The sequence below is a fragment of the Pseudophryne corroboree genome, chromosome 3, assembly GCF_028390025.1.
Source record: "Pseudophryne corroboree isolate aPseCor3 chromosome 3, aPseCor3.hap2, whole genome shotgun sequence".
Classification (NCBI taxonomy): domain Eukaryota; kingdom Metazoa; phylum Chordata; class Amphibia; order Anura; family Myobatrachidae; genus Pseudophryne; species Pseudophryne corroboree.
Genome location: NC_086446.1, coordinates 218,335,001 through 218,479,179, shown reverse-complemented (window position 1 = coordinate 218,479,179; position 144,179 = coordinate 218,335,001). Strand labels below are relative to the sequence as shown.

General features: G+C 43.2%; 1 pseudogene; it reads right to left on the bottom strand.

Moving 5' to 3' along the window:
• Positions 1-137,242: 137,242 nt before the first annotated feature.
• On the bottom strand, positions 137,243-137,361 carry LOC134897917 (5S ribosomal RNA; annotated as a pseudogene).
• Between the last annotated feature and the right edge of the window lie 6,818 nt (positions 137,362-144,179).

The window sequence follows — 144,179 nt, the reverse complement described above, 5'->3', positions numbered from 1 at the left end:
TTTGTCAATTTAAAAGAAAATGCAAAACCAAAACCAGTCATGTCATTTTTACTAAACTAAAACTGGACGACGAATTAGAGGTAAACCAAAACCAGCAAAAATATCAGGTGCAGATTTCTAGTTTCTGATGCCAATAGAAATCCCTAGTAGTAGTATTACTGCAGATGTACATACACCTATCCTCTATAATCAACCTATTAGATAATCATGGGATTATTGCATGCATGGAGAAGCAAATTTATGGTAGTGTGTAGACCAGCAGGGAATGGTGAGTTGTGAGTGATAATAATAAACTTACAAAGTGATGAGAAGGTGACAGTTTTGAAAGTTGGGCATGAGTAAACTTGGATTATGTGAATGGGCAGGCATGCGGAAAGCAGTTTACACCTAATCAGTCATTGGTTTCATATAAAGGGCCCATCTGATGGTGATGTGCATGAGTCAGCATTGTTTTTTTTGGAGGCTGGTTGCAATGGAGTGTTAATGAAAAGAGGGTAATGCTATTAGGACTAATAATACAATTGACCTTTTGTTGCATTAGGGATTTGGATCTTCATTTCCTATACAACTGTTGTCTGTTGAGATTGTATGTTTACCTCATTGTTTTTCTCAGGATGTTCCTAAAACAAAATATACTAGTAGTTATATTAGGACTGGAGTAGACTAAATTAGCCCTAGTCAGGGGACAGCTGACTTCCACAGCTGCCTCTCTCCCCAGCCCAGCACCCAATCTCTCCCCCCCCTCGCGCTCCCTTCGCTGCACCACTGGCCCTGGTGAGTGTGTCCTTTTATGGAGAGGAAATAAGGAACAGGGTTTTATAGTCCCCCGTGTTTTGGTACTAATTCACTATCATGATTTTGTTTTGTCAAAATAACCATCAACTGTTCTGGTTTGGATTCAGATTTTGGTTCAGTTTAAAAGCAATAAAAGTTCACTAATCTTTAATACAAATCACTAAAACAGCTAAAATCATGTAATTTTTACTATTCGAAAACTGGAATTTGGGTTTAAAATCTCAAATCCCAAACGGCGGTAAGATTCAAACCGGAAATCAGTTCAGATAAAATTTCCTTGTGGGATCCGGACCGGCTTTTGGTTCGATTCGGATCCACAAAATTCTGGTGAATTCTAATTTCTGGGGAACCAACCCCTAAATCTCTAGTTTTATATGAATGAATTACAATACTCTGATTGTATAATACTGTGGAATATGTTTGCACTGTATAAACAAAGAATTAGACTAATAATAATTCTGTCTTTCTGGTGTTGCCATATAGGTAATTGTCCGCACTCAGTATAATATTAGGGCAATGGATATTGTCAGAATTAATATATAATTCATTATAAATAGGTGATGTTACCATAGTGAATAGTATAGTGGATATATATATATATAGTAAGTAATAGATATGAAATAAGTTTTATTGTATGAGGTAATGTTTAGCTGAATTAGGATTGTATATGTATAAGTTAAATGTTTAAGTAATTTACAAAACTACATTGTGTGTATACTGTATATATATATTTGTGTTTTATAGTAAGATCAAGAGTCATTGTAGAGAAAAGGTATTAGGCCATAAATGATAATAGGTATGTGACAGAGCTCTGTTGGTGACTGGAATTCACAGGTGTGCTTACAGGAGATCAGAATCAAGATTTGCAATACCTTTGGCAATTATAAAACTGGTTTGTCTATTGTCCAGTAGAGGCAAAGCTAGGGACCATAAATTAACTACTACTAAAAGAGATCACATCCATTGATAAAACATGGTGTAACCCACCCCAGGAAAACTTGTCAATACAACAGAACTTTGGATGAAAAGACATTCCAGATTTTACAATACAATACTTGCTTGAGGCAGGGTGGACACCACACTTTTATGACACCATGCCTCTGTGAACAGGACACGACAGCCCAGTTCAATGTTTGTTTTATTACACTTTGGAATCTGGCAAACATATAATTTTCTTTTGCACTGAGAACTATGAGAATATGATAGGTTGAATTGGTAAAATATAGGATAAAAAGAGGTAGGTCTGTTAGAAGGAAGTCAGTCAGGAGGAGAAGAAGTCATGGAGAGAACATGCAGGAGGAAAGGATCTGTAACTTGCAAGTATACACTTTATGTTAGTAATTGAACTGTTTGTGAAATTTATGTCATGTTGTTTTATGTTATATAACTAAGGAAGCATAGGTAAATAATTAGTATATATATATCACTACTGTGTATATCTTATTCTGTACGATATGATCTGCCTGTAAATAAATAATTATATAAAAGGAGCAGTAATATTCAAGCTTGAACTCTCTTTAAGGAATCTTAACGTAATAATTTCATAAGTCATATGTATAAGGACTGCATATATTTATCAGCCAATTAATTTGTAAGCCTGACATAATATATTTGCAGATATATATGATAAACGCATATTAATTAAAATATATCCATATACTAATAACCATATATGATATATTAAATGTTAATATTCATAAATATGATTCCATAAATCAATACTGGTTATTCCATTAAAAGTGCCCTTGATCAAACCAGTATGATACACCTTAATTGATAGGGATATCTTATTCATTTATAGTGTATGCAGCTAATATTCTGTGATTTACTATTTTCATCAAATGTTTATTTCTATTGTTTATCCAGTTATAGGCAGAGCAATAACAGACATTGCAGGATATCATTCTTCTGGTGGACAGAAGACGTGAGCATGTTATAAACAGAGGTCAATGTGAATTCATGGCAGTCTTCTACTGCCTCTCTCACGCTGATTTACAGTGTACAGAACAATCAGTTTTTTGTCTTTTCCCTGAGCGGTCCAGGAATTTCTGAAGTGTATGGTCCATGGGAGCTCTTTATACAGCAAAAATGCAGCTAAGGAACAAAGCTCTTTAATATTTCAGTGCTTTTCTTGTGTACAGAGCAGGAAGTCTACTTTGCTCATTCATGTCCATGTAAGAGAATCTTTAAAGAATTATTATAATTCTAAAATCTGTAATAGCTTGAGCTACATATATATTGATAAATATAAAAGATGCAGAAATTGTTTACATTTTAGATTTTAATTTTATTTTCTGCTTAGAGTATATACATGATCTTTATGTGGATTTTATTTTTATATTCATGGGGGAAATGTGAGAATCAGAAAGTGAGAGATTTTGGGAGAGTTCTCCTGTTTTTTTAAAGTGGCAGTCATTTACAAGGAAAAAACAATCTTGTTTACCAGAGAATAAACACCCTCTACATTATTCTTTTATGATACACCTCAGGACATAATTGCTGGGCAGGGGCAAGTCCAGAACAAAATAACAGGAAGGGGCTCCTGGAAAGTTGGTGTGGCCTCGCAACAAGGGGCGTGGCTTCAAAGGGAATGCCATATCCACAAGCTATGCCCTTATTTTCATCATGCTGGGTGCATGAGTAAATGCAATATCTAATGCTAAGGCAAATCATGTCCTACCTGCCTGCTGGTGTGCTAAGTTATGTTGCTGTCCCCACTGCCCACCTCGCAGCACATCTCCCATTCCCCTCATATCAGGTGCCTCCTCTCCCCTCATGTTAGCCTCCTCACCCACTTACCTTATGCCAAACTTAGTCTACTCACCCACTGCCCTCCTTCCAGCAAGCCCCCACCTTTCCCCTCATGTGATCCTGTGAGCCTCCTCACACACTCCCTCTATGGCAGCCGTTGCCTCCTCACCCACTCCTCTTGTCTCTCTGAGAACTCACCTCTTCAGGCAGCTTATATTATAGAAGCACCAACAAAGCCTCCATAAGCTATTCTACTCAATTACCTTCTACAGAGTCCACAAATACCTTTACATATGTTCTTTTTCTTCACTCACACATCCCGCTGTCCTCAGGCAACATTGCTGTGTAACTGGATCATACAGCCCACCAAAAATCTCTGCAATCTGGCTATACTTGTATTATATGCAGGCCAGATCTAAGATGTAGCAACAAGTGGAGTGTCCTCTGATACACCCAGCTAAAAGGGCCACCAAATACACAACCCTTCATCAATTCATCCCTCAGTGGGCTATTTAAACTGTAAAGTTGCCAGAGCGATTGTCTAGGTAACTAAGGTGCCTAGCTATCCTTTTGGATAACTATTCCTTGTTACAGGATCTTCTATTGAAATTTTGTTCCTGCTTCCTTCGCTTTGAATCAGCCATGTTAATCTCACACAGCTCTTCCCTTACACAACTAATACCTCATGCAGCAGATTTAGGAATCCCAGTGCCCATAGGCACAACAGTAATGGCTGCCCCCATCTTTGAAAAAGCTGCAGGCTATATGCAGCGAAATGCGTCATGTGGTGTCTATGAGGTCAGGACGTTTCATCTACTTGGAGCAGAACCAGCACATGTTCATTACTTCTCCATCTGAAGAGACTCAGAGAGGCTATCGACTTATTTTAAACACTGTATTGCATGAGGAACCCATTTACAATGGGACGTTTTCAAGCTGCTTTCTCCTCTATCGGTGAATTACCAATTGTATCACCAACTGTACTCTCTCCATACTAAAGAGACTCTTGCTGCATTGGACTTTCACACAGACAAGGGTGAATTCTTGGAACGGACTCCTCCAATGAAACCTTGCTATATTTCCTGTCCAATGAAGAAGAGAAAGAGAAAAGGGCTGTATTGTCGATGCACGTACGGGAGTGTGACTTGATTGTCACATCCACCTATATATTCATAAAATTTATCTTTTATTGTTATATACTTAAAATGGTATTGAAATAACTAACACACAAACTACGAGTATAGGCGAAACATAGAGGTTAAAATTCTGACACATACAAAACATACAAAAAGTGCAATAGGAATAATAAATGTGAATAAAGATTAAAATGTGTCCGTGTGTTTATTCTAATGCCCAATTGGATGTAATATTGTTCTTAATTTAAGCCAGTCTATTAGTTTGTCAAATTGTCAGCGATTCATCTCTTATATATATATTCTAGTCACTATTGATGTATCTGTTAGGGTCTCCTGCCCTGTGCTGCCACGTCGTCAAGGCAACCGGGAGACAAGTGCTAGCAGAGTAACCTGAGCGCAGCTGATACTCCGGTTCGGGTCTTTTGCTGTGCAGTGGTTACAGGCTCTGTGTACGGCAGGGGATCCGGTGCTGGTTTTTGTGCTCACAGTCTGTGAGGTCTGAGTGGGGCGTGGACAGCACCTGCTATATAAGGCCTCTTCTCAGGTTAAGCAGATGCTGCTGAATCTTTGTTGGTTAGTCAGTTCCTGAAAGTTAGCCAGTACTGTGTAGCTTTGTATTTGTTGTTGCTTACTGCAAATAGGCCTGGGGATTTGGTACTACACTCTGCCAATCCAGACCTAGCAGTAAGACTGGAGTCAGTCGTTTAACTTGCTGGGGTTCTTTTGCTACTCTGTGAACTTAGCAAGTTTGCGGCTGTATTCTCAGATTTGCCTGCCTAAATCCTGTCTCACTGTGCAAGGGGTTCAGGTGTCAGTTTAGTGGCAGTAAGCTGAACCTGTGCACTGCAAGTGAGGATTAGGATTGTGGAGACTCTCCTTGTGTCTATTATTCCATCTCTGACCAAGGAGTTTACTGCCACACCCGTTGGTAACCCTTTAGGGTTTTGCTGTTGCCCTTAGCAACAGCATTTCGGGTTCTCTACGTATTAAAACACAACATCTTGCTTTTTCCATCTGAGCATTACTAATACTAGGGGGACACCCAGTTTCTTAGCCTCTGGGCTTCTCTGTTCACTTTGTGTTTATTTTGTTACCCTGTCACCTTCTGTGTACGTAATGTCATATTCCCCAGTCTGTCTGTGAGTTCATTTGTTTTGCATCCCTATCCGTTCAGACACCAGTACATTCCTGCAGGCACTGGTGTGCATAACAGTTCAAACACCAGTACATTCCTGCAGGCACTGGTGTGCATAACAGTTCAGACACCAGTAATTCCTGCAGGCACTGGTGTGCATAACAGTATCAAGTGCCGTAATTACATCATCCCCATGATGATGATGTTGCTTAGCAATATGATCAGCATTTGTCTACCCACCATTAATATATTGAGTGCTGTACTTCCAACCCTCTCATGATGGTACTGATGTCACTAATAATATAATCTGCAAATATCCACACTGTGTATATTATATATTTTCAACAGTATCAGTCTTTCTCCTTTCCCAATGTCCGCTTGTTACGGTTTGGTGCATGCTTTTGACTGGATGGGTGATACTGCTCAGGAAAATTGTATCCTTTCAATGTATGTGTATTTCAAATTCAATATTTTATACATACTTCCTCATCACCCTGAGAGATATTCTCATAAATCAATTCTTCCCTTATATAACACAGTTGTGAGTAGTGCAGATATGTAGTGCAGAATTAATATATTTACTACAACAGTATGTGGTGCCTATCAGTTATGTTGTTATATCTCAAAGATATCAATTATGATGGATGTGGCCTTTGTGAGACTCCCTACAGGATATGCGGCGCATCCATACCAGGCATCATGCAATATCAAATAATATCAATCGCCACCTTAATTTGGCTGATAATAAACATAACACTATGATACACTTTAGGGGATGAGAATCTCCCACATTTATCAGTATTAGTGTGTTTTGAATATATGACAGGCTATTATAATAATCAGATGTTCACAGCGTTTGTATATGAATATATAATATATGGTGGGTAGACAAATGCTGATCATATTGCTAGGCAACATCATCATCATCGGGATGATGTAATTACGGCACTAGATACATCAATAGTGACTAGAATATATATATAAGAGACGAATCGCTGACAATTTGACAAACTATTATACTGGCTTAAATTAAGAACAATATTGCATCCAATTGGGCATTAGAATAAACACGCGGACACATATTTTAATCTTTATTCACATTTATTATTCCTATTGCACTTTTTGTATGTTTTGTATGTGTCAGAATTTTAACCTCTATGTTTCGCCTATACTCGTAGTTTGTGTGTTAGTTATTTCCACACCATTTTAAGTATACAGGTTGAGTCTCCCTTATCCAAAATGCTTGGGACCAGAGGTACTTTGGATATGGGATTTTTCCGTATTTTGGAATAATTGCATACCATAGTGAGATATCATGGTGATGGGACCTAAATCTAAGCACAGAATGCATTTATGTTACATATACACCTTATACACACAGCCTGAAGGTCATTTTAGCCAATATTTTTTATAACTTTGTGCATTAAACAAAGTGTGTGTACATTCACACAATTCATTTATGTTTCATATACACCTTATACACACAGCCTGAAGGTTATTTAATACAATATTTTTAATAACTTTGTGTATTAAACAAAGTTTGTGTACATTGAGACATCAAAAAAAAAAGGTTTCACTATCTCACTCTCACTCAAAAAAGTCCGTATTTCGGAATATTCTGTATTTCGGAATATATGGATATGGGATACTCAACCTGTATAACAATAAAAGTTACATTTTATGAATATATAGGTGGATGTGACAATCAAGTCACACTCCCGTACGTGCATCGACAATACAGCCCTTTTCTCTTTCTCTTCTTCGTTGTATTTACCATAGCTGTAGTTGATAGCACCCCCACAACGAATGGTAAATACCAGTAATTTAATAGGGGTCTTCATGGAACTCAAGTTCCAAATTTTCATTTGAAAAACTGTGTGTGTGCAGATACAATATCTTCTCCTATATTTCCTGTCCCAATACCCAGGGTAATACATACCATTTAAATAATATACATGAATTCATGTTATATACTGTTTGTACATAATTTCTGTGCTTTTTTTATTAAAATGTAATTTTTAACTGTATGCTATCGCTATTAGCAACCATTGTCTTACAATATTAGAGCGCAGCCTTCTTTTTGCTTTATAATGGCCACCCCCGTCTGCCCAATTTTATTATTTTCATTGTTTGGTTATAAGCCCTCACAATGTAGTATAATAATAATAATAATAATAATAATATGAACTATAACATTTCATTTTATTTTAATTATGTATACATACTTACTAAGTAGGACAGTTTACAGGGGCAGTCTGTGCATGTCCTACCCATTAACGTTCCACTCAGGGTGGTGTATGCTACAGTAGAGTGAAATATTTTGTAGTTACTGCTGGTAAATTTTGGAGTGACGATACTGAAACAAGCATTCAAGTGCCGACCCCCCAAACAAGTGTCGCCCCTAGGCACATGCCTCACATGCCTAATGGGACATTCCCCACTGGTCCTCATACATCTTATCCCTGACACATCTTATGCCTCAAACAGAGTTTATCCCTCTCTCAGCTCTTCCCACTGACACAGCTCATCCAATGCTGGATTAAACCTGTGGCAGTCAAAATCTCAGGTCCTCCCTTCACAAGGTGCTGGGCCCAAAGGCTGGTGCCTACTCTGCCTATTTGGTAATCTGGTGAGTTTATCCCTCACAAATCCTTCACACAATTTATCCCTCAGGCAGCTGTCCCCCTGATATACCTTATCCTTCACACAGTTCTTGCCCCTCACATAGCTTATCCCTGACACATCATATCCCTCATATATTCCCCATGCAGCTCTTCCCCGACACAGCTTATCCCTCACACAGCTCTTCCCCTCACATAGTTTATCCCTGACACATCTTATCCCTCACACATCCCCCATGCAGCTCTTCCCTGACACAGCGTATACATCACACAGCAACTTCCCTTCACATCCCTCACACAGTTTATCCCTCATGCAGCGCTCCCCCTGACATAGCTTATCCCTCACATATCCCCCACGCATCTCTTCCCCTGAAACAGCTTATACATCACACAGCAAACTCCCCCTCACATCTCTCACACAGCTCTCCCCCTGACACACCTTATCCCTGACACCGCTCCCCCTTCACAAAGCTTATCCTTCATGCAGCTCTTCCCCCTGACACTGCTATTCCCTCACACAGCTCACATCTTCCCTAATATGCATCCCCCTCATACAGAGTATCTTCCTTCATGTGGTCCCCCCATGCAGCATATCTCCCCTCACATGCCTTCCCATACAATGTACAGTATCTTCCTTTACGTGGTTTCCCTCCACATGCAGCGTATCTTCCCTTATGTGGCTTCCCCAACTCATGCAGCTCTTTCCTACCACTTTCATGTGCTCCTTCTGAAAGTACTCTTACACAACTTGCCCCCTGTCAGTAATGTCTCCAATCAGTGTTTACGTGTTCCCTGTCTCCTCTATGGGCAACCATGGGTTCTCTTCAAGCAGCAGGAGAGATGGATGAGCAATGACAGCATTGCATCATCTCATTCCCGCTGCCAAGCACCATCAGAAGAGGCTTCAGGGAGGTGGGATAAGGGAGTCACTATCTAGCACCTCCTCATCTATTAATGTGGTAGGCACAGCGCACAGTGGGGACAGGAAGCACAGCCTGTATAGTGTCCTATGGCCAGGTAAGGTAGGCACACAGATGGAATGCAATTTTTCATGCCTTGGTGCCCCCTCTCCTTAATCTACCTATGCTGCTGGGTCATAGAACCGAGGGCATATGCCCAGATTCTTATGCAGGGTGGCTCATATAATTTTTGTTTGTACTTTCATTTACATACCTCCCAATATGACCCTCCCTAGGAGGGACAAAATGCTCTGTTTCTGGACTTCCCTCTTAATATATAATTGGCACCTGTGTTGAACAGGTTAATGGATAAGAAAGGTGTTTCAGCACAGGTGATGGCAATCATACATTAAGAGGGTAGTTCAGGAGCATTCTGTCCCTCCTGGAGAGGATCATGTTGGAAGGTATGCATTTATAGCAACTTATTTGACATACCTAAACATGTGTGCCTCTCCATCATGCAGCTGTGTCAGTACACTGTAGCTTCAGTCACGCCAAATTAAACCCCTGTTGGTGCACCTGATTCTGCCCGACTCAGCTGCGCCAAGTTTCTTTCTCACTCAAAATGTAATTGTAATTCACAAAAATAAACAGCTGGGAGTGAAAAACTACTTTTCTAGATTGCACTGAATCATTTGATGTGTGCCATTTGTACATCTGTGTGAATGAGTATGTGAGTGGAATGCATCATCACTTGGAGAGGAATAAAGTGAAGAAAGATAAATTACCAACCAATCAGCACTTACCTGTCATTTCTCAAACACAGCTTTAACCATTCAGTCAGGAGCTGATTGACTGGTACTTTATTTTTCTCATCTTTTTCACTCTCCAAGGTTTAGATATAAGGTTTCAAAAGCTTACCAGAAATTTATATTCTGAAATAAAGTTGCAATTTTTGTTCTATGTACAGTAGAATTCCCTGAAATCTCATAACCAAGAACAGTAGAGGAGATCCGGGTCTAGACAGTTGCAAAGTAAGAGAGAGCTGTCATTGAACAGTGAGAGAAAAGACCTGTGTGAACAGGAGGGAAGAGGGCCCTGCTCCAAGGAGCTTATTATCTACTTACTGTAGCTGTCTAGAAAATGTTATCACAAGGTGATTTATCTTGTCTCCTATGTATTTATCTGTGACTGTTATAAATTCATACTTGCCTACTCCCTCACAATGTCTGGGAGACTTCTCAATTTTGACGAGTTCTCCTGGAAGTGTACACAATTTCTCTATTGAAGTAGGCATGGTGGGGTCATAATGATATGATTTAGTGTGGAATATGTGTGGCACCCCATCAGGGCTTTCAAGGCCATTTAAGTGACTTCTGTGCCCTTTTCCCCCCTCTACAAAATGCAGCCTGGCTGAACACTTTGTGACTTGCTGCAGGGAAAGAGTTAGGCTACGGCCACACATAGCAGCCAAGCGGAACGGGACCCGCTTGGCCAGAAGGAGAGTGCTCATGGGCGCCTATGCAGGCGCCCACACATGTGTGGCAGTCCTGCCGCCGCTGGGTCCGACTGCAGCATGCTGCAGTTGGGCCGGACAGCAGGACAACGGGATTTCAATGTGGACACATACATTTCAATGTATGTATTCACACAGTGCGGCTGTGAACACAGAACCCCCCTCCCGGCCAAGCGGGTCCCGCGCTTGGCCGCTATGTGCAAAGAATTATGCTGTGCTGTAGCTGGCATGTGCTGGGACAGTTATCAGCTGAGGTCCGGGACTGTTGGCAGTTGGGCAGTGGCCATTTTAGGAGGACAGAGAGCAAAAGGTGAAGCAGAGCTATTAGCTGCTGTGTGTAGAGGTGTCCACAGTGACCAGCAGGAAAGGAGATTGATGGCTGCAGCTAGGGGACTCAAGTGCAGATGTACTAAGCCTGGAGATGTGATACAGTGGAAGGTGATAACACACCAGTCAATCAGCTCCTAAATTTCAAGTTACAGGATGGGTTTGAAAAATGACAGTTAGGAGCTGACTGGCTGGTGCGTTATCACCTTTCACTTAATCACGTCTCCAGGCTTACTACATCTGCCCCTCAGTGATCAGCCGTTTGGTTCCCTGAGAGAAGCAGTGGATGGTGGCAGAAGCAGAGACGGTCGAGGCAGTTTTTAGAGCCATCTTTTGGCATCCAAGGACAGTGAGGCAGCTACTTCCATGAGGGTCAGGAAGCATCTCCTCCTTTAGAGCAGCAGCCGGGAGCAAAAACAACAGATCACACTCGTCTAGGGCAGTACCTGTGAAAGGGAGATAGCAGGGAACACTGACTAAAGGCTGCTGAAATTCAGGCAGAAGTAAATAGGCTGCCTACTGAGAGAGAATTCTGTATACCTCACAACTGTCCTGAGTTTTGAGGGACAGTAATGGTTTTTTGGGATTGTCCCGCTGTCCCACCCCCGGAGCTAGAGTGTCCTTAGAGACTCCCTATCACTAGCAGCTCTGTGGTGAATAGATGTAGTGTCCATGTGCACAGCGCCTATTCACGGGTGACAGAGGCATTGGGGGCATGCCAGCTGCTCATAGAGCACTGGACATGCCTACACAGTGACGGATAATGGGGCCGTGGCTCGTGATCACAGCATTGCCACAAAGCCAATCCCCCATTTTCATAAGCCACGACCCCTTTCAGGAGCCCGCGCCTTTGGCGCCAGAGATTTCTGTCTTCCAAGTTTGACAATGTTGGGACGTATGACTTCTGCACTACTTCCAATAGCTGTTTCTTTTATGTTGACAAACAGCAGGAGCCTCTTACACCCTTTCCTACCCAGCAGGAATGAGCTATAGTCAACTATGGCAGCACAGGAAGAGTTAATAAAGCATCAGCATTGCAGGGAACATACTGTATTGATACAGTATTCAGCTGTTATTGCCTGCGGAAGAGACCCAGGAACCCCTGGAAAAGAGCCAGCCTATCGCTGCAATCCTTACATATTTAATGCACAGTAGGACTCGGAACTTGCTGAACTGGGAAACATAATAAGTAAGTTGTAACTTCAGTAGTTCTGACTGAGTACTCCAAGAACTGTTTGCCTAATCTAGTATATGAGGCCCCAGGGTTGAAATTGATTATATTTGAATGCATTGTTTTGTGTAAAACATTATTTAGGTTGTATTTGTGTTTTGTATTTAAATTGGCTAAGAACAATAAGTGTTTCATTTGTTTTTGGATAACTTAATTCTAACTAATGGGCTCTACACACTTGGCAATTGGCCGCCGAGGTGCCCGACGTTTGATACGACTGGCAGGCAACCCGGCGGCAGGGATGGGGGGGAATGACTGGGGGAGTGAAGTTTCTTCACTCCTCCTGCCACCCGGCCCCATAGCCCTGCATGCTAATATGGACGAGATTGTCCATATTGGCATGCATGTATAAGCGACCCGGCACCAGTGATGAACGAGCGCGGGGGCGCACATCGTTCATCGTTGGTGCATACATACTGAAAGATATGAACGATATCTCATTGATTAAAATAAGATCCTTCATATCTTTCAGCATTATCGTGTAGTGTGTACTAGGGCCTATTAGTGTTTGACTACCTTATTGCTAAGCACCCATTGCAGGTTGTATTTGTTTGTACTGTCTGAGATTATGCAGCATTATACAGTAGGTAGTCCTTTAATAAAAGAGTGGTATAAAGAATAAGTAGAGATACCTAAGGATTATACAAGAGTACCACACTGCATGGAACGAAACCTAAGGATGCAGATGAAATCTTTGAATGGGGCATACTGTATATCACATTATGGTAAGTTGTATTACAATCAACAGCTCAGCACTATAACATCCATATTCATTTCAATATGGTAGTTTCTCTTGAAATATTACAAATTTATTTACAATATTAAGTGATCCTTAAAAGAATACAGAAGTCTGATAAGTCACACACCATTTATCTACTTGTTTGGCTCTGCCAGACCATTATCTTTCAAGTTGGGAAGTGAAAGACATTACACTTTAACCAGCTGTATTATTTTTCCCATACTCTTATGTGTGAAGCAGCTGCAGCTGCCTGGTCTTTGTTACTAGGATACTTTGATTCTTCATCTAGCTTTTGCTTGTGGAAGTACAGTATGTTTAGCAATTCAGTAGTTTGATCAGCATGTTTTTATCAGGATGTAAAACTACTTACCAGAAGGTGATCTCTTAAGTGACAGTGTAATCGTTACAGATGTACATGAATTGCTTAACTAAAAGTACTTAGGAAAATATCAAAGCTGTCACGGCGTATGAAGCGTTTTGCTGTAATAATGACGTTCTTTAATATGCAGCTTCAAACCCCACAATTAAAAATTTGGCACTGTGTTTCCAGTTCCTGCTATTAGCCAACAGTATGCAGGAAAAGTGAATGCAAGTTTGAAAAGTAATGATCTCTTTCCCGAAGCCAAAGGCACTTGGATTGAATGTCTGTGTTGTTTGAATTATTAAGTGACGAAGATATTTTTGTTTTTGCCAGTGTGGTTATGTAAAGGAGTCGGTTTCCCTAAAATAGTCAGAATTGCTCATGCCATATGCCCCTCTAACACAATGATAATTATAATTTGCCCCCTGTACATTACCAGTTCAGTATTATTACATAGCACTTGCTTCTTTTCAAAATATGTATTTTATTTGTTTCCAGCTATTAATCTTTTTCTGTGCATGTGTTTGTGTGCCCCGCTGGCTGTCAGTTGTCTTATACCATACCTCCCAACTGTCCTGATTCTGCGGGACAGCCACGGTTTCTTGGGACTGTCCCGCTGTCCCACCTGGGCAGCAGTGTTCTGCGGTGGGGGATGGGGGGGGGGGGGGGGGGTTGGGCAGTTGGGAGGTTTCTGCACTTGCTGCCCTGCTTTGTAGAGCAGCGGTGAATAGATGCAGAGGAGGATTTACCACAAGGCAACCAAGGTAGCTGCTTAGGGCCCTGTTGGTATCAGGGGGCCATGCTGGTCCCAGGTGGCCCGCCGACAAGGCTGTATAAAGGGCATTTCTGGCAGACCACAAGCTTCACCAAAATTGTCCGAGAGCTGGGCTCTCTGAATACTCCCAGCAGGCTGTCAGTGATTAGACAGCTGTTGGGTGCTGGCTCCAGCGCATGCCTGTGTCTCCAGTTCTGCAGTACTGTGCGTGTGACCAGTCATGACAGACGTGTGTATGATGTCAGATGCATACACTTTATATAACATCCACCACCTACTTCAAATTTTAATCAGGCATGAGTGGGGGATGATGGGGGGGGGGTAGACAGTGAGGATTGTTTGAGGAAGGGGGCCCCAAATCGGTGTCTTGCTTAGGGCCCCATGAGGTCTAAATCTGCATAAGGCATGAGGGACTGGGGGCATGCCAGCAGCAAACAGAGCGCTGGCCATGGCCCCCCAGATATGAAAATTGGAGGCATGGCTCGTGATTATGGCATGCTCACAAAGTCATGCCCACTTTCTTTAAGCCATGTCCCTTTTCAGGCAGCCACAGCTTCGCCGCGCAAGACAAGTCCCTCTTTATGAAGTCCAGATGTTGGGAGGTATGCTTATGCTACCCAGGGAGCTAGAGAATACAGTATGTGCCCCAGAATACCCAAGATGAGGAAGTAAAGTGACTTCAGAGCCCACCAGCCGGCAACAGTTGGATGAGAGAGAATAGTGTCATCGTTACCACCATCATAACATGTCCACTGCAATATAGAAAGCACTGTTGAAGTGAATTGGCATAGCAACCATGCCAACTCATCAGACTTACATTATGGGCAGTAATGCTAGTCACACACCATATGTTAAAGCCCTGCAGCTGGGACTACTACCCTTGTCTATATCAGTTAGTAAATAAATATTTCAGTATGATGATAGCAGAAAAAAATAATTGAAAAAAATGCTTCATTATTTTAAAAGGGCATTTTTTCTTTTTTCTTTTTTTTACTTGTTCTGTGTATTTTAAATTTTCAACAAATGGAATAGTAAGCCCAAGGCTAGATGGGTCACATGGGAAGTGGTCCATGCCCCCATAGCAAACCTCCCAACTGTCCCAATTTGCACAGGACAGTCCAGTTTTATTGGGACTGGCTGCAGTGTCCCACGGTGGGAGGGGGGGCAGTTGTGAGACTCCTGTCACTCACTGCTCTGCTTACCAGAGCAGTGGTGAATAGATGCTGTGCGCATGCACTCTCATGAAGCTACACCCCCTTCACATAGACCACACACCCTTTTTGGACGCATGCGTCACAGCGCAGTTGTCCCATGCACCAATTCAGAAATGTTGGGAGGTATGCACATAGATGGAGAATATAACCTGTGGTGAGCGCAGCGGGCCACCGTGCCCGCAAGGGGCTTTTTAGTGCTCCGCTGCCGGCATACTGGTGCCCGGTGTCATACTTAATCCATCCCACACATGCGCATTTTCCTGTAAGCTGGCATGTAGAATCAGTAAATTAACTCTTACCACTTTCAGACAGCATCACAGAGGCAGCAATATTTTATAGATAATTATAGCAGGGATATACTGTATAAGGCGGTATTCAAATTAAATATCACACCCAATCTCCTTTCTAAAGTGATCCCCGTTATCGCGCATATCTCACCCATAGTAATCAGATTTAGCTGCGTAAAGGGTTAGGGCGCCTGAAATGATGATACCACACCAGTCAGCAGAAACAGAATGGGTGTGAAAGGGGGTGGAAAGAATTGAATACTGCCCATAAAGTTATACAGAGACAGTAGTTTCTGTATAATTTTATGAAAAACTGTTCGATAAAAATGTCCTAAATCTTTCATGCAGACTCACCTCCAGTAACATGAAAAAGCATGAAGGCAATGTGGATATCAAGCCTGTTCTATTTCTTAACTTTACATTTTCTACACAATGGACCTGATTCAGAGGTGGGAGTAAGGGCATAATGTTACGTGGACTACAGTGTGCTATGGGCTACCTGGTGGTTCTTGGTGATGCTCACACAATTACCTTTGCCCAGCAATCTTTTAGCCTCCTGCAATTCTAGGCTTCTCCTATAGCAGCCACCTTTCCAGGTTGAATTAGGTCCACCCCATACCCAGATGCCCCAAGGTTTTATGTATGGACAAGGCGACTATTAGAGGCTGGGCAAGATTAAATTGCAGTACGGTGAGATGTTCACTGAACACTACCTAGATACCGCTGCACTACACATAGAGAGAAACAACCCTATGTATGTGAGTGCAACAATGCACAGGTTGGAATACAAATTTAACACAAGCAGTATGTACATGCAACAATGCACAGGGTGTTATTAGCAACAAGACTGTATATACATGCAACAATGCACAGGATGATATTAATAATGAAATAAATGTGCTAAGCAAGAGTCTATGTGGAGGTTCCACACAAAACCTGAAATCTTTGGCAAGCTGGATCCAACCAGAACAATGTTCAGACAAGGTGTTGAATTCTCTGGAGTTCACAGGGCTCACAAATTTTCACAGTAAACAGGAACTATCACCGGCAATTTGGGAGGGAACTGGGAAAGAATATAAATGGCCTATGCCCAATCACAAACCTGATTAACAACTAAGTGCAGCTGCCCTGCTGCACAAACTACAGAAACTAAGCAATGGGGAATACCTTCTGCTTCTAGCATCCCTGTTGCCTAGGAGTGCAGTGGCTCACAGCGCCCGGCATCAGCCTGTTACTAGGCGCTGGGTGGGGACCAATAGTCCTTACGCCCGGTGTCCGCTTGTTGCTAGGCGCTGGGTGGGAGTCAGCAGGGGGCACGGCATCCTGGCTCCTATGCAATGGTCGGGATGCGCACCTCCCAGCGCTAACATCTAATTCAGCATGAGTTGTAGTTGTGCGAAAAGTCACACAACTACAACTCATTTCTCTAGCATGCAGGGGACCACAGTACAGCAAGTAAAAGTGGGTCTCAAAACTGCCCACCCACCACTGGACACTGCAGCCCATTGGTAGGACAGCAGGACAGTGCCCAAAAATCGGGACTGTCCTGCTAAAATATGGACAGTTGGGAGGTTTGGTTACTTACTCATTCTTATTTTATGTCCAACTCAGAATCAGGCCAATGTGCATACTGACCATTCCGCAGAACGATGAATCAAAAGTGTAAGTTGAAGATTGTTTTGCTGCAATTTCACTTATCTACAGTAATGCTATGTGCTGTCAGGTAATGCCCTTTTCCCTTTCTATTCCAAACTTACTTGATCTTGCTTTTAAGGACAAAGAGATTGCAAATGTAGACACTGAGAACCTAATTCAGACCTGATCACTGTTGTGCGAATTCACAAGGCGGATGATTATCGGTCAACTGTGCATGCATACGGATCGTAGTGCGCACACATGAGGCCAAACTGCAAAAGAATCCAGCATCTTTTTCAATCGTTAGCAGGGCCGGTGCAAGGTCTCTCTGCACCCTAGGCAAAGCTTCAACCTGGCGCCCCCTAACCTGAAAAACACCCATCACCACCACCACCTGTCGGAGGGGAGATGCAGGTGGCCACTAGGTGGGCTAGGGTGAATTGCATCATTATACACATACAGAGAAAAGGGACAACACTCAAGGACTTTTAAGGTGAAAAAGTATATTGTAAACAAAGTCACTATATTTTTTTTGACTTTGTTCGCAGTAAACTTTCACTTTCAAATCCTTCAGTGGAGACCAATCTTTCTGCCTATGTATACACACTAGCCGGCATGTTTGGGATTGTATAGTACACTGAGTGCCGAGATATGCATCTGCAATTCTGCATATGGAGTCTGGTGGGGATATTTAATTATATGTGTATATGCATACATATATACACACACATACATATAGTTGTTTGCTCTTTATTGTGTTCCATTCCCCCATCTGTAAATTCATTACTGCCCCCCCTACCTCCACATGTACTGTATTGTGCCCCTGTGTCTGTGTTATCCCTATTACGCTGTTTACAAGTGCAAACCACCCATCAGGCTGTAAGGTCTGTGGCGCCGCAGAACCCCCATGGGTTACTTACCTAAAATTTGTTTCCTTGTTTTCCCTGGTAATTGGTTCCTCTTACAGGCGGCAGCAGCATTACAACGACACTGCTGGGAACCGACATGTAGTCAGGTGCTGCTTGCTGCTGGAGAGCCGGGATACAGGGGCCTGGAGGAGGTTCATCATGGCTATGAGAAGCGGACGTACTGTAGGGGCACCCCCCTCCCGTATCCACAGTTACATCCGCCCCTATGTGCCTTCACATGACTTGATGTTACATGCGTCAGAAGAGAGGAAACGCTGAGACACTATGTGGTACAGCCTGATAGCAGCAGCTGCACCTGATTAGACCTGCAGCAGCAGCCAGGGCAGTGTTAAAGGAGGAGGCCACATTCATATCCTTCAGTTTTTTGTTAGATGAATTCAGTGGCACCCTCCAGAGGACGGCGCCCCTAGGCAGCCGCCTAAAGCTGCCTAATGGTAGAGCTGGCCCTGATCGTTAGGCATAAGTAAGGTGATTGATAGGAAGCGTATGTTTGGGGAGTGGTAACTGGACGTCTTCTGGGATTGTCATGAAAAACACAGGCGTTCCCAAGCGTTTTCAGGAAGGATGTGTGACGTCAGCTCCGGCCCCAAACAGACTGTTTCTAAAGCACTGTAGGAGTAGGTCCTGGGCTATGCACAGACTGGAAAAATTTTTTTGATGGTAAGTGAGTTACGAACAGATTTGAAGCTGACCGACATTTGCAAAGTTTTTCACATGACGTACACAGACTTGCATGGGGCGGGTATTCACTCTGTCTGTACAGCGACTATCTGATCGCAAACCTCTGCAAATTCACAGAGGAGCAATCAGGTCTGAATTAGGATCTGAAATAGGAGGAGCAATGCTTATTCTTAAAAGGTAATTAAATTCCAATAAAGTATTAAATTTTTATTAAATCCTCTGTAGCGCTATATAAAACGTTAGATCATGCTGTCTTATACAGGATAACCAGCAATTTGACAATCTAAATAGGAAGTATATGAATGTCGCCACCATGCAAGTTAGCAAAAGCAGATGCCACAGCGATTAGCACATCGCATCTGTTAAAGCATCTGTGCATGTACATGAAAACAAGTATGCTTTGAAAAACAACTTAAAAAGCTCTTGAGATAACTGAGCCACAAATGTAATACGGCATTGAATATTGTTTAGTTTGATGAATGACGCAGACATCAGATGGGGTATTATTTAATAAGAGGGGGAGTAGCCCTAAAAGAATTAATTCTCCCTTCCAGAAATGAAACAATGAGTAGTGAAGTATATTGTGTTCACAGAACAATAGGATCAGATAGTGAGAGACAAAAAGATTTATTAATGAAGCATAGCACACAAAAACTAAATGACAGATATTCAGGAACATTAGGATTGTGTTTAAAAAGGAATCCATTTTCCAACATATGAGGCTGCTATCAAATGAGCATTTTTTTGCTGCTTCTCTTGGGAGAGATAGTTTCTCATGAAACTACAGTAGCTAAACAGCAGATAAATAAGATAAAGGACCATATTTACCAGATTTGGTTTGCCTTTTGTTTGTTTTACTTTCAGTAAAGAGCAAGGAATACAATATTTTTAGCATATATAAGACTGAATCTAGAGGAGTTTGTAAAACAAACTTTGGACCTGCTGCATGCCTCAATTTGTCAAAGCATGCCTACTATAGATTTCCACTAATACCTATTTCACACTGAGCATCTGACCCAGGATATGACCGGTAAAACCCAAGTCCTGGCTTGGTGTGAAGGGGTCAACCCAAGTTGGGTGTCATGGAATTTTGACCATGGTCATGATCAGGGTTGAAGATGGGATGAGGGCAATAGAGTGCCATACCGCGCTCCAGTACTGACATGGGGACATGGCCTAAAATGATGCGTGTCCATACTTTGTAGAAAGAAACAACATAAAAAAAATCTTAATTGCGCCCCACGTGCTCCATGGGAGGTGTGATTGGCCTACTGTCTGTCATTATTAAGCAACAAGTGCCACCAAATATGTTATATATATATATATATATATATATATACATACATATATATATATATATATATACATATATTTAGAGATGTGCACCGGAAATTTTTCAAGTTTTGTGTTTTGGTTTTGGATTCGGTTCCGGGTCCGTGTTTTGGATTCGGACGCGTTTTGGCAAAACCTCCCTTAAAAAATTTTGTCGGATTCGGGTGTGTTTTGGATTTGTGTGTTTTTTTACAAATCCCCTCAAAAAAAGCTTAAATCATAGAATTTGGGAGTAATTTTGATCCTATAGCATTATTAACCTCAATAACCATAATTTCCACTCATTTCCAGTCTATTCTGAACACCTCACACCTCACAATATTATTTTTAGTCCTAAAATTTGCACCGAGGTCACTAGATGACTAAGCTAAGCGACCCAAGTGGGCGGCACAAACACCTGGCCCATCTAGGAGTGGCACTGCAGTGTCAGACAGGATGGCACTTAAAAAAATTGGCCCCAAACATACCATGATGCAAAGATAAATTAAAAAAAAGAGGCGCAAGATGGAATTGTCCTTGGGCCCTCCCACCCAACCTTATGTTGTATAAACAGGACATACACACTTCAACAAACCCATCATTTCAGCGACAGGGTCTGCCACACGACTGTGGCTGAAATGACTGGTTGGTTTGGGCCCCCACCAAAAAAGAAGCAATCAATCTCTCCTTGCACAAACTGGCTCTACAGAGGCAAGATGTCCACCTCCTCCTCATCGTCCGATTCATCACCCCTTTCACTGTGTACATCCCCCTCCACACAGAGTATTAATTCGTCCCCACTGGAATCCACCATCACAGGTCCCTGTGTACTTTCTGGAGGCAATTGCTGGTGAATGCCTCCACGGAGGAATTGATTATAATTAATTTTGATGAACATCATCTTCTCCATATTTTGTAACCTCATACGCCGATCGCTGACAAGGTAAGCGGTTGCACTAAACACTCTTTTGGAGTACACACTGGAGGGGGGGCAACTTAGGTAAAATAAAGCCAGTTTGTGCAAGGGCCTCCAAATTGCCTCTTTTTCCTGCCAGTATACGTACGGACTGTCTGACGTGCCTACTTGGATGCTGTCACTCATATAATCCTCCACCATTCTTTCAATGGTGACAGAATCATAGGCAGTGACAGTAGACAACATGTCAGTAATCGTTGGCAGGTTCTTCAGTCCGGACCAGATGTCAGCACTCGTTCCTGACTGCCCTGCATCACTGCCAGCGGGTGGGCTCGGAATTCTTATCCTTTTCCTCGCAGCCCCAGTTGCAGGAGAATGTGAAGGAGGAGCTGTTGATGGGTCACGTTCCGCTTGACTTGACAATTGTCTCACCAGCAGGTCTTTGACCCTCTGCAGACTTGTGTCTGCTGGAAAGAGAGATACATTGCAGGCTTTAAACCTAGGATCGAGCACGGTGGCCAAAATGTAGTGCTCTGATTTAAACAGATTGACCACCCATGAATCCCAGTTAAGCGAATTAAGGGCTCCATCCACAAGTCCCACATGCCTAGCGGAATCGCTCCGTTTTTGCTCCTCCTTCAATCTCCCCAGCTATTTCTGCAAAAGCCTGATGAGGGGAATGACCTGACTCAGGCTGGCAGTGTCTGAACTGACTTCATGTGTGGCAAGTTCAAAGGGTTGCAGAACCTTGCACAACGTTGAAATCATTCTCCACTGCACTTGAGTCAGGTGCATTCCCCCTCCTTTGCCTATATTGTAGGCAGATTTATAGGCTTGAATGGCCTTTTGTTGCTCCTCCATCCTCTGAAGCATATAGAGGGTTGAATTCCACCTCGTTACCACCTCTTGCTTCAGCTGATGGAGGGGCAGGTTCAGGAGTGTTTGCTGGTGCTCCAGTCTTCGGCACGCGGTGGCTGAATTCCGATAGTGGCCCGCAATTCTTCGGGCCACCGACAGCATGCACGCCCCTGTCATTTAAAAAAAAATTCTGCACCACCAAATTAATTGTATGTGCAAAACATGGGACGTGCTGGAATTTGCCCACATGTAACGCACACACAATATTGGTGGCGTTGTCCGATGTCACAAATCCCCAGGAGAGTGCAATTGGGGTAAGCCAATCTGCGATGATGTTCCTCAGTTTCCGTAAGACGTTGTCAGCTGTGTGCCTCTTATTGAAAGCGGTGATACAAAGCGTAGCCTGCCTTGGAACGAGTTGGCGTTTGCGAGATGCTGCTACTGGTGCCGCTGCTGCTGTTGTTGCTGCGGGAAGCAATACATCTACCCAGTGGGCTGTCACAGTCATATAGTCCTGAGTCTGCCCTGCTCCACTTGTTCACATGTCCGTGGTTAAGTGGACATTGGGTGCAACTGCATTTTTTAGGACACTGGTGACTCTTTTTCTGACGTCTGTGTACATTCTCGGTATCGCCTGCCTAGAGAAGTGGAACCTAGATGGGATTTGGTACCGGGGACACACTACCTCAAGAAATTCTTTAAGTGCCTGTGAATTAACGGTGGATACCGTACACACGTCTAACACCAACACAGCTGCCAAGGCCCGAGTTATCCGCTTTGCAACAGGATGACTGCTGTGATATTTCATCTTCCTCGCAAAGGACTGTTGGACAGTCAATTGCTTACTTTAAGTAGTACAAGTGGTCTTCCGACTTCCACTCTGGGATGACGATCGACTCCCAGCAACAACAACAGCAGCGCTAGCAGCAATATGCATTACACAGTCAAGGATCCATCGGAGGAATCGCAGTTAGTAGAGGACTCGTCAGACTTGTCAGTGACACGGCCTGCAGGACTATTGGTGTTCCTGTCTAAGGAGGAAACTGACAGTGAGGGAGTTGGTGGTGTGGTTTGCAGGAGCTTGGGTACAAGAGGAAGGGATTTAGTTGTCAGTGGACTGCTTCTGCTGTCACCCAAAGTTTTTGAACTTGTCAATGACTTCTGATGAATGCGCTCCAGGTGACGTTTAAGGGAGGATGTTCCTAGGTGGTTAACGTCCTTACCCCTACTTATTATAGCTTGACAAAGCCAACACATGGCTTGACACCTGTTGTCCGCATTTCTGTTAAAATAATTCCACACGGAAGAGGTGATTTTTTTTGTAATTTGACCAGGCATGTCAATGGCCATATTCATCCCCATGGACAACAGGTGTCTCCCCGGGTGCCTGACTTGAACAATCCACCTCACCATCAGAATCCCCCTTGTCAATTTCCTCCTCAGCGCCAACAACACCCATATCCTCATCCTGGTGTACTTCAACTGTGACATCTTCAATTTGACTATCAGGAACTGGACTGTGGGTGCTTCTTTCAGCACTTGCAGGGGTCGTGCAAATGGTGAAAGGAGCTACCTCTTCCCGTCCAGTGTTGGGAAGGTCAGGCATCGCAACCGCTTACACAATTAGACTCTCCTTGGGGATTTGTGATTTAGAAGAATGCACAGTTCTTTGCTGTGCTTTTGCCATCTTAACTCTTTTCAGTTTTCTAGCGGGAGGATGAGTGCTTCCATCCTCATGTGAAGCTTAACCACTAGCCATGAACACAGGCCAGGGCCTCAGCTGTTCCTTGCCACTCCATGTTGTAAATGGCATATTGGCAAGTTTACGCTTCTCCTCAGATGCTTTTAATTTTGATTTTTGGGTCATTTTACTGAATTTTATTTTTTGGGATTTTACATGGATTTTTACATGGTATTTTTTTGGAATACGAATCTCGCGAGAATCCGACAGCGGGATGATGACGTTCGGCCTCGTTCAGGTTAACCAAGCAAGGTGGGAAGATCCGAGGCTGCCTCGGACCCGTGTAAAATAGGTGAAGTTCGGGGGGGTTTGGATCTCAACAAACCGAACCCGCTCATCTCTAATATATATCTATATATATATGTAGTCTGTATATGTATATATATATAAATATGTACATAGACACACAGATAGATGTATTTCTCTATATATGTTATATGAAATGTACAAATTTATTGTTTTTAGCAGCAGGCACCGCACTGTCAACGACTTATGCACAGTGAAGACAGTGAGTAGCTCTTCTCACTTACACAACTCCCTTCTGACAAGGCTATATGACTAGCCCTGCTGCCCATGATTCTTCGGACTGAGTACAGTTGTGACTTGATCCAAACCCAGCCATTTCACCTGGGAGGCACATATCATTCACTTATAGTTACATTATTCCATGTGTATCTGCGTAGCACCATAGGAGAGCAAACACATTTTCCTTACCATTTTGAATTAGGGGTTCATTAGGGGAACCCCATTGCCTCCCCAGACTTGCATACACTCAGAAAAGCGCACCCACCTACCCTCACCCGATCCTACCAAAGAATGAAAATCAGCCATAGATAAAGATCTTACATTACATGACAATGACACGTGGACCATTGAAGACAGGCCAAGCTACTGTAAAACAAGTGGGTCTCTTGCAAGAAGCTAAACACCAATAGAAGTCTTGATTACTACAAAGCATGACTTGTTTCCAAAGGCTACACCAAGAAATTAGGCACCTACTTTGGGGAGAGCCTATTCTGTTGCAAAGTACAGTATGTTATGTGTGGTAATTGCTATACCTGCTATGTATGAATTTCTTCTGTACCAACTGGACTTTGATTCAGCCTTTTTAAAGTTTCTGTTCATTGTTATATCCTAGGTGACCCAGTCTCCTATGCAATAATTCCAGAGAATGCTTTGGAATCTGAAGCCACTATTGGGGAGCTGAGAAGATTTTCATGAAGCCACTGAAACATTACAATGAAAATGCATTTCCAGAGAGAAAGGTGTACTTACTAAAGAAATCATTGTGTGTACTAAAACAGAGTAGTCCCTGCTGGTACAGTACATCAGAATTGACAGTGCATTGCTAGAAATTGACTATTGTACATTCTGAAACCGATCACTGCTTATACTACAAATGAAAAGACAAAGCATTATTTATCATGGATGTGTACCTAGATGATTTGTAAGAAAAGAGGTTTCTCCCCCAGCGCTGATCTAGAACAGTTATAGATCTAGATCAGTGCTGGCGGAGAAACCTCTTTCCTATGTTATTATGAACACCTGTGGGGGATTACAGGTAGCATCTATCCCATCGGGCAGCTATTTAGACAGAAGGAGTAGCGCAGGTTTTTCTATACCTAAAACATTATAGATGATTTGTTGCTTCCTGGAAAAGAAAGCCACATAGCCAAAGTCAAGTTGTTGCTAAGTAACAAGTTCAAACTGAAAGATCTTGGACTGGCATACCAACAATTAGATCTGGGATTCAAGCAACATTTGAATGCTAGTACTGTTTCTATTGACCAACAAAGGTACTTTGAGGCAATGCTCAACAAATTTGGTAGGGCAGATGCTAAACCTGTCAGTGCACCAACTGACAAAAGTACAAAAATATCTAAAGCTACATGTCCTACTTCAGAGGCAGAGATGGAGAAAATTGGGGACATTTCTTATCAAAATGCTATCGGAACTCTAATGTATGCAAGTGTTGGCATACATCCAGATATTACGCATGCAGTCAGTAATGTCAACCAATTTGTTATCAATCTTGGAAGAGAGCAGTGAATTGCTGTTAAGTGTATTCTGAGATATCTGAAAGGTACAAGTGCCTTGAAACTAAAGTTTGAATCTACATGCTTTCTATGATAACTATTGGGTTCTAGATGAGGATGATAGCCAGTCCTACACTGCACTACAGTGAATATGTTGTGCCCAAGGATGAGCAGGGCAGTAGAGATCCAGGCTGGGCCCAGCTACTTTTCATGGTGTGTGGCGTGGGATAGAGACCTGGGCCCCCAGTGGGCCCCTCCATCAGATCTGGGCTCGGGTAATTAGTACCCTCCCCCCCTTTCGGCACCACTGAGGATGAGTCCTGCAGGGGATGTGTGTCGATTTGCCTGAACCTGGCAGTTGGGAGAGACATTTTATCATGCAGAAGCCTATTGTAAAACATTTCATTTTAATAAGTTTGTGGGCTAAAGAGCAACCTTCCGTACAGGCTCTTTCTTTGACTATTTCAGATTTTCTTTAATGTAACATCTGCACAAAACTTAAATGATTGGTTGAAAGCTCAGCCTACTATCACATTGCAAATTTCCCTCATTAGCTAGCTATTATTCAGATTGAAAAGTAAAGAAACATCAAAGTTGCCTGTATTTATACATATATGATTTATATGTGCTGATCTATGTGACTGTTTCGGGGTTCATTGAGGGTAGGCAAGTATGAGCTTCTTGTGTTATTTTTAATATGGCCACTTGAACCACTGCCGATTGCCAGTAAATTAACAAGTTCTTTAAATAAACTTTCCAGTGTTTTTATGGTGAATATTATGAGAAGGAATGGTATTACTGTACCCTTTTCACTAGTATAGTAGCTACTGTATAAGTAGCATTCCCCTGATTTACAATTCCCATTCTCCTCAGGCATTGTTCTTTGCCCAATCCAATGCTTATTTAAGCATGGATAATGCCAAATGTTTGAGCCTATTAACAGTTATTTAATAGACATTAAAAGAAGCTAATACCCAACACTGCTTATTGAATCCTCCACTGACATTCATTTATTGGCAGGCAACTCTTTGAACTTTGACACATGGGCGCCATGCTGTCAAATTACTCTGCTTAATGCTCTTTTGCTGTGCAGAGTCTTCTTTCACCAGGGTCTTGTTATTTGTAATTTACATATATTGTTGAACAAGTCTTTTGCCAGTAAAACATTACAGCAATCTCTGGCAGAAGAAGAGATAAAATCTATTTGTATTTATTTAGCTGTCTCTGTTTCCCTCGCCTCTAACACAGAGTAACCTGCCTTCCAAAGAAATACTTTTAAGTGGTTCTTTTGTCTCATTTCTCATTTTATGATTTTTTTTTTTACTGGAAAGTCAGATAAATATTTACTGAATTTGAATAGAGGTCAAGCATTGGTAGCCTCTATGTTTTATAAACAGCACAATAAATGTACAGAAGTCCTCTAGGTGGGTTGCATCACTGGGGCAGATGTCTACCTACTGGTCTATTAGAGATCCACTGAAGCAGGTAGTCTCACAAACAATTCCCACAAGTGTTTTCTCAAGAAGCAATGTAATATTTTTTTTTTTTAAATACTTCTAATTAATGGTTTAAAAAAACTTTTGTGAACTTTCTCCCAAATGGGGTTTGTTCAAATTGAAATCTAAATTGCAGTGTAAAAATAAAGCAGCCAGTATTTACCCTGTACAGAAACAATATAGCCCACCCAAATCTAACTCTCTATGCACATGTTATATCTGCCCCACCTGCAGTGCACATGGTTTTGGCCAACTGCTGCTGCAATCAACTCTGAATTACGCCCTATATCTGAAATATCCTTCAAAGTTACCCGCCTGGACATTTGATACACCCACTTTCTAGCATAAACTCCAAGTTTTCCTGATTCCAACTTCACATAATCTGCCTGACCACAGTGGAGAAATAATGTTCTCTTTCCAGACAATTTTTAAGCAGTTGCATTATGCAATTCATCAAAGATTAGTCAGTGTAAATTACATAATTTGTCTCTTTTTCAATTTCTAACAAATATTACTATAAAATGCTCAAAATTGTTGAGAAGTAAATGCTTTTTATGTGATTTTTTTTAGGAGTGGAGGGAATATTTATATTTACAGATGTAGCCACCTTTATCTTGAGTGGCCGCGGCGTTTGTCCCGTTCGACCATACGCAGCGTACTGTGGCGTAGCGAGGCGCGCCTAGCCACAGAGAGGCTATCTAATCGCACGGAGACAGACATTTGACGTTTGGCGTTACCTTTACGTGTAATACCTGCGATCAGCCACCAGATGTCGCTTTTTACAATCACCACTGCGCATGCGTGTGGTCTCCCGTAAAATACAATACTGACATACATAATAAGGACTACTTTACTAAGGCGTCTCATTACGCTGCATACAGTAAATACTGTACTCATTACGCTGCATTATTTAATACAGTACTGTATATACAGTACGACACCGACGCAAATACAGTAGTACAGCATACAGTATATGATCCATCTACAATACTTTATGAATACTGTATGTGAGCGTCCAAGTCCCGCAGACAAAACACAGTACTGTAAAACCAGTAGTGTACACTGTCGCAAATGGATGTGTGTTACAAGTTCACTATTGCCTCTCAAGATTAGGAATTTTCTACAGTATGTTATCGTCCTAATCCCGTAGCCATTACAGCATAATCAAAACCAACGGATTTATACATTTGTCTGCGGCGAAGTGGTGAAGTGTTTCGCTTCCTATACTCAGAGTCCAGGGTTCGATTCCTTAAGTACGAATGCATGTTACTGTAGTTTTTTTCAGACACTTTATTATTTTTTTTATTCACATACTGTAAACCAGGGCATACAGTAGCTGCATGAGCGGTTCTATGCGATCGAGTCCGGTGTACCATAATGTGCAGGTTCTATGCAGGTTAAGGTTCTATGCTCCGTACACAGTACACATACAATTCTGTAGCTGGGCAGACTGAATAGAAATGGCTACCACCTATGACTCCTTGCCCCACAGAGGCCCTAGGCTAGCAAGTAATAGTCCAGATTGTACAGACTATGGGGCAATGCTGAAGGAGCGTCACAATCCCCTAGCTAAAATACACAGTATGCATATTATGGTACACCGGACTCGATGACATACTGTAGCACACTGGCAAAATGGCCGCCGCCCCTGAACCCTTGTGCAGGTTATGGGGCTATGCTGAAGGAGCGTCACAATCCCCTAGCCAAAATACACAGGGGAGGGATAAGCTACTGTAGGATTGCATACAGTATTACGGTACACCGGACTCAATCGCATAGCACACTGTCAAAACGACCACTACCCATGAACCCCCACCTCCTGAACCCCCACCTCGTGGCAGGCAGCAGTTGGGTATGGAATGAGAAATGGCATAAGCTGTGCAGGCTACGGGGCGATGCTGAAGGAGCGTCACAATCCCCTAGCCAAAATACACAGAGATACTGTAAGCGAGGTCTATGCACATTACAGTACTGTACGTTACACCGGGCTCGGTCGCATAGCAAACTGACAAAACACAAGTTTTACAGTACATACAGTAAAGCAGGCCAAAGCTGCAGGAGAGTTTCTACTGTAAAGGTTCTATGCACCGTACGGTAATGTACACATACCTGTACAATTCTATAGCAGGGCAGACTCAATTGAAATGGCTACCGCCTGTGACTCCTACAGTAGCTCCTAGGAGGCACTCAGCTATGGAGCAAATAACAGCACAGATTTTGCAGGGTACGGGGCAATGCTGAAGGAGCGTCACAATCCCCTAGCTACAATACACAGGGGTGATAGAGATAATCGAGTGGCTGGAGGGGGGTCCCCTTGATTTAAGGGGCCCCCACTCCTCCAGGGTACTCCGGCCAGGTGTGACTAGTTGGGTATTTAATTCCATGGCCGCAGGGACCGGTATAAAAGTCTCCCCCGGCTGTGCATTATCTGTCCAGCTAGTGGAGCCCAGTGCTGATTCAAAAAATATGGGGAACCCCTACGCTTTTTTTGTCCCCCTTATTTTTTGCACCAGGACCAGGCGCAGAGCCCGGTGCTGGTTCTAAAAAGATGGGGGATCCCGTGTCCATTTTTTCCGTATTCCTGCCGGAATTCGACTGCAATTGCATATACAGTACTGTACCCCTTAATGTCACTGCTTACAGTATACAGTATTTAGACATGAGCTTGTGTACAGTATCTGTCATGAGGTGCTTTTTTCACTGACACTATAACTTTTTTCTATTGTGATATACTGTACAGAGGCGGCAAACTAGCCAAACGGGAATAATCAGCTTCTGCAGAATAAAATGAGATGCTACAGTACATGCCTATATTCTGTGAGTGACTGCGGCTCTATGAAATTAAATCAGAAAATTTAAATATGAAATGCATTACTAATGTGTGGCATTACTGTACTGTATGTGTATAAGGTGTACTACAATATTTTCTGGTGTAACATAAGGAAAGGGCACTACTGCATGGTCTAATGCAGTGGTTCTCAAACTTGGTCCTCAGGACCCCACACAGTGCATGTTTTGCAGGTAAACCAGCAAGTGCACAGATGTATTCATTACTAACTGACACATTTTAGAAGGTCCATACAGTACAGTAGGTGGAGCTAATTTTTCACTTGTGATTCTGTGAGACCTGCAAAACCTGCACTGTGTGGGGTCCTGAGGACTGAGTTTGAGAACCTGTGGTCTAATGTACATAAAGATGAATGTGGTGGGGTGTAATGTGAATAAGGGGCATTACTGTTAGGAGTAATGTGGTACTATGATATGATGTCATGAGAATAAGAGACACCACTGCATGATATAATGTGAATAAAGTTGCAGTACTGTGTTGTGTCATTTCATCTTCGGGTATTATTGTGTTACCATGCCCCTTCCCAGCAAGAACATACTGTACACTGTTTTGGGCTGGCACTAAATGTGCACATTGTTCTTATTTAGATTATAGGGGGTAGGAGCGCCAAAATGGGTGATGGTGCTGGGAAAGGGGTGCAGGGTTAGAGGCGGAACTACGTAGCATCTGTGCAAGAGGGCATCAGCCAAAATCTAGCCTAGGGCATCATGTTGGTCAGGTTTGGCTCTGATAATACTGTATACTGTACTCTTACTGTACTTTGCATTCAATACAGATACTGTTTGCACACAGGTTTTACATGAATCATTGGCAATGCTGCAGGAGTGTCTCATTAGGCAATCTAAAATATACCACGACTATGGGTGGGGATACAGTAGGGAAGTTCTGTCACCATAAGCTGTCTGCTGTGTATAGCATATTTCCATCTGAGATGCATTTGTGTGTTTGTAATAAGAAAAAAACATTTTACTGTACATTTAGTGGATACAGTATTTCTCCCCCATAATGACGTATCATACTGTACAGGTACCCTCATGTACTGTACCGTACCATACTGTAAAATTGAATATTTATTGGAAAAACATCAATATTAATGTAAAAATAAAGTATTACAACATCCGATTCCATGTACTGCACTGATCAAAATGTACAGTACTCTTATTCAGGACTTATAAAACTGAAAATAACTGTTCATACAGTACACATCAATAACATTACTACTGTATAATATTCTACATTAGTTTATGCAATAATCAGACAAAGGCAATTTTATCATTTTTTTTAATAATGCACCAATTTAAAATTTTAAACAGAAAATACAGAACTACATATTTGTGGCTTGACCATTTCTTTCAACTACAACAGGTAATACTTTATACAGGTGATTTATATAATTATTACAATGTTCAGGTGTGAGTACTTCTAGCCAAAATTTCTTTATCCCATCCACCAGTTGCTGTTTTGTTGTTGGCTTTGCAACACTCCTAACGTACCTCTTCAATTGAGCCCACACTAATTCGATTGGGTTCATGTCTGGTGATCTATATAAAAATAAAAAAAAAGCGTATAGAAAAAATGAATTACATTACAGTAAATAGAGAAAATTAAACATACAATATTGTACTGTTTATTAAACAAATTTTTTTTTTACAGTACTAGAGTGCTATCCAAAATTTTACTTGTACACTGTTGAAAGAATACTCACTCTGGTGGTGTGCATTCCCAATTCATACCTTTCTCTTCCATAAATTTGGCTGAGGCGGAGTGTTTAGGATCATTGTCTTGGAATATCCTATGGTGAGTTGGGTAATATTTATTCACAAATGGCACCATACATTTCTCTACTATTGTTTCTTGGAAAAATTTCTTATCCATGATTCCTACAGAAATCAAAAAATGTTGTTCATTAATAAGCAACTCCTTTTATTGTGCAGTTACACGTACTCTACAGTACAACATGTATTTTTACAGAACACAGGCACAGAATAAAGTATAGTAGTGTACCTTCGAAAAATAATAGGGGACCAGCTCCTAATCGTGATATGCCTCCCCATACATGGACTTTCAATGGATGCTTTGGGCGTGGTTTTAAAGAGATATGGTTACGTTTCCTGAATGACATTCTGGAGAACCGCTCAAGGGCAACAGACGATTCATCTGTGAAAATGACATCATCAAATGTTTCACCACTCTCAATCCATCGCCGTGCCTGTTCCACTCTCTTTTCTTTATTCACATCTCTTATCATTGGAGATATCCTGTGAAGAGCCAAAAATAATGAAATCAGATACAGTTATGAAATTACAGATTTACAGATTACTGTATATACAGTAGACTGTATGTGCAGTATACTGTATTATATACCTACTGTATACATTAAACTGTACATACAGTACATTAAGTTACATACAGAGTAATATATATATACATACTGTACATACACACAAACACACACACACAGTATACAGTATGTAATCATCACAATAAGCCGGCAATGCTTCATTGCTGTCTCTGAGTGCCTATACAGTAGGTATCTCTTTTGGGATAGAATATATACAGTATATACACACACACATACTGTATATAGTATAAAGTACACACTCTGTATAATGATTTATGGCATTATTATATCACGTATCAAGGGATTATTAACAGTGCATTTACTGTATGGTTTATACTGCTTTCAGTATTTTACCTTGTTGCGCCAAAGGTCCATCCCATTTTCCGTCGCATCCTTCTGATGCTGGTGGCCGATATGTCCAGGTCATACTTGGAATGGAGAATTCGTTTTATTTGCAGAGCAGTACGCTCATCATCCTCACGAGTTAGTTCCTCCACAATTTGTTGCACTCTCCTACAGTACAATACAGTATGAAAAATATGAATTCATGAACAGCACAATCACAGTTACAATTGATGAAGTTTTTATTTTATTTCAAAAAAATTGTTTATGGTATAAAGCAAGTCATTTAAACATTACAGTAGTGTACAGTACGTACCATGTGCATTTTGTAGGAAATACAAATCTGGGCGTTGTTCTCTCGAATGCATGATAGCGCACCGTTTCTAAAGTGACTATAATGCCACTTTCCTTGAGCCATGCATGGATCTCTTTGATGGTTTTATTTTCTTTTTTCATGTTGGCGATTATCTTGCTCATCGTTTTGTTGATAGTTACTGGCATGTTGTCCAACTATAATTCCTGTATGGAGAGAAAACATTTGTGAATACTGTAGTCTAAAATTTACACATCTGAAAATGCATAAGAGTTTTATGATAGAAGTTAATACTGTACAGTACATGTTTACTATCCAGTACCTGATGTTCAAATTTAAGTATTGTATACTGTACAGTACTGAAAATACAACTTCAGTGTTATGGACTGCAATTAGTTTCCTGTATGAAACAGATACAGTACAGTAAATAACCCTCCTTGGAAGTGCATGGGCCCTGTGAGACTTACAGTAGTGTACAGCATAAGGGTCGACTGACATGATGTACAAGCATTACATACAGTACATGTCAGTACTGTATGTAAATTCTTCAATTATTGCCTAACAACAATGCTGCTTACTGTATATTAAATACTGTAGGCCTAGAAATGTGCATCTCAATATAGTAGTTAAAAACACAGGGGCCTATGTGGATAAGCGAGTTCTATGCACACTAAAAATGGCCACCGACCGTGAACCCCCAGCACGTGGCAGCGCTCGGATATGTAGTGAGATACAGTATGGCATACATTTCACACTCCAGGGGGCAATGCTGAAGGAGCGTCACAATCCCCTAGCTCAATTACATTGGGATAAGCGCGGTCTATGCACATTACGGTATACCGAGCTGGATCGCTTAGCAACCTGACAACATGGCCGCCGACCGTGAACTCCCAGCACGTGGCAGCGCTCGGATATGTAGTGAGATACAGTATGGCATACATTTCACAGTTCAGGGGGCAATGCTGAAGGAGCGTCACAATCCCCTAGCTCAATTACACTGGGATAAGCGAGGTCTACTGTATGCACATTACGGTATACCGAGCTGGATCGCTTAGCAACCCTCCAGGTAAAATACAGTTGGTGCACGCCGAGGGTGCGCCCCCCAAAACAGGGGCGTGGCTTCTTCATAGGGAAGGGGCGTGCCCACAGTTATCCCCCTGTACTTGTGCCCCGCTGTAGATGTGCCCCCAGTATTTGTGCCCCAGTAGCTGTACCCTCAGCAGCTGTGCCCCCAGTTAATTTCCCCCCCAGTAGCTGTTCCCCATGTAACAGTGCCCCCTTTAGTAGTGCCCCTTGTAGCTGTGTCCCCAGTAGCAGTGACCCCCATAGTAGTGCCCCCAGTAGCTGTGCCCCTTGTACCTGTGCCCCCAGTTGATTTGCACCCTATAGCAGTGCCCCCAGTATGTATCCCCTGTAGTTGTGCCCCCAGTAGTTGTACCCCCCTGTAGATTTGCCCACAGTAGCTGTGCCCCCAGTAGTTGTGCCCCCTGTAGCTGTGCTCCTTGTAGCAGTGCCCCCTGTAGCAGTGCCCCTTGTAGTAGTGCCCCCAGTTGATTTGCCCCCAGTAGCTGTTCCACCTGTAGCAGTGCCCCCAGTATGTGCCCCCTTTAGTTGTGCCCCCTGTAGATCTGCCCCCAGTAGCTGTGCCCCTTGTAGTAGTGCCCCCAGTATGTGCCCCCTGTAGTAGCGCCGCTTTGAAACCCTAAAAAAAAACCACAATACTTACCAGCCTCGCTCCTGCTTCCGGACCGCTGCTGCCGCTGTCTCCGGGCACCGGCTCCTCTCTATGGGAGAGACGTCATAAAGTCTCTCCCATAGCAGCTCCGCACTGACACTAGGGGTCAATTTTGACCTCTAGCGTCAGTCAGCGATGCCCGCTGCAGCGGGCGCACATGGTGCTCACTGCAGCCGGGGGCCGGGGAGTGGGGAAGGAGGGAGGGAGGGTGGATCAGTAGCTGCTCTTACCACGGCGGCGGCGGCGCACTCAGGGTAGTTGCGCCCCGGGCAAAAAGCCTGCTTGCCCGTGGCAAGAGCCGCTACTGTCTACACTGATAGTGAATACAACTACTTTCACAAGTAGAAAGTAAGGAATAAATCCAGCCTTCTCTGAATACAGTCTGAAATTCTCATTTACCTTCAAGCTTGCAATGCAACCAAGTTGTGTGCAACTCTGAATTTAACCCAGAGTCACTATGTAAAATGTACAATTTTTTTTTCTTTATAAACTTGACAGATCTTTTTTAAATGAATAACTGCTAATGATGCTGGAAAGAAACCTTTGTAGAAAAAAACAAAACATTATACACATTCCCTTCAATGCACTTCCCCTTCCTAAATATACTAACCTTTTATTTTGACCATTGAACTTGTACCACTTAGAGGGATACAACACAGAATATAAATTAGGAGTTGATTGAGCAAAATATTGCGTTTATTATTTACAAGGTGAATCGATCAATGAGGCAAGCACGGAGATAGGGTAAAGACAGCGAGGAAAATCTCTGGTAATAAGTAGAGATGAGCGGGTTCGGTTCATTGAGATCCGACCCCCCCCCCCGAACTTCACCCATTTTACACGGTTCCGAGGCAGTCTCGGATCTTCCCGCCTTGTTCGGTTAACCAGAACGCGCCCGAACATCATCATCCCGCTGTCGGATTCTCGCGAGATTCGTATTCTATATAAGGAGCCGCGCGCCGCCGCCATTTTCACTTGTGCATTGGAGATTGAACGGAGAGGACGTGGCAGCGTTCTCTCCCCTGAAAAGCTCCGTAATCTGTGCTCAGTGTGCTGAAAATATCTGTGCTCAGTGTGCTGCAAATAATCTGTGCTCACTGTGCTGAAAATATCTACGTTCTCTGCCTGAAAACTCTTCTTATCTGTGCTCAGTGTGCTGCAAATATCTGATCAATGTGCTGCATTGTGGATCCTGAGGAAGCCTGCTGAGACAGGCGAAACTAGTCAATTGCAGAGACGCCGATTTACTGTCTGCCGGCAGACACCCGACGTTTGTTTCTCCATGAGTTTGAAGTAAGTGGCTTTCCATATGGTTTACCTGAAGACAGCAATATATACTGATCTCAGGAGATTTTGGCCTGAATGGAGTGGACTCTTTACTAAGACTGCCTCTCTGATTCAAGTAGTTCTACCTTGTGGAAAATTAACACATTCCAGGAACTTAAGAGTTATATTTCAGTGATTATAACATCTAAGACTTTTAGTGAGTAAATCGCTAAGGACAGCGTATCACAAATTATTATATGTTTTTGTGTTGTTTGTCTTGTCGTTTTATTTATTTTCAGTATACCGGTATTAGGAACCACTGTAAAACCTTTTAGTATTTTAGAATGGAGTGAAAGATACCCTATATGGAAATTTCCATACCTCACCTTTAATAAAAGAAATTAATTTTATATATTTGACTTTGTGATTATTGATATTTGATAGTTCAATCTTATAGTTAACAGTCTATAGGACTCATCCGATAAAATTAAGCGCTGGGAGATACCCCCCTTTTTTTCTGTGTTTTAAGTAACGGAGAGGATAGTGGAATCCTCCCCTTTTTCTCCAGAGCAGCTTTAACATATCGAGTGAGGGAGGAATAAGCGCAGTCCCCTACTCTTCCTTTTGTGGGGACTGGGGACCACCAGTATAATAATATATACTATTCTATAGCTTCTATACTGCTTGTCAGGACACGTGTCACAGTTACACCGCTCTGTACTGATATATATATATATATATATATATATATATATACAGTAATATATATACTATTCTATAGCTTCTATACTGCTTGCCAGGACACATGTGTCACAGTTACACCACTCTGTACTGATATATACAGTAATATAATTATATATACTATTCTATAGCTTCTATACTGCTTGTCAGGACACATGTGTCACAGTTACACCACTCTGTACTGATATATATATACAGTAATATATATATATATATATATATATATATATATATACTATTCTATAGCTTCTATACTGCTTGTCAGGACACATGTGTCACAGTTAAATCGCTCTGTCCTGATATATATATACAGTAATATATATACTATTCTATAGCTTCTATACTGCTTGTCAGGACACATGTGTCACAGTTACACCACTCTGTACTGATATATATATACAGTAATATATATATATATATATATATATATATATATATATATACTATTCTATAGCTTCTATACTGCTTGTCAGGACACATGTGTCACAGTTACATCGCTCTGTACTGATATATATATATATACAGTAATATATATACTATTCTATAGCTTCTATACTGCTTGTCAGGACTGATGTGTCACAGTTACACCGCTCTGTACTACTACTGATATACAGTAATATATATATACTATTCTATAGCTTCTATACTGCTTGTCAGGACACATGTCACAGTTACACCGCTCTGTACTTATATATACAATAATATATATACTTTTGTATAGCTTCTAGTATTACAGTGCAGCATTTTGGTGACCAACAGTATACATATATGGTACAGTACAGTACAGTAGGCCATTGCTATTGATATATTACGGGCATATAATTTGACACATTAAAAAATGGAGAACAAAAATGTGGAAGGTAAAATAGGGAAAGATCAAGATCCACTTTCACCTCGTGCTGAAGCTGCTGCCACTAGTCATGGTCGAGACGATGAAATGCCATCGACATCATCTGCCAAGACCGATGCCCAATGTCATAGTAGAGAGCATGTAAAATCCAAAAAACAAAAGTTCAGTAAAATTACCCAAAAATCAAAATTAAAAGCGTCTGATGAGAAGCGTAAACTTGCCAATATGCCATTTACGACACAGAGTGGCAAGGAACGGCTGAGGCCCTGTCCTATGTTCATGGCTAGTGGTTCAGCTTCACATGAGGATGGAAGCACTCATCCTCCCGCTATAAAAATGAAAAGACTTAAGCTGGCAAAAGCACAGCAAAGAACTGTACGTTCTTCTAAATCACAAATCCCCAAGGATAGTCCAATTGTGTCGGTTGCGATGCTTGACTTTCCCAACACTGGACGGGAAGATGTGGCGCCTTCCACCATTTGCACGCCCCCTGTAAGTGCTGTAAGGAGCACCCGCGGTCCAGTTCCTGATAGTCAAATTGAAGATGTCACTGTTGAAGTACACCAGGATGAGGATATGGGTGTTGCTGGCGCTGAGGAGGAAATTGACAAGGAGGATTCTGATGGTAAGGTGGTTTGTTTAAGTCAGGCACCCGGGGAGACACCTGTTGTCCGTGGGATGAATATGGCCATTGACATGCCTGGTCAAATTACAAAAAAAATCACCTCTTCGGTGTGGAATGAAATGCGGACAACTGGTGTCAAGCCGTGTGTTGCCTTTGTCAAGCTGTAATAAGTAGGGGTAAGGACGTTAACCACCTAGGAACATCCTCCCTTATACATCACCTGGAGCGCATTCATCAGAAGTCATTGACAGGTTAAGAAACTTTGGGTGACAGCGGAAGCAGTGCACTGACAACTAAATCCTTCCTCTTGTAACCAAGCTCCTGCAAACCACACCACCAACTCCCTCAGTGTCAATTTCCTCATTAGACATGAAAGACAATAGTCCTGCAGGCCATGTCACTGGCAAATCAGACGAGTCCTCTCCTGACTGGGATTCCTCCAATGCATCCTTGAGTTTAACGCCTACTGCTGCTGGCGCTGCTATTGTTGCTGCTGGGAGTCGATCGTCATCCCAGAGGGGAAGTCGGAAGACCACTTGTACTACTTCCAGTAAGCAATTGACTGTCCAACAGTCCTTTGCGAGGAAGATTAAATTTCACAGCAGTCATCCTGCTGCAAAGCGGATAACTCGGGTCTTGGCAGCTGCAGTGGTGTTAAACGGGTGTCCAGTATCCACCGTTAATTCACAGGGAATTAGAGAATTGTTTGAGGTACTGTGTCCCCGGTACCAAATACCATCTAGGTTCCACTTCTTTAGGCAGGCGATACAGAGAATATACACAGACGTCAGAAAAAGAGTCACCAGTGTCCTAAAAAATGCAGTTGTACCCAATGTCCACTTAACCACGGACATGTGGACAAGTGGAGCAGGGCAGAGTCAGGACTATATGACTGTGACAGCCCACTGGGTAGATGTTTCGCCTCCCGCAGCAAGAACAGCAGCGGCGGCACCAGTTGCAGCATCTCGCAAACGCCAACTCGTTCCTAGGCAGGCTACGCTTTGTGTCACCGCTTTTTATAAGAGGCACACAGCTGACAACCTCTTACGGAAACTGAGGAACATCATCGCAAAATGGCTTACCCCAATTGGACTCTCCTGGGGATTTGTGACATCGGACAACGCCACCAATATTGCACGTGCATTACATGTGAGCAAATTCCAGCACGTCCCATGTTTTGCACATACAATTAATTTGGTGGTGCAGAATTTTTAAAAAAACGACAGGGGCGTGCAAGAGATGCTGACGGTGGCCCAAAGAATTGCGGGCCACTTTCGGCATTCAGCCACCGCGTGCCGAAGACTGGAGCACCAGCAAACACTCCTGAACCTGCCTCGCCATCATTTGAAGCAAGAGGTGGTAAAGAGGTGGAATTCAACCCTCTATATTCTTCAGAGGATGGAGGAGCAGCAAAAGGCCAGTCAAGCCTATACAGCTACCTACGATATAGGCAAAGGAGGGGGAATGCACCTGACTCAAGCGCAGTGGAGAATGATTTCAACGTTGTGCAAGTTTCTGCAACCCTTTGAACTTGCCACATGTGAATTCAGTTCACACACTGCCAGCCTGAGTCAAGTCATTCCCCTCATCAGGTTTTTGCAGAAGAAGCTGGAGAGATTGAAGAAGGAGCTAAAATGGAGCGATTCTGCAGGCATGTGGGACTTGTGGATGGAGCCCTTAATTTGCTTAACCAGGATTCACGGGTGGTCAATCTGTTGAAATCAGAGCACTACATTTTGGCCACCGTGCTCGAGCCTAGATTTAAAACCTACGTTGTATCTCTCTTTCCGGCAGACACAAGTCTGCATAGGTGCAAAGACCTGCTGGTGAGACACTTGTCAAGTCAAGCGGAACGTGACCCTTCAACAGCTCCTCCTTCACATTCTCCCACAACTGGGGCTGCGAGGAAAAGGCTAAGAATTCCAAGCCCTCCCGCTGGCGGTGATGCAGGGCAGTCTGGAGTGAGTGCTGACATCTGGTCCGGACTGAAGGACCTGACAACGATTACTGACATGTCGTCTACTGTCACTGCATATGATTCTGTCACCATTGAACGAATGGTGGAGGATTATATGAGTGACTGCATCCAAGTAGGCACGTCAGACAGTCCGTACGTATACTGGCAGGAAAAAGAGGCAATTTGGAGGCCCTTGCACAAACTGGCTTTATTTTACCTAATTTGCCCCCCCTCCAGTGTGTACTCCGAAAGAGTGTTTAGTGCAGCCGGTCACCTTGTCAGCAATCGGCGTACGAGGTTACTTCCAGAAAATGTGGAGAAGATGATGTTCATCAAAATGAATTATAATCAATTTCTCCGTGGAGGCATTCACCAGCAATTGCCTCCAGAAAGTACACAGGGACCTGAGATGGTGGATTCCAGTGGGGACGAATTAATAATCTGTGAGGAGGGGGATGTACACAGTGAAAGGGGCGAGGAATCGGACGATGAGGAGGAGGTGGACATCTTGCCTCTGTAGAGCCAGTTTGTGCAAGGAGAGATTGATTGCTTCTTTTTTGGTGGGGGCCCAAACCAACCAGTCATTTCAGTCACAGTCGTGTGGCAGACCCTGTTGCTGAAATGATGGGTTTGTTAAAGTGTGCATGTCCTGTTTATACAACATAAGGGTGGGTGGGTGGGCCCAAGGACAATTCCATCTTGCACCTCTTTTTTCTTTAATTTATCTTTGCATCATGTGATGTTTGGGGCCCATTTTTTTAAGTGCCATCCTGTCTGACACTGCAGTGCCACTCGTAGATGGGCCAGGTGTTTGTGCCGCCCTCTTGGGTCGCTTAGCTTATTCATCCAGCAACCTCGGTGCAAATTTTAGGACTAAAAATAATATTGTGAGGTGTTCAGAATAGACTGGAAATGAGTGGAAATGATGGTTATTGAGGTTAATAATACTATGGGATCAAAATGACCCCCAAATTCTATGATTTAAGCTGTTTTTGAGGGGTTTTTGAAAAAGAACACCTGAATCCAAAACACACCCGAATCCGACAAAAAAATTTCAGGGAGGTTTTGACAAAATGCGTCCGAATCCAAAACACGGCCGCGGAACCGAATCCAAAACCAAAACACAAAACCCGAAAAATGTCCGGTGCACATCTCTAGTAATAAGACAGAACTGTAGAAGTAACAAATCCATGTAGATAATACACGTATGTAAGGGACGCCATAAGATTTATAGCTAGGCATTACTGAGCAAAAATAATACAACCTCTTGAAATTTATAAACTAAAAGATAAGCAATATTTTAACATATTTTATACAATAAATAATAGGCTATGTCTATAAATCATATGTTTGTTAATCAGCATCTTCAAGTCTTACAAATAATAGTTAAATCCCAAGCCTTCAAACTTGTAGAATACCAGTTGAACAATTATCAATTATTCACTATATTTATTATCTGATATACAAGATCTCATTCTTTATGTTCCCTCTGGAATTTGTACTAGGTTTTCTCTTTCTCTATGCACAGCTACATACTGTAAGCACATACATTAAGGGGTATATAGTATAATCACATACATAATAAAAAAAAATAATTCCTGTATATTTACAGTAGATACAACCCCTTGCTGGCTCACAGTAAATCTAAAGCCAGTTGCTCTAAAGTCTTCAATTAATTTGCCTAATGCTGAAGTGGTCTTATGAACTATTTTATCTTAAATCCATGACATTTCCCCTTAACAGCTAGGAATGATTTATGTCAATGGAATGCTGTCCTGACAAAATATTCAAGATAAAGTTATGGTAAAGGTCTTTGTCATTCCCTGTGTTAACATAATGAATGTCTCAATGCTAGTAACACATACTGTAGCTTAAGTGTCAGCCTCATGACCAATACCGTTTCAGCCTTTTCTAAGCATTTTTCTCCACAAATGTAATATTTACTGTTGAAGGGTCTGAGGTGCTACTACTGTAGATTTTGTATTTTAAAAATGAGTTTCTGAACTGTTTTACAGATAGGAAGAAGCTGAACAATGTTCTCTCTGAATAATATATACAGTGACGTTACGTTTGTTGTTTCCTACATTCACAAAGCCTTACTTCATAAAACAAGAATGTCTTGTTTGGGATACAAAAAGAGAATTGTGATTGGTGTCATTTAACAGGAACTAACTACCAGGTGCCCAGAAGTGAAATAGACAGTGATTCTCCATCCCGCCCCAGTTTGCTCTGGCTTGCACCTTGCACATGGGCTGCTTCCTGTTGGTGTATGCTCAGCAGAACAGCTGAGGGAGCAAAGGAGGAAATAATGTGACAGTAATCCTGCCATTGCAGATAATCTCCAGTCACTTCCCCCCTGTTCTCTTCAGCCTCATCTACCTTTGTGTCTCACTAGCCTCATCCTTGCGTGTTATTGCATCTCCAGCCCTGTGGTGTCTCTCCAAACCACCCCTCTCCCACTGTCTCTCCAGCTACAGCCAGCTCACCTCTGTCTCTCCAGCCCCCCAGAGTCTCTCCAGCTCCAGCTAACAGTCTCTCCTGCCCCCCCCCCCAGAGTCTCTCCAGCTCCAGCAGGCCCCACATTGTCTCTCCAGCTCCAGCCCTCACATCCCACTGACTCCAGCCCACAGACACTTACTTTCTCCTGTGTCTTCTGACCGTCCCTCCTCAGATTGCAGCTACTTTCTCTTTCAGCATTGCGGCTTGAGTGTCGCTTATAAACAAAAAAACTTAATTACACTAACTTCCACTGGGGCCAGAAGATCAAGAGACCAGGTACAACTGTGCCTCCCTGTCACTAGATGTGCTCATCGGTGCCCCCCTGACAACTAGTGCCCAGAGTCCAATGCCTCCATTGCCTCCGTGAGTTCTGCCACTTGTAAGAACATATCCATTCAAGAGATAGTGGAATCTTATCTTTCACTTTCATTAGAGGTGCAAGGAATGACTACCATGGAAATTCTACCTCTGGATATATGAGAAAATGATCAAGTTGTTTATATCTGAATACTGCGTATCAGCATCCAAGTATTATCTGTCCATATAAAATGTCTACTAGTACAAAATAGGTGCAAAAGATGAATGGAAGGATGGAATTCCTAGTCACACATTTAAGGAACTAGCACCACTTTATCTTAAATGGAGGTGTGAGACATTGTATCCTCAATGAGGGAAAAAAATCATTGGGCTGTAAATAATTTTTGCATTTTGTTATTTTTAATTGATTATTTGAGATTATGGGCCTGATTTAGAATTGCTCACCAAGCAGCTGCTTTCCATCTATTATGTTCAGAGTGGGCTGCATTATTCTGCATACAATGCAACTGTTCTGCTCCTATCCATCAAGTGGTGAAAGTCAGAAGCAAAATCAGGATTTGTAGAGGTGTCCATGTGTTTGCATGTTGAAGTCTAATTGTGCCTCCACAATACCTGGTCAGGTATCCACAATTTAGTATGGTGGAAATATGTTAGCATCATTAAAATGATGCTCTGGAGAAAGCAATTATTTAAAATGTAAATTCAAGTTTAAGTTGAAGTTTGTAGAAATATTATCCACTTTTTGCTGATAATCAGGAGGGGGTAATTTGTGTTCAGGTGGGTATTCTGGAATCCACCAAATTGTGCATCCGGTGTACAGATGGGGGTGTGAGAGCAAAAGCTGACATTATTTGTGTACACTCCTGTGAATCATTTGTTTTAAACATCCTCTTTTTTCTTTTTCACTTCATACAGTATTTGTATTTACTTAATTTAGCAAAGCATTAAAAATATTTGTAATAACTAAAACACTTCAAGGACTAATGTTCCAAATGGATGCAGTTTTATTAATATTCCTGTAAAAGTAATACATTTAGGAAATAGCAATTCTAAAGAAAATAAAATAAAATGCATAATTACTATTTATAGCTCTACATGATCATTCAAATTCCTTTTTTACCCAAGCTAGTCTAATGCCAGCAACACTCCCCTGTTTTGATGTATCATATTCTCAAGTCACTGGCACCGCATTCTGCAATGATTGCTGCTCACGGGTAGCTCCAGTCCATGGTAATTGCTCTGCATCCTCACTCATCATGTAATGTGGTGGAGCTTTGCACTGCAGTAATAGGTTGCACAACCCCTCCCTTCAAAGTGATAGCAGAATGGGGAGTATTCAGGTATAGCTGCCCAATTTATTTTCAAATGATAACAAGATATCCTCCTGACATTAGGCATTGGGAGTTTGGGGGACCTGGGGAGGGATTTATGGATAACTGGAAACTTCCCCTAGGTGCACGCCTGTACTAGCCGCTTTCTATAATTAGCATGTATTTGCAACAGACCTATCCTGAATGCAAGAGCTCCATCTGAATTCAGATGGATGTCTGCACACACTAATTCCTTAATTTCAATCACGTTACACATACTAAACGTAAATGGAGAAGCAACTGCGATACAGATGATTCTGAATTGCCCATAGTTGCTCAAAGTTGCTTATGCAAGTTCTGACACATGCAATTGCTAAAAAATCACAAGATCCATTTGCAGAGCAAACTTGTATGTAACACTGAATTTTTATAAATGCTAGCCTAAATCTGAATTTTTTTTTTTTTTTTTTTAGCCCAGCACCACATTATAACGTATTATACAGGAGATTTATCAAAGCTTGGAGAGAGATACAGTGGAGAGAGATAAAGTACTAGATGCATCATCGCTTGGAGAGTGATAAAATGGAGAGTGATAAAGTATCAGCCAATCAGCTCCTGACATTTTTCAAACACAGCCTGTGACATGGCAGTTATGACCTGATTGGCTGGCACTTTATCACTCTCCATTTTATCACTCTCCAAGCGATAATGCATCTCGCCCAAAGTTCCAACCAAACAGCTCCTGCACAGCCTTTAAAATGACAATTAGGAGCTGACTGGTTGGTACTTTATCTTGTTTCACTGTATACCTCTCCAAACTATGATAAATCTCCCCCTCAGTGTTATGGAACAGGTTGGACAAATCCCACATGCTGCAATAATTCTGCAGGGCTATTATGTGAATACTAATGTTCAGGATCATGATGGATTGTTGAGACTGCATAGACAACAGTTTCTAATGGTATATAACAGAAGGTCTTTTTGCCCTAGAAAATATATGTTTATGTGCATATAATGGAGTCAATTCTTGTTACCTGTATGTGCACTTTATGTTATGTTTCTGTGACAGAGTTAGCCAATACTAATAGAAAAATATTGGATACTGCATAAGAATGGAATTATAATAGATTAGTATGTAATTAATGATGCATGGATGCAGGGAAGATTAATGATACTAACAATGTATGTGCAAATTATTGCCCTGATCTATTTCATTGCAAAAGTATTGCTCATCATGTGAACTCTGCTCAATTCTAAATACAAAACAACAATGCACTGATTGCATTATGACCAATCTGACAAATTTACTTTGACAATATGTGTACAGTTTTTCCCTATGTTATTCTGGTTTTAGTTCCATCCCCGCATATACAGTATATTATACCCCTTTCAGACATACAACCTGGGAATTTCCCTGCTCAGACCCTAGTTTTTGTAGTTTTTGATGTCTGTCCCTCTTTTACACTACACCTGAGACCAGGGAAATTCCTGTGTAATTCCCTTAAAGACATAAGATGGGATTCTAAAAGCATACACACACACACACACACACACACACACACACACACACACACACACACACACACACACACACACACACACATAAATGTCATACACATACACACACACACATACAGACAAGTCACACACACACACACACACACACACACACACACACACACACACACACACACACACACACACACATATATTCCATACACACATGTACCACTCATATACACTCATATATGTCACACACACACACACACACACACACACACACACACACACACACACACGTCATACACACATACAGACATGTCACAGCCATGCACACACACGTCACACTCATACACACATATACATTCCATACACACATGTACCACTCATATACATTCATATATGTCATACACACACACACGTTGCACTTCTATACACTCAAGCAATCACACAACCCTTCTCCGGCCACCATACCTCAAAACAATGGACAACAGCTCTGTAGCAAGCTGCACCTGCTGTGTCTACACACTGCAGCAGGGACCTCAGCAGAATGCCCTGCCTCCTCCATGCAGCCCTGCCTCCTCTGTGCAGGACTGGCATATTTGCAGGATTCTATTTGCGACCCGGGAGTGAAATCCTTGGTCGCACCATTCAGACTTAAGCCAGGTTGTCTACCCCAAAAAACCCTGGTCAACAGCATGGGCGCCGACTCGGGACTGTGATCCCAGGTTGATGCCTTTCAGACACAGGGCAGGATGCATCAATGATTGCATTTTCAATTCAATGTATCCCACCACTCACCACATGCATATCAGTGTTTACTAATGCTGTATGCATGAATAAAATCACAAAAGACGGCTCTTGCGGTAAGAGCTGTCCTTTGCAATGATAAGACTTTATTTAAGACCCGACGTCCTATCTGTGCATGTGTCAAATGACGCGCGCCACAAGGGGGTGATGGGAGGAATCCGGTTGGATCTCTCTCAGAGGGGTAATGTGATAGAAGCCCATAAGCTTCTATTAGGCAACTCCATCTGAACATGACATTGCCCACCAGCTCTGGAATCTATCACATTCCGGGGCTTGGCGGATATGAGGTAAGCGGCCAAACCTCCAAAAACTGAATTTTCTGAGGTTTGCCCAGATTTAACTTTGCTGCATCCCACCCATAAGCAATTCTCATGTATGTTGGCCAAGCCCTGGCAAACCCAGTATTCTCAATATGTCTGAAAGGGGCTTAAGGGCCCAATTCAGACCTAATCGCTATACAACAGGCATCGCCGAACAGCAACAAGCTGGTGCAAAAATTTAAATCATTCTGATTCTGACATGAAGAGGCCATTTCTGCGTGCTTACTGACCGTTTTCAGGCGTTCCCAAGCATTTTCAGGGAGGGAGTGTGACATCAGCTCCGGCCCCGATCAGCATTTTGTCATTGCACTGTAGGAGTAACTCCTGGGCTGTGCGCAAACTGCACACAGTGCTAAAAACAGTCGATGGTGAGTGAGGTGCGAACGGATTTGCAGCTGTCCACACATTTTTAGCATGGCGTGCGAGCATGCAATCACAAACTTGCACGGGCGAATTTACACTCCTGAACGCAGGAGAGCAAAATTAGCAGCCCAGCGATCAGGTCTAAAATAAAAGTGAACAGAACACATAGGGCGGAATTCAAATGTAATAACCACCAGCAGCCTCTAGATGGCGTCAAACAGAGCTATTCAAATGTAGCTCCGTTCGGCCACGACTGGCTGCCAGTGTCTACATTGTAGCTTGCACCGGGGGGGTGTGAGAAGCACCCAAACGGCACTTTTCCAGATGGCTCCCGCTGCTAATCCCAACACTAATGGGCGCGATAGGGGACATCAATTATACAGTATGACAGGAGATCGGGGGTGATAACATTTGAATACCCCTCATACTGTATGTTTTCGGTTACTAGTCCAATTGCTCAAATTGTCAGAGAAATTAAGTGTTTGCATTCTCTTACTTCACAGACCTGAGAAGATATTCAATGCATTTATTATGAAATATGCTTCTTTAGCAAAAATGCCTTAAGCATAAATTCTTATCCTGTTTCAGCCAAAAAGTCACCTTTAAAAGATGTAATTTATACATAAATGAATAATTAGGCACCAGATTTTTAGGATCTAAAAAACAAAAGTTAGGTTTTTTAAATCCATGTTTTAGAATTTCATAGGTTTTACAAATTTCAATTTAGGAATTTATGCATCATATGAAAATAAAACAAAACTATGCAACAAATGATAATGTTTGAAACACTGTGCCCTGCAGGGCAAACACAGGATTTTTAGGGGAGGTGGGGGAGGGAGTGTTTACAAATATATATATATATATATAAATAAATAAAACACAACAGTATCCTTATCATGGGGAGCAGCACAATGGGAGAGATCCCTGTTGAAAGACCTCAATAGCATACAAGATAAAAAACAATTTCTTAGGTGTGCTAAAATAAAAACGTATTTACAATGGTTCTTCCAGTGTTATTTCCGTAGGTATGAATTGTATACTGGAGAAAGTTTGTATCTGGGGACCTGTAACAGACACCCCTCACCAAATAGTCACCCAAACAAGAGGCCCAAGGCCAATTAGTAAAAAATTATTTTAATAGCATACATTTGAACAAATGGAATTTTTACACCAAGTTCAATATATAATGTTCAAAAAGATGTATTTAAAAATAGTGTCAGTAAAATACCGGGCCCGCAAGGGGCTTGTTTCGCTCGCCTCCCCCCGCCAGCATTCTGCAGCCGGGATCCCTGCATCGGGATGCTCACTGCCAGGATCCTGGATGCCGGTAACCCGATACACACCCAACCAGCCCGTGGCCAGTCATTACAGCGCTGAAATCCCTAGTGAATTGGGCTCTAGGCAATAAGGAGGCGGTGTTTGTGTGTTTGTAAAAACAGAATTAACATTTTTCTTTAGTGGTGCAGCATACTGTAGATCGCAACTAGCCTTAATGACAATTTTTAAGGGCTGGCAGGACTCATTGAGACTTGGAGAACCACAAGCGCCAGCTTGTCATGGCAGACAAAGCCTGCTGGCTTGTATTGCACCTGCAAGAAAATATTGCTACAGTATAAATACGGGGTACAGACACTGCATGTAAAAATTATTTAATAAATAAAAACCGCTGAGACCCTTTATTCACCAAAGTATAACTTACAAATCCTTTAGGAAATGGCTTCTTTGGTCCATTAGGTATCACAGCTTTTTGGCAAAAAAGCAAAAGAAAATATATTTAATGATGCACTACTATTCTTGACAGTAATGATAGGTCATCAGCGGACACTGCTATTAAAATTAATGGAAGCACTCTGGTCATAGCATGTCATTTCTTGTCAGACAAGATACAGTAGGCAAACCTAGATATTCCTATATGTTGATTTTAAATAAATAACAATTACTTAATTTTACTTCTTCTCACAAACATACAGCTTTAAGAAAAAAAATATCAGCTATACAGTAATTTCTATCCAATTGGTGAAGAGCATCACTCCAAACAGAGATAATACAAAAACTACAGTATACATCAGTTTATTTGCATAAAAGCTATATATTCTCTATATACCATTCTCCCCCATTATATTAGGTTACATGCAATACTCACCCAATCCAGTACCAGTTATGTTTATAGCAGTAGAAGTTTGATAATAACCTTTACAGTTGGACAAGGACAAAAAACTGCAGCCATCTTGTTCAGTCTATCTCTAGCTATTCGTTGCATTTGTTTGTCTTATACATGGCTTTCTTTTGCTATTGTTTCCGAATACATTTGTTGAAAATGTACAGGGTGGTGGACTGAGAAAGGTGTTGAGAGGGGTGCATTTATTTTCATTAAGAATAAATGAATACAGTGATCTGAGGTTCTAATTCAGACTCGATCGCTGCTACAACAGTGATCACAGCCTGAAGCCCTTTTGAGTATGTGCACACGCCGCAGGCACACTGCAAAAGCATCTCACTGGTACGATCGAACGCCTTTGGGGTGGGTGCAGTCCAGACAATGCAGGCGTGTCCGGACTGTTGATGGGGCGGGCCGCGGTGGCTGTGTGACATCACATGCAGCCGCTGCGACCCACGACATAGCAGGCAGCCACCCACCAGTGCAGCTATGCTGCTAAGGCAAGGAGGTACTTGACGGGCGCAAAAACATCTCTAGCGTGTGATGCTTGCATACCTGTGCAGGGGGGGGGGCCTGACATGTGGGGCAGACTAGCCCTGTGCTGGGCGTTCCCCTGCATGTCAGAGAAACTGATCAGGTCAGGTCTACGATCAGGTCTGAATCACACTCTAAATACTAATCTATGGACAAATAAACCTATAAAATTTACATTTCTTTAATATTTCATTAAACTAACATCTTCAGGGAAATCCTGAACCAAGGATGGCCTAGGAAACTCCTCAAAAACTCCAGACGACTAGGTGGCCTGATCATCTAGAAATATAAATACATGCTTATTATATTAGGTGCATTACTGGATGAACAATATTTCATTGGCGGTGTCCGCCCCTCTCACATATAACTGTGTTTTTTTGATAACGGCAGATTGTTTTGTTTAATATCTGGCAACCATTTACTGAAATGCAGAAAAGGAGAAGAGGAGGGAACATAGTGTATTGTGGAAATGGGTGTATTTCATGGTTGGCCTGTCACTATTATATTGCCTCAATAGGAGTCATCATGCTCTAAGAAGAACTGATGAGTGTTGTAGAATCAATATAAGCACATTAGAGAACAGTACATATTTCAGATGCTACAGAATACATGGAGGTGAGGAAAATTCATGTACTAACACATCAGCGTTCATGCACAATGATGTAAAGGTTGCCCTTGGATTAGCCATGTGAATTGCAGGTGATGCATATCTAATTACAAAGCAGTCAAATGGACATAAATCTAGATTTTTGATAAGCTCCTGTTTAACACCATAGTAAAGGCTGATTACCCCTATGCTTCACCAGAAGATGGCACTGCTACCCCAGCAGTAAACCTAAAGACATGTGTGTTCCTTACTTAGCAAAAGTGTAATGATTCATTATTATTCATCACATACCTAATTTATTTTGGATACTCTGAGCAAAGAGAACTGATAACAAAAAATAAATACATAAATACAGTATAAGGAAATCATGATTCATCAAGGGACAAGATTAACATACACATGTATTCTCAGAGTATCCAGAGATGCATAACAAAGTATTCAGCACAATGCAATGCGAGGCAAGTTATTTCAGCTGGCTCAATAGACCAAAGGGGGCATCTACTGAAGGCCGCAGGTCAGATCTTTTGGGGAAAACTTTGCTGTTTGTTATTCAGTTAATAATACAGCGATATTACCAAGAAAAATGTTTAGGAATTTATTGTTATGGAGCCTGACATGCAAATGTCCTGAAGAGATAACACCGGTGAACTCATTAAAACCAGATAACAGTTGCATCTGGATTATGTCATAATCTAAACATCTAAAAGAATGATGGCTAAAGAACCAATGTATTAATACTGCATACAGTTAGTAAGTTATGTATCTATATCAAGAACATGGGCAATAAGTAAATGTAGAAATGTTGTTTACTAGTTAAGAATACAAAATATATTTAAACAAGATATGTTTATATCCAATACAACAGCAAAGAAAAATAATTCTCACATTCGTGCTCATTTTATAATGAATTAAGTGCTCTAATACATATTTGTACTTAGTGAGCAGGACCAGCCAGTGTTATACTGGTGACGTGATGGAAACATATTTGCTGAATGGTAGTCTGCTTGTCCTGCTGCTGATGTAGTACTATTACAGAAGAGGCACATGCATAAAAATACTACATACCAACATCATGCACTCCCTTTTCCATTATACAAAGACTACAGCGGGTCACAGCTCAAGGGAAGAGGTGGTCATTGCTCATTGTTGCACTGATTTACCTTTAAGCCTAAACTTGATAATGATGATGGGTCTCTTCTGGCTGCCTAGTTTGACTGGTCTCACTTTTTAATATATACTCATGATGTTATTAATAAAGATGTAATTCTTCAAAATGTATTGAAAAATGTATTTATTTAAATAACAATTATATAAAAAAGCAGGAAATACAAAGTTTGCAAAACAATTAGCAATAACAATTTAGAAATGAATTTCCCTATGTAGCAGGCACACTTGGTTTCTTCTTGGGCAGACTGCTATTCATATTTACAAGAACTCTGTAAACAGGATTCATTTAAAATTTAATTGTATATGTATTGAGTAAACCTTTATAAATAAACATATTTATAATTAATGGGGAAGCGGCTTGCTAGCGCTCGCCCTGCTGCCGGCATACTGGTGGCCAGGATCCCGCTGTCGGTATACTGACGGATGGGATACCGACCGCTAGTTTTACATACTGATCCTAATTAATGCTTTTATTAAAATAATGTATCATTTACTTCCTAGTTTCATCTTTATAATGACACTGCATGTAGCAATCTAATTTCAGCAAACAATATTTTCCACTTTACACCATACCTGCCTACTCTCCTGGAATCCTGGATATCTTGGATCATGAAAAATTTTGTAGTGCAACCCAGTCTCTCATGAGTACAGGTCCCAATCTCACATCCCACCCACTTCTTAGTGAAATGGGCAATGAAAAGAATGGGTGGGACATGTAATGATGGGGCCGTGCCACAGTGGCCACCTTTATCTCCCCTTCAGAAAGAATGGATTACGAATTTAACAAATGCATTTCAGATAAACATATATTCATACAATCCACACTATTGATACACAATACACTTTTTGCTAGATTGAGGTGGACAATTTTGTTTTTGGAGGTACATGACTCATAATTCACAAATGCAGCAAGCAAGTATTGACAAATTATTTAATTGCTGTAAAAACTCATTCAATTTAGTCTGACGGGTCTATTTACTAAACCTTGAACAGAGATAAAGTGAACGGAGATAAAGTACCAGCCAATCAGGTCCTAACTACTATGTCACAGCCTGGGTTTGAAAAATGGCAGTTGAGCTGGTTGGCTGGTACTTTATCTCCATGCACCTTACCTCTATCTAAGGCTTAGTAAATAGCCCCCTAAATAATAAAAATAACTACATAAGATAAAGTAGAGGAAAAACTAAAGCAGACAATTGTGTACATCCATAAGGCTGACTAGGATGAAGAATAGGGGGCGGGGCCCCACAATAACTAGGGGCCCATCAATCTCTTTTGGCTGGGGCACTGTTACCTGCACCCTAGGGCTTCATTGGTTAAAGGCACTTTGCACTCTGCACCGTAGCAAGGCACAGTTGAGACAATGTGGGTGGAGGGAGCAGTGCTGGATTACCAAACAGATCAAAATTATATTGATTTGATCTTGAAAGAAAATTACAATCAAGTTTTCTAAATTGTTTCCAAAATATAGAAAAAATTATTCAACTCAAAGAAATTAAAACTTTACATTAAAGACTATATAGAGAAAATACTATAATTATGTACCCGTTAACAACTTAATAGGGAGTTAAAGTTTTCAAACAAATGGGAGGGGCTGTGATTGAGAATCTCACTCAGTGCGTGTCGTGCAAGATGTATACGCACCTGGATCAGCCGCCCCAGTGCGAATACATATGCACAAGATGTGTGCGAACGGTTGCCCTGGAAGCCCAGGTAACTGATCTAGAGCAGACCGTTACGCGACTGAGGGATATTCATAATCTCGAGCAAAGTTTAGATAGAATGGTGGAGGAGTTGCAGGGGGGGACACCGGAAGATGAGGATAAACAGGTAGCCAGCTGGGTCATTGTTAGAAGGAAGAAAAAGGGGGAGGCACGACATCTCTGAACTATCAAACCTGGACAAATTTGCCCGATTGGACGATGATTCATTGGATGATAGCGAGGAAATGATGGAGCCGGAGGAGACTGTTCCCTCTAGCAACCGGAGGAGTGGTCCCTCTGGCTCAGATGGGACGAAGGCAGATGGTGGTGGCAGATGGAGAAGACAGATGGAGGCACCCAGGCAGATGGTGGTGGTAGGGGACTCTATCATCAGGAAGGCAGATAGGGCAATCTGCTACCGGGAACGTGATCGCCGTATGGTCTGTTGTCTCCTGGGTGCTCGGGTATGACACATCGCGGACCGTGTAGATAGATTGTTAGGAGGGGCTGGGAATGACCGGGAGGTCTTGGTACACGTTGGCACAAACGACAAAGTTAGCGGTAGACGGGATGTCCTTAAGAAAGATTATAGGAACTTATGCCAGAAACTAAAAGAAAGGACATCTAAGGTAATATTCTCCAAGATAATACCAGTGCCACGCGCTAGCCCAGGAAGGTAAATGTGTGGCTTAGAGTCTGGTGTAAGAAAGAGGGGTTTGTATTCCTGGAACACTGGGCGGACTTCTCAGTTAGGTGCCATCTTTTTTGTCGCAATGGATTGCACCTGAATGAGGAGGGGGCTGCGGTGCTGGCGGGAAGGACGGTTAGTAGGTTGGAGGAGCTTTTAAACTAGGAGCTTGGGGAGGGTTTAGCTAGAAACTATGGGTCATGCAGTGAGAATAGTAAGGATGGTGGTAGGTAGCTAAATGGGGGTGAAGAAGGGGGGAGGGAAAGTGCATCCAGCAAGGGCAAGGGTATTTGCATGGGTTCTAAAAACACTATTAACAAAGGTATTGCAAAAACATTAACTAACAACAATTAGGTGTCATCATTACAGCATATAGAAAATGATGTACGTAGCATAAGGGAAAATACTTTTGTCAGGGCGGAGAGTTTAGACGAAAACATTGGGTTGATCAAAGAGAAGAGTTAAGTGAGCAGTATTAAGTATGGTGGGGATAGAGAGGGAGTGAGAAGGACAGTCAGTAAGAGTTACTCTAGGGAGCCACTGGTAAATCATGATAGAATACCTTTAAAAAGAAAAACAGACAAGGGAACCACTAAACTAAAATGTATGCTTGCAAACACAAGAAGCCTAGCAGGTAAAATGGGGAATTGGAATTGTTAGCATCAAAGGTCTAGTATGATATAGGTATTACAGAAACATGATAGGATGACTCTCACGACTGGGTTGCAAACTTGAAGGGGTATTCTCTTTTCAGGAAGGACAGGGCAAGCAAAAGAGTTGGAGGTGTATGTCTTTATGTTAAACCATCTCTTAAACCATACTTAAAGAAGGTTATTTATGAGCGGACTGGCGATAATGTGGAGTCACTATAGGTTGAAATCTCAAGTGGGGGTATTGATGCAAAAACACTAGTCATAGGCACGTGCTATAAACAGCAAGATATTAGCATACATGAGGAAGGACAACTCTTGTAGCAAATCAAAAGGCCTGCGGGATTGGGGGACATCCTAGTGATTGGGGATTTTAATTATCCTGATATAAATTGGAGTAACGATTCTTGTGTTAAAGCTAGGGGCAACATGTTCTTAAATATATTAAAGGATCACTACTTGTCTCAATTAGTCGAGGACCCAACTAGAGGTTAAACTACTCTGGATCTAGTAATTACTAATAATGTGGACATTATATCAAACACTAAAGTTGGGGAGACTTTGGGCAACAGTGATCCCTATATTATCACATTCGACATTAGTTTCACGAAACATAGCTATAAGGGTTCAACCAAAACATTTAACTTTAGGAAGGCTAATTTCAGTATGCTGAGATGTACACTAAACGACATTCAGTGGGCAGTTTTGTTTCATAACAAGAACACCTCGGAAATGTGGGATGCTTTTAAAGGGTTGCTAGATATCAATATTCACTAATTTATTCCCATGGGCAGTAAACGCAGGAGTACCAAACTCAAACCAATGTGGCTTAGCAAGAAGGTCAAGGCAGAAAGGGATAAAAAGAAGCATGCTTTCAAAGCAGTTAAATCTAATGGAAAGTTTCCAGTACAAGGTGTCAGGTCTCTGGTTTTGTCTGTCTCCGGCGGGGGCGCTAGTGGGTCAGTGTTGGTGCAATGTACAAAGCGGGGAGGCAATATGAAAGTCCTGCGCATAAGCGCTGATATTTATTAATGCAAAGCAGATGGTATAATACTGAATACAATGGAAACCGGTAATGTAGAAAACTATGACAGGTAACTGAATCCAAACAACTTAAAAGTCTCTTGCAGCAGAACGTAAAATAACTTGATAATAAATGCAGGTGAAATAACAGAACTCCAGTAGTATTTGGAAATACACAGTCTCTGAATAACACAGGGCAAACTGATAATGGTTAGGAAATCAGAACTCCGGAATATATAAGTAACTCACAGTCTCTGTAAAGCACAAGTCCATATAGCCACACTTAGGCTAAAGCAGGAGACAGTCTCTAAGCAAGTAGATGTTATACTGCTGAGTTGCACAGATGGTATGCTGACAATTAGTGCACAGGTAAGTAATGAGAAAGAACACCTGAGGAGAGTCTCTTACTGCTGATGGGTTTGAAGCTGGATGTAGCTGAAGTCCGGAGTAACAGAAGAGCTGTAGAAATGGAAACTGGAACAAATGAGGTAACCACAGGGGAACGCTGGAAACAGGAACGCAGGAACAGGGAGAACTAGACACAGGGTATGTGACTCGTTGTCCAAGGCGATGAGAGTGAGCCCCGGACAGGAACTTATACCCCTTTCTCTGCAGTGATTGGTCGCAGTGTTCTAGCTGGAAACACAGGGCTGGATTAGATGCCGGGATTAGCTGAGTGCAGGTGTCATAGCAGCATCCATACAGACCGGATGCCGGCACACAGCGGAACACAAACGCAGGACCAGACTCAGGGGTACTCAGCGACACGGGAGATGACGCTCGCGGTCAGCGCATCCATGCAGCCGCGACTGGGGCCATGACCTCCGGAGGCCTGCACACCAGCGCGCTGGTAGGTGAGATGCAGCTGACCACCGATTCCTGACAGTACCCCCTCCTTTATGGGTGAGCACCGAACACCCACGAGGCTTGGCAGGGAAGAGTCTGTGGCAGGCTTGTACCAACCGTGGAGCGTGCACATCCGTAGCGTTTACCCAACTCCTCTCTTCAGGACCATATCCAGACCAGTCAATTAGGTATTGCAAATGACCGTAGCGATGACGAGAGTCCAAGATCTTTTCCACCTCGTATTCCACGCCCCGATGAGTTTGTACCTTTGGGGCTACTGGAAGCGCTCTCTGGAAACGATTGAGAATTAGTGGTCTGAGGATAGAAATATGGAATGAGTTGGGAACTTTCAAATAGGAAGGCAGTTTTAATTTATAAGCCACCGGATTAATAACACTTTCTACTGGAAATGGTCCAATAAACCGTCGAGCAAATTTCATCGAAGGAACTCTGAGACGGAGATTCCGAGTAGATAACCAGACTTTGTCGCCTGGCTTTAAACTAGGAACTGCTCGTCTCTTTCGATCAGCAAACATTTTATACCGTTGAGAAACCTTTTTAAGAGATAGATGAATCTTCTTCCAAATTTGAGAGAACCGCTGAAGAGCAGAAGCAGCTGCAGGCACGTCTATGACGGGTAAATCTTGGAAATCCGGTACTCTAGGATGTTGACCATAAACTGCGAAAAAAGGAGTTGTATCTGTAGAAGTATGATAACGGAAATTATGAGCAAACTCCGCCCAAGGCAATAAATCGACCCAGTCATCCTGTGAAGAGGAAATATACAGTCTTAGATAGGTCTCAAGCTCTTGATTTACTCTCTCCGTCTGCCCATTTGTTTGAGGGTGATAGGCCGTAGAGAACTAAAGTTTGACTTGTAGCGCAGAACACAGAGCCCTCCAAAACTTTGCCACAAACTGTACACCACGGTCAGATATTATTTCTGTTGGAAGTCCATGTAACCTAAAGATTTCACGAAGAAATAACTGTGCCAGCTTTGGAGCAGAGGGTAACCCCATGAGTGGGATGAAGTGTGCCATTTTTGAAAACCTATCAACCACTACCCAGATGGTATCATATCCATGAGAGGGAGGTCTGAAATAAAGTCCATTGATAAATGAGACCAGGGGCGCTTGGGATTGGAATTTGGTAGCAATTGTCCTGCAGGAGCCTGACGAGGAACTTTGTGCTGAGCACATTGGGACATGAAGCTATGAATTCTTGAACATCTACTTTCATATGAGGCCACCAATAAGTTTGGGACAGAAACTTGAAAGTTTTTAGGACTCCAGGGTGACCAGTAAATTTAGACGTATGAGCCCAGGACAGGAGATTTGGACGAAGCTCAGGAGAGACAAACATCTTGCCTGGAGGTGGAACTTGGGATACCCCTGTAGCTGCGAACACCACAGGATTTAATACGGGTCGAGCAGCTTGTTCTGATGATTCCTCAGTTGAACTCATAGAGCGAGATAATGCATCTGCCTTAACATTTTGTGAGTCAGGTCTAAACATCAACTTAAAATCAAACAAGAAAAGAATAGGGCCCACCTTGCTTGTCGGGGATTCAGACACTGCGCTGCCTTCAAGTAAAGAAGGTTCTTGTGATCCGTGTAGATGGTAATAGGGAATCTCGCACCCTCCAGCAGATATCTTCATTCTTCAAGGGCCAATTTGATTGCCAACAGCTCCTGGTCACCGATGGTATAGTTCATTTCTGCGGGCAAGAATCTACGAGAGAAAAACCCGCAAGGGTGAGTCTTACCATCAACGCCCACCTGGGACAGGAATGTGCCCACGCCAACCGTTGAGGCATCAACTTCCAAGATGAAGGCCTTATTGTCATCTGGCTGTTGTAACACGGGAGCTGAAATAAAAGCCTGTTTTATTTTATGAAAAGCAGACAGCGCTTCATCAGACCATTGGGAAGGATTTCCCCCTTTTCGGGTTAGGCAAGTAATTGGGGCTATTAATGTGGAAAAGCCCTTAATATACTTCCTGTAGTAGTTAGCGAAGCCAATAAAACGTTGAACTGACTTGAGTGTTGTTGGAAGAGACCAGTTCTCTATGGCTTCTAGTTTAGCCGGGTCCATTTGAAGGTCCGTTCCGGAAATGATGTATACCAGGAAAGATATTGAAGAAGCTTTAAACGTACATTTAGATAGTTTGCCATACAGATGATTCTGTCAAAGAACCTCTTTTACCTGTTGGCGATGAGAAACTAAATCACGGGAAAATATCAGGATGTCATCGAGGTAAACTACCACACACTTATACAGGAGATCTCTAAATACTTAGTTGACAAAGTTTTGAAACACAACCGGGGCTTTACTCAAACCGAAGGGAATCACTAGATATTCGTAGTGGCCATCACGAGTATTGAAGGCAGTTTTCCACTCATCACCACTTTGAATCCTGATAAGATTGTAAGCCCCGCGAAGATCCAGTTTCGTGAAGATGGAGGCACCTCTGACTCTGTCAAACAGCTCTGTGATGAGAGGTAACGGGTAGCTGTTTTTAATTGTGATGTCATTTAAACCCCGATAATCAATACAGGGGCGTAGTCCTCCATCCTTCTTCTTAACGAAGAAGAATCCCGCACCGGGCGAGGAAGAAGATGGACGGATAAAACCTTTCTGTAAATTCTCCTTTATATATTCGCTCATTGCTTGAGTCTCTGGAACTGAAAGAGGGTATGTACGCCCTCTAGGTGGCTTGCTCCCTGGAACCAAATCGATGGGACAGTCCCATTCTCGATGAGGCGGCAAGACATCAGCAGCTTTCTCACTGAAGACGTCAGTGAACTCCTGATAGGCCTCTGGAGGGCCAGACTGAGGTTTTACACTTGTGGATTTTATTGGACATACTTGAGCTAAGCATGAATGGAGACAGGAGGGACTCCACGCTGTCAACTGTAAGGTAGACCAGTCAAATTGTGGATTGTGCAATTGAAGCCAAGGCATACCCAGTACAATCTCATAGGTAGCTTTTGGTATGACCAGGAATTTGATGAGCTCAGAATGCAGGAAGCCCACTCCCAGAACTACCGACTTGGTCTGCTGAGTGATGGATCCTTCAGCAATACGGCTTCCGTCTACGGCAGTAAGATAAACCGGATGAGACAGCTTTGACACTGGGAGAGAAAGTCTATCCACTGCAGCTTGTGTGATAAAATTCCCAGCAGCACCACAATCCACTAAAGCGGACAAAGACTGGAGTCCATCTGGCATTTCCAAAGTGACAGGCAATATTAGGTCTTGAGATGAAGGAGCTTTATTCAAGGTCCCTAACTTGACTCCTCCTTTGCAAGTTAGGAGCTGGCGTTTCCCGACCGAGCAGGGCAGGAACCAATCAGATGACCATCAGCAGTACAAAAGAGACACAGTCTTCCCTTTAATCTTCTGGACCACTCCTCAGGTGTTAAACGAAATTTGTTTACCTGCATAGGTTCGTCAGCAGTAATAGGTGGAGACTGCACAGAAGGCATAACTCGGTGCTTGCGAAGATCACCTCGAGAGCGTTCACAGGCTCTCTCACGTAAACGTAGATCCAACTTGACACATAGAGAGATTAGGGCCTCCAGTTGCTCTGGTAGATCTCGGGTAGTCAATTCATCCTTTATGCGGTCAGACAGACCATGCCAGAAGGCAGCAACCAATGCCTGGTTGTTCCACTTCACCTCTGATGCCAATGTCTGGAACTGAATGACGTACTGACCCACAGTACGTGTTCCCTGGTGGATCTGAAGGAGGTCTGAGGAAGCAGAAGTCGTACGCCCAGGCTCGTCAAAGATGCGTCGGAATGCGGCAACAAACTCTGTATAATTGTTCAGCAATGCATCTGCTCGCTCCCACAGCGGAGAGACCCAATTCAGAGCAGAACCAGCTAAAAGAGAGACAATATATGCAACCTTTGCTCTAGGTGTTGTAAAGTTCTGTGGTTGCAATTCAAAGTGGACTTCGCATTGATTCAAAAATCCACGACACATTTTAGGATTACCATCAAATTCACTTGGTGTAGGAAGATGGATGCGAGACATTGGAATAGAAGCAACTGGAGAGCTAGAAACTATGGAACTAGGAACAGGAGCAGAAACTGATGGGGACACTGGAGGAGCTGAAGTTGGAAATGACTTTGCAGAGTATCTAAGCGAGAAGACATTTCCTGCAGGTATTGTATAATCTGTTGCTGTGCAGCCTCTTGACCATCTAGTCGTGACACTAAGCCTTGGAGTGTCCCTGACCCCACACTCTGACCACCGTCCGGGTCCATTGGCCTCGGACAAACTGTCAGGTCTCTGGTTTTGTCTGTCCCCGGCGGGGGCGCTAGTGGGTCAGTGTTGGTGCGATGTACAAAGCGGGGAGGCAATATGAAAGTCCTGCGCATAAGCGCTGATATTTATTAATGCAAAGCAGATGGTATAATACTGAATACAATGGAAACCGGTAATGTAGAAAACTATGACAGGTAACTGAATCCAAACAACTTAAAAGTCTCTTGCAGCAGAACGTAAAATAACTTGATAATGAATGCAGGTGAAATAACAGAACTCCAGTAGTATTTGGAAATACACAGTCTCTGAATAACACAGTGCAAACTGATAATGGTTAGGAAAGCAGAACTCCGGAATATATAAGTAACTCACAGTCTCTGTAAAGCACAAGTCCATATAGCCACACTTAGGCTAAAGCAGGAGACAGTCTCTAAGCAAGTAGATGATATACTGCTGAGTTGCACAGATGGTATGCTGACAATTAGTGCACAGGTAAGTAATGAGAAAGAACACCTGAGGAGAGTCTCTTACTGCTGATGGGTTTGAAGCTGGATGTAGCTGAAGTCCGGAGTAACAGAAGAGCTGTAGAAATGGAAACTGGAACAAATAAGGTAACCACAGGGGAACGCTGGAAACAGGAACGTAGGAACTGGGAGAACTAGACACAGGGTATGTGACTCGTTGCCCAAGGCGATGAGAGTGAGCCCCGGACAGGAACTTATACCCCTTGCTCTGCAGTGATTGGTCGCAGTGTTCTAGCTGGAAACACAGGGCTGGATTAGATGCCGGGATTAGCTGAGTGCAGGTGTCATAGCAGCATCCATACAGACCGGATGCCGGCACACAGCGGAACACAAACGCAGGACCAGACTCAGGGGTACTCAGCGACACGGGAGATGACGCTCGCGGTCAGCGCATCCATGCAGCCGCGACTGGGGCCATGACCTCCGGAGGCCTGCACACCAGCGCGCTGGTAGGTGAGACGCAGCTGACCGCCGATTCCTGACACAAGGAATGCAATAAAAGACGCAAAAAAGCAATATGCAGCTAAAAATGAAAACGAAAAGCAAATCGCTATAGAGAGTAAAACCAATCTTAAAAAGTTTTCAAAATACATAAACAGTAAAAGGTTAAAAAAGGAGAACATAGTTCCATGAATTTGGAGTATTAATAAATGATGATGAAATAAAAGCGGAAATACTGAACAAATGTTTTTCATCAGTGTTCACCAGAGAAGAACTGACGGTGGGAGTAGTGCATAACGATAGTGACAGTAATGATTTGTGGTTAGATACTTGTTTAAGTGAAGAAGCAGTCCGGGAGAGACTAAGCAAAATTAAGATTAATAAATCACCTGGCCCTGATGGACTTCACCCGAGGGTTCTTCTGGAGCTTAGGTCAGAACTAACAAGACCCCTTTACTTGATTTTCAATAGTTCAATTAAATCAGGCATGGTACCGAAGGATTGGCATATAGCGGAGGTAGTGCCATTATTTAAAAAGGGATCCAAAGATCATCTGGGTAACTACAGACCAGTTAGTTTAACATCTATAGTGGGGAAAATATTGGAAGGAATTCTAAGGGATAGCATACAGGAGTATCTGCAGACTGCTAAAATTATTAGCAAGAACCAGCATGGGTTTATGAGGGTCAGATCATGTCAAACTAACTTAGTTAACTTCTATGAGGAAGTGAGCAACAATCTTGATCAGGAAAAAGCAGTGGATGTGGTCTACTTACATTTTGCAAAAGCCTTCGATACAGTGCCTCACAGGAGACTGATCATCAAATTAAAGGAGCTTGGCCTAGAAAAAAAACTGTTTGTACATGGATGAGTAACTGGGTGGATAACAGGGTACAGTGAGTAGTGGTCAACGGGAAGTCCTCAAGCTGGACACCAGTAGTCAGCGGAATACCACAAGGGTCCGTACTCGTGCCACTACTGTTCAAAATATTTATCAGTGACCTAGAAATAGGCCTGGAAAGCACAGTGTCAATCTTTGCAGATTATACTAAACTGTGTAGGATAATTAATTCGGAAATAGATGTGGAGTCTCTGCAGAATGACTTATCTAAACTTGAAATCTGGGCGTCTAAACGGAGAATGATTTTCAATATAGAAAAATGCAAGGTTATGCATTTCGGGACTAAAAACAAACTTGCATCCTACATATTAAAATGGGAAAGTCTATTGGGTGGGATTTGTCCTCTAAAATTCAATAGATTTTAAAAAAAACCTACAACATGGTCTGACCATGCTCCTGTGTCTTTAATTCTTTCCGGCATATCTTGCATTTCTTCCCCTCCATCCTGGTCTCTTAAGGATGCTCTTCCCCAGCGTGATGACGTCTTGCCTCAAATAACAAAAGTGTTAACAGATTACTTTACCCTAAATAAGGCCCCTGGTATGTCTGAAATTACTTTGTGGGAGGCACATAAAGCGGTCCTTAGGGGTCATTTCATTCAGATCGCTGCTAGACTCGCTAAACAACGCACCCAAAAGATTTTAGAACTGACCGAGCAACTCCACCGCTTAGAAGAAACTCATAGGTCATCTCTGAGCCCATCAGTTGCTGAAAGTTAGGGGGGAACTAAATTTCTTATTATCTCACAAGACAGAGCAATGCCTTAGACGCCTTAATCAAATATACTATGAAAAAGGGGATAAGGCAGATAAAATCCTCGCAAGGAAACTGAGAGCTCAGATTTCCTCCAAAAATATTTTAACGATTCGGACCAAACAAGGGGTACTGACTCATGATCCTGATCACATTCTCAAAGAATTCGAGGCATATTATGAATCTTTATATAATGCTAATGCTCCTTCCTCCCCCTCCTCGAAATTCTCTGACGGGTTCGAGACGCTTTTGGACAAATGTAATCTACCAAAGCTGAGTCAGTCGGTGGTATCTCGGTTGGGCTCGGAGATAACTATCAAGGAATTAGAGAATTTCCAAAAGACTCAGAGGCCGGGCAAGGCCCCAGGACCAGACGGTATGTCCGTTACGTATTTTAAAAAATTCAGGGGTATCCTGTTACCTCATCTTTGTAGACTCTTTAACGGATTCCTTAGAGGCGATCCTTTGTCTCCTCGCATGCTGGAGGCTCGAATTGTCTTGATACATAAAGTTGGGAAAGATCCCAACTCATGTTCCAGTTATCGCCCGATTTCCTTATTAAATAACGATATTAAATTGTTCGCCAAAACTTTAGCTTTAAGGTTAAATTCGGTTCTCCCACAGTTGATACATGTGGACCAGGGGGGTTTCATCCCAGGCCGACAAGCTAGAGACAATACCCGAAGAACTTTTGATCTGGTCCACGTGATTAACGAATCTAAATTGCCTTCTATCCTTCTCTCGCTTGACGCGGAGAAGGCTTTTGATAAAATTTCATGGCCCTTTATGTTTGCTACGCTGCGTCGGTTCGGCCTGGGCGGAAGCTTACTTCAGGGCATTCAGGCTCTCTACTCTAATCCATCCGCTAGAGTCCGGATAAATGGTGCGGACTCTCGCCTGTTCGAAATTCATAATGGCACCCGTCAGGGGTGCCCTCTATCGCCCCTCATATTTGCCATGACAATCGAGCCTCTGGCGTGTTTGATAAGGACTAAACCAGATATAAGAGGTATAGCAGTGGGAGATGAGGAGTTTAAATTATCATTGTTTGCGGATGATGTTCTGCTAACTCTTTCCTCTCTTCACACATCTATTCCTGTTTTAAACTCTATCATCATATTCTTTTTATTCGGGTTACCGTATTAACTACGCTAAATCAGAAGCTCTCCCTCTACATCTCAGTGAGGATACCAGATCTCTCCTGGCCGCTAATTTTAAGTTCTCCTGGCGCTCTAAGAAAATAAAATACCTGGGCGTTTTTATTATGAACTCTTATGGGTCTCTATATTCCGAGAATTTTCCGGCTCTTTTCAACTGTATTGAAGCTGACCTACGAGCATGGGACAAGCTAATAATAACATGGTTTGAATGTATAGTCTCGGTTAAAATGAACATCCTGCCTAGGCTTTTGTATTTTATTTAAACAATTCTGGTTCGCATTCCCGCAGGGGCTTTGTGCCGAATGCAGAAACTTTTAATGAAATTCATATGGTCTAATAAACCCCCCCAGGATTAAGACTTCAACTTTAATAAGAAGCCCAGTCGATGGGGGTAGAGGTCTCCTGGATATACGTAAATATTATCATGCCACCCACTTAAGCCAGGCACTCACTTGGTTCTCTCAACCCCCTCACCTTCCCTGGATACAAATTGAACTTTTATTGCCCAAAACATCCACTTTGGTATCCTTTTTAACTCCACCTAAACCTAGTCAGGAAGTACGGGCCTGTGCTCCTACTACAAAATTTACCTGTTCCCTGTGGTTTTTCTGCATTCAGCACTATAAGCTTTCCACATTCCCATCTCTCATCACCTCCATCTGGGATAACCCAGATTTTCCTCCTGGTTCCTCGTTGCGCTCACACTCGTGGTTTCATCTGAACCCACGACCCAGACTGGTCTTTGACTTTATTGAGGGCGCCTTTTGGCGTTCTTTAGATAATTTAAGGGACAAATATGGAATTTCTCGGCCAGTACCTTACGAGTATTTCCAACTCCGCTCTTTTTTAAACTCCCTACCAAAATCTGAAGTCATATGCTAACTTACTCCTTTTGAACGACTCTGTATTTATTCCCCTACACAGGGCATTATTTCCATACTTTATGGTCTACTACGCTCTTTTGAGTAGTCTGATATTCTCCCACATGAAAGTAAATGGGAACAAGACTTGGACCCTCCACCTGAGGAAGAATGGGTAATCATACGACAAAATGTTGCTCAGTCTTCTATTTCTTCTCTAATTAAAGAGAATTCCTATAAAGTCTACACTAGGTGGTATCTAGTACCAGCAAGACTGAATAGGATTTTCCCTGGGTCTTCCCCATTATGTTGGAGAGACTGTGGTCAAATTGGAGAGTTTAAACACATTTGGTGGTCCTGCCCCAAAATTTCGACCTTTGTGGGACCAAATTGAGACCCTAATTGGATCCATCATTTCCTCTCAGGTAACCCTGGGTCCATGGACGGCTTTGCTGGGCCTCCCTCTGTCTGATTTAAGCAGCATTGCTAATAAACTAGCTCTTCAAATTCTCCATGCTGCCAGATGTGTGATAACTATGTTACTATGTGAACTTACAGTACATAAACCATAGACATCAGATTCACATTATAGATTCCAGAACATAGACTGCTGGTTGGTAAAATGGAAAAAGTATTAGAAGATAATTTGCAAAGGGGACCCTGAAATTTCAACTGCCTAGGGGCCTACACATAGTTTAATACAGCACTGGGGGTGGGGGTGGGGGGGTAACAGCAGGTCAAAAGTGCACTAGTGCTATTTCAAAAGAGAAGAGGAATAACCATTGCGCTGTGAGAAAACAGGTCACAGACTATGGGGGTCATTCCGAGTTGTTCGCTCGCAAGCCGTTTTTAGCAGCTTTGCACACGCTAAGCCTACGCCTACTGGGAGTGAATCTTAGCATAGTAAAATTGCGAACGAAAGATTCGCAATATTGCGAAAAGACATCTCTGTGCAGTTTCTGAGTAGCTCCAGACTTACTCGGCATCTGCGATCAGTTCAGTGCTTGTCGTTCCTGGGGGGTCATTCCGAGTTGTTCGCTCGGTAAATTTCATCGCATCGCAGCGATTTTCCGCTTAGTGCGCATGCGCAATGTTCGCACTGCGACTGCGCCAAGTAATTTTGCTATGAAGTTAGGAATTTTACTCACGGCTTTTTCTTCGTTCAGGCGATCGTAATGTGATTGACAGGAAGTGGGTGTTTCTGGGCGGAAACAGGCCGTTTTATGGGCGTGTGGGAAAAAACGCTACCGTTTCTGGGAAAAACGCAGGAGTGGCTGGAGAAACGGAGGAGTGGCTGGGGGAACGCTGGATGTGTTTGTGACGTCAAACCAGGAACGACAAGCACTGAACTGATCGCAGATGCCGAGTAAGTCTGGAGCTACTCAGAAACTGCACAGAGATGTCTTTTCGCAATATTGCGAATCTTTCGTTCGCAATTTTACTATGCTAAGATTCACTCCCAGTAGGCGTAGGCTTAGCGTATGCAAAGCTGCTAAAAACGGCTTGCGAGCGAACAACTCGGAATGACCCCCCTGGTTTGACGTCACAAACACACCCAGCGTTCGCCCAGCCACTCCTCCGTTTCTCCAGCCACTCCCGCGTTTTTCCCAGGAACGGTAGCGTTTTTCCCACACGCCCATAAAACGGCCTGTTTCCGCCCAGAAACACCCACTTCCTGTCAATCACATTACGATCGCCTGAACGAAGAAAAAGCCGTGAGTAAAATTCCTAACTTCATAGCAAAATTACTTGGCGCAGTCGCAGTGCGAACATTGCGCATGCGCACTAAGCGGAAAATCGCTGCGATGCGATGAAATTTACCAAGCGAACAACTCGGAATGACCCCCTATGTTTCAACTGGGTATCGGTGTCTGTGTGAAAGTGTAAATGATGGCATAAGATCTGCTTCCCAAATGTCAGCTGTAATGGGGAGAAAGATTAAAGTGCCTGAGGGGGCCCAGAGTACTTGCAATATGTAGCACCTATCCTCATTTATGAAATTCCTATTTCTCTGTAGGCTTGGAGGTGGGATCCACTAACTGTATGTCTTTGTATGTCTGTTATTACCCAGTCTTGCTTAATTCCCTTTTTTTCCCCAAAGAGAAGCAACCCATATGCTAACGACTAAGGCTGCAATACATGCACAATTTTCTGAAAATATACTCTTAATCTAATATAGTTATTTCATTTAAATGTTACCAATAAAACTTGGTAGACCTTTCTAATGTACAGTATATCACATATCAATTGTTTTTTCTCAGGCACAAGCCATTAAACTTAACATAATGTGTAATTATCTAAAGTTATTTTAGAAAGAACTTTTATATGAAATTATGAATAATTGTACTTGCAAAAAAAAATAATTAATGCTTCTCTAATGCATGAGGTGGGTTGAATAATTATAAAAGTGTGTTTTAAGAGAAAAAAAAAACCCTCAAAAGACAATTGAAAATGAACTGTTTGTGGCTTTTACTTAAGTTCAGACAACCCCTGTACTGTGTGATTAATATACAAATATCATTTGGCAGCTGTGTGGTGCTTCCATAGAACAAAAAGTTTCATATATGAACTTTACTTCATACAGAGGTATACCTGATGAGGAGACCGCTCTATGCTGTCTCCTTATGGCTGCTGTGGTGCCTATAGTAACAAGGGGGTGCTACTGCGCATACACAACTTCTAACCCAATGCGCTACTGCGCATGCTAACCATTACTGCACATCTTTCCATCCTTTGGACTATACGGACATGCCCATGGAGTGTAGCCTCAGAGAGACTGTGCCATACTGATGTGGCAGTGTCACTGTACACCACAGTCCAAACATCACTAGCCAGTCTGTGTATTTGACTGCCATCACTGCATGTACCTGCAGGCTCCAGACACCGCACACGGTGCATGCTAATCATTACTGCACATCTTTCCATCCTTTGGACTATACAGACATGCCCATGGAGTGTAGCCTCAGAGAGACTGTGCCATACTGATGTGGCAGTGTCACTGTACACCACAGTCCAAACATCACTAGCCAGTCTGTGTATTTGACTGCCATCACTGCATGTACCTGCAGGCTCCAGACACCGCACACGGTGCCTAATTCAGAGTTGATCGCAGCAGCAAATTTGTTAGCAGTTGGGCAAAACCATGTGCACTGCAGGGGGGGCAGCTATAACATGTGCAGAGAGAGTTAGGTTTGGGTGTGGTGTGTTCAAACCGAAAGCTATTGTAAATTGCAGTGTAAAAATATAGCAGCCAGTATTTTCCCTGCACAGAAACAATAAACCCACCTAAATCTAACTCTCTCTGCAAATGTTATATGTGCCACACCTGCAGTGCACATGGTTTTATCCAACTGCTAACAAATTTGCTGTTGCGATCAACTCTGAATTACCCCCACTATCTGCATTACCCAGTTCCCAGCTGGACCTGTTCATGCTGCTTGCTCATGTATTGTACTGCATTAACCCTGCATTGTAAGTTATTCATTGTGCGGGCAAACTTCCAACACATACCACATTTATCAACTTAGGCTCTGCCAATAAGTTATGGACGCCGGCCACCAGTGTGTGAAGAATAATGATACTAAGAACACAGCTGTATGGAAAACCAGCCCTGGAAATTTATGGAAGCAGCCCTGATGGGGGTGCGGTCTGATGAGGGAGATGGGATCCCTCCTCAAAGTGCCTGATTGTACACAGTTGCAACTTTCCTTGTGTCTTTTGCTGCTGTTGTGTCTGAGTCTAGCGCGGATTACAAACTAAAAGTGGTCCTGCAAAATTATGTAGGAGTGACCCGACATGGGCTGCACAAGAGGTATAACATACCGTGTAGCCATTGCAACATCACTGGATGGCAGATACGCTGTACTGCGAGAATGACTGGGGACAATGCAGTGTACTGAGTGCGGTGGGCTGCCTGTCATGTTGGGGTTGGGGCCAGCCGCCACATGACAACACACGAAACAGGCCCCACAGACACATCAGCCTACCGGGACTGTTCCTGGTGAACCCTATGGCCAATCCACCCCTAAAAGTATCAGAGTACAGAAAAGACCTTATTCACACTATAGGTGAAAACATATAGCATAAATGCAGGTATATATTCTATTATTCACCAGAAAGGTGACAATGCCTGAAATGCGAATATCATTTCTGACATCTTATGTAGACAAAGGCTTAGTGAGAAGAATCAACTTGAAGCATAGCACTAACTGTGTGCAAGAATATGAATGAATATATAAAACATCTACAGTAGTGGCAGTGGCGGAACTAGCAAGCGGTGGGCCCAGGTGCGACAAAATGCTTTGGCCCCCCCCCCATCCCATCCAAGTCCACCCCTCACCCCTTGAGAGGATCTGGTGAGGGGGACCTGCTCAGGGCCAGAGAAATGGATACCTAGCAACAGTGCCGTAACTAGACATTTTAGCACTGTGTGCAAGAAACGGCATCGGAGCCCCACCCCTGCATGCAAAACAGGGGCAGTGCGCGCCGTAGGCGCGAGCAAAAATACGTAGTGGCGTGGCTTCGCGGGGAAGGGGTGTGGCCACAAAATAATACCAATTCCTAAAACAATGCACAGTAGTCTCCATTCTTATAATTACGCCGCACAGTAGCACCACTACACCAGGTAGAGACCCTTTTACACCTTACAGCGAACAGATTCCTCTTTTTACACATTACGGCAGACAGCGTCCCCTTTTTACACATTACGGCAGACAGCGTCCCCCTTTTTATACATTACGGAAGACAGCGTCCCCTTTTTACACATAACGGCAGACAGCGTGCCCTTGTTACACATAGCGGCAGACAGCGTGCACTTTTTACACATTACGGCAGACAGCGTACACTTTTTACACATAACGGCAGACAGCGTGCCCTTGTTAAACATAGCGGCAGACAGCGTACACTTTTTACACATAACGGCAGACAGCGTCCCCCTTTTTACACATTACGGCAGACAGCGTCCCCTTTTTACACATTACGGCAGACAGCATACACTTTTTACACATAACGGCAGACAACGTACACTTTTTACACATAGCGGCAGACAGCGTGCCCTTGTTACACATTACAGCAGACAGCGTGCCCTTGTTACACATTACGGCAGACAATGTGCCCTTGTTACACATTACGGCAGACAGCGTGCCCTTGTTACACATTACGGCAGACAGCGTGCCCTTGCTACACATTACGGCAGGCAGATTCCCCCTTTTTACATGTTGCGGCAGGCAGTCCCCCGTTTTTACACATTGCGGCAGGCAGATTCCCCATTTTTACACATTACGGCAGGCAGATTCTCCCTTTTTACACATAGCGGCAGGCAGATTCTCCCTTTTTACACATTGCGGCAGGCAGATTCCCCATTTTTACAGATTGCGGCAGGCAGTCCCCCCTTTCACATTGCGGCAGGCAGTCCCCCATTTTTACACATAGCGGCAGGCAGTCCACCCTTTTTACACATTGCGGTAGGCAGTCCCCCATTTTTACACATAGCGGCAGGCAGTCCCAACAAATAAAGAAAGAAAGAGACAGAATGAAATAAAGAAAGAAAGAGACAGAAAGAAAGTAGAATCATACTTACCCTCTCCGCTGGCTCAGGCTCCTCGTGCAGCTTGACGATTCCCGGGCAGTAGACGAGGTGGAGGAGGGAGCCGCAGCAGCGCTGTGTTATTGGTGGAGGCGCTGCTGCTGCTGCCCCCCTGCTTTACTATAGGCTGTTCTCGGAAGACAGCCTATAGTGAAGCAGAGGGGCAGCAGCAGCAGCGCCTCCACCAGTAACAAAGCGCTGCTGCGGCTCCCTCCTTCACCTCCGTCCTCCTCCTTCCCCCGTCCGTGCCGCTGCTCTTCTCCTCTGTGGGCGGCTGTGCGCTGCGGGCAGTGGTTGCCCGCAGCGCACAGCGGCATGTAATGAGTCAGTTTAACTCATTACATGCTTGGGCCCCTGGACAGAGGCGGGCCCCAGTGCAGCGCACTGCTTGCCCTGCCGGTAGTTCCGCCTCTGAGTAGTGGTCAAATTGTGGAAACCTTTTGTAAAATGTGTGTTTTTAGGGTTTAATTGTGTATAAAACTGCGCTATTTTTAAAGAAAATACTATTAAGGTATATATCACTGGAAAAATAATTTTATACATGATATAATGCAGTTTACTGCAATGAATTATCTTTATTACATGAAAAGTTATAGCTAAATAAATTTAGGGAGACCTTATCTGTAAAGAGAGGGGATTTCTTCAACTGAAAACTGACCAATAGGAGTGATTGTTCTGAGAGCCAATCAGGTGTTGCGATGCCATAAAATGGATCCAATAAGGTGTTAGCATGAGTAAGCTCACATTTGTTGCTACCAGAATTGATAGTAAAACATCTTATTTAGTTGTTTGATTATCATTAACTTGGTCACTGTTTTTTAAGCGTTTTTTACTTTCATTTCCTGCAGTAAGCTGTGTAACTTATTTAGTATGACAAGCAAAGTAAAAAGAGTTAACTGTTCACCTAGAAAGAGATACAAAATAATTAGTTTACATGAAGAAGGTAACACAACAAAATTATAAGGAAAGTAGATAGCAATATAACCAAAGGAGGAATTTTGAAACTGTGGAATAAGTATCAACACACTCTGTCCATTCAAAAGCAAACTGGTAAAGGTAAGAAAATATCCACAACACCATGCTGTGATAGAAGAATGAAAAATCTGTGCTTGAGAGACAGAAAAAAATCATCTGAGGCAATTAAAAATGGTTATGTGAATTTGGTGTAAATACCAGTGCCAGTACTGTTTGAAGCAGACTTCAATATTTTGGATTAAACCCCAGAATTTTAAGGAAAAGTCACCTTTATCTCTCAAACACAGACAGAAAATATTTGAATGGGATAAAAAGCATATTATTTGGTCAGAAGAAAAATGAAACAGTGTCATCTGGAGAGACAAAACCAGAATATCCATATTTGGTAGTGATGGCATGAAATATGTCCGCAGAGGAATTGGAGAAAATGTGCTACCTGAGTGCACAACACCTACTGTAAAGCATCCAGTTAGTGTTATGATATGGAGATGTATGACAGCAAAAGGTGTGGGACGAATTTATGTGAGCAATGGCACTTTAAACGATTTTTCCCTTCAAAAGCATTAACAACATTGTTTTTTAAAATTTATTTTATTTAATAAAGTTGAAAAAGTATTTTTTAAATATTTAAACATTATATTATGCTCATCTACAGAACAGATATCCTCGTCAAAAACGGGGGGACAGGGTGGGACAGCGCAGTTGCATGAAATCTGACCATGCCAGTTAAGTGGTTAAGTAGCAGCAAACACATCAGTGTCCCACAGTGGGTAGGGGAGAGCAGTTGGGTGGAGCACAACTAGGTAGAGTAGTGGGTAAGCAGTGGGTGAATAGACGTTGTGTGCATGCGCACAGCATCTATTCACAGTGCAGAAAGAGCCTGGGGGCAGCGTGCTGGGCACACCGCAACAGTAATGGAAATGGGAGTGACAAGAGGCTCTTCCCTTTTTCCCTAGGCTCCACCCCTTTTCTGATACGGGCGCACTTTCGGCATACCAAAAGTCCAAATCCACTGGCCACCAATGTTGGGAGGTATGTAACTGCAGCAAATGGCTTCCCAACGAAGTACTAATGAATATTGTGCAAAACTAAGAAATGTACTTTCCTACAGTTCAGTACGTATAACTGTTTTCAAAATGTAAAATTTTGTTATACAGTTAATTGTATTATGTTGTATTATGTTCTAAATTAAATTGCCATTGTAATGATGTATGTTTTTGGTATAATACTAAAGTATATTAGTGCTATAAACTGTTAAACTTAAAAAAATCACATTTTACAAATGGTTTCCATAATTTTGGCCACTACTGTATATCTCAGCAATTACTGTAACTCTAAGTAGATGACAAAAAGGTTGTAAAGCTGATGCTGCAAAACCTTACACCAGAGTACGATTTTCTAGTAGTGTCTTTGGAGTAATGTGCTGTCAAGCTGTCAAAGGTTTTAAGATGCAGTTTCAAGAGTGCTTACCTGTTGATACCAATGCTGAGAAATCTATTAAACTGTTACAGGCCACAAACCCCAAATCTGGCAAGTATAAGTGCTTCCAATGTCATAAGATGGTACATTAGGGGTCAGAATGCAGAGCAATTGAACCAAGTGGCGCTTAGTCATGCAAGCACGACAAAAAGATTGAGTCAGCACTAAATGTAACTGAAAGTCTCCACAAAGATTGCTGGTACATGAACTTGGAGACCACAAGGCTGTAATAAAAGTTGATTCAATTTACTAAAGTCATGTGAGCCTATAAATGTTGGAGGAATTGAAGATAAAGTCCTAAATGCCGTGCCATGACTCATTCTTTTTTACCAGATCTAGGAACTAATGCGATTGCCATCAATGTAATGGAAAAGAAATGACAAAAGGTATAATTCACAGAGGAACAGTGTGTTGTGCACAATAAAAGAGGGACTGTAATTGCAACAGCAACCCAACTGAGTGTTGTGCGATGCTTGCCGCAGATTCCAAACAGTCTATGGAGCTATGGCACAGGAGACTGGGTAACCTAGGATACAACAACGTACAGAAACATCTAGATAGCATGGTGACAGTGATGTCAGTTAACAACATGGAAAGTCCAGAATGTAAAAGTAGCAAGAAGGGTAAACAAACACATTGCCCTTTTCCAAAGTCAACATCCAGAGGGAAAGAATAATTGGAACTTGTGTACATGGACGTGTCTGGACTTATGAAGTCAGTGAGCAGTGACTGATACTCCATGATGCTCATAGATGATGCTATAAGGTTGATGCATGGATACTTCCTGAAAGCCAAAAGTGAAGTAATAAATAAGATTGCTGAATACAAAAATCTAGTTGAAACTTAAAACAGGTCTGAACATAAAAGTGCTGAGTTATGACAATGGTAAGAATATGAGAAGTGATCTTGCTTTTATAAAGAGGTATGGCATAGAACACCAAATAATAATTTCCTACACACATGATTCTGGGCAGAGGCAGTCCTAGCTGCAGTGTACTGTGTGTACCTCAAAAATTGAGCACCTATAGTGGCAGTTAAAGATAAAATATAAATGAAAATCAAATGTCAATTATCTGCAGATCATAGACCGATATCCATAAGGAAAGGAGCAGGTTAGATCCCAAGGCCATCTAACATATTATGCGTGGATATTGTCAAGAAAGCAAAGGCTACATATTGTGGAACACTGTCAATCAAAAGCTTATAAAGTTAAGAGACTTAGGAGTATATTTACTAATGGTCAATTTCCGTAAAATATTTAGAATAATTTTAATAGACAGAAATTTCTCTAAATCAACATTGTGTTACAGGGACCAAAACACACACTTACTAACATTTAAAAGGCAATATAAAAGATCATGCGTTAGTAAATGTGTGTTACAACCCTTGAAACACAACATCGATTTTGGCTCACTTTCTTCGATGGTAATCGACCTTTAGTGTCAATTAGTGTTTCATGAAGCAGGAAATGCCGGAAATGCTGACAGCTGAAAGCCTGCCAGAAATAAAAACCACAGATACAAATTATCAATGACAGAGTAGGTGCTCTATGAAGAACTACAAAGGAAAACTGCCTAGAAGATACACAAGAAATTTGCTAACTTTGTCTGCTGTGAATCTCAGTCTATACAGAAAGCAAAGTCAAACAGTGACTGGGACATTTGGAAATAAGTGATACAGAGTTAATAACTTTGGACTACAATAAAACGTGAGTCAACAGGCTGAGGAACTGGAAAACAGTCAAACACAAGTAGGTCTTTAAGTAAATGGTTTGATTGACCATGATAAAGGTGACTGGTGTTCGGGATGCCAGCATTCAAAAGACCGAAAGCGGGGGGAGTGGCCTAGCTGCTGAAGAAGTCAGACGTGCAGCTCTGGAGCTCCTGCACATAAAGCTCCATAAAGCCCTCTATATGGCCCCTATTGTCATCCCCTCCTACTCTATATACACCCCCGCTACCCTCCAGCTCACTTAGGTTACACTGGGGGAGTGCTGCAGAATCGGGGAGTGATTTTGTGCAGTCCTGCGGGTTGCGGCCCTCTCCCCAGTTTGAAGCTGGGGCCTAGAGTTAGTGCTATACCTGACCTGGACTTCTGGAGCCAGGCTGGACTGCCCACGACACTCCGGAGTGACCTACACCACACCCAGAGCCCTGTGGCGCTTCCCCTGGACTCCTGCGCCCACCTGCCTACCTTCGGAGGTGCCCAGGGCCTGACACATTGGCATCCGGAGCCCTGTTTGGCCGAGACCAGCGGTAGCGCGACCGCCATCTTGAGGCTCCCATCTCGCCGCGGCTTCCCCTGGGGCCTGAGACGAGCGGAGCGGTGTGCCTGTTTGCGATCCCCTGCACCTGGGGCCGGCTCTCCCCTCCGTGACTGTGGCATACGGCTTACGTGGCGCTCGCCATGGGTCCTCTGAGAGGCAGCGCTGGAGCTGGCTTTTCCTCCCGGAGCTGACAGGGGTCACGCTGTGCTACATTGCCGCTCACCTCCACGGCCCGCTGACTCCCCACAGCTCTCCCTCTCATCACAGGGCATACTCCACAGCCTCTGTGACCCTCCCTGTCCCCAGTGACCACAAAATTGACATCCCAGGGCAGTGTTCACTCTGAGGCCCCCCTCCACTGGGTAAAGGTGGACACTCCAGCACCTCAATTTGTCCCCCAGCCCGACTCATCACAGAAGGGGTGCAAAAGGGAACCCTCCCCACCTGCTTGCTTTTACACTACTGCGCAAGTATCCAGGTGAGGTGCTGACTGTCCCTACTCGTCCCCCCCCCCCCACCGCTGCTGCAGATCACTGGCTGGTCTGTGCCTGTGCGCCTGTGGTGGCCCCTATTTGCAATTCCCTACGGCCATCTTATACTCACCTTATACTCCTTAACCGCCTGGGCCCCGGCTCACTGCGGCATCCCACTCCATCTCACCGTGATTCTCTACCCATGGTCGCCCATGCTCTAGAAGGTGCTCCATGGTGCTCCTGATGCCTGTCCTAGGCTAGCTTATCCTGCGGTCACCTAGCGCTAGAGGGTCAGCTGCTCTCCTAGCCGAGGCCTCACTCGAGATTGCTCTCTGGATACATCTGAGATTTCGTAAGCGGAGCTGATATTTTTGGTATCTTCATCCTTGCCTTTCCCGTTCTATTATGTCGCAAAAAAACGCAAATCCAATGCTGTTAATAAACCCAGCATCCTTCGTGCATGGGAGAAAGCAGGATCTACATCTCATAACTCTTCAGCTGCAGATCGAATGTCTGATTCGGAAGACGCACAATCGCCAAGAGCTCACCTTACCACCCAAGACATCATCTCTATTGTCACCAAAACTATTCAAACCGAAATGAGGTCAGCGCTCACAGAATTTAGGAAAGATCTGACTGACTTGGGCACACGTACTGATTCGTTGGAACGTAAGATGGATGAGGTCTGCCAGTACCAAGCCGTGCTCAAGCAGGAGTTAACTGACCTCTGCACGGATGTCGACTTGCATGAGGACCACCTGGAGGACCTGGACAACCGGAACCAGAGAAATAACATTAGGGTCCGCAACATTCCTGAGAGTGTTACTTTGGAAGCCCTCCCTGGTTTTCTAGAAGGCCTGTTTCTGAGCTTGGTCCCCGGTACTCTGAAAGACCTGCTCCTTTTATATAGAACGCATAGAGCGCTCCATCCTCGGCCTCCTCCGACTCAACCACCCCGAGATGTCATCCTCCGGTTCCACTATTATAAGACTAAGGAGAAGCTTATGTCGGCTGCGCGGGAACTTCAAACCGTAGATTATTCTGGCACTCAACTTCAAATATACCAAGACTTAGCCCCCTCTACACTTAGAAAACGTCGGGACCTTGCTGCAATTACCAGAGTCCTCCGTACTCATTCTATTAAATATAAATGGGGATTCCCTTTTCAGCTCCAAGTTACCAAAGATGGGTCCCATCACTCAATTTAAACCCCTGCTCAAGGCTACGACCTTCTCAAGACTCTTGGCATTCTCGACACTCTACCTGATGAGCTTAGGAATCAGCTCTCTCCCGCATCCCCGTTGAGGCCTATGGCACCGACTCCTGATTGGTCTACTAAATGACAAGGCTCTCTTATGACTACGGATACGTAACTATGTTTTGTTGATTACTGTGCAATTTACACCCCCCCATTTCCCCCCCATTTTTTCTTCTTCTCCCCCCCCTACCCCCCTACATTCTACCTGCACTGTTCGAGTTGTTCTATGGACTGTTTGATTCATGGGACCCTTGTACGATCGTCATGCCTGGTCCCATTTGGACTATATTTACTGTGCCTTGAACTGGTAAGGCTAATATTTTGCTTAATAGAGTGGGACTGCCTCAGGCTTTAGATACGATATTATCGCTACTGTTATCCCGCTTCCTGCTGTAATGTACTACAGTCATTCGTCAAATGTTACAATGTTACCTTGTTTGTTCTCCCAATTATGTTTTTTTTTTTATATAGAGTTACTAGCACTGTAATTATTTCATTATATATTTGACTAGTCATGTCAGGATGTCAATTTTCTCTTTTTTTTGTCTTGACCTGTTTATATCTTTGCCCTTGCGCTCGACCGCAGGATATCTTTATTCTTGTTATCCATGTTCTGGTTTTTATTTACTGTTTTCTTATAGTGTCGCTACCCCCCACACCGATGGGGCTGCCTGGTTGGCACTACCCCTTCCTCTTTTAGTCCCTACCCACTTTTAGGAACGGGTCTGTCCTTTGGGTTTCTTCTTGCTCTTATTCTTTTCTGTTTCTTTCTGCTCTTTCGGTTCTTCTATGTTTGGCCACATGTTTGCACTATAATGCACTCTGATGACTGTTACCCTCCATGACCTTGAAACTGTTATCCATTAATGTCAATGGTCTTAACTCCCCTACTAAGCGCTCCATGGCGTTCCATTTTTTTGCTTGGCACAAGCCGGATATAGTATTTCTTCAAGAAACTCATTTTAAAGCTCCCCACCCTTCCTTTAACAGTAAAAAGTAACCTCACACCTTTCAATCTACTATGTCTGCCAAGCGCAGAGGCACTGCTATAATGATCCACCGAGATCTCCCCATAGTCATTCATGATTCTATTTATGATGATAATGGTAGATTTGTCATCCTCTCAGGTACCCTCAATCAAATCCCTATCACCTTGGCGTCCGTGTATGCCCCAAACATGCAGCAGGGTTCTTTCTTTGGGGCCTTCTCTGACCAGCTCTCTAAATTTTCGAATTCCAAAATTATAATTGCTAACCCTTGACCCTCTTTTTGATAGGTCTCACCCTAGCACGGGGACGTCTACCCACACGAAGATGTCTAAACTTTTGCGGACCAGTATCTCCTCTCACAACTTGTACGATAGCTGGAGGACTCTATATCCATCTGCTCGAGGTTACACGCATTATTCACCCCCACACAACCTCTACACCCGCATCGACTACATCTTTGTTGACCGCGATTCCGCTCAGAGGCACAAATAATTCCCACTACTTGGTCAGACCACTATGCCCTCGTATTGGATATTGCTATCCCTCATACACTCTCAACCCCTCGGACATGGCGTTTAAATGAGTCTCTTCTCCTTAAACCTTCTAACATTGTTGAAATTAACGACATGATTCGCACCTACCTTACTGAGAATAGCTCTCCTGATATTTCCCCTGCGGTGTTATGGGAAGCTCACAAGGTCACGCTACGTGGCCTCCTCATTAATCTTGCTTCAACCCACAAAAAGATAGAAGCTAAACGTATTCTTGATTTGGGAACAGAGTTGACTTCTCTAACCCTTCTCCACCAGCTCTTCCCGAAAAAATGACTTTATACTAAGATCCTCTCACTTAAAGGACAGTTGTCGCAAATTCTCACCAAAAAAATGGTTAACTCACTCTTATGGATCCGCCAGAAGTTTTATGAAAAATCGGATAGAGCGTACACTTTATTGGCTCGCTGTCTTCGGGCAAAAAGAACGCAAAATCGAAAACTTGCCCTGAAATGTTCTGACAGATCCGTGACTTGTGACCCCAAGGTTATGGCCTCACAATTTCACGATTATTATGAATCGCTCTACAATTTATCTTCACCTGCTAATACTGATCCTCTCCATATCACTAACATCCAACATTACCTCTCCACCTGTCGCTTACCAAAACTTACCGCTTCGGATCTAGAAATACTTAATGTTCCTATCTCCAACGAGGAAATTCTTGCCACGATAACTCAGCTGCGCCGCTCGTCCGCCCCGGGTCCCGATGGCTATACTGTCATTTATTATAAAAAATTTGCACAATCTCTCCATGCTTCACTCATTATTTAACTCTTTACTGGAACTGGGCTCACTGGATGCAGCCACCACCAGGGCCAACATTATCGTTATACCCAAGCCTGATCGCGACCCGCTGGAACTGAAAAATTATAGACCCATCTCACTTTTAAATACAGACCTTAAGTTGTTCGCTAAAATTCTCACGAACAGATTGGCCCCATTCCTGCCGGTTTTGGTGCATCCGGACCAAGTCGGTTTTGTCCCTAACCGGCAGGCAGCGGACAACACTCGCCGACTTATTAATCTTATTCACCTCTCTCAACGGGAGTCCCTTCCGACCCTGGTGGTGGCTCTGGATGCAGAAAAAGCCTTTGATAGAGTAGCATGGCCCTTTATTCAACAAACCTTGAGAAATATAGGCCTGCACGGTGCTTTTTATAATGCCGTTACTTCACTTTATCATAACCCTTCTGCCTCCATTCTCGTCAACGGTCTTTCCTCCCCATCTCTTTCTATTAGAAATGGCACCCGAGAGGGCTGCCCACTTTCCCCATTGCTATTCGCTCTGGTGTTGGAGACTTTGGCGGGCAAAATCAGACTGAACACTAACATCTCGGGCCTTACATTGGGGAACCATGAATTCAAGATAGCGCTGTATGCTGACGATGTCATCTTAACTTTAACTGACCCGCACATATCTTTGCAACATTTATTTGAAGAGATTCATACTTATAGTCGTATGTCTAATTACAAACTCAACACTGATAAAACAGAGCTCTTGGATATACACGTGTCGCCCCGAGATCTACGCCTCTTACAATCTTCTTATCCGTTTAAGTGGCAGCACACTAAGCTTAAGTATTTAGGTATCTATTTAACTAAGTCTCACGTGTCACTGTACACAGCCAATTTCCCACGCCTATTCGCGTCTATACGTACTGATCTAGTTGGTTGGAACAAACTCTATATCTCTTGGTTTGGGCGCATAGCTGCTGTCAAAATGAACATACTCCCGCTATTACTATATCTTTGGCAGACTCTCCCAATCCACATACCGCCTAAAATATTGAAGAATCTTCAAAGGGATATATCTATCTTTATTTGGTCTGGAAAGAAGCCCAGAGTTAAGATACGACTGCTTCAACAACATCGTACCTCAGGGGGCCTTGGTATGCCGGACCTGATTAGATACTACCGTGCTACACACCTAGCCTCCTGTGTTCTTTGGCACTCGCCTCCTGAACAGAGATTGTGGACGCTTTTGGAAGCTCATGCAGTAAATATGTATTCATCCTCAACCCTGTTATGGTGCGTGCCTCGCTCCCGCCCAACCTCGTCTCTCTTATTATCGACGATGCGCTTTTCATTGTCGGTCTGGGATCATTGCACCCGCTTTTCTCGACTTTGTTCCTATAATCCGCTATTGACTCCCCTTTGGGACAATATTGAGTTCCCTCCAGGTACTAACCACCTTGCTTTTAAATATTGGACTTCACTCAATGTCCTTTTCTTGATGGATCTGGCCCCTCTCTCTTCATTTCCCTCGTTTATGGACCTACAATCGCGCTTCTCTCTTCCCCACTCGACTTTCTATCAATTTTGCAAATTCGTCACTTTTATACTACCCTCTGTAAAACTGCTCATTCTACAACTAAAACTGCATTTGAAGCTTTATGTTGTGGTCAACGCTCTACAAAGGGTTTGTTATCCGCTATTTACCAAATCTTACTTTCGCACAATACCCCCGCGAAAGAGGCTCACGAATTAGCTTGGGAACGAGATATAGGGGAAACGTTAACCGTCGAGGAATGGGCTGACATCAGACAGGAAATTGCTAAGGGTTCCTTGTCAGTTCGTATCAAGGAAAACTCTTATAAAATGTATTACAGATGGTACTTAGTACCGTCTAGACTTCAGCCTATCTACCCTTCCTGCTCTGTTAGATGTTGGAGACTTTGTTGGCAGAGGGGAACCATGCTGCATGTTTGGTGGTCCTGTGGGCTCGCCCGCCGCTACTGGCGCCAGATTCATAAACTAATTTTGGAAATCACACATGTAGTTATTCCCGACTCACCCTTTTATACTCTACTTTCGCGTCCTATCCCTGACATTTCGAGCCATCTATTAAGACTAATTAAACACATTTTAAATACAGCCAAATGCCAAATAGCAGCGAACTGGAAATCCGCCTCTCCTCCTACTCTCCCCGCCACTATTAATGCTATATGGACCACATACAAACTGGAACATATCACCGCTGCCCTTCATGACACATCAATCACTTTTATACGCACTTGGACGCCATGGACAGTGCACTTTAATGCTGAAACGCCATTGACAACCATCTGATCCACTGTCTACTTATGTGACTGGAATCGATAATGTTACCGACCTCGTCTGGCCGACGCTCACCCCCCTCCCCTCCTTTCCTTTTTCTTGCTTCTTCTCCTTTCTTTTCTTCTCTTGTTCTCTCTACAATTGTATTGTTGTTTCGATTCTCTTTTTGATATTTAATGGATAGGATCACTATGGACCGTGATGTTACTATGTCTCATTGATGCCCCACCTTTATGCACCTTCTGTATTGATCCGTATATTGCCTAATGTTTTTGCTTTTGTTCTTCTTATTACAAAAACCAATAAAACTTATTTAAAAAAAAAAAGACCGAAAGCAGCATCCCGATGGTGAGAATCCCAACAGGAGTCTGGTAAGTATATTTACCTTCACCTTCCCCCACCCCCCTAACCCTCCCTTTCCACAGCCTAACCCAGCCCCCCCAATGCAACCCATCCCCACTGCAGCCTTACCCCAACCCTCCCCAGTGGTGCCTAAACCAACCCCACCTCCCTGCAGCTTAACCCTCCCTTCCCTGCAGCCTAACCATAACCCTCCCAAGTGGTGCCTAAACCAACCCCACCTCCCTGCAGCCTAACCCTCCCTTCCCTGCAGCCTAACCATAACCCTCCCAAGTGGTGCCTAAACCAACCCACCTCCCTGCAGCCTAACCCTCCCTTCCCTGCAGCGTAACCCTAACCCTCCCCAGTGGTGCCTTCCCCCCCTCCCGTTGCCTAACCCTAGCAGTCTAACAGTACCCAGCATATTTACGTTCAGGATGTTAGCTGTTAGCATTCTGGTGTTAGCATTTCTACTGATTTTGGGATTTTGGTGCTGGCATTTTAGTCATGTGTTCTGGCGCCGGGATTTCAACTGATGGCATCCTGAACGTATCCCAACAGAATAAGTGTAATTATCTTATAAGTTATGGGATGTGGATGTATCACAAAGTAAATGTGTAAGACTTAACGTGTTTAAAAAAAGTATCTTTATTAATGTTTACACACACACATATATATTATATATATATATATATATATATATATATATATATATTAGAGATGTGCACCGGAAATTTTTCGGGGCTTGTGTTTTGGTTTTGGATTCGGTTCCACGGCCGTGTTCTAGATTCAGACGCGTTTTGGCAAAACCTCCCTGAAAATTTTTTGTCGGATTCTGGTGTGTTTTAGATTCGGGTGTTGTTTTTCAAAAACCCCTCAAAAATACAGATGTAGCCAACTTTATCTTGACTGTTTCTCCGCCGAGACGGGCGTTTAGCCACGCTAAGGCGATAGCTGAGTTTAATCACAGGCAGGCGCGTTGAGACGATCTAGATACTCATCATGCATTACACATCTCCACCACTGTGTGGCTAATGCTCCACTAATCCAGCACTTTCGATCGTACAGTATAGCGGCGGATTGATCTACAGCTCTGGCAATACTGTAGGCGTAACGGGAAGCGGTGGAAAAAGTATGGAGTACAGTACTGTACTGTATGTGTATGGAGACGCAACTACAGTAATTGTGTAAAAGGAATAATGTACAGTACAATGTATAAACACCGTGCTTTTTAAAATATAAAATATACTGTATGAGCGTCTGAGTTCGCTAATGCATAATGGGAATGGAGGACTAGCAGGAGGCGGAGGAAAACACCGTGCTTTACAAATGCGAGCGTCCGAGTCCTCTAAGGCATAAACCAACAGCAATGGGGCGAGGGCTGGGCGATGTTTGCAGTACTTTCACACATGAAATTAGAAATCTCTCATGAGGCGTCGTGGGCTAGGGGTGAAGGCTCCCACCTCCCTCACTGGGGGTCCAGGGTTCGAGACATGATGTGCTTTCTTTCTTTCTTTTTTTTTTTTTTCTGTAATAATGCACTGTATTATTTTATTTCCATTGTAAGACAGTCAATGGAAGGATGCACACAGGTTTCACATAAATCAAAGTACATCTGCAGGAGCGATTCTTTACGCTAAATGCACCCAAACAGCGTGAATGAAATGAGTGTACTGTATTCTGGCGCTACCAACTAAGCAAAACAGTACTGTAGATCTTCAGCGTTTGTGCATTGCACAGGACCTGAATTTCCTCCCTGTGCAGGCCCCCAGGGGGGAAGGGCGATGGGGGTAGGGGGGAGACGATGGAAAATACTGTGCCTTTGAAATGCAATTACATGAGCGTCCGAGTACACTACGGCATACTGTAAACCAACACCAATGGGAAGGAAGTGCCAACCTTATTTTTAATGTGTTCCCGTGACATTCACTTTAACATTTTTTTTTTTCTCTCCAATACAGTACTGTACATCCAATGGAAGGATGCACACAGGTTTCACATAAATCAAAGTACATCTGCAGGAGCGATTCTTTACGCTAAATGCAACCTACAGTACGGTACTGTAAGTGAGCAAAATAGTACTACAGTGGGCGTTTGTGTATTGCACATGACCTGCATTCCCTCCCTGTCTACTGCATGATCTGTGCAGGCTCCCATGGGGGAAGGGCAACAGGCTAGCAGGAGGCGGAGGAAAACACCGTGCTTTACAAATGCGAGCGTCCGAGTCCTCTAAGGCATAAACCAACAGCAATGGGGCGAGAGATACTGTACAATATGGCATACATTTCACAGTTCAGGGGGCAATGCTGAAGGAGCGTCACAATCCCCTAGCTCAATTACATTGGGATAAGCGAGGTCTATGCACATTACGGTATACCGAGCTGGATCGCTTAGCAACCTGACAAAATGGCCGCCGACCGTGAACTCCCAGCACGTGGCAGCGCTCGGATATGTAGTGAGATACAGTATGGCATACATTTCACAGTTCAGGGGGCAATGCTGAAGGAGCGTCACAATCCCCTAGCTCAATTACATTGGGATAAGCGAGGTCTATGCACATTACGGTATACCGAGCTGGATCGCTTAGCAACCTGACAAAATGGCCGCCGACCGTGAACTCCCAGCACGTGGCAGCGCTCGGATATGTAGTGAGAGATGGTATACATTTTAAAATACACCGGGATAAGTTGTACAGGCCATGGAGCAATGCACAGGGACATTCATCATTTACGTACAGTACTGTATATAAATAATTGTAAACCGTAAATGAAAGAATTACCGGTCAAATACTGTATGACGAAACTGTGTCAATGAGCTGGAACAGTATGGCCTGTGAAGAAGTTTTCGAAGGCAGAAACGGAGAGCAAATTATCAGGAGATTTCTGAAAGGTCGGAGAAGATCCACACAGCAAGTCTGCCTACGAGGAAACAAATTTGCAAAGTGGGTAGCGGGCGGTGACTGAGATGCTCTTTTATTCACATTCAAAAGTACCTGTACAGTATGCTCTGTGATTGGTGTAAGGATGAATGCGCCTATATTGGCACCAATCACAGCGGTAAGAATTCCTTTTGTGTGAATGTGAATAAAAGAGCGTCTCAGTCACCGCCCCGCTACCCACTTTGCAAAGCTGTTTCCTCGTAGGCAGACTTGCTGTGTGGATCTTCTCCGACCTTTCAGAAATCTCCTGATAATTTGCTCTCCGTTTCTGCCTTCGAAAACTTCTTCACAGGCCATACTGTTCCAGCTCATTGACACAGTTTCGTCATACAGTATTTGACCGGTAATTCTTTCATTTACGGTTTACAATTATTTATATACAGTACTGTACTGTACGTAAATGATGAATGTCCCTGTGCATTGCTCCATGGCCTGTACAACTTATCCCGGTGTATTTTAAAATGTATACCATCTCTCACTACATATCCGAGCGCTGCCACGTGCTGGGAGTTCACGGTCGGCGGCCATGTTGTCAGGTTGCTAAGCGATCCAGCTCGGTATACCGTAATGTGCATAGACCTCGCTTATCCCAATGTAATTGAGCTAGGGGATTGTGACGCTCCTTCAGCATTGCCCCCTGAACTGTGAAATGTATGCCATATTGTATCTCACTACATATCCGAGCGCTGCCACGTGCTGGGAGTTCACGGTCGGCGGCCATTTTGTCAGGTTGCTAAGCGATCCAGCTCGGTATACCGTAATGTGCATACAGTAGACCTCGCTTATCCCAATGTAATTGAGCTAGGGGATTGTGACGCTCCTTCAGCATTGCCCCCTGAACTGTGAAATGTATGCCATATTGTATCTCACTACATATCCGAGCGCTGCCACGTGCTGGGAGTTCACGGTCGGCGGCCATTTTGTCAGGTTGCTAAGCGATCCAGCTCGGTATACCGTAATGTGCATACAGTAGACCTCGCTTATCCCAATGTAATTGAGCTAGGGGATTGTGACGCTCCTTCAGCATTGCCCCCTGAACTGTGAAATGTATGCCATATTGTATCTCACTACATATCCGAGCGCTGCCACGTGCTGGGAGTTCACGGTCGGCGGCCATTTTGTCAGGTTGCTAAGCGATCCAGCTCGGTATACCGTAATGTGCATACAGTAGACCTCGCTTATCCCAATGTAATTGAGCTAGGGGATTGTGACGCTCCTTCAGCATTGCCCCCTGAACTGTGAAATGTATGCCATACTGTATCTCACTACATATCCGAGCGCTGCCACGTGCTGGGGGTTCACGGTCGGTGGCCATTTTTTGTGTGCATAGAACTCGCTTATCCACATAGGCCCCTGTGTTTTTAACTACTATATTGAGATGCACATTTCTAGGCCTACAGTATTTAATATACAGTAAGCAGCATTGTTGTTAGGCAATAATTGAAGAATTTACATACAGTACTGACATGTACTGTATGTAATGCTTGTACATCATGTCAGTCGACCCTTATGCTGTACACTACTGTAAGTCTCACAGGGCCCATGCACTTCCAAGGAGGGTTATTTACTGTACTGTATCTGTTTCATACAGGAAACTAATTGCAGTCCATAACACTGAAGTTGTATTTTCAGTACTGTACAGTATACAATACTTAAATTTGAACATCAGGTACTGGATAGTAAACATGTACAGTATTAACTTCTATCATAAAACTCTTATGCATTTTCAGATGTGTAAATTTTAGACTACAGTATTCACAAATGTTTTCTCTCCATACAGGAATTATAGTTGGACAACATGCCAGTAACTATCAACAAAACGATGAGCAAGATAATCGCCAACATGAAAAAAGAAAATAAAACCATCAAAGAGATCCATGCATGGCTCAAGGAAAGTGGCATTATAGTCACTTTAGAAACGGTGCGCTATCATGCATTCGAGAGAACAACGCCCAGATTTGTATTTCCTACAAAATGCACATGGTACGTACTGTACACTACTGTAATGTTTAAATGACTTGCTTTATACCATAAACAATTTTTTTGAAATAAAATTAAAACTTCATCAATTGTAACTGTGATTGTGCTGTTCATGAATTCATATTTTTCATACTGTATTGTACTGTAGGAGAGTGCAACAAATTGTGGAGGAACTAACTCGTGAGGATGATGAGCGTACTGCTCTGCAAATAAAACGAATTCTCCATTCCAAGTATGACCTGGACATATCGGCCACCAGCATCAGAAGGATGCGACGGAAAATGGGATGGACCTTTGGCGCAACAAGGTAAAATACTGAAAGCAGTATAAACCATACAGTAAATGCACTGTTAATAATCCCTTGATACGTGATATAATAATGCCATAAATCATTATACAGAGTGTGTACTTTATACTATATACAGTATGTGTGTGTGTATATACTGTATATACAGTATTCTATCCCAAAAGAGATACCTACTGTATAGGCACTCAGAGACAGCAATGAAGCATTGCCGGCTTATTGTGATGATTACATACTGTATACTGTGTGTGTGTGTTTGTGTGTATGTACAGTATGTATATATATATTACTCTGTATGTAACTTAATGTACTGTATGTACAGTTTAATGTATACAGTAGGTATATAATACAGTATACTGCACATACAGTCTACTGTATATACAGTAATCTGTAAATCTGTAATTTCATAACTGTATCTGATTTCATTATTTTTGGCTCTTCACAGGATATCTCCAATGATAAGAGATGTGAATAAAGAAAAGAGAGTGGAACAGGCACGGCGATGGATTGAGAGTGGTGAAACATTTGATGATGTCATTTTCACAGATGAATCGTCTGTTGCCCTTGAGCGGTTCTCCAGAATGTCATTCAGGAAACGTAACCATATCTCTTTAAAACCACGCCCAAAGCATCCATTGAAAATCCATGTATGGGGAGGCATATCACGATTAGGAGCTGGTCCCCTATTATTTTTCGAAGGTACAGTACAGTACTATACTTTATTCTGTGCCTGTGTTCTGTAAAAATACATGTTGTACTGTAGAGTACGTGTAACTGCACAATAAAAGGAGTTGCTTATTAATGAACAACATTTTTTGATTTCTGTAGGAATCATGGATAAGAAATATTTCCAAGAAACAATAGTAGAGAAATGTATGGTGCCATTTGTGAATAAATATTACCCAACTCACCATAGGATATTCCAAGACAATGATCCTAAACACTCCGCCTCAGCCAAATTTATGGAAGAGAAAGGTATGAATTGGGAACGCACACCACCAGAGTGAGTATTCTTTCAACAGTGTACAAGTAAAATTTTGGATAGCACTCTAGTACTGTAAAAAAAAATTTTGTTTAATAAACAGTACAATATTGTATGTTTAATTTTCTCTATTTACTGTAATGTACTGTAATTAATTTTTTCTATACGCTTTTTTTTTTTTTTTAATTAGATCACCAGACATGAACCCAATCGAATTAGTGTGGGCTCAATTGAAGAGGTACGTTAGGAGTGTTGCAAAGCCAACAACAAAACAGCAACTGGTGGATGGGATAAAGAAATTTTGGCTAGAAGTACTCACACCTGAACATTGTAATAATTATATAAATCACCTGTATAAAGTATTACCTGTTGTAGTTGAAATAAATGGTCAAGCCACAAATATGTAGTTCTGTATTTTCTGTTTAAAATTTTAAATTGGTGCATTATTAAAAAAAATGATAAAATTGCCTTTGTCTGATTATTGCATAAACTAATGTAGAATATTATACAGTAGTAATGTTATTGATGTGTACTGTATGAACAGTTATTTTCAGTTTTATAAGTCCTGAATAAGAGTACTGTACATTTTGATCAGTGCAGTACATGGAATCGGATGTTGTAATACTTTATTTTTACATTAATATTGATGTTTTTCCAATAAATATTCAATTTTACAGTATGGTACGGTACAGTACATGAGGGTACCTGTACAGTATGATACGTCATTATGGGGGAGAAATACTGTATCCACTAAATGTACAGTAAAATGTTTTTTTCTTATTACAAACACACAAATGCATCTCAGATGGAAATATGCTATACACAGCAGACAGCTTATGGTGACAGAACTTCCCTACTGTATCCCCACCCATAGTCGTGGTATATTTTAGATTGCCTAATGAGACACTCCTGCAGCATTGCCAATGATTCATGTAAAACCTGTGTGCAAACAGTATCTGTATTGAATGCAAAGTACAGTAAGAGTACAGTATACAGTATTATCAGAGCCAAACCTGACCAACATGATGCCCTAGGCTAGATTTTGGCTGATGCCCTCTTGCACAGATGCTACGTAGTTCCGCCTCTAACCCTGCACCCCTTTCCCAGCACCATCACCCATTTTGGCGCTCCTACCCCCTATAATCTAAATAAGAACAATGTGCACATTTAGTGCCAGCCCAAAACAGTGTACAGTATGTTCTTGCTGGGAAGGGGCATGGTAACACAATAATACCCGAAGATGAAATGACACAACACAGTACTGCAACTTTATTCACATTATATCATGCAGTGGTGTCTCTTATTCTCATGACATCATATCATAGTACCACATTACTCCTAACAGTAATGCCCCTTATTCACATTACACCCCACCACATTCATCTTTATTTACATTAGACCACAGGTTCTCAAACTCAGTCCTCAGGACCCCACACAGTGCAGGTTTTGCAGGTCTCACAGAATCACAAGTGAAAAAATTAGCTCCACCTACTGTATGGACCTTCTAAAATGTGTCAGTTAGTAATGAATACATCTGTGCACTTGCTGGTTTACCTGCAAAACATGCACTGTGTGGGGTCCTGAGGACCAAGTTTGAGAACCACTGCATTAGACCATGCAGTAGTGCCCTTTCCTTATGTTACACCAGAAAATATTGTAGTACACCTTATACACATACAGTACAGTAATGCCACACATTAGTAATGCATTTCATATTTAAATTTTCTGATTTAATTTCATAGAGCCGCAGTCACTCACAGAATATAGGCATGTACTGTAGCATCTCATTTTATTCTGCAGAAGCTGATTATTCCCGTTTGGCTAGTTTGCCGCCTCTGTACAGTACAGTATATCACAATAGAAAAAAGTTATAGTGTCAGTGAAAAAAGCACCTCATGACAGATACTGTACACAAGCTCATGTCTAAATACTGTATACTGTAAGCAGTGACATTAAGGGGTACAGTACTGTATATGCAATTGCAGTCGAATTCCGGAAGGAATACGGAAAAAATGGACACGGGATCCCCCATCTTTTTAGAACCAGCACCGGGCTCTGCGCCTGGTCCTGGTGCAAAAAATAAGGGGGACAAAAAAAGCGTAGGGGTTCCCCATATTTTTTGAATCAGCACTGGGCTCCACTAGCTGGACAGATAATGCACAGCCGGGGGAGACTTTTATACAGGTCCCTGCGGCCATGGAATTAAATACCCAACTAGTCACACCTGGCCGGAGTACCCTGGAGGAGTGGGGGCCCCTTAAATCAAGGGGACCCCCCTCCAGCCACTCGATTATCTCTATCACCCCTGTGTATTGTAGCTAGGGGATTGTGACGCTCCTTCAGCATTGCCCCGTAGCCTGCAAAATCTGTGCTGTTATTTGCTCCATAGCTGAGTGCCTCCTAGGAGCTACTGTAGGAGTCACAGGCGGTAGCCATTTCAATTGAGTCTGCCCTGCTATAGAATTGTACAGGTATGTGTACATTACCGTACGGTGCATAGAACCTTTACAGTAGAAACTCTCCTGCAGCTTTGGCCTGCTTTACTGTATGTACTGTAAAACTTGTGTTTTGTCAGTTTGCTATGCGACCGAGCCCGGTGTAACGTACTGTACAGTACTGTAATGTGCATAGACCTCGCTTACAGTATCTCTGTGTATTTTGGCTAGGGGATTGTGACGCTCCTTCAGCATCGCCCCGTAGCCTGCACAGCTTATGCCATTTCTCATTCCATACCCAACTGCTGCCTGCCACGAGGTGGGGGTTCAGGAGGTGGGGGTTCATGGGTAGTGGTCGTTTTGACAGTGTGCTATGCGATTGAGTCCGGTGTACCGTAATACTGTATGCAATCCTACAGTAGCTTATCCCTCCCCTGTGTATTTTGGCTAGGGGATTGTGACGCTCCTTCAGCATAGCCCCATAACCTGCACAAGGGTTCAGGGGCGGCGGCCATTTTGCCAGTGTGCTACAGTATGTCATCGAGTCCGGTGTACCATAATATGCATACTGTGTATTTTAGCTAGGGGATTGTGACGCTCATTCAGCATTGCCCCATAGTCTGTACAATCTGGACTATTACTTGCTCCGTAGCCTAGGGCCTCTGTGGGGCAAGGAGTCATAGGTGGTAGCCATTTCTATTCAGTCTGCCCAGCTACAGAATTGTATGTGTACTGTGTACGGAGCATAGTACCTTAACCTGCATAGAACCTGCAGATTATGGTACACCGGACTCGATCGCATAGAACCGCTCATGCAGCTACTGTATGCCCTGGTTTGCAGTATGTGAATAAAAAAAATAATAAAGTGTCTGAAAAAAACTACAGTAACATGCATTCGTACAGTACTTAAGGAATCGAACCCTGGACTCTGAGTATAGGAAGCGAAACACTTCACCACTTCGCCGCAGACAAATGTATAAATCCGTTGGTTTTGATTATGCTGTAATGGCTACGGGATTAGGACGATAACACTGTAGAAAATTCCTAATCTTGAGAGGCAATAGTGAACTTGTAACACACATCCATTTGCGACAGTGTACACTACTGGTTTTACAGTACTGTGTTTTGTCTGCGGGACTTGCACGCTCACATACAGTATTCATAAAGTATTGTAGATGGATCATATACTGTATGCTGTACTACTGTATTTGCGTCGGTGTCGTACTGTATATACTGTACAGTACTGTATTAAATAATGCAGCGTAATGAGTACAGTATTTGCTGTATGCAGCGTAATGAGACGCCTTAGTAAAGTAGTCCTTATTATGTATGTCAGTATTGTATTTTACGGGAGACCACACGCATGCGCAGTGGTGATTGTAAAAAGCGACATCTGGTGGCTGATCGCAGGTATTACACGTAAAGGTAACGCCAAACGTCAAATGTCTGTCTCCGTGCGATTAGATAGCCTCTCTGTGGCTAGGCGCGCCTCGCTACGCCACAGTACGCTGCGTATGGTCGAACGGGACAACCGCCGCGGCCACTCAAGATAAAGGTGGCTACATCTAGCTTAAATCATAGAATTTGGGGGTAATTTTGATCCTATAGTATTATTAACCTCAATAACCATAATTTCCACTCATTTCCAGTCTATTCTGAACACCTCACACCTCACAATATTATTTTTAGTCCTAAAATTTGCACCGCCCCAAGAGGTCGGCACAAACACCGGGCCCATCTAAGAGTGGCACTGCAGTGTCAGACAGGATGGCACTTATAAAAATTGGCCCCAAACATCACACGATGCAAAGATAAATAAAAAAAGAGGTGCAAGATGGAATTGTCCTTGGGCCCTCCCACCCACCCTTATGTTGTATAAACAGGACATGCACACTTTAACAAACCCATCATTTCAGGCACAGGGTCTGCCACATGACTGTGGCTGAAATGACTGGTTGGTTTGGGCCCCCATCAAAAAAGTAGCAATCAATCTCTCCTTGCACAACTGGCTCTACAGAGGCAAGATGTCGACCTCATCATCATCCTCTGATTCCTCACCCCTTTCAGTGTGTACATCCCCCTCGTCACAGAGTATTAATTCGTCCCCACTGGAATCCACCATCACAGGTCCCTGTGTACTTTCTGGAGGCAATTGCTGGTGAATGTCTCCATGGAGGAATTGATTATAATTAATTTTGAACATCCTCTTCTCCACATTTTGTGGAAGTAACCTTGTACGCCGATCGCATTCAAGGTGACCGGCTGCACTAAACACTCTTTCAGAGTACACACTGGAGGGGGGGTAACTTAGGTAAAATAAAGCCAGTTTGTGCAAGGGCCTCCAAATTGCCTCTTTTTCCTGCCAGTATACGTACAGACTGTCTGACGTGCTTACTTGGATGTGGTCATTCATATAATCCTCCACCATTCTTTCAATGGTGACAGAATCATATGCAGTGACAGTAGACGACATGTCAGTAATTGTTGGCAGGTCCTTCAGTCCGGACCAGATGTCAGCACTCACTCCTGACTGCCCTGCATCATTGCCAGCGGGTGGGCTCGGAATTCTTATCCCTTTTCTCGCAGCCCCAGTTGCGGGAGAATGTGAAGGAGGAGCTGTTGACGGGTCATGTTCCACTTGACTTGACAATTTTCTCACCAGCAGGTCTTTGAACCTCTGCAGACTTGTGTCTGCCAGAAAGTGAGATACATTGTAGGCTTTAAACCTAGGATCGAGCACGGTGGCCAAAATGTAGTGCTCTGATTTCAACAGATTGACCACCCGTGAATCCCAGTTAAGCGAATTAAGGGCTCCATCCACAAGTCCCACATGCCTAGCGGAATCGCTCCATTTTAGCTCCTCCTTCAATCTCCCCAGCTATTTCTGCAAAAGCCTGATGAGGGGAATGACCTGACTCAGGCTGGCAGTGTCTGAACTGACTTCACATGTGGCAAGTTCAAAGGGTTGCAGAACCTTGCACAACGTTGAAATCATTCTCCACTGCGCTTGAGTCAGGTGCATTCCCCCTCCTTTGCCTATATCGTAGGCAGCTGAATAGGCTTGAATGGCCTTTTGCTGCTTCTCCATCCTCTGAAGCATATAGAGGGTTGAATTCCACCTCGTTACCACCTCTTGCTTCAGATGATGGCGGGGCAGGTTCAGGAGTGTTTGCTGGTGCTCCAATCTTCGGCACGCGGTGGCTGATTGCCGAAAGTGACCCGCAATTCTTCGGGCCACCGACAGCATCTCTTGCACGCCCCTGTCATTTAAAAAAAAATTCTGCACCACCAAATTAATTGTATGTGCAAAACATGGGACGTGCTGGAATTTGCCCACATGTAACGCACGCACATTATTGGTGGCATTGTCCGATGTCACAAATCCCTAGGAGAGTCCAATTGGGGTAAGCCAATCTGCGATGATGTTCCTCAGTTTCCGTAAGAGGTTGTCAGCTGTGTGCCTCTTATGGAAAGCGGTAATACAAAGCGTAGCCTGCCTAGGAACAAGTTGGCATTTGCGAGATGCTGCTACTGGTGCCGCTGCTGCTGTTGTTGCTGCAGGAGGCAATACATCTACCCAGTGGGCTGTCACAGTCATATAGTCCTGAGTCTGCCCTGCTCCACTTGTCCACATGTCCGTGGTTAAGTGGACATTGGGTACAACTGCATTTTTTAGGACACTGGTGACTCTTTTTCTGATGTCTGTGTACATTCTCGGTATCGCCTGCCTAGAGAAGTGGAACCTAGATGGGATTTGGTACCGGGGACACACTACCTCAAGAAATTCTCTAAGTCCCTGTGAATTAACGGTGGATACCGGACACACGTCTTACACCAACACAGCTGCCAAGGCCTGAGTTATCCGCTTTGCAACAGGATGACTGCTGTGATATTTCATCTTCCTCGCAAAGGACTGTTGGACAGTCAATTGCTTACTGGAAGTAGTACAAGTGGTCTTCCGACTTTCCCTCTGGGATGACGATCAACTCCCAGCAGCAACAATAGCAGCGCCAGCAGCAGTAGGCGTTACACTCAAGGATCCATCGGAGGAATCCCAGTTAGGAGAGGACTCGTCAAACTTGCCAGTGACATGGCCTGCAGGACTATTGGCGTTCCTGTCTAAGGAGGAAATTGACACTGAGAGAGTTGGTGGTGTGGTTTTCAGGAGCTTGCGTACAAGAGGAAGGGATTTAGTTTTTGGGATTTTACATGCTTTCTACTATGACATTGGGCATCGGCCTAGGCAGACGACGTTGATGGCATTGAATCGTCTCTGCCATGAATAGTGGCAGCAGCTTCAGCACTAGGTGGAAGTGTATCTTGATCTTTCCCTATTTCACCCTCCACATTTTTGTTCTCCATTTTTTAATGTGTGGAATTATATGCCAGTAATATTATTATATCAATAGCAATGGCCTACTGTACTGTACAACTATATACTGTTGGTCACCAAAATGCTGCACTCTACTACTATATATACTGCTCACAAAAATGCAGCACAGATATGGAATGGATACTTGCAGTGACACAGAGCTGCAAGATACAGCAATGGCCTACTGTACTGTACAACTATATACTGTTGGTCACCAAAATGCAGCACACTGAGCACAGATATTTGCAGCACACTGAGCACAGATATGAAGCTTTTCAGGCAGAGAATGTAGATATTTTCAGCACACTGAGCACAGATATTTTCAGCACACTGAGCACAGATACAGAGCTTATCGGTGAGAGAACGCAGCCACGTCCTCTCCCTTCAATCTCCAATGCACGAGTGAAAATGGCGGCGAATCGCGGCTCTTTGTATAGAATACAAACCTCGCGAGAATCTGACAGCGGGATAATGACGTTCGGCCACATTCGGGTTAACCGAGCAAGGTGGGAAGATCCGAGGCTGCCTCGGACCCGTGTAAAATAGGTGAAGTTTGGGTGGGGTGTTCGGATCTCGACGAACCGAACCCGCTCATCTTTAATATATATATATATATATATATATATAGTCTTTTTGAAAAAGAGGGCACTCACCAATAGTTTCTTAAAAGAAGGTCAGAAGGTCATTTATTGATACATTTGTTTGGTCGACGTTTCGATCACATACCAGTGATCTTTGTCAGGACAACAAAAGCGGTGTTGTATGGTGACAGAGCACCAGAAGCAGAATGCCAGACATGTTCAACATATATGGGTATTTATACCATCATCAATTTGAGTATCACGCCCATCCTACATATGTCACTTCCTGTTGTATAGTGTATTATAAATCAGGAGCTAAAACCTAGTATATGTACCATGCAACTGTTGTAAACAAAGAGTGTGCACCACCTCCCTATAGGCACCCTGGGGATATGATTTTTATTTCAAATGGTGCTTGTTATCTTAGAAACGCATCAATAACATAATACACAAAAACCAGGAAGTGATTCGTGCGTTCCAGCAGTTGCTGGAACGCACGCGAAAACCGGAAGTGACTTCCGCAAACCGGAAGTGAGGTTTAAAGAGCCGAGAAACCTAATATATGTATGGTGCAACTGATATAGGGAAAGAGTGTGTACCACCTCTCTCTAGGCACCCTAGGGATATAATTTATATTTTAAACGATGCTAGTTATCTTGAAAACGCACCAGAAACATAATACAAAAACCAGGAAGAGATTCGTGCGTTCCAGCAGTTGCTGGAACGCACGCATAAACCGGAAGTTACTTCCGCAAACCGGAAGTGAGGTAAAAAGGGCCGTAGAACGAAAATAACGAGTCTATATGCGTTCCAATGAGATTTGGAACGCATAACAAAACGCAATAACATACATATCAATCAGGGATGGCACTAATCCTGAAACCCGGAATCATGCATATAGTAGTGAAAATAATAACATCCAAAAGTAACAGGAACAGATGTTATTCAGTAGGTTGGCCTTGAATCTCAAATAGATGGTGGTGTACAATTTCTTACAAAATAAAACAATAAAACGTAACTTTTAATAATAAAAATAATAAAATAAAACGAAAAAATTCAAAACTTAAAAATCATATATACTATTATGTAAGCCTCGGGGTACATAGGGCTTCAGTGAGGCCGCCATTGTACTGGCTGGCGTCAAGAGAGCCACAATATACACACCGGTTACAAACACATATATACAAATATGCCTAAAGATAAGAGGGAAATACACCATGACTGTAAACTATCCTAGGAAAATACCATATGGGTTTGTTTCATTCAGACCCAATGGAATAAGTGTCTCCAATTCAAAGATCCACCGTGATTCACGTTGCTTCAATTTCAATTCCCTATCGCCACCTCGAATCGTTGGTGGGATATGGTCAATTAACATACATTTTAGGCTTGAGACTGAATGTTTGTGTTGTAACCAGTGTTTAGCTACTGGTTTATCCGTCTTATTGGTCTCCAATGCCTGTCTGATGGAGTAACGGTGGTTCGCCATGCGTTCGCGGAAACACCGTGTAGTGAGTCCCACATAATATAGCCCACAGGGGCAGATGATAATGTATATCACAAAGTCAGATGTACACGACAACTTGTGTTTGATTGAAATTCGTTTTCCATTTTGTGGGTGAACAAAGGAGGATCCACTCATCATAGATCTACATGTTGTGCAGTCTGGACAACGGAAACAGCCCAATTTTCTCCTCGCAAGCCATGTTTGGTTTGTGATACGTGGTTGTAGAGTCGGACGCATCAACAATTGTCGCAAATTAGGCCCCCTGCGATAGGAGTGCATCGGTGGTCTTTGGCTCAGACCCACCAGTTTGGCATCTGATGCAACAATAGGCCAGTGTTTCCTGATCGTTTTTTCTGCATTTTTAGACTTTGTGTCAAATGTAGAGGTAAAGATGAGTCGACCAGGCTCAAGTCTTGATGTAGATTTCTGACCAATATTCTTGAATTTGACCTTGGCCTTCCTGAGGCATCTGGCGACCACCTTCGGTGAGTACCCCCTCGCAAGAAATCTCTCAGACATTTCGGAAAGCTGTTGGTCAGCAATGTCCATTGAAGAGTTGTTACGTAACACACGTAAGAATTGGGAGATAGGCATACTCTCTTTTAGGCTATCTGGGTGGTGGCTTGTTGCAAACAACAGTGTGTTTCTATCAGTTTGTTTGCGGAATAGTGTAGATCCTAGGTGTGTATCTTTCCGAAAGATAGTGACATCAAGAAAATTGATACAGTCATGGTGTATTTCATGGGTAAACCGAATAGGGCCATCAATTGCATTCAGATACTGAACCATTCCATGGAACTCAGACACAGTGCCTCTCCATAGGACAAATATGTCGTCAATATAGCGACCGTAGTACGCCAACTTATCACCAAATTTGGGGACAATATGGGTGTTCTCATACTGGTGCATAAATAAATTAGCATAGGCTGGCGCTAAGTTGGAACCCATGGCGGTCCCATTGCACTGGAGATAGAAATCAGCGCCATAGCAGAAGTGATTTTTACTTAGCACAAGTTCTGCCAGTGTTAGCAAAAATTCAGTGGGGGGACCACCATGAGTACCACTACTCAGCGCCACCCTCAATGCTTCAAGACCAGTAGAGTGAGGGATCACTGTATACAGTGAGTTGACATCCATTGATGCCAAAAATATGTCATCATTGATATCACCGATTTTCTGGATTTTATCGAGAAAATCACCCGTGTCCCTGATATAACTCCACATACTGCTCACAAGTGGTTGTAGAAAACTATCCACAAAGCGGGCAATCGGTTGCAGTAATGAATCATTTGCTGATATGATCGGGCGTCCGGGGGGGGTGTCAAGGGATTTGTGGATTTTTGGCAGTGTGTACAGGATTGGGCACACCGGGTGTTCAACAGTGAGATATATAGCAATCTGTGTATCAATCCAGTTGTTCTGAAGACCCATTGCTATGGTGGAGTCAACAAGTTTTTTTATCCCTGGCATGGGATTCTGTGTGATTTTGCAATAGGTCTGAGTGTCCGACAACTGTTGCATTATCTCACTATTGTATTTGGCCCAATCCTGTACCACTATCGCCCCGCCCTTATCAGCTGGGCGAATCACAATTTGGTCATTGTTTTTAAGTGTCTGTAATGCAAGCCTCTGTTGTTTGTTGAGGTTATCATAAAGATGACCACCCCTCTGCTGTTTCATGTCATGTTCAGTGAGTCTAAGGAATGATTTAATACTCGAATTGTGAGAAATCGGGTCAAAGTTGCTGGGTTTAGAAAAAGTATGCTCCCTGGGGTTCTCACAGAGTTGACTAGAAAAAAATTCTCTAAGTCTGAGTTTCCTTCCAAATTTGAAATGATCAACAGACCATTGGAAAGCGTTGTGTCTGACTGTCGGGACAAAGGATAGTCCTAAAGACAGGACTTCCATTTCAGTGGAGGAAAGTGGTACAGTGGACAGATTAAAGACAGTAGTTAGGTCTTTGTCCCTTTTACTTTTTTTGTGTTTCCTCCCGCCCCTCCTTGTCGGGTGTTTGGGGGACGTCTCTCTGGGGGGGTAATGTTTTTGCGGGTACCCCGTCCTAAAAAATCACCCCTAGGCGGTCTAGAGTCAGTAAATTCACTATCGGAGTTAGATTGTGAAGAGCTATCGAGTTGTCTCTGTGGTCTATATCTGGGATTGTACTGAAATCTACGTGTGGAATTTCTAGTGTCACCTTTCAACCACCTATATACTTGATGATTCAAGTAGTCAGCGTTTACAGTGTCTAATTTCTTCCTCTTGAAAGCAATAAGGTCACGTTGGTATGTAGTCACCTGTTCCTTAAGTTTCTCAATCCAATTCTCGGTTTTTTCACGTGTAAGTGCACTCAGATGTAATGAATTAAACTCAGTGAGTTCTAATCTAACTTTACCCAATTCAGTACCTACTTCCTCAATCACAAGTAAAATCAAATCAAGTGAGCATTTGTTCAACACTCCACACCATCGTGTGCAAAATGACAGATTGTTACGTCCAATGGTGGGAGTGTTGCTGACCCTAAAGCCACGGGGGATTTTTTTATTTCTGTAATAGTCAGATAAAAATTGACCATGGAGAGTGAGATCTATCTCCCGCTTCCTCAATTTTAACAATTTATGGTATAAATCAATGGGTGTATCGTCTGGTAGTTTCTGAAAATCACGGTGATCAAATAAAACTTTTTCAGCGTCATCATCAGTGAGTGAGACAAAATTATTTTGTGCTAGATTTAGCGTAGCCTCATCAAGTATATTACTTGCTCCAAGTGACATACTAAACAGACAATATAATGCTTACAAAGACGTTTTCTTAAATAGACAATAGAGCATAGACCTAAACCAGATCACATGGAATGGTTAGAAATGAAGCAATGATGGCTGGGTAAGACCTTTAAAATAGGCATATGATTTAAAAACAACAGAACAAAACTGGTATAGTTTGCAACCTGTCGCACTGTAACAATCAACACATGCATAAAAATATGTATTTCTTGTGAGTCTAACGGAAAAATCAAATATAATAAGTCCACAGGTGCTGGATGAAGGCAAAAGGTATGCTATACACGTTGCCACAATATAGAGTATACGAGCATCCGCACTATACTGAATCTCCAGAGGACAACACGGTGGTGCTCAACTCCAAGGAATTTTTAGGTTCCGGATTACAGTCTTTTTGAAAAAGAGGGCACTCACCAATAGTTTCTTAAAAGAAGGTCAGAAGGTCATTTATTGATACATTCGTTTGGTCGACGTTTCGATCACATACCAGTGATCTTTGTCAGGACAACAAAAGCGGTGTTGTATGGTGACAGAGCACCAGAAGCAGAATGCCAGACATGTTCAACATATATGGGTATTTATACCATCATCAATTTGAGTATCACGCCCATCCTACATATGTCACTTCCTGTTGTATAGTGTATTATAAATCAGGAGCTAAAACCTAGTATATGTACCATGCAACTGTTGTAAACAAAGAGTGTGCACCACCTCCCTATAGGCACCCTGGGGATATGATTTTTATTTCAAATGGTGCTTGTTATCTTAGAAACGCATCAATAACATAATACACAAAAACCAGGAAGTGATTCGTGCATTCCAGCAGTTGCTGGAACGCACGCGAAAACCGGAAGTGACTTCCGCAAACCGGAAGTGAGGTTTAAAGAGCCGAGAAACCTAATATATGTATGGTGCAACTGATATAGGGAAAGAGTGTGTACCACCTCTCTCTAGGCACCCTAGATCATCATAGATCTACATGTTGTGCAGTCTGGACAACGGAAACAGCCCAATTTTCTCCTCGCAAGCCATGTTTGGTTTGTGATACGTGGTTGTAGAGTCGGACGCATCAACAATTGTCGCAAATTAGGCCCCCTGCGATAGGAGTGCATCGGTGGTCTTTGGCTCAGACCCACCAGTTTGGCATCTGATGCAACAATAGGCCAGTGTTTCCTGATCGTTTTTTCTGCATTTTTAGACTTTGTGTCAAATGTAGAGGTAAAGATGAGTCGACCAGGCTCAAGTCTTGATGTAGATTTCTGACCAATATTCTTGAATTTGACCTTGGCCTTCCTGAGGCATCTGGCGACCACCTTCGGTGAGTACCCCCTCGCAAGAAATCTCTCAGACATTTCGGAAAGCTGTTGGTCAGCAATGTCCATTGAAGAGTTGTTACGTAACACACGTAAGAATTGGGAGATAGGCATACTCTCTTTTAGGCTATCTGGGTGGTGGCTTGTTGCAAACAACAGTGTGTTTCTATCAGTTTGTTTGCGGAATAGTGTAGATCCTAGGTGTGTATCTTTCCGAAAGATAGTGACATCAAGAAAATTGATACAGTCATGGTGTATTTCATGGGTAAACCGAATAGGGCCATCAATTGCATTCAGATACTGAACCATTCCATGGAACTCAGACACAGTGCCTCTCCATAGGACAAATATGTCGTCAATATAGCGACCGTAGTACGCCAACTTATCACCAAATTTGGGGACAATATGGGTGTTCTCATACTGGTGCATAAATAAATTAGCATAGGCTGGCGCTAAGTTGGAACCCATGGCGGTCCCATTGCACTGGAGATAGAAATCAGCGCCATAGCAGAAGTGATTTTTACTTAGCACAAGTTCTGCCAGTGTTAGCAAAAATTCAGTGGGGGGACCACCATGAGTACCACTACTCAGCGCCACCCTCAATGCTTCAAGACCAGTAGAGTGAGGGATCACTGTATACAGTGAGTTGACATCCATTGATGCCAAAAATATGTCATCATTGATATCACCGATTTTCTGGATTTTATCGAGAAAATCACCCGTGTCCCTGATATAACTTCACATACTGCTCACAAGTGGTTGTAGAAAACTATCCACAAAGCGGGCAATCGGTTGCAGTAATGAATCATTTGCTGATATGATCGGGCGTCCGGGGGGGGTGTCAAGGGATTTGTGGATTTTTGGCAGTGTGTACAGGATTGGGCACACCGGGTGTTCAACAGTGAGATATATAGCAATCTGTGTATCAATCCAGTTGTTCTGAAGACCCATTGCTATGGTGGAGTCAACAAGTTTTTTTATCCCTGGCATGGGATTCTGTGTGATTTTGCAATAGGTCTGAGTGTCCGACAACTGTTGCATTATCTCACTATTGTATTTGGCCCAATCCTGTACCACTATCGCCCCGCCCTTATCAGCTGGGCGAATCACAATTTGGTCATTGTTTTTAAGTGTCTGTAATGCAAGCCTCTGTTGTTTGTTGAGGTTATCATAAAGATGACCACCCCTCTGCTGTTTCATGTCATGTTCAGTGAGTCTAAGGAATGATTTAATACTCGAATTGTGAGAAATCGGGTCAAAGTTGCTGGGTTTAGAAAAAGTATGCTCCCTGGGGTTCTCACAGAGTTGACTAGAAAAAAATTCTCTAAGTCTGAGTTTCCTTCCAAATTTGAAATGATCAACAGACCATTGGAAAGCGTCGTGTCTGACTGTCGGGACAAAGGATAGTCCTAAAGACAGGACTTCCATTTCAGTGGAGGAAAGTGGTACAGTGGACAGATTAAAGACAGTAGTTAGGTCTTTGTCCCTTTTACTTTTTTTGTGTTTCCTCCCGCCCCTCCTTGTCGGGTGTTTGGGGGACGTCTCTCTGGGGGGGTAATGTTTTTGCGGGTACCCCGTCCTAAAAAATCACCCCTAGGCGGTCTAGAGTCAGTAAATTCACTATCGGAGTTAGATTGTGAAGAGCTATCGAGTTGTCTCTGTGGTCCATATCTGGGATTGTACTGAAATCTACGTGTGGAATTTCTAGTGTCACCTTTCAACCACCTATATACTTGATGATTCAAGTAGTCAGCGTTTACAGTGTCTAATTTCTTCCTCTTGAAAGCAATAAGGTCACGTTGGTATGTAGTCACCTGTTCCTTAAGTTTCTCAATCCAATTCTCGGTTTTTTCACGTGTAAGTGCACTCAGATGTAATGAATTAAACTCAGTGAGTTCTAATCTAACTTTACCCAATTCAGTACCTACTTCCTCAATCACAAGTAAAATCAAATCAAGTGAGCATTTGTTCAACACTCCACACCATCGTGTGCAAAATGACAGATTGTTACGTCCAATGGTGGGAGTGTTGCTGACCCTAAAGCCACGGGGGATTTTTTTATTTCTGTAATAGTCAGATAAAAATTGACCATGGAGAGTGAGATCTATCTCCCGCTTCCTCAATTTTAACAATTTATGGTATAAATCAATGGGTGTATCGTCTGGTAGTTTCTGAAAATCACGGTGATCAAATAAAACTTTTTCAGCGTCATCATCAGTGAGTGAGACAAAATTATTTTGTGCTAGATTTAGCGTAGCCTCATCAAGTATATTACTTGCTCCAAGTGACATACTAAACAGACAATATAATGCTTACAAAGACGTTTTCTTAAATAGACAATAGAGCATAGACCTAAACCAGATCACATGGAATGGTTAGAAATGAAGCAATGATGGCTGGGTAAGACCTTTAAAATAGGCATATGATTTAAAAACAACAGAACAAAACTGGTATAGTTTGCAACCTGTCGCACTGTAACAATCAACACATGCATAAAAATATGTATTTCTTGTGAGTCTAACGGAAAATGTATGTTAATTGACCATATCCCACCAACGATTCGAGGTGGCGATAGGGAATTGAAATTGAAGCAACGTGAATCACGGTGGATCTTTGAATTGGAGACACTTATTCCATTGGGTCTGAATGAAACAAACCCATATGGTATTTTCCTAGGATAGTTTACAGTCATGGTGTATTTCCCTCTTATCTTTAGGCATATTTGTATATATGTGTTTGTAACCGGTGTGTATATTGTGGCTCTCTTGACGCCAGCCAGTACAATGGCGGCCTCACTGAAGCCCTATGTACCCCGAGGCTTACATAATAGTATATATGATTTTTAAGTTTTGAATTTTTTCGTTTTATTTTATTATTTTTATTATTAAAAGTTACGTTTTATTGTTTTATTTTGTAAGAAATTGTACACCACCATCTATTTGAGATTCAAGGCCAACCTACTGAATAACATCTGTTCCTGTTACTTTTGGATGTTATTATTTTCACTACTATATGCATGATTCCGGGTTTCAGGATTAGTGCCATCCCTGATTGATATGTATGTTATTGCGTTTTGTTATGCGTTCCAAATCTCATTGGAACGCATATAGACTCGTTATTTTCGTTCTACGGCCCTTTTTACCTCACTTCCGGTTTGCGGAAGTAACTTCCGGTTTATGCGTGCGTTCCAGCAACTGCTGGAACGCACGAATCTCTTCCTGGTTTTTGTATTATGTTTCTGGTGCGTTTTCAAGATAACTAGCATCGTTTAAAATATAAATTATATCCCTAGGGTGCCTAGAGAGAGGTGGTACACACTCTTTCCCTATATCAGTTGCACCATACATATATTAGGTTTCTCGGCTCTTTAAACCTCACTTCCGGTTTGCGGAAGTCACTTCCGGTTTTCGCGTGCGTTCCAGCAACTGCTGGAACGCACGAATCACTTCCTGGTTTTTGTGTATTATGTTATTGATGCGTTTCTAAGATAACAAGCACCATTTGAAATAAAAATCATATCCCCAGGGTGCCTATAGGGAGGTGGTGCACACTCTTTGTTTACAACAGTTGCATGGTACATATACTAGGTTTTAGCTCCTGATTTATAATACACTATACAACAGGAAGTGACATATGTAGGATGGGCGTGATACTCAAATTGATGATGGTATAAATACCCATATATGTTGAACATGTCTGGCATTCTGCTTCTGGTGCTCTGTCACCATACAACACCGCTTTTGTTGTCCTGACAAAGATCACTGGTATGTGATCGAAACGTCGACCAAACGAATGTATCAATAAATGACCTTCTGACCTTCTTTTAAGAAACTATTGGTGAGTGCCCTCTTTTTCAAAAAGACTGTAATCCGGAACCTAAAAATTCCTTGGAGTTGAGCACCACCGTGTTGTCCTCTGGAGATTCAGTATAGTGCGGATGCTCGTATACTCTATATATATATATATATATATATATATAAAATACTAAAAGTATAGCGCAACATGCGGTGGTGAAAAAGGCTCAAAAGATAATCACGGTCATATCTTTGACACTCCGAAACCAGTCCCTATAATAAAGGGCGGAGGCCAGTCCCTAGAGTTTTTTAGCACTTGTAAGGTGCTAAAGGTTTTTTTGGATATTTAGTGGAATACTAGGGATTCGGTGACCAATGGTAAGAGACAAAACATGTTGGAAATCTCCTGTACCCTGGACCATTGCCATTGACAGATATGCTCTTTTGTTTTCTTGTATGTTTGTTACCTGCATTTTATTTGTGGAAATTGTAAAGAATACTGTGTTAAAAAAACTTTTAAACAACTGGAGTGAAGATCTTCCTTTTAAAATTGTTTAGACAGATTGGTCTAATTGGTAGACAGAGAACATACTTAATGATTATGCAGTGTTAAAACTTTACACGCAGTGTTTTGCCTTTCTTTTTTATGCACACAGAAATTCATGATGGTCCTCTGACCGAACACAAGTTGAACAAGTTAAGTTGTTGCTATTGACTCATTGTTTTCTATAAATGTAGATAAGTCACCATTTATGTTCTATTTTTCACACTATTAGGCGCTCGGGAACGGTATCCGTTCACATGGTCGACCAAGTTATGGTCGACAGTCATTAGGTCGACCACTATTGGTCGACATTGACATGGTCGACATGGACACATGGTCGACACATGAAAGGTCAACACATGAAAAGGTCGACATGAGTTTTTTAACTTTTTTTTCTTTTGGGGAACTTTTCCATACTTTACGATCCACGTGGACTACGATTGGAACGGTAATCTGTGCTGAGCAAAGCGGTAGCGTAGCGAAGGCACCATGCCCGAAGCATGGCGAGCGAAGCGAGCCATGCGAGGGGACGCGGTGCACTAATTGGGGTTCCCAGTCACTTTACGCAAAAAACGACTCCAAAAAAAGTTAAAAAACTCATGTCGACCTTTCATGTGTCGACCATTTTCATGTGTCGACCATGTGTCCATGTCGACCATGTCAATGTCGACCAATAGTGGTCGACCTAATGACTGTCGACCATAACATGGTCGACCATTCATACCGGTACCGCTCGGGAACACACCATTGATTTATTTTCCTCTTTCTGTGGCTGCTGTTCCTAGCAGACACTCATGAAATTGATGAGTTTTATTATCTCAGTAGAATTTCATGTGGTTATTGATCATACCTTGGTGCCTATCTCTTCACTGTTGGTGCCTATCTCTTCATTTATATATAAATACCCACCAATATGGCAAGATTAAGTGGTCAATATAAAAATGGTATATGTTCAATATCTAATCCACAAATATATAATATAAGAGAATTTCTAATTTCTGGGCTGGGATGTAATGAAGTCCGAGTTCAGGAGCCGGCGGGATGCCAGGTGAACTGTGATGTTTCTTTAATGGGGCAATCATGTACAACACTAAACCATGCCTTCATGATTCCCCCTTTGATTGCCCATATGGCCACCAAATTCAGACTTCATTACATCCTACCCCTAATTAGTTAAAAACATTTTCAGTATGCATACATAAAAACAGCCCTTTTAGAAAATTAATCTATCTTATGCTGTAATAATATATATATTGAATGTGAATAAAATGCCAGTTCAAGTTCAACAGGATAATAAAATATGAGCACTGCAAATGTTGAAAAAGTTTGTGAAACTACAAGTCCCATAATAGTGTGGACACTTGAATGAGCTCAATGCAGTTTACACAGGATCCATTGTAGATGCTTTAAATCAACAGTCTGGCTGTGTGTAGTTAATCACCCCAGAGAGATATGCATAGCCAGATTAAGGGGGGGGGGGAGGTGCAAGGGATACTGTACCCCAGGCACCCTTCTGTCCGGGGCACCCCAGGCTGGAGCACACTAACATCACTAGCTCTCCCTCTTGTGCAGCGGCAAAGATAGGCAGCCAGAATGTGAGTAGGACAGTATGCAGTGCTGGCAGAGACATAGGAGTATCAGGTTTCATGACCTACCGATGGAGCTTCATGACCAAATTAGAGATAGGAGGGGTGAGAGAGCTGTTAGTGACCCAGCAATCCCAACATCCCCTCCTCTGTTGAGTTGTAATACCTTTCTTATGAATTAAATAGTTCAACACAGGTGACACGAATCATACTGTATATTAAAAGGGAAGTCCAGGAGAAAAGCATTTTATCCTTCCTGGAATGGGTCTTGATGGGAGGTAGGCACAATCTAATATATACCCTTGCCCATTCCCGAGGGCCCCCTTGTCTTAAGTGCCCTGGGCCCCCCAAGGCTTAATCTGGCCCTGGAGATATGGTAATTACTGTAAGCACTGCAACACCACTCTCCACTCCAGAATTGGGCAAATATACTGGAGTGCTGTAGGTAATGAAGTGTGCTCCGGTCTCCACTCTCCAAAGCCATTATATCTGTGGCATCACTCTTCTGCTACCGCTGCAACCATGGCATCATAGATAAGAGTGAGACAGATGTTTTTAGAACAGAAATGTCACTCACAGGCACTGGGCATTAGAAATCCAATATGGCACATCAGTGTAAGGTAACCTCTGACACGTTTCGTCCACTTTCTGGTGGACTATTTTTAATAAACTCTTTGAAAAAGTCCACCAGTAAGTGGATAAAATGCGTCAGAGGTTACCTGGCACTGGTGTGCCTTATTGGATTTCTACTGCCTGGCGCCATCACATATCTGTTCTAAAAACATCTCTCTCACTGTAATCTATGACATCATGGTTGCAGCTGTAGCAGATGAGTGATGCCATGGATTTTATATTTATCCAATTTCCAGAGATAGTTTTGGGTGATTTCGGAATGGTGACAGCCAAAGCTTGTTCAAGTTGGGCACTTTCCTGAAAATGATACAGTATGAGGTATTTTCTTTAGGTACCATCATTGGTTATAAATGAGATAGTGGGTAGGCTGCATTGTTCTTTGTTTCTGTGGGCTTGAAAAAGGAGCTCTGGTTGGGAAATGTTTTCATAGTCTTGGACACATTTGTTTATATGTTCAGTTTCGTAACCTCTTTCATGCATTTTTTTTAGAAAGATGTTGTACTTGTGAGATGATACATATATTGTCTGTGCAGGTCTGACTTATTCTCCGTCTCTGCCCCCCAAGGGATACTCTGGATCTACAGACAGTGATGACAATATGTGTCCATGAGATAATAGTTGGCATAAACTGTTTTAAAATGAGTATTTTATCTTCTTTAACCTCCTCCAGATCCCACCAAAAGCCCATACAAAAAGGTTTTGCAGTCTAGTCAGTGTGTTTCCACATCAGTGAACATATGTAACGATCAACACAATTTATGTCTAATTTTGCCACCCATATGAGTGAACAAATAGGATGATTCCTTTTCTCGCTATACAAAATAAGAGTTCAGATCAACAGAATGGAAAACAAACGCTAAATGATATAATGTAGGTAACCCAAGTGCACCATCAACAAACTAATCTCAGTCAGATGGCAAGAACATAGAATTACTTCAGACAACACCAGACTCTGTTGATTAAAATAAAACTGCTTATATCATCTTGTTAAAAGCTGTTGATGACATAGAGTTACAATCTTGCACATTTTCTGCAATATGTCCCTACTCAATATTGTTTGTGTATGAGTTAGAATATTTGCATACTGTATAGTTTCTGTCATTAAACACAATAATGACAAGAGTCAACTGCTATGTCTATAAATGGTTTTAAACCCTTATGCGATCAAGTGCCAGAAGCCATCACTTCATTCAATACAATGGTTGTAACATACACTAACGTGCAAGTAATGACTGCAATGAATTGGAACATCTCTCCAAATGAAACATCACTTCTTTTGTTACACCGTGATTTAGTACCATTTTCTGAAATATTTACTCTGAGAATCTCTTTGGCTTGTATTTGGTGATAGAATATGATTTCATCCCATCGCATCTTTTTATTTTCCAGCAACGTTATTCATTTAAAAGGAGATTCAAAAAGGTTACATGGCTTTATTTCTGATGGAAATGTCATCAAATAGGATCCTTGAAATCACATTCAAAAATATATCTTGGGCTACCAAGGTTGAATTAGCTGCAATTCTCTACATAGTGCAAGGATATCATGTGCTTATAACCAGCGGCAGCTCCTACCTTGTTGGTGGAGGAGGGCTGCTGCTGGTGATGCTGCCGGTTCTCCCCTCCCCCCTCCTTGTCCCTGCACCTGCCCAGGCCCTGCTGCCTTAGTCTCGGCACCTGTGTAATGTGCAGTTAACAGACGCCGGGACCCGGCGCAGTAGCGGCGACAGTACTGCGAATGCACAAAACTGCGGCTTCTATGGACTGCATCAGCTGCAGCCCATAGAAGCAAGGGCATAGCTACCATAGGTGCAGGGTGTGCAGCTGCTATGGGGCCCAGAGCAGAGAGGGGACACCTTCTCTGTTACATGTTATAACCATTTTTCATCATTGGTTGGTAGGTTGGTACATAGGGGTTCTTACAAAATATTGCCTTGGGGCCTGCAATATATCTAAGTATGCCCCTGGACCTGTTTATTGAAATATGATATACAATAATCTGGAGGGAATTATACTGTTACATAATATGAACTGGGGTACTTTAATTTGGCACAATATCAAGTGGAGGCACTATAGTGTGGCATAATATGAACTAAAGGAAGCACTGTAATGTGGCATAATATAAAACTGGGAACACTGTATGTCAGGGGTGGCCAACCAGTCAGAAACAAAGAGCCAACAAATCTTATTAGGCACGTCAAAAGCAGACATCAAGCCACAGGCGCACATACAAAAATGGGGTGTGGCCTTGTACCTGCTAGGCCACGCCTCTGGTATAAAATACATTTTAAAAGCCAGATCCACATAAAATACATTTTTAAAGCCAGATCCAACACAAAATACATTTCAAAAGCCACTTCCACATACCCTACTGTGTCACTTCAGCCAGCTACTTCATGTGTCACTCCTGCCAGCACTCTCCTGTGTCACTCCTGCCAGGACCCTCATGTGTCACTACAGCCCCCCCGAAAACACACCTCGTGCCATTGCAGCAGCCCCTTATGTGTCCTCTATTTGCCAGTGGGCGTCTCACCTCTAGTATCTGGCTCTCTCAGTCTCTGTAGTGCTGCTGCTGCTGCTGCTGCCGCCTATCTGGCTGGAGTGCAGCAGTTTCTGGATCTGTTGTGGTCACGTGACTTCGAGTGTCGGGAGCCACATTTGAATAAAGAAAGAGCCGCATGAGGCTCAAGAGCCACAGGTTGGCCACCGCTGCTGTATGTCATAATATGAATTGGGGGTACTATGTTACATAATGTGTATTGGCAGCCCTACAATGTGACATAACATGAACTAGGGCACTACTGTGGTTCATAAAATAAACTAAGGCACTACTATGGGGCATAACATTAAGAACTGCTGCAGAGAGGTATCTCTCTAGCAGCATTGAGACAGGGGCCCCTTCAAATTGATGCTATGGGGCCCACAAAGTTCTGGCTATGCCCTTGCATAGAAGCCGACTAGGGCTTACGAGACAGGAACCTGGCGCTCTCTGCCTATTGCAGCCTGTTCTGGCAGTCCTGGAAGGATGATACACCTACCAATGGGACTGCACATAGTGTCTGTGTCTGGCAGGTAGGACAGTAGGAAGACACTGCCAGTCACAATGAAGCCAGTGCAGTCTCACGGACTGCATTTGGCTTCACTGACGGTGAGCTGGGTGGTGGATTTTACTTGGGGGGTTATCATCCTGCAGCCCATAGGTAAAAACCGCCAATAGCAGTGATGAGTTGATAGATTGTTAAATTTACAGCAAGAGGACATGTGTATTGTCCAAGCATTGATTGCATTTTATTCAACTATAATTAATAAGTGCCCAAGGGCATAACTATGGGTTATGGTGCCCAGGGCAAATAAAAAAAAATCATCCCTTGAAATTTTTTTTTTTTTAATTATTACATTTGTGCTAAAATAAACACACATTAGAAACATAGATTACTGAAGGGCAATAGCAATGCAAAACATCAATATGACAATGAGGATACCATGTGTACACACAAAATGTTGCGGAATGGAATTCCAAGTAAATGGCCAGGGACCTGCTGTAGGCTAGACCCCAGACTCTGTATAAATCTTGAAAGTGTGAAATTAAGTTTAGATGCCTTTTGTAACATACAACTAGTTGAGACTCAAATATTTGACCACTTTTAAAAGTAAAATGGCTATCTACTTTTATTAGCATGTTGCTCTTGTCAAAGGACAAATTGTGCTGATTTTACATTTGTTATCCGCTTCCCAGCTCCAGTACTTCTATATGACTTTAGCTGAGTATGCTGGGATATTGGGGGTAATTCAGAGTTGATCACTGCAGCAAATTTGTTAGCAGTTGGGCAAAACCATGGAGGTTATTCCGAGTTGATCGTAGCTGTGCTAAATTTACCACAGCTACGATCATGTTCCCAGACATGCAGGGGGACGCCCAGCACAGGGCTAGCCCGCCCCACATCTGTCCGGCTCCCCCCCTTTTCCCGCACAAGTACAAAAGCATCGCACAGCAGTGATGCTTTTGTACTTGTGGAGTAAATCCCGGCCAGCGCAGCTCCTGTGGCTAGCCAGGAGTTGATCGTTGCTGCCCCTGGTCGCAGCGGCTGCGTGTGACATCATGCAGCCACTGCGGCCCGCCTCTCGCATGGTCCGGCCACGCCTGTATTGGCCAGACCGCGCCCCCATAATGGCGGCCAAACGCTGCCGTGCCGACCCCTCCCGCCCAGCGACCGCCTCTGCCTGTCAATCAGGCAGAGGTGATCGCAAGGGACCGACGGCCTCTGGCCGTCTGGCATGCGTCGGCGCACTGCGGCACCGGTGCATGCGCAGTTCCGACCCGAACGCTGCGCTGCGATAAACTGCAGCAAGCGATCGGGTCGGAATGACCCCCCCATTTGCACTGCAGGTGTGACAGATATAACATGTGCAGAGAGAGAGAGTTAGATTTGGGTGGGTTATTTTGTTTCTGTGCAGGGTAAATACTGGCTGCTTTTTTTTTAAGCTGCTATTTAGATTTCAGTTTGAACACACCCCACCCAAATATAACTCCCTCTGCACATGTTATAGCTGCCTCCCCTGCAGTGCACATGGGGGGTAATTCCAAGTTGATCGCAGCAGGATTTTTGTTAGCAATTGGGCAAAACCATGTGCACTGCAGGAGAGCCAGATATAACATGTGCAGAGAGAGTTAGATTTGGGTGGGGTGTGTTCAATCTGCAATCTAATTTGCAGTGTAAAAATAAAGCAGCCAGTATTTACCCTGCACAGAAACAATATAACACACCCAAATCTAACTCTCTCTGCACATGTTATATCTACCCCCCCCCTGCAGTGCACATGGTTTTGCCCAACTGCTATCAAAAATCCTGCTGCAATCAACTTGCAATTACCCCCATGGTTTTGCCCAACTGCTAACAAATTTGCTGCTGCGATCAACTCTGAATTAGGCCCATTGTCTGTTTTTTGACCAACATACTGTAGCAGGTAAATTAATTTTCTCTCCTAAAATGGAAATTAGAAAATATGACCAAACACACAGGGTAATAAAGGGCAAACCCTGCATTTCAGGTTGCCTTTCAAAAATAGGGGGAAGATATACTAAGCAGTGAAAAGAGTGGATAAGTGAGCCAGTGGAGAAGTTGCCTATGGCAACCAATCAGCTGCTCTGTATAATTTTATGGTATGTAATTTATAAATGTTACTTCAATGCTGCCTGGTTGTCTCTCTGTAAAGCGCTGCTGAATATGTGTGCACTATATAAATATCTGGTAATAATCAGGGGCGTAACTAGCCGTGTGCCAGGGTTTCCTTGCACACAGCACAAATGCACTGTGGGCACAGAACCACCAGCAACACCCTTTGGCCCACGCCGCCACTGCATTCTGGGGTCCGCCTGGCCGCCCACCCACCGTATACATCGCCGTGACCGATCAGCTGTATTGCCCAGCTACTTCACTTTAGCAGCCGGGCCGCGCTGCAGCTCCTCCGCCCCACCTCCCGGCTCTCTCTCCTCTCCCCCTGACCCCAGTAGCTGCTTAGGATCCCGTGACACCTGGGGGGCATGCCGGCAGGGTCCCAAGGAGAAAGCGCAGTGTTCCCGGCAGCAAGGGCTGCTGGGAGATGTAGTTTATTTTGAGTCATACTTGCCTAGCTTTCTTCATCTATTGCAGAGTCTACTGCTGCCACAGAAGCCCCTTAATTCGCCACTGCCAAGCTGGGAAGCCGGACATGCACAAGTACGGATGTGAGAGGGGCGGAGCCTGGACAAGAAAACTTCACTGACATCCACTTTGGTGCTAAAACCTGTTTGGGACTTCAATGATCCCTTCAGGTGTGCTCAATACTGCACAGTGTCGTGTGAGCAGGAAAGGCTGTGTGAGTGAGTGAAGAGTGTCAGAGCCTCACAGCTGCTGCAGTCTTTCCTGTGTGAGTGTGAGACTGACTGTAAGACCTAGCTCTATATGTTGCTGTGCCATTGCCTGTGTGCATCTATGTAAAAAAGTAAGTAAAATGTAAGTTTAGATGTAGAGCTTTCCTCTCATCTATTTAACATATAAAGAATAGTGATAACACTATAATGCGCAATAAACCCTTTTAGAGCAGCCCGATTTACTCAAAGATTCACCAAGCCTGAAACTAGCATAGAGTACAAAAAAGAGGAAACCTGTGGTGCAAGAAAGGGAGCATGTACAACACTGAATGAATCAACCTTACAAAGTCACTGGTAGAAGCACAAATCAGACAGTCCTTGTGTGTAATTTTCTTAGATGGATAGAGCTGCACTCCAGTACATTTGACCTGAAAGAGGAAAAGAATTTCGTGCAACACTGTCGGATAATTTCATCCTCACTTTGGGGGTAATTCCAAGTTGATCGCAGCAGGAAATATTTTAGCAGTTGGGCAAAACCATGTGCACTGCAGGGGAGGCAGATATAACATGTGCAGAGAGAGATAGATTTGGGTGTGGTGAGTTCAATCTGCAATCTAAATTGCAGTGTAAAAATAAAGCAGCCAGTATTTACCCTGCACAGAAACAAAATAACCCACCCAAATCTAACTCTCTCTGCAAATGTTATATCTGCCCCCCTGCAGTGCATATGGTTTTGCCCAACAGCTAAAAAAATTCCTGCTGTGATCAACTTGGAATTACCCCCATTAATAATTAATTACACTCAAATTTAAGAAGTGTTAAAGTTGCATATCATAAGTTTCCAACTTATTAGATTACACAAATCCTTTTCTGTATTTCTCCACATGAAAACTCAAAAGGAGAAGGATTTAGTGCAACAACATTGGACTAATAAATAACACTTTATTTAATGGTTACAATCACATAAAAAAATTAAAAACATCACATTAAAAAGCCACACAGAGGGGTTCTGGTTCTCACTGAACAGGAACGGACACCGATTTAAAACATCATTGATGTCTTTTATATAAGCTCTGGTCTGTTTGACAAGAGGCTAAAGGTAGCCGTCACTAACAGTGGACAGATTGCTAGTGACACTATTGGTCCCAGAGATAATGGGTCTACCTGGAGGGTGTAGAGGGTCTTTATGTAATTTCGGTAGAATGTAGATAGTGGGAATAGAAGGGGATTTAATATTAATAAAATCAGATTCCTTCTGAGTTCTAACTCCCTTTTCTACTGCTCTTAAAGTAAGGTCAGAAAGTGCTGTTAGGACCTTATCTGTGGGGTGTCCTTTTACCTTTGTGTATATATTCCCACTCTTTAGTTGTTTATAAATCTCTGCCATATACATATCTGTGTCCATTAGCACTATGCTTCCCCCTTTATCAGCGGGTTTGATGACTAAATTTTTATCATCCTGGAGACTTTTTAGTGCAGCATATTCCTTCTTAGATGTGTAATTTTAATGTATATTTATCATATTGGTACTTTATCTTTTTGAGATCCCCCGCTCCCTGTGATGGTATCTTGAGCAAAGTTTAGATAGAACGGTGGAGGAGTGGCAGGGGGACACACCAGTAGACAAGGATAATCAGGTAGACAGCTGGGTCACTGTTAGAAGGCAGAAAAGAGGGGAAGGCACGACATCTCTGAACTATCAAACCCGAACATATTCGCCCAATTGGATGAAGATTCGGTGGAGGATAGCGAGGAAATGACAGAGCCAGAGGAGACTATTCCCTCTAGCAACCAGAGGACTGGTCCCTCCGGCTCAGATGGGATGAAAGAGAGGCATCCAGGCAGATGGTGGTGGTAGGGGACTCTATCATCAGGAAGGCAGATAGGGCAATCTGCTACCGGGACCGTGATCACCGTACGGTCTGTTATCTCCCGGGTGCTCAGGTATGGCACATCACGGACCAAGTAGATAGATTGTTGGGAGGGGCTGGGAATGACCCGGCGGTCTTCGTGCATGTTGGCACCAACGACAAACTTAGTGGTAGGTGGGATGTCCTTAAGAAAGATTATAGGGACTTAGTCCGTAAACTAAATTAAAGTACATCTAGGGTAATATTCTCTGAAATATTGCCCATGCCACACGCTAGCCCAGGGAGGCAGAGGGAGATCAGGGAGGTAAATGTGTGGCTTAGAGACTGGTGTAGGAAGGAGGGGTTTGTGTTCCTTGAACACTGGGCGGACTTCTTGGTCAGGCGCCATTTTTGTTGTTGTGATGGATTGCACCTGATTAAGGAGGGGGCTGCAGTGCTGGGGGGAAGGATGGTTAGAAGGTTGGAGGAGCTTTTAAACTAGGAGCCTGGGGGGAGGGTTTAGTTAGAAACTAAGGGTCATGCAGTGAGAATAGCAAGGATGGTGGTAGTGAACTAAACGGGGGTGTAGAAGGGGGGAGGGAAAGTACAGCCGGCTAGTGTATTTACAAGGGTACTAAAAAGGGTATTACCAAAGGTATTGCCAAAACTTTAGCTAACAACAAATGCGGGCCTTCATTACAGCATATAGAAAATAATGTAAGTATCATAAGGGAAAATATCTATGTCGGGGCAGAGAGTTTAGAAGGACTAAATGAGTTGATAAAAGAGAATGGTAAGTATGAGGGGGCGATGAGGGAGGAAGCAGGAGAACTGTCATTAAAAGTAACTCTAGGAAAGCACATGTAAACAATGATGGGATACCCTTAAAAAACAAACTTAAAAAATGTATGCTTGGAAACGCAAGAAGCCTAGCAGGTAAAATGGGGGAATTGGAATTGTTAGCATCAAAGGCTGAGTATGATATTATAGGTATTACGGAAACATGGTGGGACGACTCTCACGACTGGTTGCCAAACTTGGAAGGGTATTCTATTTTTAAGAGAGACAGGGCTAACAAAAAAGGAGGAGGGGTATGTCTTTATGTTAAGCCATCTCTTAAAACATACTTAAAGGAGGTTATTTACAAGGGGATTGGAGATAATGTGGAGTCAATATGGGTAGAAATATCAAGTGGGGGTATTGATGCAAAGAAACTAGTCATAGGCACCTGCAACAAGCAGCCGGATATTAGCATACATGAGGAAGAACAACTCTTGCAACAAATTGAAAAGGCTGCGGGATTGGGGGACATCCTGGTGATTGGGGATTTGAATTACCCTGATATAAACTGAAGTAACGATTCATGTGGTAAGGCGGGGGGCAACAGATTCTTAAATATGTTAAAGAATCACTACATGTCTCAACTAGTCAAGGACCCAACTAGAGGTAAAACTACTCTGGATCTAGTAATTACTAATAATGTGGACATTATATCAAACACTAAAGTTGGGGAGACTTTGGGGAACAGTGATCACTATATGATCACATTCAAAATCAGTTTCAAGAAACATAGCTATAAGGGATCAACCAAAACATATAACTTTAGAAAGGCTAACTTCAGTATGCTGAGAAGTGCACTAAACGACATTGACTGGGAAGATTTGTTTCATGGCAAGAACACTACAGAAATGTGGGATGCGTTAAAAGGGTTGCTAGATAGCAATATTCCCAAATTCACAAAAGCGTAAATACTGAACAAATTTTTTTCATCGGTGGTCACCAGAGAAGAACTGACAGTGGGAGTGGTGCATAATGATAGTGACAGCAATGATTCATGGCTAGATACTTGTTTAAGTGAAGAAGTAGTCCGGGAGAGACTAAGCAAAATTAAGATTAATAAATCACCTGGCCCAGGACTTCACCTGAGGGATCTTATGGAGCTTTGGTCACAACTAGCAAGACCCCTATACTTGATTTTCAATAGTTCAATTGGATCAGGCATGGTACCAATGGACTGGAGTATAGCTGAGGTAGTGCCATTATTTAAAAAGGGATCTAAAAATCATCCAGGTAACTAAAGACCAGTTAGTTTGACATCTATAGTGGGGAAATTATTGGAGGGAGTTTTAAGGGATAGCATACAGGAGTATCTGCATGCCGCTCAGTTTATTAGCAAGAACCATCATGGGTTTGTGAGGGACTGATCATGTCAAACTAACTTAGCTTCTATGAGGAAGTGAGCGACAATCTTGACCAGGGAAAAGCAGTGGATGTGGTCTACTTAGATTTTGCAAAAGCCTTTGATACAGTACCTCACAGGAGACTGATCATCAAATTAATGGAGCTTGGCCTAGGAAAAACTATTTGTAAATGGATAAGTAATTGGCTGGATAACAGTGTACAGCGAGTAGTGGTCAATGGGATGTCCTCCAGCTGGGCTCCAGTAGTCAGCAGAATACCACAAGCGTCCGTACTCGGGCCACTACTGTTCAACATATTTATCTATGACCTGGAAATAGGCCTGGAAAGCACAGTGTCAATCTTTGCAGATGATACTAAACTGTGTAAGATAATTAATTCGGAAATAGATGTGGAGTCTCTACAGAATGACTTATCTAAACTTGAAATCTGGGCGTCTAAATGGAAAATGGAATTCAATATAGAAAAATGCAAAGTTATGCACTTCGGGACTAAAAACAAACTTGCAACCTACATATTAAATGGGGAAAATCTAGGGGTAACAGTATTGGAAAAAGATTTGGGGGTACTCATTCATAATAGGCTTAATAACCGTATACAATGTCAAAGTGCAGCAAAGAAGGCAAGTAAGTTGCTAGTGTGCATAAAACGGGGAATTGAGACAAGGGACAAGAGTTTAATCCTGCCGCTGTACAAATCATTGGTACGTCCGCACCTGAAATATTGTGTTCAATTTTGGGCACCACATTATAAAAAAAGATATCTGTGAACTCTAAAGGGTTCAAAGGCGTGCTACTAAATTGATTAAAAGACTAGAGGGACTGGAGTATCAGGAAAGGCTCACTAGGTTGAATTTATATACACTTGAAAAGAGGCGTCTAAGAGGAGACATTATTAATATCTTCAAATAAATAAAGGGAAATTACAAAGAGTTAACAGAGGAATTGTTTATTAAAAGAATTCTCTATAAGACACGAGGTCACTTGCTGAGGCTAGAGGACAGAAAATTCCATACGCAACGTAGGAAAGGGTTCTTCACTGTTAGGGCAATAAGGATCTGGAATTCCCTGCCAGAGAAGATGGTAATGGCGGACTCTATATATGCATTTAAAAATGGATTGGATAAATGTCTGACTGAAAAAGATATCCAAGGTTATAACATTTAAAATATTGACATTGTTAATCTGGTAGGAACATGATTTACAGTTGATAACTAAACATAAAACATTATTTCAATTAGGACATTATAATGAACTCGGTTTAAGACAGATTACAGCATGAACCCGATGTGCATTTTGCCTCTTTTCAACCTCATTAACTATGCAACTATGTAACTATGCTGTATAGTGCCCTATATTCTTTAAATGGTCTGGAGGCTGTTGATCAATGAAGCGGTGTCCATTCTCATGGTGATATTACTAGTCTGAAGTGGAGTCTGTCTGCCGCTGTGTAAAACTAGGACTTCCGCATTGTGGAATGCACTGGAACGCATGACGCGACTTTCCGTTTCTGCCAAAAGTAAAGCGGTGGAACGCAGGAATGGGGACGGACAGGAATACACACTGCAATCTGGTTTCGTATGTTTGGCACCAAGGAACACAGGAAGTGGGAAGAGCCATCTCTAATTGATCAATTACCACCCACTATGCCTATGGTATAAAAACATGGATTTGTGCATTTCCCACCATGCTTCTGAAGAACGACCGTTATACTTCAGGTCCGAAACAAGTTAAGTAGGTGGTTCATGTGACCCTAAGGTGGACTACTGGTACTCTTTCCCCAACTCTGGTTGACTAGGAAAAACTACATGCTGTATGGACTGATCGGTGTCCGTTTCCTGTTCAGAGAGAACCAGAACTCTTCTGTGCGGCTTTTTAATGTGATGTTTTGAAATTTTTTATGTGAGTGTAACCATTAATTAAAGTGTTATTTATTAGTCCAACGTTGTTTTACTAAATCCTTCTCCTTTTGAGTTTTCATGTGCAGAAATACAGCAAAGGACTTGTGTCATCTAGTAAGTTTGAAACTTATGATATGCAACTTTAACATTTCTTAAATGTGAGTGTAATTATTAAAGTGAGGATGAAATTATCCCACAGTGTTGCATTTTTTTTCCTCTTTGAGATCAAATGTACTGGAATGCAGCTATATCCATCTAAAAAAAAGGACACACAAGGATTGTCTGTGATTTGTGCTTCTACCAGTGACTTTGGACACTCCAAACCTCTATTAAGGTTGTTTCATTCAATGTTGTACATAGAGCCACAACTCCTCCCAGTAGGAAGCCGGGCAGGAGATGCAGGGATCCACTGCCATCATCACATAGGGAGAGAGAGAGAGTGTGTGTCCCATGTGCTCCACCCCACTCTCTCTGTCTCCTTCTCAACACTCTCTCTCTGTCTCTCTACCTACCACCTTTGTTTCTCTCCCTCCCAACCATATTTCTCTCCTTTCACTCTCTCTCTCTCCATAGCCAGATCAAGGGTGGGATGCAGGGCATACAGTACCCCAGGCCCCCCTTTGTCAGGGGGCCCCACCGGCCAGAGCACACTGACATCACTAGCTTTCCCTCTTAAGCAGTAGCAGAACCAGCAGTGAGCCACACTATTTATTCACCCTCCAGGGGGGGCGTGGACCCCCAAGAGGGAGAAAAGGTGTCGGTATGCTGGCTGTTGGGATTCCGGCGCTGGTATACTGTGCGCCGGGATCCCGACAGCTGGCAAACTGAAGACCACCCGTGTCGCTTAGCTTGGTCATACAGCCACCTCTGTGCAACCTTTAGGCCTAAAAACAATATTGTGAGGTGTGATGTGTTTAGAATAGACTGGAAATGAGTGGAAATGAATGTTATTGAGGTTAATAATACCGTAGGAGCAAAATTACCCCAAAATTATGTGATTTTAGCTGTTTTTATGTTTTTTTTCCAAAAATCATCCAGACTCAAAACCAAAACACGAATGGGTGGTTTTGTCAAAATCAAACCAAAACATGAAAGTGGAATTAGAACCAAAACCCAAATACAACACACGAAAAGTGCCAGCCGCACATCTCTAATAAAAACCTAGTTCCTATTACATTCCCCCCTGATCTCTGAACCTTGTATTTTCTATTCCCCCAGCTCTGCTTCCCACTGATACCCCAGTGACTTTGCTGAAAGTCTCAGTCACTCTAATCTGGAAATGTATTCACCTCACAAGATGGCCTGTTGGAGGTGTTAGGTGAATTTTCTAAATTTTAGGTTATTGTAAAACATTTCAAGTTTCCAGATTGGAATTGCAATGTGTGAAACTATCTGTATAGTCAAATTACAAAACTGTGCTTTCTAAATAATGCAAATCAATTATCTTCAGTTTTTATATATTACAGAATTAAATCAGGTTCTTCTAACAACATCTGACATTGAAAAAAAACAACTGGTATATTTTCATTAATGTAACGTAATCCTTGGAAAGTTTGATGACTAACACATTATCTGAGCCAAACAGAAAAACATGACAAATAGTTTCCATATAATCAGAGCTAAACCTAGCAATAGTACAGCAAACATACTAAATTCTAGATTTGTGACTTCTGCTTGCCTCAGATAATCATGATCAGTGTGCAGAGAGGCAGGGGCAGATTTAGGGGTCAGGCCGCCCCTAGGCATATTATTGGCTGCCACCGCCCCCAATCATGTCACTTCCCCCAAATGATTTTGGGAGCCAGTCCGGATGACTCGAGACCACCAAAGCAGTCTCAACCTTAGCCCACTACCATCTTTCAGACCACAATTTGTTGTCCGTTGTTGTCCTACACCCCTCAGTTACAAAATAAAATATTAAAAAAATAAGTCGTAATGACAATCAAAAAATAATCACTTGTTCTCATTAGCCTGGTGTGCCACCCCCTCCCCCCCAACAAGTGCCACCATAGGCACGTGCCTTGTGGGAAATCCACCACTGCAGAGAGTGGGCTGGGGTCAGTTCTATATACCAGGGTCCAGGCTTGTCTGGGGAGCAAAACAATGGCCTGGTCAGGCATGGAGTAACAGGAATGCCCTTGAAAGTCATCAGAGAAGCCACACAAACCATCCTACCAATCTGAATGCTTGTAGATGTGCTGTATGAGAGAAGTACAGCTCAGCAAGAGAGAGCATACAGCACAAAGTAAGGACTCAGAAGGATACAGAGCGGGTCTACAATGCTAAATAAATGTTTGTGATGACCGGCACAGCACTATATAGTAGCGTCTGTACAGAAGAGATTGCTAGGCTGAGGTAAGCATTGGAGAACAAGATGTTACCAGTACAATACAGTAGCTTGCAGCACCATAATTGATGTCACTCCTTTTGGACGGGACCACCAAATCCAATAAGTAGGACACCTCGGGCAGTGGCGTAACTAGTAATTTTTCTCCCCCATGCCAAAAAATTCTATGGCGCCCCCCCCCCCATAATTGGCACTAGCAAAGTGATGAATCTGCGCGCGCCGCAAAAAAGGGGTATGAAATTGTCGTGGCTATGCATATAGGGGCGTGGCATTGCAGGAAAAGACTACCTTATACCCCAGTTTTGCAACCTGCATGCCCAGACGTTGGCCACCACAGGAAAAAAATATAATCCTGATTCATGCCCCTTACATTATTTGTAATTTTTACTCCTTATAGTAATGCCCAGCAGGGGCGTCGGAATGGGGGGGGGGGGGGGCAAGGGGGCAGTTCGCTCCCCCCAAAACAGGAGAGAGGCGCCATCCATCGCCCCGGACCCGCACGCCAGCGCAGCCGCCACCAGCATCTTCAGCGCTGCCCGTGCTGCATTAGCAGCGGTGCGTCCAGCACTGCTACTATTGCTTTGCACAACGGGCAGCACGGAATCTGCCTTCCCCGTGTGTGTCCCCAGCGCTGGCCCGGCGCATACGCGGGCTATGTAGCCGCGTAGAGTGCCGGTCAGTGGAGGGCACCGCTGCTGTCATGTTCACACACTGACTGTACAGCGCGTGCCCGCCCTCCACATCACAGTGAGCAGCTACATGGTGATTGTCCTCCTCCGACCAGCCCTCCAGGCCGCCTGCCTGCCCGGCGGATCCCAGTGTCTTCATGGTGACAGTCCTCCTCTGCCCGACCCTCCACACCTGTGGCTTGCACAATACGAAGGTTAGAGGGTCAGGTGGAAGGGAACAGGGAGATGACCTCTTGTGGGACACAAATACAAAGAGCTGCAGGAGGGACAGGGGGCAGGGAGCTGGTGCCATGTCAGAGAAGTCTCTCTCTCTCCCCCCCCCCCCCCTTCACACACACACACACACACACACACACTCTGTACTATCCTTCTCCCCCGCGTTAAGTGCCGTTTTCTCTCTGTTCACACTCACCGCTCCGCTGCCTGTTGCTTCCCCTTAGCTCCCCCGTCTGCTTTCTTATTTCCCTCTCCCTCCTCATCACCGCCGCGGCCACTGAGTTCTCCTCTCGCAGCGCTCCCCATGGCCGTTGGCGCATGCGCAAGGCCGGAAGCTGCAACTGCGGCACAGGAAATCTCCAGGATCCGTCCAGGAAGGCTGTGTGCACATGCCCGGAAAACACAGTGAGTAGTGCGCATGCGCCAACGGCCATGGGGAGCGCTGCGAGAGGAGAACTCCGTGGCCGCGGCGGTGATGAGGAGGGAGAGGGAAATTTGAAAGCAGACGTGGGCGCTAAGGGGAAGCGGCGGGCAGCGGAGTGGTGAGTGTGAACGGAGAGAAAACGGCACTTAACGCGGGGGAGAAGGATAGTACATCCCGTCCTATCTCTCTCTCTCCCTCTCTCTTTCTCTCTCTCTCCTATTTCTTCTCTCTCTCTCTCCCCCTCCCCCTCCTTTCTCGCTCTCCTCTCTCCCCCTCCCCCTCCCTCTCCCTCTTCCTCTCCCTCGATTTGTCTCTCTCTCCTATTTCTCCTTTCTCACTCCCCCTCCTTTCTCTCTCTCTCTCCTTCCTTTCTCTCTCTCTTTCTCTCTCCCTCCTTTCTTTCTCCTTTCTTTCTATCTCCTCTCTCTCCCTCCCCCTCCTTTCTCTCTTTCTCTCTTCCTCTCCCCCTCCCTCTCTCTCTCTCCTTTTTCTCCTGTCTCTCTTCCCCCTCCTTTCTCTCTCCCCCTCTTTTCTCTCTCTCTCCCCCCCTTTCTCTCTCTATCTCTCCTTTCTCTCTCCTCTCTCTCTCTCCCTCCTTCTCTCTCTCTCTCTCTCTCTCTCTCTCTCTCCTATTTCTCCTTTTTCTCTCCCTCCTTTCTCTCTCACTCCTTTCTCCCTCACTCCTTTCTCCCTCCCTCATTTCTCCCTCTCTCTCTCTCTCTTTTTTTTTACTCTCTCTCCCCCTCCTTTCTCTCCCTCCTTTCTCTCCTCTCTCTCTCTCTCTCTCTCTCTCTCTCTCCTCTCTCTCCCTCCTTTCTCCCTTCTCTCTCTCTCCCCTTTCTCTCTCTCTCTCTCTCTCTCTCTCTCCCTTCTGTCTCCACCCCCAGTGTTCTTATCAATAGTTATGCCATTTACAAATAACTAATGGGCTATATCTTGCGTAATATGTATAAAGGGCTCTACCTGGTATAATGTGTATAAGGGGCTCTACCAGGTGTAATGTGTACAAGCGGCTCTACCAGGCATAATGTGTATAATGCGCTCTACTTGGCATAATTTGTGTAATGGGCTCTACCTGGCATTATGCGTATAAGGGGCTCTACCAGGTGTAATGTGCACAAGGGGTCACTCACTCCCAGCTGATCCATAGTGCAAGGTGCAAGTGACCCATCTATGGTGGCCAGAAGCTAGGGGCGCCAAATAGAGATTTTATCTTGCCCCCCCCAACCAAAAACGTTCTGACGCCCCTGATGCCCAGTATACATTATGCCACATACTGCAATGGCCCTTAGACATTATGCCACACACCATAATGCCCCCGGCACATTATGCCACACACTGTAATGCCTGCGACACATTATGACAGGAATCGCAATGGCCATTATACATTATGCTACACACTGCAATGCCCCTGATACATTATAGCACATACAATGCCTGTGACACATTATGAGACACACCGCAATGTCCGTGATACATTATGCCACACACTGCAATGTCCGTGATATATTATGCCACACACGGCAATGACCCTGAGACATTCTACCACATACCGCAATGCCCGTGATATAGTATAACACACACCGTAATGCCTGTGACACATACCGCAATGCCCGTTATACCCTATGCCACACACCACAATGCCCATTATACATTATGCCACACACTGCAGTGCCCCTGAGACATTATACCACATATCACAATGCCCGTGATATAGTATGCCACACCGTAATGCCTGTGACACATTATGACACACTGCAATGTCCGTGATACATTATGCCACACACCGCAATGCCATTACACATTAAGTCCTCCAGTAAGGCTTCTAATTACTGTTAAATTACCTGCTCGTTGCCAGGGGTTTCATGCTCTTGGTTCCATGCACGGTGCCAGAGGTTTTCATGCCCAGGGTGTCATGCTCGTTGCCAGGGGTTTCATGCAGTAGGTATTATGCTTGTTGCCAGAGGTATCATGTGCTGTGTTTAAAGCTTGTTGCCAGGTGGTAATATTCGTAGCCAGGGGTTTCATGCACTGGGTGTCATGCTCGTTCCTAGGGGGTAATGCTTGTTGCCAGGGATTTCATAAGCTGGGTGTTGTGCTTGTAACCAGGGGGTAATGCATGTTGCTTGGGCTGTGCTCCCTGTGCCACATATGCCCCCAGTGCCAGATATTCCCCCACAGTGCCAGGTACACATATACCCCCAGTGCCAAACATGCCCCCCCAGTACCAAACATGCCACCCCAGTGCCAAATATTCCCTCCCCCAGTGCCAAATATACCCATCCCCAGTGCTAAATATGCTCCCCCAGTGCCAGGTACACCCCCTCACAAGTGCTAAATATGCTCCCCCAGTGCCAGGTACACCCCCCTCCCCCCAGTGCTAAATATGCTCCCCCAGTGCCAGGTACACACCCTCCCCCAGTGATAAATATGCTCCCCCAGTGCCAGGTTCACCCTTACCCCGGGCTCCCCCGCTGCTGTGCTATTCGAGAAGGAGGGACACGGAGGGCACAGCGCGCGCCTATCCTGTGTGTCCCTCCTGCATCTCCAGCAGCAGTGGCATGTCTATTAAATGAAGTGCCGGGCAGCTCAGATCAGTGCTCACTGTTCCTGCTCAATGTGATTGTGACTGAATGATATGTGTTTCATGGCTGTTAAGCTTTCACTCCTCAGCCAGAAGTAGTGTGCATATTCAGTAACTAGTATGCAATAATTGGTTATTAATAATATATCAACATAACAATCAGTGCATAAGCAGCTGCCTCCCCCAGATAGTACAATCACTGCAGATGAATAACTAGATGACAACTCCAAGAGAACTGAGTCACTCCCTCCATGAGTCACCAGCACTGGTCTGCCAGCACTGAGTCTCTGGCAACTCATTGAATCATAGGGGTCATTCCGAGTTGATCGCTCACTAGCTACTTTTAGCAGCCGTGCAAACGCATTGTCGCCGCCCACCAGGGAGTGTTTTTTCACTTTGCAGAAGTGCAAACGCTTGTGCAGCAGAGCGCCTGCAAAATTATTTTGTGCAAAGAGGACCAGCCCTGTAGTTACTCTTCGTGTGTGTTGATTCTAACAACGGAGGGACGGCTTTTGACGTCACACACCCGCCCAGCGTTCACCCAGCATTCGCCCAACGTTCACCCAGCGTTCGCCCAGCCACGCCTGCGTTTTTCTAAGCACTCCCTGAAAACGGTCAGTTGACTCCCAGAAACGCCCACTTCATGTCAATCTTCCAGCATTCGGTCGTGCGACTGAAAGCTTCGCTAGAACCTGTGCAAAACCACAAAGGACTTTGTAACCGTACGTCGCACGTGCGCATTGCGGTGCATACGCATACGCAGATTAGCCGTTTTTTCCACTGATCACTGCACTGCGAACAACGGCACTGTCTCTGCAATACTTTCCAATACAAATGAGTCATGGCTCACGTGCCGAGACACTGAATCGAAACACTCCACTGGACTGAGTCATGTGTCTCAACTCACTTCAGTGAATCACTTTGCCCATGACTATCCTGAACAGTGGCAGATAGGTGGATGGAGGCGGAGACCAGGAGGCAGCTTCTGGGACTAAGTAAGACGCCTTCTCTCCTATAAGGAAAGTCCAGGGTGCGGCCGGCACTAGAGTGACAGCAGCAGGTGGAGCCACGCTAAATACCCTGGCATCTGGGAATTACAGCAGGATCGGCTGTGAGGCAGAGCAAGGGAAATCTACCTGACAGGAGAGGTATTTCAGCAGAGCACCTCACATCACAGCTCAGTTGCAAATCAGCACTTATCAAATAAAACCAGCTCTAGAGAGTGCCATTTGTTAATAAAGACACTGCAGTGTTGAGAGTACTGCACAGTACTTTCTTAGTGACTAAAGTGTGAGGAGGAATCACTTCAGCTAATAAAGCAAATACTTAGAGTATTGACTCAGTATTACTTAGCAGAGGAACATTTAGGAGCAACCTACTGCACCCTGGGGGTCATTCCGAGTTGATCGCACGCTGCCGATTTTCACAGCGCAGCAATCAGGTAAAAAAACTGCAAAACTGCGCATGCACCGCAATGCGCACGTGCATCGTACGGGTACCAGCGACGATTCCATTCGCAGGAAGAAGGCATTTATGGGTGTCAACTGACTGGTTTCTTGGAGTGTTAGGGAAAACGCAGGCGTGTCCAAGCATTTGCATGGAGGGTATCTGACATCAATTCCGGGACCTCAGTCGCTGGAATCATCGCACAGGATAAGTAACTACAGGGCTGGTCTTGCTTTGCACAAAATGTTTTTGTACCGCTCGGCTGCACATGCTATTGCACACTTTCAAAGTGAAAATACACTCCCCTGTGGGTGGCGACAATGCGTTTGCACGGCTGCTAAAAGTAGCTAGTGAGTGATCAACTCGGAATGAGGGCCCTTGTCATTTGACACAGCTTTCATCTTCTCAGTCAGGAATTGGTGCAGACCTCTCTGGCAGTCCTTGAGTTGTTAACAAATCCCTGCGTGTTAATTCGTCCCGCAGTCAGGGATAAAGCACTTTCAGACATTAGGACATTTACCTCCAACTACGTAGGGAGTATTAACAGACTACAGACTTCTTGTTCAGACTCTGAGAAAAGTCACCCTGAGAGAGAAACTGAGACAGTCAGGTGACGGTAGTTAATCTGTAGTGTAACGCAAGACTTCCATCAGCTTTACTACTGCATAGATGATTTCTTGCAGAGATACTCATGCATGCATGTTGAGTACTGAGTGTAGCAGACAGAGCTTTGAGCCAGCAATATCCCATATTTGCTGAGAGAGCATTAAACTGTTCTGTCCATCAGGATTAGGAGACGGCAGTCTCAGCTGATAGTCATCTATAACTAACTTTGGACGGCAGCCCTAGAGAATGCGTTCCCTTTTTATTCAACAACAGTTGTTTCATTCCTTAGATCCCTATTGGAGACAGAGTGGAAAAGGTACCCAACGTGCACCAACTCTAACTTATGCTTATGCAGCTGAACTGTGTGGGTTGCATTTATTGGGGATATTGACATTGACAGTTAAAGTAAAAGTGACAAAAGGGGGTTAAATGCTCACGAATCTGCATATTGGTAATGGTTAGTGACCTGTTTGTATAAGCATAGTTATGCATTAATATTGAATGGATTTTGTGTGACTATCTAATTCTGTTATACCCTGTAAATTGAAGTGTTTAAACAAAACTTCATTTCTGGCGTTATTGCTATCTTAAACCAGAGGTCATACAGTTAAACTTGTTGCATGCCGAAAGTCGCAGAGAGATGACTGCTAAAACCATCTGTTCCAGAATAATAAAATCTTTATTGTTTACCTGGATGAAATTTATTGTCACTGTCAAGGATTGAAAATTGACTTTAACACATAGGCATGAGTCCTGCAAGTAACAGTAGGTTTCCTCTTGTAGACTTTTCTTTCCTACTAGTCTATGGAAGCATGAGGAGATCTGTGGTAAAGGACAAAAGCAATTTAACTGACAGGAAAAAGAACAAGCAACTATCACCCTGGATTAGAAAAGTACTTACTAGAGTGTTACATTTGGGTCATAACTGAAAATGTGTAAGTGAAGAATTTGCAATTGCTCTCATAGAAAAACTGTGAGAAATATGGGCAAAGAGTAGTTTAGGGTGGTATCCAATTAGATATGGTCATTTACTGTGGCTAAGTGAATCCCTAGGGTTATCCAATTAGCCCGAAGGCTTTCCGTTATTAAAGGTTTTTTTTATTGACTGCCAGAGGCAGGTAAAAAAAATCCATGATAACTAGCTCTATCAGCCCCGTTTTTTTCTCTCGAAAACACATAGGTCCAGTTACTTATCCCAGATCCTGTGTTTTTTAAGGTGAGAATAGAACATTTTTCACCTGAAAAAAAGAGGGATTACTTGGATAGGTAATAAAAATAAAATTGGCGGTAATGTGAAAAATATTTTTTGGGGATAAAAGAGTGAAATACTTCATAAAAATAAGCATCACAAACCTGGATATCTGTAAATAATGACAAATATCATGTGTGTGTATCACATTGGGAAAAACATTAGCAGAGATATGGTAGAGCTTAAACTTGAACCCTAAATAAATCCATGGATGATGCAGCTGCTAGAAATTACACAGCCTGTGTGCTTACGTTTAAGGGCATCTGCTTTCCCCAGTTGAGCAATTGCAGTAAAACAGGGAGTGAGAATCACCAACACAGGCCCAGTGAATTTCACTATAAGTGTCATATTTGATTATGCAATAAAACTAACATCCTCTGTTAATTGTTCTCCATTGTACTTAAAAACATTAAGATCTAATTCATGTTTTTTGGGGGTAAATATAATAAATTGTTAATAAAGAATTTATATATCCAGTAAATCTGTATCTGTGCAAATACTCCATCTCCCATCACTTTAATGCTAACCTGTAGAAGTTATCTTACTGAACCCAGATGAAATGAAAGATTAAGATGTTGCCTAACTGAAGCAGTGCAAACAACAATGTCTAGGTCGATTGCTATTGGTCGACAGTAAGTAGGTCGACATAGTTTCTAGGTCGACAGGGACTCTAGGTCAACATGTTCTAGGTCGACATAACAAAAGGTCGACATGAGTTTTTTTAAAAAAAATCCATTTTTTTTAACGTTTTCATACTTTACGAACCACGTGGACTACAATTGTGAACGCTAACCTGTGCCAAGAGCAGTGTTAGCGGAGAAAAGCAGCTTGCCCAAAGCATGGCGAGTGAAGCGAGCCATGTGAGGGGACATGGTGCACTAATAGGGATCCCGGTAACTCTACGGAGAAAACAACACCAAAAAAAGGCAAAAACTCATGTCGACCTTCTGTCATGTTGACTTAGTACATGTCGACCTAGAGTCCCTGTCGACCTAGAAACCATGTTGACCTACTTTCTGTCGACCAATAGTGGTCGACCTAGACACTGTCGACCTAAGTGTGGTCGACCTTGCATACCACACCCGTTGGTGTGCAGTAGTAGACGTGCACCAAACCAAAACCTGTTTCTATGACACCATAAACCTCAACAACTTGGCAATGAATGTCAGCTGCTGATGTGTCTTTTAGACACAGACATCTGATCACACTACGCACCTCAATGTTTGGCCATGTTTCCACCAGCCCTGACATCGTACAGCTGATGTTGGGACAGTATGACAGATATGAGGCACAGTCTAATGGGCGTGAGGGGATGCAGTGGTCTACCTGCTCTGGCAGGAAATTAGAATGGAATACTGTAGAGAACATTACATTCGTGAGAGGTCTTGTTACCTTATTTATTGAACCACCCTCATATATGGGTATAATAAGTGCAATTTTCCCACCAGGTCTACTGCTGTTGTGACTGTAAGGTCCTTGTCACTATGAAATCCTTAGTATGTAACCAGTCCTGTACTACTGTGCTACATACAATATATATCCTTATTTTCTCATCTCAGTCCACAAGGACAGTGCATATATTAAACAGCTTAGCTGCAAATATATGAAAAGCTAAGAGAGTCATAATGTTGTAGATGACAACTGTAAATATACCTGTATTATAGGTGTGCTACATGATGATCATGAATCCATCAATGAGATCCTGGGTGTCTCTTTGCTACCCATAGATCACTCTCAATGCTGTGAGATCGACAATGCTGTACAGTGTTAGAAGGGCAGATGGATTCTAGCAAATATAAAGAGAAAGCATGCTGCGCTGCTTAAGATTTCACAATTTGATGCAAAGCAAATAAAAAATTAATGGAACCAATAGTCTGAGAATGTATCTCTGTCACCTGCTGGGTCCAATGGCCCTTTTGATGCTCACTCCTATTTTCCTTTTCTTTATAAATAATTTAATGTGAATAACTGAGTATGCACTGCAGGTTCCATATATGATATGTTTTTTTAATCTATTTCTTCAATTGCCCTCTTTCTCTGTTATATCGTCCAACCTTTCTCCCTATGTATCATCATGATTCATGTTTCTCTCTTTTCTTCAATCAGCAGACCTCAGAACACTTTTTTTTATATTCCACACCCTGCTTCAGTTTTCTTGGTGGGAAATTTACTAAAGGTTGATTTTAATCTATTTGAAATCAATTTAAATCAATTTAAATCTACTGTATGTTGGGTTTCAGGGGTTGAAACACACATTTACTAACAGGTGATTTTTTTTTATATTAATGTTAAAATATGAATAAATGCGTGTTTTGACATTGTATTAGATTTATGTTCATTGCATTTAGATTTACCTAAATCAATTAGAATGAACAATGAGTAAATTTTCCACTAGCTGTATTTTATACATCTCTTCTATGCCCATCCCTTTACTTGTTGTAGAAGGAAGCATATTGATATGAGGAAAGGTGGTAGGACAAACTAAAGAAATAGGGGGTCTATTTACTAAGCCTTGGAGAGAGCTCCTAAATGTTATGTTACATGCTGTGTTTGAAAATTGACAGTTAGGAGCTGATTAGGTACTATGGCCCAAATGTATTAAGCATTAAAAAGTGGTACAGTGTAGACGGATAAAGAGTGATAAAGTACTAGCCAATTAGCATCCTAACTGCCATGTAAAAGGGTGTGTTTGAAAAATGACAGGAGCTGGGTGGCCGGTACTTTATCACTCTTTATTCGTCTCTGCTTCATCACTTTTTAAGGCATAATACATATAGGCCTTTGTACTAAACCTAGGAGAGATTAAGTACCAGCCAACCAGCTCCTATCATCAGGGTTGCCATCAGAAATTGTGGGGCTCAGGACTGACAAAATAGGCAAGACCACTGCCCCCCCCCCCCCCTCCCCAAGAAAAATAAGAAGAAGAATATAAAAAAAAAAAAAATATATATATATATATATATATATATATATATAAAATAAAATAAAACTATATTTAAAAAAACACACAATTCCTATGCATATATGGAGCAACACCATATCATGCCCTGTGCACCATATTGATAACCCACCGTAACGCCCCTGACACCATATTATGCCCCCACAGTTTATTTATTTATTTATTATTATTAATTATTTATTAGCAGTTTCTTATATAGCGCAGCATATTCCGTTGCGCTTTACAATTAGCTATAGAACAAAACTGGGCAAAGACAGACAGACATAGAGGTAGGTAGGCCTTGGTCGCAAGCTTACAATCTATAGGGAAATAGGCATTGATACACAAGGATAGATGCTACCTATTGCATAATGGTCCACCAGATTGGCAGGTTCTTAATGGGCTGTATGACATGATCACCCAGCAATGTTGGAAGACAAAATATGTGAGGTTATGTGGACTGTACAGAGAGGATGTAATTGGATAGGGAAGACTTGAAGGTTATGTGGGTGAGTCTGGAATTTGGTAGGCTTGTCTGAAGAGATGTGTTTTCAGGGAACGTTTAAAGGTTTGGAGACTAGAGGAGAGTCTTATTGTGCGTGGGAGGGCATTCCACAGAGTGGGTGAAGCCTGGATAAAGTCCTGTAATTTTGAGTGGGAACAAGTAATACATGTGGATGAGAGACACAGATCTTGTGCAGAGCGGAGAGGTCTGGTAGGGAGATATTTTGAGATGAGTGAGGAGATGTATGATGGTGCAGTTTGGTTAATAGCCTTGTATGTAAGTAAAATATACGTTATGGTAAGAACTTACCGTTGATAACGGTATTTCTCCTATGTGCACAGGTTCCACAGGATAACAGTGGAATATGATGGAGCTACAGTGGATTGGTACCAAACAATCACAAGCTTTCAGTCCTCCCAGGATGCAATGGGCTCATCAATATATCCCCGCCCACTGGCTCAGGCAAATCCGTTGTATTCCATAGCATTTAGGCAGGAGCATCATGTAGAACCCTATTCAGGTGAGAAGAACACATATGCACGCCCTTCCGTACAAGAAGGAAGAGGTTCAGTGAGTAGATAGATCCTCAAATCAGGTGCGTCAGGGTGGGATTCATGTGGAACCTGTGGACATAGGAGAAATACCATTATCAATGGTAAGTTCTTACCATAGCGTTTATTTCTCCGGCTGGGTCCACAGGTTATCCACAGGATAACAATGGGATTTTCCTAAAGCAATTTAGTGGTGGGGACACTCCTGATTGGACAGGAAACCTTACGCTCGAATTTAGCATCATGAGAGGCAAAAGTATACAAGGCATAATGTCTAATGAATGTGCTAATGGAAGACCATGTGGCTGCCCTACATATCTGTTCTGCTGAAGCACCATGTTGTGATGCTCATGAAGGACCTACCTTACGAGTAGAGTGAGCAGAGACATTAGCCGGAACAGGGAGATCAGCTCAAGAATATGCTTCTGAAATCATCATTCGAAGCCATCTTGCTAGCGTCTGTTTAGTAGCAGGCCATCCTCTCATGTGAAATTCGTAGATAATGAAGAGAGAATCTGTCTTTCTGATGGCACTGGTAAAATCCACGTAGATCCTTAATGCCCGGACTACGTCCAACAACGCATCTCCCAAAGAAAGTCCCGATACCTGAAAAACCGGGACTACATTTTCTTCATTAAGGTGGAATTTAGACCCCACCTTCGGAAGATACCCAGATCTAGTTCTGAGAACTACTTTATCTGGATAAACATCAGAAAAGGAGATTTACATAACCATACTCCTAAATCTGATTCTCTTCTAGCTGATGTCATAGTCAGCAGAAAGAGAACTTTAGCTGTTAACCATTTAAGATCCACTTTATTAAGTGGTTCAAATGGAGCAACTTGAAGTGTTTTGAGGACTAGACTTGAGTCCTAAGACACTGTAGGAGGAACAAAAGAAGGTTGAACGCGCAGCATTCCCTGGAATAAGAGCGCACATCCTGAAAATTTACAAATTTCTTTCGGAATCATGCAGCAAATGCTGACCCTTGCGTTCTCAAGGAAGCCATCCTTAAACCTTTATAAATTCCTGCCTGAAAGAATGCTAGAACCCTGGAAATTCTGAAAGATCTCAGGCTCATAATTCTTTCATTGTACCAATAAATATAGGCTTGCTATATTTGGTTATAAATAAGAGCCAAAGAAGTTTTCCTTGCTCTGAGCATTGTTTGATTTACCTGTGAGAATCCTCTTGACTTCCAGATATAGATTTCAAGAGCCACGTCGTCAAGACGGTCGATCCAGATATCTGTGATAACAAGGACCCTGCATTAGTAGACTTAGGCGTTGAAGAAGCAGAAATGACATTTGACATTTTCTGCAGCTCTATGTATCAACACCTTCTGGGCCAGGTCGGAATTATTAGAATCCCGGCACTTAAGTTGTATTTTCCTCGCTATCCTGGTGCAGGATGATTTGAGAAAACATATAAGTGAAATGAAATTCCCATTGAAAATACGTCCACAAAGATCACTCCCTGATCCTTTGTTCCTGATCTGACTATGGGCTCTTTGTTGTTCTGATGGGACTCCCTGAGATCTCTCTCTGGCCAACCCCACTTGTCTACCCGAGTCTGAAATGACTTCTGGGTACAAAGCCCATTCGCTTACCTGAATGGCATGTCAACTGAGAAAGTCTGCTTTCCAGTTTAGGACTCCCGGAACGAACACTGCGGACAAGGCTGGAAGATGGAGTTCTGCTCACTTTAGTATGTTACTTACCTTCTTCCTTGCTGTTTAGCCGCGTGTTCCTCTCTGAAAGTTGAGGTACACTACTGCCATTGCATTGTCCCTTTAGGAATGTCCTGTGCCCGAATCATGACCATGTACATGGACCAAAGTGCTAACAGGTTTATTAGCAGGCAATTTTCTACTGTGGTCCATAGTCCTCAGAATCATCATCTTCCAGAAAATGCACCCCCCCCAAGACTGGCATTTGTTGTCAGGATCTCCCTGATATCCAAAAGGGTGCACTCTTGTCTAGATGGGATGTCTGTAGCCACCAGGCTACTAACTTTCTTACCTTTTCTGACAGTACCACGTACTGTTTGTCTATTTTCCATCTAGCCCACCTACACCACCTGGTATTCACAGGTGGTCTCCTATTAAAGAATTTAACCAGGCACTGCTTAACTTCCAACATCATATGAGTTTGGACATAACCAGTGTGATGCGGCTCTACTGTTGACACTATCAAACCTATCATTCGCATTGCTGCGAGAATTGATATTGCTTGATTGTGTAACAACTCCCCTGACTGTACCGTGGATATCTTATTCCAAGGTAAATATTTTCTGTAGACTTGAATTAAGTACCACCCCACCGTTAGTCATCTGTTGTGATGGAACCAGAGATGACTTTACCAATTTATGAACCACCTCTGCCTCTGCAGACAAGTTACTGTCTGTTGGAGATGGCACAGAAGCCTTTCCTGTAATTGTGCCAGGATTCAAAAGGTGGTTGAGGTATGGCAATTTTCTTATCCCCTGCTTACGGAGATAAACTGCCATAATCATATTGGTTAATACTCTGGAGCTATGGCTAACCCAAAGGGTAAGGCCTAACTGAAATGTTGCTGAAGGATGGTAAACCTTTATAACCCTGCCAGACAGTGCTATAGGAGCCTGTAGGTAAGCATCCTGACTTACCCAGAAATCTACTGCCTCCCTGCCCAACTATGGAGTGCATTGTCTCCATGTGAACCGTGGTACCCCAACTTAACTGTTTAGACTTTTTGAGATTAAGAATGGAGCCAAGGATCCTTCTGACTCAAAACCAGTTTGGAGTAAACCCCCATTGCGAATGAGTTAGCGGATGACTATTCCTGACAAAAGCAATTTCTAAACTGTTTCATGCAAATCCCTCGCCCCCGCCTCTACCCGAGGCGGGGTGGACAGAAGAATCTTCAGGGAGGATGCTTCTTGAAAGGAAAGCATAAACTAGAGATACCGCTTTTTGCACCCATCTGTGCCAACTGAATAAGCCATCCCCCTTACCCTGGGATTCCCCAGAAGGAGGCCTGCACCATCATGCTGATGGCTTATCATCTTGTTTAGAAGCTGGCCCTCCGGTCGCTGTTACGACCCTTTTGCTTTTCCTCTACGACCGACAAGGCCAAAAACCAGACCCCTAACCTGGGGCTATATGTGGAAGGAACGTGACCCTCTTGGAGTCTGCCTTTGACTCCCAAATATCTGTTAAATCTTTACTCAACAGATAGTTCCAGCCAAAGTTAAGTTCCTAGAACCTTCTTTGATTCTGACTCAGCTTTCCATGTCCCACCCTGGGAATGTAAGCAAACTGCTCTGCAAGCAGACATTTATTGCTGCCTGTTACCAGCCCAGACAGCCATTTTACCTACAGCACCTGGTATTCCCAGGTGGTCTTATATCCAAGAACTACCCAGGCCCAACACTGCATAGCTTCCAAGATCAAGTGAGATTGGGCATATCCAGTGTGGTGTGGCTGTACATTTCCATGCAAGCTGAGGTCATGGCTTAAGACAGAGACATGGTTGTTCTGAAAACCATTCCTCTTTGATGTTGATGGCAGAGACAATATAGAGTTTTGCACTATCAAATGACATGCTTATCTGTTTTGGGAGGCACTTCCCTATTTTAAATTATCTGTAGCGGGAAAAGGATATTGAAATCCAATTTATCAGAAATTCTATATTTTTTATTGGGTGTAACCCAAACCTTCTTGAATTCTGCCCCCGTGAGGAGGCCCTATTTGTTTTGGGACGTTTAAACACAGGTGCCTTATTTTTAACCCAGGCTCTGCTGTCTTAATTGACAGACTAGCCTTATCTGCTCTCATTATTTCAGCTTATTCATCAAGCTGATACCTTTTACCTGTTCTTCATATGCTGAAGTAGAGTATATAGAGCTTTCATCGTCTGATGATCATCATGTGTAGCCTGTGAAGTTGATGATTTATTTACATTCGGTTCATCAGCTTGTCTTATGGGATAAGCTGTTTGGGATATACCATATGTAGAGAGCTGCATGTATGGGTTAATAGTGAAACCTATTCCTGGTATCGAAGTTGTAAGAATTAACTTTTCAGCCAAACTGGACTAGGTCTGTGCAAACATTGCCCAAGAGGGTCTGTCTTTACCTGATATAGCTCAGGGATGTTTTATGCTGAACAGGAAGATAAGCCATCCTGTACCAGCTCATAAAGCATAATACAGCTTTTGCAAAACAACATGATATCAATGTTGGTGTTACTGTAAGTGTACTCTCGTCACTTTTGCAGCTCTTAGACATGATAAATATCAGCACTTTCACAGTGTACTACACAATTTGTGAATGTAACCACTTTCTCTCTAAAGTTATATCAATCTGACCCTACCCATGCACCCGCATTGAGGATCAGAAGATCAGCTGACAAACATATATTAAGGTCAGCAATCGGGTGGTATTCATGTGACCGGCGGTCGGGAGACCGACAGTCACATGACCTCCTCCAGCATCCCGACCCCTCACTATCCCGATGGCTGGCATGCCAACCAACAGTGACTATTTCCTCTCATGGGTGTCCACGACACCCATAGAGTGGGAATAGAACCCGTGGCGACCACAGGTCACCACCGAGCCCGCAGCATGGCAAGCGCAGCAAGCCTGCAAGGGGCTTGCTGCACTCGCCCCTCCCCGTCGGGATCCCGGCATCGGTATGCTGCCGGGATACCGGCATCGGTTTGCTGACCGGCGTTCATACTAAACCCCAGCAATCACACTAGCAGTCAGTCACATGTTATATATTAGTCATATGAGCATTATATCAACTACAAACACATTTTAAAGTATGTAGGAGTACATATCACTGAATTCTGTTCTATACAGATTTTAACGTATTCAGAAGCAATGCGAAGAAAACCACAGTAATGTACAGACTCATATGCAATAGACACTAAACTTAACTATTCATACTATCAAAAGTAGATAGAAATTTAGTGCTGTATTACCTGTACTCATTAGAGTGGGATACAGGGAGACTCACTTCACTTCCAAGATTGATCAATACATTAGCGAACGCTTAGTGGATCCAGACGCTACTAGTGTATACTGCCGCTCCGGGAACTTTTAGTGAACACAGACGCACTGTGTATACAGAAGCACCGGTCATACAGACACCTGTACAGTGACCGGGTCTCATTGTGGTTGTGCTAAGTGTACACAGACGCAGCGGCTATGCAGTGACCGAGACCCCTCATGGTAGTGTCTGAGACAGAAGTGAGGCAACAGTTCATGGCGGGAGACCGACGGAAACTGGTCATGAACTGGGGGTAGGGGAGGCCAGGAGAGCGTCTGACTCCCCACCGCTGACATCAACCCTAGGGATCGCCAGCTACTGTTTGGTAGTCTCCTCCCAATACAGTGCGGCTGTGTCCGTATTCCCTACTAAGTGGAACCGATGCCTTACCTTCTCCCCGTGCTCCGGCTACAGCCTTGTAACATCTGCTGGACCTGCTAGTAAATCCGACACAGACGCCCATCGAAACAGCACTTGTACCGTGGGTTAGCATTGTTGTGACCCGGCGGAGAGTTGTTGGAGCGACTCTTTCCAATATGCATATAAGACACTGTTAGGAAAAATCACTCAAAAACATAGTAAGACTATAAAAAATAAAATAAGAAAGCTTAGGGTTTGCCAAGAAGCACAGCCCTGTGACCATGGTCCGGCTCCTGCCGCTCCAAAAAAAAACCTGATTTGCCTGAGCCAGTGGGCAGGGATATATGAACGAGCCCGTTGCATCCTGGGAGGACTGAAAGCTTGTAATCGTTTGGTGCCAATCCACTGTCGCTCCATCATATCCCATTGTTATCCTGTGGCTAACCTGTGGACCCAACCGGAGAAAGTATTTTATATTTAACACAGTAGAATACCGGTAACCAATGGAGGGACTGACAGCGGATCAGCAGACGAAGAACGTCTAGCGAGGAATATTGGCCTCGCAGCTGCATTTAAAATGGATTGTAGTGGTGAGAGCCTATGTTTGGGAAGACCAGTAAGGAGACTATTACAATAATCAATGCAGGAGATAATGAGTGCATGGATTAGAGTTTTTGCAGTGTCTTGTGTAAGAGAAGGGCGTATTTTGGATATGTTTTGTAGGTAACACCTAGGCAGCGAGCTTGTGGGGTAGGGTGTATAGTCACATTGTCAACAGTTATGGAGATATCAGGTTGGTAACTACTCTTTGCTGGTGGGAAAATAATTAATTCTGTTTTGAAAATGTTGAGTTTGAGGTGGCGAGATGACATCCAAGATGAAATGGCAGACAGGCATTCAGTGACATGAGCCAATACAGATCGTGATATAACCGTGGAGGATAGGTAGATTTGAGTATCATCAGTGTACAAATGATACTAAAAATCCGAAGGAGCTGATTAGTTTACCAAGAGATGAGGTATAGATTGAGAACAGCAGGGGACCCAAAACTGAGCCTTGCGGTACTCCAACTTATAGGTAGAGAAGAAGAGGTAGAATCGGAGAAGTGAACACTGAAAGAGCGATTAGATAGGTAGGATGAGAACCAAGTAAGGGCTGTGTTCTGAAGACCTAGGGATTGTAGTGTTTGTATGAGAAGAGAGTGGTCGACAGTGTCAAAAGCAGCATAGAGATCTAGAAGAATAAGAAGTGTGTAATGGCCTTTTGATCTAGCAGTGACTAGATCATTCACTACTTTGGTCAGTGCCATCTCTGTGGAGTGTTGGGTACGAAAGCCTGACTGAAGTGGGTCCAATAACTTGTAGGAGTTAAGAAAGTGTGTAAGGCAAGTGTAAGCAAGTCTCTCAAGTAGTTTGGAAGGACCTGGTAACTGAGAAGTGGGACGGTAGTTAGAGAGTGTGTTTGGGTCAGAGTGTGTTTTTTATTAGAATGGGCGTAATCACTGCATGTTTAAACATAATATGGTGACAGTTATGCCCCTGTCACCATATTATACCCTTCACAGTAATGCCCCTGACAACATGTTATGCCCCCACATTAATGCCCTTGTCACCATAATATGCCCACACAGTAATTATTCCAGTACCTGCTCATTGTCAAGGGTTCTGCTCGTTGTCAGGGGGTACCCTGCCTTGCCGCCACTACAGGTCTGCCATCACGTTGGGGCCGCTGTTCACGCCTGCGAAGTTCAAACTATTAAAACAATCCCTTCCAAAATGTCCGCTTCCTCAGAAGAGTCAGTTATTAAAGATACTAGAGCCTCCTCTAGTATCTTTAATAACTGTCTCCTCTGAAGCGGCGGACATTTTGAGAGGAACATTTTAAATAGAGTGCTGCAGACAACGGCAGATGGACGGGGACGTCGGCAGGCACATGGCATCATGAGTGGCCTGGGCCCTCCTCTCTCTGTCAGAGAGCCTGGGCCCAGGACAGCTGTGCCCCCAGTACCCTCGTGATGTCGGCCCTGCCTGTAATTTTTCAAATACAGCCCGTAATGTGGCAGTTACAAGTTAATTGGCTGGTACTTTATCTCTCTACACCTTATCTCTATCCAAGCCTTAGTACATAAACCTCTTCATCTCTCTCCACTTTAACTCTCCTAGGTTTAGTTAATAGACCCCTACATCCAGAGGAGGAGGCCCTGTGGGTCCCAGGAGGGCTGTATGGAGGGCATTTCCGGTGGACAAAGACCTCCGCTGACTGATGATATATTATCAATATGCCATTATACTCTATTTTAAGTAATACTGTGTATTGACGTTGGGGGCCTGCCTGCTAAAGTCGGTAGGGCACTGATATTAAATTAATGCAGTCACACTGACTGAAGAGGGTAATAATACTGTAGGTATTATAAAATGCAGTCAGTGAGTGGACATGGTGCACTCAGTGAAGGGAGAAAGTAATATACTGTAATTGAGGTGGAAAAACAACAAATAATGTAAGAGTCATAAATCAGGAAGGGAAATATAGTGCTGTGGATTGTTTGAGGGAGGGGGGCCCCAAATCTGTATCTTGATTAGGGCCCCATGAGGTTTAAATCTACCTCTGCCTACATCTGCTAGCTTGTGGATTTGCTCAGAAGCAGAGTTTTAACAAATTATTTGTTATACCAGTATATAATGCAATTGAAGTATATAGCAAAATGGAATGACATTGGACCTCCCTTCAATTAAATTTGTATACATTGTAGTAATGAAATCTGTAAGTAAATTAATAGCTACTCAGTGTATTGTGTAACTGAGGGGGAGATTAAGTAGCAGTCACAGAGATGCTGTTGCCTCTCCACGCTCTCCCCTGCAAGCATATGTGCAGGACCAGCTCTGCGCCTGCTTGTGTGGGGTGATGCGATCACATCTCAGTTATACGAAAGCCTCTGCCTGATTGGCAGAAACATTTGTGGGGCGGTACAGGGCGGCGTTGCAGGGTGTGGTGCATGGGGCATTACATGGCATTGAGTAGGTGTGGTGTGGCGTTGCCGGGGGTGGTACATGGGGCGGTACGTGTTATTGGGCAGGCATGGGAAACGTAGGTAGGTTCAGGCTGGCCGTGTGATGTATAACGCACCCACTGTGACCTGGAAAATGGCTGCTCTGCACCTGCCTTCGCAGCCTGGCTGCAGAGACAGGAAGCATCCACAAAGCAGCAAAATATCGCATCGCTGCCTGCCATTTACATGCAGGGCAGCCTTGCCCTGTGCTGGGTAGCAATCTTAGCAAAACTGCTAATGAAGCTGAATAGGGTCCTGAATTAAGAAGCCACCTATATTTAGTCACACTAGACTAACAGACTTATATGAGTGAAAAGAGTTAACTAACGTAGCTCTTTCACCTCATGTTGACATGCTCCAATAAGTATTACCTACTAAGGGGTGAAGCAAAGCTGTTTTGTCACCAAGGGCAAAAAAGTCAGCTAGGTGACAACTCCCAGACCCAGGGCCGAAGCTTCCACTAGGCAGCTTTAGGCAGCTGCCTAGGGGCGCCGGGACCTGAGGGGGCGGCCTGCTACAGCTGCCTGAAAAAGGTAGCATAGTCCTACCTTTCACAGCCACCGCAATCCCCCAGAATGCATATCTTACAGTAGCCGTGACTGCTAAGCTCCCGTATTGCAGCCTCCAGCTCCACCTTCACTCGGCACAGGCAGTAACTTTAACAGCTCCTGGAGTCCTGGCTGGGTTGACATGTGGCGCTGCTCTTCATTCCAGGCTCTTTCACAGACTACTCAGTTCCAACACTGCACTGCAGCCTGCAGGTAAGGTGGCTGCACAGTGCATTCTCTGCATTGATAAGGAAAGAGAGAAAGAGCAGCGGTGTGGTGAGGGGGTGGGGGGGGGAGGAGATAAGGAGCAGGCATACACACAGTCTGGGGGGATGAGCAGCAGCATGCACACATATTTTGGGGGGGGGTAGAACAGCAGACATTTAACAGAGTAGGGGGGAGGGGGGAAGAGCAGCATGCCTTTCATCTGAAGGGTGGGTAGGGGGAAGGGGCAGAAGTTTTGCCTAGGGTGCCGAGAAACCTTGCACCGGCCCTGCCCAGACCCTCTAAATAGTGATCACCCTAGCAAGGTTGGCGCTACCCGCTCAGCAAAGGGATACAAAGCAGGGAGGTGCCAGGCATGAGAGGTGCTCTCCCTGCTCTCCAATCCTGCTGATGTCACCTACTACTGCTGGGTGTTGTGTCACACTGAGCGCACAGAAACAGAGGAGACTACACATGGCTGTCTCATGGACACTGCCCACTATACAGTGCACAACAAAGCACAAAAGCCGGGGAAGTGAGTGTCGGCCGCCTCATTGACCCTTTGTAATTAACTACAACTGGATAGCAATAAAGACATAGGTGGGTTAGGGAGAGTTTGATACATCCCTGCAGACAACTAGCAGGTAACCCACCTTTAATTTATTCATGAAAGAGCTGTAAACGTTAAGCACTTTTACATTTTATGCACATCATTTTTAGACACACAAACTTTTTTCATAGCGCTCCCATTTACTATTTATATTTGTTAACCAATTTTTTGTCTAAATGGGAGCAGCTCATATACTGCAGGAGCGCTTGTTTATTTCAAACAAATACAACTGTGACTGTCAAACTGTGAGGATTATTTGATAGAGGCGTATAGACAATTAGGTAATTCACAATTTTATACTCAAATTAAAGGGGACCCGACCTCTAAGTATCAAAAAGAGTTGAGGTGGCTCTTGGATGTTGCATTGTCAGAGGGAGCGATATCTCGGACTGAATTCACATTTTTATTTATCACACATATAGTAATACCCACCTTCCCAAAATTCATAAATCCCTTCACTCCCCTCCCGGGTGCCCTATTAATTTG